The 111,258-nt window shown below is 36.7% G+C and overlaps 3 protein-coding genes across 6 annotated transcripts; 2 read left to right on the top strand and 1 right to left on the bottom strand.

Moving 5' to 3' along the window:
• Nucleotides 1–5,715: 5,715 nt before the first annotated feature.
• UBE2J2_1 (Ubiquitin-conjugating enzyme E2 J2) lies at nucleotides 5,716–15,207 on the top strand (the record flags this gene model as incomplete). 2 transcript variants are annotated; one of them, XM_051214722.1, is made up of 4 exons in its annotated part: nucleotides 5,716–6,126; nucleotides 6,164–6,276; nucleotides 6,316–6,383; nucleotides 14,711–15,207. In XM_051214722.1, the coding sequence occupies exons 1-4, from the start codon at nucleotides 5,852–5,854 to the stop codon at nucleotides 14,924–14,926; spliced, it is 672 nt and encodes a 223-aa protein (XP_051067910.1). In that variant the 5' UTR covers nucleotides 5,716–5,851. The 2 variants fall into 2 exon arrangements, with proteins under 2 accessions (XP_051067910.1, XP_012799808.1); XM_012944354.2 differs by having other exon boundaries at nucleotides 6,164–6,383; nucleotides 14,711–14,926.
• A 1,272-nt stretch (nucleotides 15,208–16,479) lies between these two features.
• Nucleotides 16,480–31,772, bottom strand: MRH4_1 (RNA helicase). Of its 2 annotated transcripts, XM_051214721.1 has the most exons (8): nucleotides 31,182–31,772; nucleotides 28,565–28,926; nucleotides 25,632–25,937; nucleotides 22,115–22,207; nucleotides 21,908–22,068; nucleotides 19,323–19,729; nucleotides 18,178–18,365; nucleotides 16,480–17,187 (listed from the first exon to the last, which is right to left on the bottom strand). In XM_051214721.1, the coding sequence occupies exons 2-8, from the start codon at nucleotides 28,874–28,876 to the stop codon at nucleotides 16,789–16,791; spliced, it is 1,866 nt and encodes a 621-aa protein (XP_051067909.1). In that variant the 5' UTR covers nucleotides 28,877–28,926; nucleotides 31,182–31,772; the 3' UTR covers nucleotides 16,480–16,788. The 2 variants fall into 2 exon arrangements, with proteins under 2 accessions (XP_051067909.1, XP_051067908.1); XM_051214720.1 differs by having other exon boundaries at nucleotides 25,632–31,772.
• A 38,183-nt stretch (nucleotides 31,773–69,955) lies between these two features.
• Nucleotides 69,956–77,060, top strand: WDR74 (WD repeat-containing protein 74). 2 transcript variants are annotated; one of them, XM_051214719.1, is made up of 6 exons: nucleotides 69,956–70,047; nucleotides 70,080–70,335; nucleotides 70,380–70,432; nucleotides 70,471–70,713; nucleotides 72,013–72,525; nucleotides 76,722–77,060. In XM_051214719.1, exons 2-6 carry the CDS (start codon nucleotides 70,329–70,331, stop codon nucleotides 76,992–76,994), a joined length of 1,089 nt encoding a protein of 362 aa, XP_051067907.1. In that variant the 5' UTR covers nucleotides 69,956–70,047; nucleotides 70,080–70,328; the 3' UTR covers nucleotides 76,995–77,060. The 2 variants fall into 2 exon arrangements, with proteins under 2 accessions (XP_051067907.1, XP_051067906.1); XM_051214718.1 differs by having other exon boundaries at nucleotides 70,080–70,432.
• Nucleotides 77,061–111,258: the final 34,198 nt, after the last annotated feature.

Raw genomic sequence — 111,258 nt, 5'->3', positions numbered from 1 at the left:
TCAAATGATCTGAACACTCACTTGCGCGTGTTGTAGAACAGTATAAAGTCTTCTATTAAGCGTTCCTCTTCAGGATGATACGACAGATCCACTTCATTGCTCATGCATTTATCGACATCCGTCTCCGATCCAAATGCCTAATAATTCACACCACTATTAAAGCTTGTTATAAAACTTTGTCCTTTAGTTTTCATCTGCGTTAATGTTGATCTGGAACGTACTAAAAGCCAACACCAAAGGTTTTTGGCTGAATGCATCAAACCGCGCCTTTCTATTTACCATGAGATTCTCTACACAACACTCTCATCAGCCAAACCCAACATGAAGCACATGATTGAGTCTAATGATAAGCTTATTTATTTAGATAAGCTTGCTTTGATTTAGTGCTTACCAACCAAAATTATTTTTTATGCGTCTTTTTGTTTATTTAACTTAAGTCTACCAAAAGTTTACGTTTATTCAAGAGGCTTGCCGTCGTGCTTAGTCGTTTTCTTGAAATAGCAGAAGCGAACAAGGTGACCTACTTTAGAGATTGCGAACCATATAGTTGTAATGGCCTACTAAGTAATCACTTCCTCAGCGATCTCAGGATGAAATGAAAAACTATATGGAATGAAGAGAATGTTTACTAATAAATCAAGGCAAAGAGGAATTAACGAACTTTCTTAGTTAAACATGTTAGAAGGATTCTGAGGAACCTGGAGTGAAAAATTTCCCGTTTGGAACCGAACTAAGAAAACACATTGGTTTTCCAAAGCCAAAATACTTAAATTAATGGAAAACGTCATCATTTTGCAATAAAGAACTTCAGCAGTCACATAAACAAAGTCAACACACATTGAATTGAGAAGACGACTGAAATTTCCATGAGTTTTAGAAGTCATCAAGTTAAACACCTAAATGAACCATTCGAGGGATCTTACTTTGTCAAGAATATCGTAAGTAATAAAAAATGTACATGTAGAGAAAACAGCAAAGTGACAAATGTTTCTTTATCATATACGTTACAGCGCGCTTTTCGAACGAGAAGTTCAGTCCTAACGTGATTTGCATTTATCAAACTTTTGCTGTGTTCTTACGCAACAAAAGTACCATTTCAGTTCTAAAGAATCTATCCTGAGCTATACGTTCGGTAGATTACTTTTTTTTTTGAGTTTCACTATATTTAATAGTTACCTGTGGTTTTGCCTCAGCTTACTATTCGGTTTTTTTTTTTGTTTTTCACGTATAGACTAGTTTCAGTTTATATCACTCGTTTTATCTGTTTTTTCCGTTTTCAGTGTGCTTTTTAGTGTTTTTTTAAAAGGTCCTAGGCTCTTGCAAGCATCTATAACATAATTTGCTTCAACACCGTCATGAAAAACTCATGCAAACGTCCGGGATGCCGTTTTGCTGTCACAACTGGCATGCAGTGCGACAACTGCAAAGGTTGGTTCCACGAAGCATGCACAGATCTGACAGCAACTGCTTACAACAGACTCAGCAAGTCAGAGCAAAAGTGGGTGTGTGTCACGTGCAGCACGGACGCTGTGGTCTTGCTGAGTAACATCATTGTCCTACTGACAGGTCTTCGGAACAAGTTGTCAGTTAACTTGGATAACGATAGTAAAAAAACCGGTAGACAAACAAGAGCGTGCGACGGATACAAAAGTAGGGATGCCAATAGGTATACCACCGATGGAGCATCCGTCAACACTAACGACGACGTGTCGAGGCTCAGTACCATCATTACGTCGACGGTACTAGACTCCTTAAGCAAACTCGGGTCTCCCAGCTTAGGGTCCTTGAACACAACAGTGGTTGCCAAAAACCCTGTAGGTGATTCGACCCACGTTAGGAGAGCCCAAAAGAACCAGGCATCACCGCCTAAGCCGAGCAACCCAAGAGTTGCTGTACGGAAAATAACTGGTGATTCGGTCGCACAGTCTACCCCCAAGACTGTTCGTCCGGTCAACAAAGAGCCCAAGACTCAAAAACGCGCACTGACCTCCAAACAACAAGTTATTAAACCTGAACCCAGCGTGAAACCTGGTAAATTAACAACAGTTCGTGACGATTCTCTCATTATCATGAACCTCGTTGACAAGCCTGATCTTCCTCTCAGTCTGCAGGACAAAAACGACAGGATGCTCTGGGGTGAATTGAACAAGAAGCTCGAACTTCCTAGAATAGAGCCTTTGACGGTCACCCGGCTCACTCGAGGAAAGGATTCTAAGCATCTAAATCACCCGAGGCTTCTCCGAGTAACACTTAAGAATGCTGCCGACGTAAAGGACGTCTTGCTAGCAAGTCACTTGCTGAAATCCGATGGTAACGTAAAAATATTGCCCGACATACCGTACTCCGAGCGCAATATCATACGGAACATCCCCAAAGAAACTCGCGATCAGTTTTTCCGCGGAAGAAACATAATTGTGCAAGGTATACCGGAAAATGCAGACCCTACTCAATCAAATTCTGACATCAGGGAATGGAAATTCATCAAACAGTCCTTGAGGCTCAAACACATACTGACTCAGCATGTGACGAGACTAGCCAAGAAGGACGGTGATCTTAGACCCCGTCTAGTGAAGATAACCTTCCCATCTTCCCACATGGCGGCTGCGGTTCTGGAAGCATTTCGTGCTAATAGACGTCGATTGCCACCTGGAATCCACATGCACCCGGATAGGCCATATGAAGTTAGGACCAAGAACAAAGACAAGTTGGAGCTGACCATTCCACTTGTGGACTGTCTAAACGATAAAAAAAACGTGTAAAGAACAGGGCCTACCACCTCGGCAAACCTCATATAGGTGGGCTACCTGTCCATTCACATAAGGCTCATACAGAAAAACAGGACGAAGCTCACGCGTTCCGAATTGAAAGCATAAACTACTTATATATGAACGCCGCGAGTCTACCAAACAAACTGGATGAATTACGTGAACTTAGCAACGCTAATAAGGCCCATCTGATAGGAATATCTGAAACCTGGATATCTTCTCAGTTCTCGGACCAAGAGTTAGCATTACCTGGGATGACTTTGTTCCGCAACGACAGAAAAACAGGAATTGGGGGCGGAGTAGCCATATACATAAGCTCTTGCTTGGAGGTGCACCAAGTTCACAACCTCGAGTTTAACAATCTTGAGGAATCCATATGGTGCTCTGTAAGATTGTCTAGTACTTCGAGGTGTCTAGTTGGAGTCATTTACAGGAAGCCAACTGCCGACATCGAGTACGATAGTCGTATGCTGGAAGGACTATCCCGCTCTATCCGTCTCGGTTTCACACACATCCTGATTCTAGGGGACTTTAATCTCCCTAGAGTCAACTTCGCGGACACACACGTACACTGGAGTCGACAACTCAATTGAAGCTCGGTTCTTCAACCTCATCGATGACTTGGGCTTATATGAAAATGTGAGGTCGGCAACTCGTTGGAGAAACAGTCAGGCACCATCGCGCTTAGACTGTGTATTCACTAACGATGAATTCCTAGTCGACAACCTCTCAATCCTGGCTCCTCTGGGAAAGAGCGATCATGCCGTCATAGCCTTCAGTTTTGTCATCAAAACTAAGCTAAGGTATCCCAACAATAATTTGCGTTGGAATTTTAAACGGCTGAATGTGCCAGCTCTACATGACTATCTACAACAGGTGGTTTGGGATGTTCACCCTCAAATCGATGTGGATGGTCATTGGGACTTCTTACTGCACACGCTCCTATGTGCTACAAACCATTCAGTTCCTCAAACGGTTCCCAAAAGCTTCAAGCCACCTACAGTAATCAAGAACCGTACCCTTCGCCTGCTAAGCCGCAAAAGGCACTGTTGGGCAGAATACAAAAGAACTAATAACGACGGAGCGTTTAGGCAATATAAACATATAAGGAACACATGCACGAAGGCTATAAGAGAAGACAGGCTTCAGTACCAGACAAAGCTTATGGACAAATTTGCCTCTAACCCTAGAAGCCTATTCCGTTATGCAGCCTCTCTTCGTCAAGCCAAAACAGGAGTTTCTCAACTGGTAGGTCTTAACTGCCCGACCAACAACGATGGCGACGCCGCTGACCTTCTGGCGGCACATTACTCTCAAACATTTCAACCGGCTGACATCAACTTTATTGACGACAGTCTCATCTCCAACTCCACAGGACTTTCTGAAGTAGACCTAAGCGCTGACTTGGTGTTCCGGAAATTGCAGCACTTAAGATTAGATACTTCTCCTGGCCCGGATATGGTTCATCCTGCCATACTGAGGGAGGCAGCCTCAATCCTGGCAACGCCGCTTAGCGTGGTGTTTTCACACTCGCTTAGCCGAGGCAAATTACCGGAAAGTTGGATGTTGGCTCACATCACACCAATTTTCAAAGGAGGTCGACGCAATGAACCTTCAAGTTATCGGCCGGTGGCTCTTCTGTCATTACCTTCAAAACTCATGGAGTCCCTGATATGCGACGGTTTAAACGACTATCTACTGTCCTTAAATTTCTTCTCACCCCAACAGCATGGTTTCAGGAAGGGTCACTCTTGTATAACCAACCTGCTGACTGCGGTGGACAGATGGACAAGCATCCTCGATCGCAAGGGAAAGGTTGATGTCATTTACCTTGATTTCTCCAAAGCTTTTGATAAGGTTAACCACTTGTGTCTTATCAATAAGCTCAAACGACCAGGTATCAAACCACCTCTAATTGATTGGCTTACTTCATACCTAAAAAATCGACACTTTAAGGTTAGGGTTAATTTCACTTTATCTCAGGCTATGGAATGTCCTAGTGGGGTCCCCCAGGGCTCAGTACTAGGGCCTCTTCTCTTCTTGATCTACATAAATGATCTTCCTCAACAGGCAACGTCAGACTTATTACTTTTTGCCGACGACGTGAAACTTTGGAGAGAGATACGCAACCAAGACGATATACAGGCACTTCAGGAGGATCTGACGCGACTTCAAAGTTGGGCAGACGATAACGGACTTACCTTTAACACCTCAAAGTGTAAAGTAGTCCATCTGCGACATGTCGCAAACTACAGTTACAACTTAGGAAACTCCTCTCTAGTAGTATCCCAAGTCGAAAAAGATTTAGGAGTCCCGGTGCCCCATGATTTAAAGCCTTACGCTAACTGTGACAAAAATGCCTTCCGAGCAAACCTTGAACTGGTAACGTTGAAGCGCGTTTTTGGACAGTTTGACGGACGAACTTTCCATATAATCTTCAATAGTTTCATCCGTCCCCATTTAGAGTACGGAAACATAGTACTTCCACCCTCACTCCGAAAGGATAAGGACACTTTGGAGCGTATCCAACGGCGAGCCACGAAATCAGTTCGAGGACTCAAGTTTAAACCTTACGAAGAGCGCCTCCATTCACTGGACCTTTACCCATTAGAGTATAGGCGTCTTAGAGGTGATCTATTAATGACTTACAGTATTCTTAACACTTCTGGACATCCTCTTAAACACCTACTTAAGCTTAGTTCGAATAATAACCTAAGGGGTAACACCCAGAAACTGGAAACACAACATAGCAAGACGGAATGTAGACACAACTTCTACTCCTTAAGAGTTGTCAAAATCTGGAATTCGCTGCCAGCCGAGCTAGTCAAAGCGACTTCTCAGGAGTCCTTCAAGAGGCAACTTGACCTATTCTTAAGGACCAAGGACAGCATCACACTATGATTTACCAATTTCTTTTCCTTTTTTATTGTTAACATACCTAGGTTCCTGCCTGGAGGATTTGGTGATCCCCTGCTACTAGACACGGAAGCCTGTTAAGCGAAAGCTTCTTCTATTCCGTCCACAACCATTTGACCATTTGAATTTGAACAACCGTACAAATCAACATATGCGTTACGACATTCTTGATGGCTGGTAATAATCGTTCAGTGAACTGTTCAACTGCACTACAGCGATTGAAACAAGACTACCTAAGGCTTTCAAAGGACCCGGTTCCTTATATAACTGCAGAGCCACTTCCAACTAACCTGTTTGAGTGGCATTATGTCATCAAAGGACCAGTTGATTCACCTTATAAAGGAGGTTATTACCATGGGAAGCTTGTTTTTCCGAGAGATTTTCCATTTCGACCTCCTTCAATATACATGATAACACCAAACGGTAGATTCGCATGTAACACGAGGTGGGGAATGTTATGGTATAGCTGATTTTTCTTGTAGACTGTGTCTATCAATAAGTGATTTTCATCCCGACACATGGAATCCTGCATGGTCTGTTTCATCTATACTAACGGGCTTACTGAGTTTTATGCTGGAGAATACGTGTACCATGGGTAGTGTTGTGACTTCAACATGCACTAAAAAACAACTAGCCAAAACCAGCGGAGATTTTAACCTGAAGTCTGAAATTTTCTGTGAATTGTTCCCTGGAATTGTTAAAGTAAGAGTAAACGCCAGTTTTTGTGGTATTATGGTTAGCACTTATATGCACTAATATCGACATAAGTAACCAGTGAGCAGAATTTTATGCACCTCCACTTCTTCGTGTTAACTCACAGGATCGATTCACTTCAAATGTAGTAGAACCAAATAGTCATAGCCAAAGTAAGGAAGATTTCATGATAAAACTTGACATCACTTGGCGTCCCCGAATCGATCGAAGGGTGAGACTATAATTTGTGAAAAACCTTAAAGCGACTCTAAAAAGACATTGGGAATGTCCACATACACTTTACAGCTAAATAAGGGTAATCAACCAGTGTGAGTGATTAGGATTAATGTCTACAGTTGATAGTTAGGGTTAAGGATTGGATTTAGGGTTTTCATCGCTAACAGACATTAGATATAATGCCAAAACTATTGAGCCAAGTGAATGGATTGACTTCGCACCAAAATTCAAGACCTGTTATCGTAAATCTGATTGGTTCGCCCACAAATTTCAGTCTCGCCAATCGAAGAGTATGTGAAATTGAATTGATCGAAATTAGCGAACTATTTATTCACCAACTCTGTTTGCAAATTGTCATCATTTCCTGCGACTCGTGCTTTTTTAAGAACAAATAAACGCAAGTCTAAATCAATGATATGCTTATCCGTCAAATTGTAGGTAATACGTGCTCGAGTGCTAATATTTTGACAACCCATATGTGTAGTCCAATCCCAGATGGTGAAAGCATACTTTACTGACGAGCATTAATAACTCTTAAAATGATATTGATAAACTAAGATCGACATTTAGCTTGACAGACAGTAGGTGATATAAATTAACAATTTATAACAAAATAGAAAAGTCATCAGGGGTTTAATTTTGGCGTTGAGTTGTATACATAATTAGAACTAGTATTTCAAAGAAACTCATGAGACGAGTGATAGATCCGTGGCAACCAACTGAATCCATGCTTACGCAATCAGTATGTTTTTTTTAACATGAAGGACTTTTAACTCCTAAGTCATTAAATCACAGCACACTTCCTAATCCTCTACTTTTCTCATTCATAACCGTCGTGGAATCTGACACTGACTTAAAATTACGTTACATGCCAAATTTCTTAGAGTTTATTAAATGTCCGAAATCATGTTTACATTCTGTCCTATTCATTTTTCAAGAGGATCTATTATCTGAAAAAAAGTAGCTATTGGATCCATATTTCCACTGATTGCAGAGGATTTATTCATGCATTCTTTCGAAACAGATGGAGCCACAAAATGTACGACTCCACCGGAAATCTGTTCACTGTATGTAGATGAAAACTTTGTTGTGATTGAGCAAGATTGATTAGAATTATTCAACGAGGTGGACGATATATCAGTTAGTATTAAGCTTGTCAAAGAGATCCCAACTATTTAATTTACAAAAAACACAATGATAACTCTAATCATTATTTTCCGAAAATCGACACCCTCAGAAATTTCTAGATTATACGCCTTCATATGCTTTTTCTAAAGGTCATTGTTAATAAAAAGAACGAGTCGAGCGAATAAATTTCTTCCCAATTAGTTCTTCATTATGGTTCTACACTAATATACATATGTATGATTTACAACAATGAAATAATACTCATCGAGTAGTTACGTTACGCGATAGTTACATAATGGCATATTAATTACAAAATAACATCTTGCAATTGGAAGAAAGAGGATTATAATAAAAGTGATTATTCGAAAACCAGGAAGTTGATACGCTGCATAATTTATAGAAAAGGGGGAACTAATAAAATATTTTGATGGAAGGTCAGTATTATGGTAGTTATGTAGGAGTTAAGGGATGAATGTTGAGAGTATTATCATAGTTTACTTATCGTAGTTCTGCTTCCAACTCACTCCTACACCGATGGCAAATGTAACGAGAGCGGTTGTACAAACTTCTTTTTGATGCAAAGGTTTGGTTTGTGAACATGGTTTTCAATGGCTTCAGCAATGTGCAAAATATGAGCTGGTAGACCACACAGCAAAGTCGATGGAATGTGGTGGGTAACCTCAAAAGGTTTATTCAATCCAACTTGGTGACCTGTGTCCACCAAGTAAGCGAGAATAGAACTCTTAAACACTATTACCCGTCCTTTGCTCAGCCAAGACGGATGGTGTTCTACAATGTGATGACAGACTTGCCGAATTGTACACCCTATATAACTGGCTCCATAGGAGCAGTTGAATTGGTAAATAGACATGGATGTGGCGAATTTCGTTGGGTATCTATTCCTAATAATCAGGTTGCCAATATTGATCAATTCATTTACAATGGTGTTACCTGAGCAAATCATTCTAAAACGATAAGTCAGGATCTTTATTAAGTTTCTTTTGTATCTGATTGGCACAGCACTATAGAAATGAATATATTGTCCATCTGTAGACTTCATATGTATCCCTCTTTTTAATGTTCCATCTGCTCTTCTAGCTAGTTGGACATCTTGAAACGTTGTGCTATTATTCTGTTCTTCCTCTATCGTAAAAGTAATCGATGGATGAATGTTATTAAATATTTTAAGTAAATTCTCATTTCCATGTTTTTTTCTAATACTATGAAAGTTTTCATCTACATACAGTGAACAGATTTCCGGTGGAGTCGTACATTTTGTGGCTCCATCTGTTTCGAAAGAATGCATGAATAAATCCTCTGCAATCAGTGGAAATATGGATCCAATAGCTACTTTTTTTCAGATAATAGATCCTCTTGAAAAATGAATAGGACAGAATGTAAACATGATTTCGGACATTTAATAAACTCTAAGAAATTTGGCATGTAACGTAATTTTAAGTCAGTGTCAGATTCCACGACGGTTATGAATGAGAAACGTGGAGTATTAAAATTTTGTTTGTCGCGTTATCTGCACGACTCATTATAAAGAAATTTCATCTGGATTAAGTAGACCACCTAGCTCCTGCCTAATACGTGTATTAGGAAAATCTTAAGCAAAATAAGTCTGCAAAAAGATTGTTAAGAAATGGTTGGTTGTTTCAGAACCTATAGTTTAATTCAGGAACCCAGTTTATTTTTAGGATGAAAGATTATAGATTTTTCCAATCAGAATTCTCCAAATGTTATGTCCAATTTATGTAATCCAGTCATAAGTATATGTTATTGAATAGAAATGGCTTTATTTTCTATAGAGTACATATATTTTTTAAATTGGTTACGCAATTGAGTCGGTTCAGCCCAATAAACTTTACTCTTCTCTCTTAGTCGTCTCACTTAACTGACTGAGGGCTTGAAAATAGGACGTCTGTACTTCAGTATCAGAATAGAACACCGTAAACATAACATTAGCCTGATTAAGGATAATCACGAACTAAGTGAAGATGCCACAGGTGTTTGGAGTTTGACAACGCCTTTACACCTAACACTATTATAATCGGAGTACATTGAACCCGGCCAAGCTAGAAATGAAGTGGATCGAAGATATATATATGGAACGCTATAAATATGTCGCGAGGTATTTCGTCAAAGGTGGGTAACAGTTTCTAAGTATGTTTAGCACGGCGTACCCACTCGTGATCTGGTGCGGATGCATGAACGAGCGTCCTCAGCTAGGTGGCTTCAATAAAACTAATGCGGTCACATCAATATCAAAGACTGTCAAAATTTTTTGTTTTGCGGACTTATTTACCGTTACAGATTTCTCACAAAAGTTCGTGCAAACTTTCTCTTGGTCAAAATAACAAAGATATGGGCTCCTTACCAGAGACAATAGTAAGGACACATCCTTCAGAGCCTTTCAAAAGAGCTCGATGTTTACTTGAACTCCGTAGGCCCTGAAGTTAATGGACTCAAATGTTACTTTATGATTACTTCTGCTACAACTTACTGACTTGTGTTACCCTTCAGTTTGAAACTGAGCATAGCGTAGACGGTACGTTTCTATAACCAGAAATGCTCTCTTACTATTCAGACTCAGAACCCAAGTAACAAATAGTACACTAACTCAACTAAACATAGTTTGTCATTTGAAGCTGTAACAGAGTTGTGGGGAGGGGGTTTCGAGAAGTCAGGGTGCAGTTCACGCTACCAACTTCTACTTTTGATTATCAGATTGTCTAATTATCATTTTTAGTTGTTTTTGATTGCTTCTATTACTAGACGTAAGTGCATTATATGTACCTACTGAGTCTTTTTGGTCTACTCTTCTTCACGTCCTCTCATCCAGATTCTCATACTGCTCCTCACACTCCCCAATTTCAATACGTACCCTCAGACTAGTCAAAAACCTGTCAAGGACTGAACATAACAGTTGTTTGCAATGATGTATTGGCGGCGTACTTACAAGGGAAAGCTGAGTCGTAGTACCATTTTATGTAATGAACAAAATTCAGCCACTTTCAATGGGCCAGCAGCTATGGTTAGGAATTAGCATTAAGGAACACTTTGTAGGGATGTGGGTTTCGTTTCAAATCTCAAAAGCATTTGTCACCCTGGAAAAATCAGGTCTAAGGTTATATTCATTTCATTCACTAATAAATTCAGTCCTGAGAACTTGTTCCCTAGACATTATCTAGCTTTAATTTTGCAGGATAATTTTAAGTCACTTACTTTTGTTTCCTTATTGTGGTCCTATCATTTTGACCTGATAAATCACATAGTTATGAAGAAAACGTCACATTTTTGTACGTATATGCTTCTCTTGAATAAGTCTTAAGACGAAACTAGTACCATTAATCTGTGATCCTCTGATTCATAGTCATGTCATTTCAAATGTCTAATTCCTGCTCCTATCACAGAATGCGCCTTTTTCTGAATGTAAAACTTGCGTATGGGTAATATTAATTGACGTTTGCATAATGTTACTCAACACAAATTTATAGAAAAAGAGCACGTTTGAAGACCAGGAAATCTCCACACTTCTCCAAGTGTATGAGTTGGTCATTGCATAATGCCACATATTCGTTGTAAATTTGAACAGGATACCTAAACAGCTATATTAAACAGACTTACACCTATCATCTTTGGTGGAGGGGCATAGGGCACCCACCAGGATTCTCTATTGAACTCTGTCCTGGGCAGTCCTTTTGATTTCCTAGTTTCTGTTCATTCTTCTGGTGTCTGCATCTTTTCCCTTTACCTTGAAGATTCCGAGTTACAGCTTGACTTGTGATGCAGTTTGGTGATGTCCTTAGTGTGATCTATCCGTCTTCAGCATCTTTTTCTAATTCCTTTCTCAGCTATAAACTGGTTTCTTCTATACCAGAATACTGATGGTGTCTGGCCAACAGATCTGGTGTATCTTGCATAGACAACTATTGGTAAATACCTGTACCATTTTGATGATGGTTGTGTAGTTGCTATACAAGTTTCAGCCCCGTACAGCAAAACTGTCTTGACATTTGTATTGAAGATTCTGACTTTGATGTTGGCTGATAGTTGTTTTTAGTTCCAGATGTTCTTTACCTGTAGGAATGGTGCCGTTGTTTTGCCAATCCGTGTCTTCACACCCGCATTAGACCCCCTTGTTTATCAACGATGCTTCCCATATACGTATAGGTTTCCGCCTCTTCCAGAGCTTCTCCATCAAGTGTGAATTGGTTGATATTGACTGTGTCACATTTGAAGACCTTTCTGTTTTTTCCCTTGTTAATGTTGAGACTCACTGGTATGATCAGTCTTAGTCCATCGCAACCTTAGTGTTTAGGTCTTCCATCAGGATGGTCAGGTCCTTTCCCGGTCACATCTCCACGATCGATTCCATCCTCTCATAAAACCGACTTTTAGTGTCGTCGTTGCAATCATCGGTGGGTGGATGACATTTGATAACATTCATTGTGATTCCCTTCTTCTTTGTCTTGAATGATGATTTGATTATTCTGGATCCATGAGATTTCCATTCAACAAGTGCTTGTCATGCTTCTTTGGACAGCATCAGAGCAAATCCTTTTGTGTGTGTGGAGCATTTGCATCTTCGTGACCAGAGTACAGTAGCATCTCTCCCGAATCTAGTCTTCTCTGTCCAGCTTGGGTCCAATGTGTTTCACTTAATTCGAGCACCTGCAAGTTGTATCTCCTCATTTCTGTAGCTATTTGGTTAGTCCTGTGGCGTGTGCTACTTATATTGACATTAGTAGTATATGATATTAGTCGTAAACATAAGGTCTGGAAGAAGAGAGACAAGAGGATCGAACAGTAAAGGATGGAAACAGAATGCAATTTGTATGAAAATGCAAGAACAATGAAGTCTGAGTCATTTTGAGACAATCGATGGACATTTTGTATATTAAGCATTTACTTTATGATTGTTAGATTTTATTAACAAGTCCTGTAATTTTGTGTTAAATACATTCTATTGTCCCCACTCGTGTTCTGTTCACTTCAGTCCTCCCAGTCTCTCACATTGTCTGGGCATCCTATGTACCTATATTAATTATTGCTGTGGTTGTTAGAAGGGGCATGGGTTTCGTGACTTTCGAAGAATCTTGGCACTCACTATGAGGTGTCATAATTCTTCTGAGAGATCCTTCAAATTGGAGGGTAGACTTTAAATGGTTAAACTTGTTTATTCTGGTTAGGATTTTTAGCAAGGTTGTTTTCTACGTGATGAGGTTGCTGACTCCATGCACGTCTCTTCTTTACTCGAACTTTGGACCGACAGTAACACATAAACTGTGTTCACTAAATTGAATTTAGTGCTATTTATATGTGTGAAGTATTTAAACAGCTGAGTGTGGAAACAAAGAACATGAATAATGTTTATGACATGTTCCTCAAACATCATATGACCTTAGAAATCGAAATATAGTTGTTAAAAATATAACAGTGGTAGTATTAAGAAACTTCAGAAATGTTTTTTCCGCCCTTTTTGTGCAAACGGACCACAACAATCCGAATAGAAGTAAAATGTAGTTAGTTACATCACGGCATTTGTTGATTAATAAATTTAAACATGATTCTATCTATACCGTAATATGACTCCTAGAACGGTAGTTTATTTATTTTCTCACTGTCTTTGGATTTATCTATGATTTCTTGATTTGCCATCGCCATTCTCTATTTGACTATTCTCTAGTGATCAACACGTACATTGACGAGCTTAAAGTACTCATATATACTTTTAACCTAATAATAAACAAAACGATTAATCTGACCTTTGCTCTAGACAGAGGCTTCATTTGTTTAGTGAACTTTAATGACAATAGCGTACATGTCATTATGAAGAGATTTTACGTCAAATGACTCATTCTTTTACATAAGATCGGCATTTGAACCTAGTTAGAAAAGTGTTTATACGGGCTTGTATTGAATCCCTATTTTCTTCGGATAATTTCGACTTTTTTTCCCTGGAAAAATTCGAACCAGTTTGCCGGGGGAAACATTGGCATTAATTAAATTTTGGTCTCTGAGATAATCTAGATATAGTCTTTATATCTATAATTGGAGTAAACAGTTCAGAAAGAAAAAGAACTTATCGAGTGGTGTAAAACGTCAAGACTCAGGAGAGAATACAAAGTAATTAGATGAATACTAGTGCCACGAATTCTGAACCATGTCCATTAACATCTTCAAAAACTAGTTGGAGTTATCGCCTACTGATACGGCTTATTTCAATTGTTACTGATTTCATAAACTAAAACCATGTCTTGACCTACGGACCACTAACTGTTTACTGACCTGCTTCTATCTCAGCCAATATCAGATATTATGAAGTAGACAGTCGTTAGACTTGCGTAACACATATCTTAACCACTTCAACCGGTAAAGTTCTATGGCTTTATCAATGAACATTCCATTTTTACCTAGTACCTTGTTCCTAACGCTTTTGATCTCGATATTAGCTAGACAAGGTCGAGTGATTGACCACACTTATCCTGTTTCGGATGGCGCCAGAGTATATAGTCTTAATAAGTGAGACCTGTTACTCAGTTTAATTTAGAGTACACACACTGAAAGCTTCACAGTGTAGTTTAGAGGATAGTTTCAGAAGGTCTAAGATAAGATTCTATGGATTCGCATCAACTCAGTGGCAGATGTGGAAGATAAGAGGTTTAGTAGCAAATATGAAAAATACATTGAATAATCAATAACTTATGTTTCAGACTCATACTGTCTGGTTGAATACAATCCCGTTAGCACTAACAAGTACTTGATGTACATAACATTGGTCACTGCTTAGTGGTCAATCAATAGCAAATAAAAATTGTAGTTACGCGTCCATACATATATATCTATAGGAAAGTAAAAATCCACTAAATAATCAGTGATTTGTTCTGAAATATGAAGTTTCACTAGTTTAGTTTGATTATTCCCACAATTCAAAATTACCACTATCTTACGTTTTCCTGTTTTAGGAGATTCGCGAAAATCTGACAGCTGAAGAACTTCGTAGTAAACTTTTAAATTCATCAAATCGACGTCAGTCACAATCCGACGCAAGTACAAATAACTCCGGCATAAATGATGAAAATAGAAATGAATGGCATATCTCCAAATTATTTGTCCTGATCGTGTTTAGTATATTTGCTTTTCTTGTACAACTTGTCATGAGATTTTTAGAACCTATTTGATGAGTTATCCATACTTAATCGGTTATTTCATGGTATAAACACATTATGTCGACATGGTAGTGGTAACGTACAATGGTGTGTGGATACTGTGTCACTTGTCTACTCTATCGTTCTTTCAACTGTGTAAAATTCATGTATAACTATCCTCAGTGATTAACTCTTGATCTAAATTTTTAATTCTTATTGTAACTATTTTTAATTTTTTCTTTATGAATTGGTCACAATGATGGTAAACACGAATGCTGCGCATGTATCATATAATATACTTGTAATGTCTGTGATTTGTGAATGACTTTTTTGTGTAGTACTAATAAAAAGCAAGCACAAGAAAAAATATGTATAGCTATAACAGTGTGGATTGTTTTAGCTTTCAGTTTGTTGCATACTCATTACTACTGATAAATGGTGTTTCTGATGTTGTATATATACCAAGCCACTTTAAAATGAACACACTCAGTGTCTAGCTAGTCCATCCCCTTGTACTTTCTTCATGTTTGGATCTTCAAATTAGGCCCTAGGAGGTTTTTCTGTTACAGTGTTTTTGCATCGAATTCTTGTTCGCACTAAACTATTATTGAACTTTGGAGTGCGAACCCTCCTCTACCGAAACATTCAAACGATATGTGCTGTAAGGAAGGTCTATCCCTGTTTATCATTCAGTTGAAGTCGTTTTGAAAGACACCCGTCCACCATGCTTAAAGTTTTCGGACCCTAGCAATAAACGATTACTCAGAGATAATTCCAGCACACGGCAACCGTCTTGTTTGGTAGTTTGAACGACCGGTCTTCCAGTTGGGTTAGACCTGCTTACTAGAGCTCCTACATCAGGCACCACTATTACCTGGTTTGAGTGCCCGGTCTTTTGAACAAAACATAGTACAGACGGCATCTAAGTCTTTCCTACGTTCTTATTGTGCTATTTAGCCGGAAAGCACAAATGTTTATCGAAAGAAAACTAATTAAGGGGTGCTTGTTTTGACTGCAAACGGCATCTACGAGATTATGAGGTTTTTCCAGTTTTGTATATTAGCTGAATATAAGTGAATAACTATTTAAATGAGGATTTCTGACAATGGAAAGACTAGATTCAGGTCACGAAACCTATAATACGATTGAACACAATGGGAGCTCCAACATATAGGTTAGAAGGAGGATTATGAGAAACTGAAACCAACGACACCAGTGAGACATAAGCTGTTGTAAACCAAACACGTATGTATTACGTCCTATAATTATAGTTAGCATATGATCCATCTCATCTGTTCCCGGACCTTTATTAATTACTACCGCGCCCCCTCGCTATTTCCGAATTCCATCTCCAAATGACTGCACACCTATAATTATTATTGATAGTCTTTGTCACTGTGATCCTTTTTGTCATCAATGTCATATTGTATCATACATGATTGTAGGCAGCAGAGAAATAACGAATCCATATTATTCTATTTCAATTGATGTTCTGTGTTTATTAATATTCTAAACAAATACGTTGCAATTTGCGGAAGGTTTTTCTCTACGGGTATTGTTGAAACAAAGTCAAGTTTTCAAAGTTGATAGACTGTACGATGTAAGCAGTTACGATATATTCCATTTGTAATGACTTGTTAGGAACTCGTATACAACAAATAGAATCGGTCAGAATTCCAAAAGTATAAAGCGAACCAGAAATATTACAAACGATTTAACCAACACATCTGGAGTTCCGATGTCCTGGCATTATGTGAAGATTGTCCTCGGATTTCATACTTGTGATGATATATTAAGCAATACTTTTTTCCCGGCATAAAAAATGAAGACAAATATAATTATACATGTGAATTATGTTTATATTACATATTGCTAGACTGAATTATAATGTTTATTTACAAATATCGCATCGAACTATCATCACGTGAATAACTTTTATAACCTTTTGTGAATGAACGAGGCTTAAATTTCGAATAAATGTCTTTATTTTTTGAACGAATATTGTATTTTTGTTCTCCCCCTTCTTGAGTTTCCATATTGGCATATTCCAACAATAATTTTGGGACTTTATCTAAATTACCAACAGATTCGAAAAGTTGGCAAATCCCACGTGATACTGTTCTGCTTGATTGTTGTTGTTGTAACAAGGTTTCATGAATAAGTGTTATAGCCTCACCAGATTTACCCATACGACCAGTTCGTCCTATTCGATGAACATAATCATCTAATTCATTTGGGAGACCAATATTAATAACTGCAAAAACATTGGGTATATCAATACCTCGAGCAGCAACCTAATAAATGACAGATAAATGATATTTTTAGTAGCCCAATTACAAGTAAAATAGACGACTCATATAAGCATTGCAACTTAGATTAGCTAGTATGTAATGAACCGTTACTTTTACTGTAGCAGAGCTAGTGATATTAGCATGGTGTTAAAAACACGCATATTGAAACGGAGGTTGAAACAAGTAACTGTATGCTCAACTGACAAGCTGTTTTAAAATTAAATTATATTTCTGAAAAGGTAATAATCAAGGGCTCTTTTTCCTAAAATGCTTTTTGATTATGAAATAAGGATGTGATGTACGCTTAAAAACCCATAGTTCACACAAAATGTTCCTAAGTGTTAGAACTGTAAAGCCAATAATGAGTGAACTAAAAACAAACTATGGTAGTAACACGCATGTGTTGTTCGAAAATCTTTGTGACATATAGCTTACATAAATAGACCAAGGTAACAGAAATTACAATGATAATTTTAATCTTAATAATAATAATAATCGAAAAACATCAAAATCCCCATCCGTATAACTTAGTTTGCTGATTGATAATATATAGTTAGGAGTTAACAAGATTTATCTATTTAGTAAAATTCTGAAAGTCTGTCGTGATTAAAAAGTTTGTTTAGACCCAAATACATTAAGAATGTAACCATAGTACACTATGGTTTGTTGGTCAGACTGGACGCTGACATAAATTATCGGTGTGTTGTTTCTGTTTGGCGAAAAGTACTTTAACTCAATTGAGCTTGATGATTATGTATTACATAGAAAAATCTGGTGATAATGTCGAAATAAATTATAATACTACGGAAACAAAACAGAAACAGTGAAGTGATGCCTATAAATAGAGGCTTTATAGCTAAAAAATACAACGAAAAATTAAAATCCCACTCTGCAAATCAAGCTAACATTCAACAGTAACAACAATCATTAATTGCATGCACTTCAGGGGAATTATCTTTATTTTTAAATGCAGGTGGCAAAAAGACGTCTTACCGATGAAGCGACAAGAACATTCGCTGTTCCTTTACGGAATAGATCTAAGGATTTTGCACGAGAAGACTGAGTTTTATCACCATGAATAGAGGTCGATTTTATGCCGTTAGAATAAAGATAATTATCAATTTGATCAACTTCCCTTTTGGTATTACAGAATACAAGAACTCGACAAACACTTTCCAAACCTAGAAACAAGATAAAAGGGATACGATAATGTGAAAATTAACGGTTTAATAAATTAGTGATATCTAAATTAAGAATGATTTTTTCTGTTGCTAAACATCATAGGCCGTGACTGACTTGTATGATTTTAAAATGAGTAAATTTATTTCAAAAAGTAATTCAATTGAAATACTTAAAATATTTGTTTACTGTAATAGTGGAAAGATTGGAAAAACGAAATGTGTTTGAAAAAAGACATAATCATCATGAAGTGCAAACAATTATCAAAAAGAATAATGCATATGACTAGGCAGTTCCTTTCATTAATACCTATAATAGTCGTTTTATTGAATACTAATGTTTAGTACGGTACAGAATTATCAGTATATTTGCATGTCTTGTTAATAACTTGCCCGCTTTTTCAAATATGTGTTTTGAAATGACTAAACGAAGTATAAGCACTTATTTAATACTATTGAATTGAAACTATTCACCCTATACGATACATGATTCATAGGATGTGTAGTCTCGAATTTTGTATAAATGCTACGGTGACTTTATATAGTAAATTATTGGAAAGATTGATTCAACATACGTTTCAATAAAAATCAAAAAACGTTTGCACTATCCAATTACAACCAAATAAGCGTAAACGAGAGAAGAATTTTACCTGGGCTATTATGATAGGTGGGTCAGGCTAATATGTGATTCAGTCGTGTATTATATATGTGAAAGTTTACTTTATTCCCTATATCAAAGAGACATTTAGATTTATATCACTCAAGATAAGCATACACATATTTAAGTCTAGAACGTTTAAGTTCTAAAAAGAACGTGCCAACATGTTTCGAATTTCTGAGTACCTTTATTATGAATTTCAAAAAGGCTTGGGAAAATACTACTTAGGTCTGTTCTTAAAAAATCCACTCCTATAGATGTTAAACGTACTAAACAAGTGTTAAAAAACATTAGTGATTTACTTTTAGATTTCATTTCTAGAATTAACTGTAAAAGATGATTCGGAACAGCGGATTCAGGATTACCGACAACCACTTGGAACTGCTGATTAATTTCTTTGGGAATTATTCGTGTAAGTCGTTCAAATTCATCTTCATTTTTATTACGAACTGCTTTTCCCCACGTAGGGACTATAGTGCCAGTATTAGATTCAGCACTGCTGAGTGTAAGAGAAATACAGTTTGGACCGCGCAGAAAATCTTTGGCTAAAAGAGCAACCTCACGTGGATATGTCGCACTGAATAATGCAGTTTGACGACCATTCCCTGTTGGTGGAGGCATTTGAAATTTTGGTGACTCTAAAATTTGACGTATTTGCTCTTCAAAACCCATATCTAGCATTCGGTCTGCCTCGTCAAGTATTAAAGATCTGAAAAAAGGCAAGTAATTGCAAACGCAATCTCGATAACAAAGTTAAGAAATTTGCAACAAAAGTATGGCAACAAACACAGATGACGGTTTAGCTTAATAGTACATAAACAAGAAAAAGAACGACGAGATCGTTTCATAAATATCTTTCATTCTAAATATACCAATATCTACAAAAAATATGAAAAAGAGCAATGAGAGGACTGGTGGATTGAACGATTTCAAACCAACGGGAAACAAAACCGCTTGTTTGCAAATAAATTATTAGACTATAAATAATCTTTAGTTAAACAGTTATTATAAGGTGAAGAAAACATGAGTGAATGAGCGTTGACGACAATGGGACAGAAACAAAACATGAGGCTATTTACTTCAAAATATATAAATCAGTAGACAGAGCTTCTAAATAAGTCATATATTTATCATACCTTTTCTACTTAGGTAGCTTACAAATCAACCTCTAAGAAAGGAAATCTAGATAAACTGAGAAATTAATGTAACATGGAGAATAATATTATCATGTTATCTCATTAACTTTTCAAATTATTGAAAGAAATAACGAAACTACATGTCGTAAGTACCAATAATTATTATGCTAATAACCTGTTAGGTCCCGATAAACATAATGAATGGTAACCTTGGGATCCTTTTATGGACCAATACTAAACGTATATTTTTTTTTATCGTATAATTGTTAAGTAACTAAACTATTCATATTCCTCTTATTATAAAATTTATTTCGACCTATGAACCATTATTATACGTTTTACCATTCTTGAATTATGCCCTTTCTATTAGTCACTGCCTCCCACATCCACAGCCACATTTGGCCGTATTTTGCACAAATGTTATTTTCTATTTTATGCTACGTTGTGGTCTGCTTGATTGGTATATAAACTCAGTATGTTTGAAATATAATTATCCATATTGCAGAGGCTGAAACATGTGTTCTGGACTTAACTGGCTGGGCTAGGCGGAAAGCAGGGCCAATCAGGACTCTAGGCTGCTTGCACGTGTTTTACGCGTCCTTGATCCGATCGATAATTCGCTGCTGCTGATTGACGGCTTTGGGCTATAACATAACCATTGTGTCCGATTCCAGTGATTTACAATCACTAGTTCCAGCTTCAATGATCATCTAGTCAAGTCTAATTTCCGAGAATACAAGGACTTTAACACGATTCTAGCTGTTAGGTTTTGTTTACATAAGACTATCTCCATTCATTTAAAGAAAATAATACTAAAAGCAGGAATTTGCAACGTATACGATGAATATTAGGGAAATGGATAGTATTTGATTTACGAAGCACCAAACTGAAGTATGAAGGATGGCAAAAACAGGCCATTAGGATATTAAATAGCAACTTGTAAAATGTTTGGTTTTTTTTCGGTAAATGATATATAAAGGATAACAATAAATAGAAATACAGTTCATCATCCAAGTACAATTTAATGTACATCACTTTGAACCATAATGTTCGAGTTGAAAACTAGTGATACTATCCAATTTAAACGTTTGATCAAATGACTGAAAGTAGAGTACTTTAATTACTAAACTACCACTGCAAACAACATTGTATTATATGAAACGTGAATAAACGTGTCCAGTTTCATTACTGAATGAGGTAAAGGGAAGTCAAAAAATGCTGTACATGACCATAATTGTTTTATGAAACCTAGTGAAAACTGCTATGAAATCGAACATTTATTATGCCGTATATGAGATATTTGGCGATGTATTTCTTGTTTAAACCTTTTTTAAAGACTTAATCAACTAAGTCAGGGATGATCAACATCGAATATTCGACGTGGTAAGGAGTTGTGTAAATTTTATTTATTAAACGCGACTAATTGATTATCTATGGTAAACTCCATTCAATGAACTGTGAAACACAATAATTAGTCATCTAAAAGAACAGCATAAAATTTGATATACGAAATATAAAAGTTAACAATTCAACAACATTTGTTTGCATGGTTTCACAAGCATCCGCATTTAAAAGCAGTGATATTTTGTTGTCTTTACAATAAATAAATACGTAAATAAAATCTAACTAGCCACAAACAGGTTCTGAGTAGCAAAGAGTTTATGATGAAAACCTGCGATGCATCTTTAACATTATAAACTATTAATAGAAGAAATAATATAATTAAAGTAGCAGTAACACGATGGAATTACCTGCAGAATTTTAAGGATATACAGTCACGGTTCAAGAAATCCAAAAGTCTTCCAGGAGTTGCAACTACAAAATGGCATCCCTTATTCAATTCAAACATCTGTCGTTCTGGTCGTTCACCACCAAATACACCTACTGATCGAACGAAGGTTTGGTTACATAACTATATAATTGAAAATTATTCTTATAAATAACCGAAAAATAATTACTTTACGTAGTTCTAACTGTATTTGTTGGACTAACTCACGAGTTGGTACCAAAATTACAGATGAGGGATACTGGCGTCGTGTACGAGAGATGAGCTACATAAGTGAATAAAAAATATAAATGCGTTCAGAAATCTTTTTACTGCTGTAGTGAAAGGAAACTATAATTTCATGTACAATAGAGTGCAACGCTTCCCAAATATCTAAAATAGGTGCTTATAGTCAGTTGAACAAGTGACTGGGGTTTTAATTATCTTTTTTTCTGAAAAACGAACTTTAAAGAGAATTCTTGTGGGACAGAAAAATTAATTAACTTTGAGCCAGTTAAATCTATGTGCGAAACCCCGCCCAATCTCATTATGACTAGATTTTACACAACAAGAAGTGTGGCTTAAACTCTAGTAAACGAATGAGCTTGGTAAGTAATATGCACGAAATATGAAACTCGACAATGGATTCTTACAGAAACTGGTAAAAATAGTGGACATTTGTATGCAAGCATGATAATTAGAGACGAAGTAAAACCTTTATTGCAGTGATAAAAAACCTTGTAGAAAAAGAGCATTAAAGCTGATAAACGGAAATATATGGAAGACCTAGCAACGTCAGCAGAAAAAGCTGTAAACGAAAAAAATATCAGATAACTATACGATATAACCAAGAAACTAAGAAGCATAGCAAACCAGAGCGACCAATCAAGAATAAAGATAATTCAATCATTCAAATTGAAGAGCGACGGAGCTATGGGGCTCATCACTAGACATCAACTTCCTTGACCATGAGAACGCATTTGACAGCGTGGATAGGAGAACCTTATGCAACCTTCTCCAACGGTATTCTTGTGACGCACTACACAAAAAAGTCATGCATGGAGGGCAGCTCACAGATGCATACTGGGTGGAAGTCAGTGCTAGACAAGGCTGATTGTTCTTACCTTTTCCCCTCTTTCATTTGTATTGATCACTGATTAACATCACGAAGCAACTTGTGATGTTAATGTTAATAAGGAAAAATAATGCTGTTCTAAAAACTTATGATGTCTAGTTTTCATCATTTCTTGATAAATAGAATATTTTAATGCTAAAGCGATGATTTAGTCGCATACTACATTGTTAACAGACATTTTTAATCAGAGGAAACTGAGAACATTTCTTGTCATACTGTTTTTTATTTAAAGTATGCATTCTTTAACACTTCAAGACGTACTTGAAACAAAGGTTATAAAAAGACGAGAATTCATGTCTCAGTACGTGTTATAGTTTCTTTTATTACGACCCAGCTACTCTTATTGCTTAGTATTCTTGGACACTACATCGCTTGGCAAGTCCCCAAACCAGAACAAGGTTGAACAGGAATGTAATTATATTCCAGATAAAATAGTTGGATGGATTTACAATAAGAAAAACAGTATATTAATAATTTTTACATAAGATTCTAGTCTTCTCTAAGTTTCCGCTGGTGCTAATTGGCCAAGAAATAGCCCCATAACTCTGCACGAAATATACTTTAATCAAATCTATATCCTGCTAACAACACGGGAACTTGACAAACAGATATCAACATAGAGCCTGGGACAAGTCTACAGTGACCCAAGTTGAGATACTACGGTTACACGAGATGAAAATCAAAAAAGATAGAAATGGTGCAGTATCAATAACAAACAGAAATACAAAACCTTGGGAATATCCTTTGTAAAGGCTGAGTGGGAAGGCATGTTTAGTGGCCTTATATCTGACTCCAGTTAGATCGTTTGCCGATTGCTATCGAAATGTATGTGCCACCAATCCTCGTATGTAATTATCGACTTAAATCGCGTCAGTGAATAACGGAATTAAATGAGTCAAATACGAGAATGGATTTCGAATACGTATACTTCACACAATAGTTGATCTAGACTGACAACAAGAGAAACGAATCGGAGATGGCATGTGAGCCAACTCGATTTAACCAAGCGTGACTCAATATTTATAGTCAGACAAAACTAACTTACAGACACGTGATGAGTAGGGTAAGCAATACACGCACAGACGATCATATATTAACACTGAGTTAATAAGCCAATAATTAACAAGGTCAAAATGTGATGCAAGAAGAATGAATAAATTGGCTTGTCTGGAAGCTAGAATAATCTGTGTGGGCTTGAAATGGTACTAGACACTACATATGCATGAAGAGATACTGGAATTTAAAGCCGAGATAAAGATGAAGAGTGAATGCATCTACAACACTGTGAACGATTCCGAGTTACGTCACTCAAACTCTTCAAACAATGATTGCAATCATCATGTGGACCCCAATCAGACAGTCTGGATTTATCAGCATAACTCAGGCCAATAGTCAATGAAGTCATGGACTAACCGATGCCACGTTTTCATTTGGCCGCCCCTAACTTTCTTACAGCCTACTTCTGTACTAACAAGTATCACTCAAAGTAGATGATGGTTAGGCATACTAACACATGTCCTAACCACATCAGTTGACGAAGACCTAATAACTCATCAACTGATTTGCTACATCTGCTAAGTACCCTATGTCTAACCACTACATTGCTCAATCGGTCTAACCACAATGCGCGAACAATGTTGTGAAGACGCTTATGATCAGAAAACTTCAGCCTACGAATGTTTTCTACTTTCCTTGACCGCGTTTAACAACCGAAAAGTAAAACAGAGCAAACTGCTACATGGCATACTCGTGTTTAACTCGACAGATAAATATCTCGCCTACATCACAAGTGACGTTACACAAGCTACGTGTTCTATAAGTGTCACAGAAGTATAAATATATTATTGATGGTAAACTTGAATGACTACTTTGGTTTACTTGTTATTTTAAGATTTTTCTCCACTAGTAAAGCGTACCTAATGCAGCAATGTCGATAAATATATATCCGGTCGGAAAATAATTCGGCAAACCGTCCAACTATGTCCGAATACAATAAGACTAAATTTGTCTAAGTATTCCTATCTAGTTAAACACAAAATTGAAAGGTGTTGATTGAAGACAAATTTTGGGTACTATTCCACTCCCCTCAAATGCCAGCTTTTATCTGAACGATAGGTAAAATGACAGTTCTCATATAATGCATAAAAAATGGCGCTCCGATCTTGCGACATTATCATTTTAACAATCATTTATAAACAATGTTTCTTAAGTGATTACTGTGACTGTAATAAAATTAACTAGAAATACGATATTTTATGAGCTTGTGCCCTGAAATATACTCTAATTTATTCTTCAGTACTTTTTATCGTAGATGTTAGATGAAAACACGAAAATGGATCACTCGTAGACGATTGTACACTTGAACATATTTCACAAAACTCAGTAGTGTACTCTGAAAATAGCTGTCAGAAATAGTTTTAAACTGGTTTCAGAAAAGTTCATTTTTGATTCACAACACTGTGATTTCACGATAGTTGTATACATGAAACAGCTTAGTAAATTACTAATTGTTTACAATAAACTTTTAATTACGTTCAGTAGAATATGATAATGTAGGAATTAACATTCTGCTTACCAAAGATTGCATCGCTTCAAATGGATAAACTCTCAACAAACGATTGAAAATTGGAATAAGATAAGCTAGTGTTTTACCCGAACCAGTTTGTGCAGCTGCCATTAAATCAAATTTACCAGTGACACGTTCATAAGGAGGATTATCATCTGTACTTTGATTGAACTCATCTATTTTAACATCAACCTCCTCATATTCATCAACTGACATAATCCCAATGGCATGTTTTTGAACGGGTGTCAGCTCAAACAAACCCATAGCTTGAAGATTATTTAATAGTTTTTGATCGACTTTCGGAATTTCATTGATCTGAAAACAGTAGGATGAAATTAGAACTACGTTAGGACAAGAAAGAAGTCTCTTAATTTATTTAACGAAATACAAAAACGTCGAACTTTAAGATACCATTTTAAAGGTCAGGAAATGTAATATACCAAGTGATTTTTCATGCTACTTACCTGATTTTAAGAGGTGATACATACTGGGTGCATACGAATAGTAGTAACAGCACTACGATATTATCATTTTTCATAAAAGCATTACCACGTAATTTAATGACATACAACTAGTAGGACTATACATGATAATTAAGGAAAACCAAGGTCTCAGACCTACAAATGGATGTATCAACTATATTGACCTTCTGGTAGATTCCCGGACACAGGTATATGTGCCTTCACTAAACTGTAATCATATTCCACGACCTGAAAGTGACAAACAACTTCAAACCGTCGCTTATATGTGATGGAGCAACAAAGTGAACAACGCTAAGGCTTGGCGTATATAAAGGAAAATGGTTGGTGAGACTAAACATCTATCATTCTGGGGAGGTAGAACATATTTTACGCGTTATTCACCACCTCTCTCAATACCGAATGCTGCCTAGCATAGGTTGGAATGAGGCCAGGGTAATCAAAGGAAGAAATATCAGTTTGCAAAATTAGTGACTATTGGTCTGAATGGTAATCGGTAGCTGCAGGATGAATGGATGCTGTTCATACGATGACAGTGGCTGATTGTTGCGTGATGACTCAGAATCATCTACACTGACGCATTATTCACTTCATTTTGATTCAATTTCTAAATCTATTTCATGCTTTTTATTGCGTGTTTTGTGAACTATATCTCCTATGTTGAGTGTTTTTACTATTACTGATACTATTATTAACTCAACCTCGCTGGTATTGATCCTGACAATCAGGATTTAAAACTATCTGAGCCTCAACTCAATATTGATTTTGGTAGAAGAGAATCGTTAGCCAATGCTTAGGACGCTAGGCGTAGACAGAATAGTGCACTTGGAATAGAGAAATATTTTACGGTTCCTATTGATGAATATTATCAAGTGATATCGATTGAACTGCAATTTCTAATTACAGAAATAAAAGATGGAAAGGGAGTACAGTCAAAAAAGAACAAACAAGAATAATAGGGAATACACTTTGGTTAACAATACAACCAAGAAACCTCTTGGGGGAGTTTCTCTTAGTTTTAAGTAGGAGGAAACTACAGAAGCACTTTAATAGGTGCTGTGTTGTAAAGAGATATGTAGATCAACAGCTTCCTATCACACACTGGGGAAATATCATAAAGTAAAGTTCCTCCTAAATTTTTTACCCTATTTTAGTATCGGAAAGCAGTTTGATGTAGAAGTCTAGAGTGACATTCACAGAATACGTTTAAGCCACTGAAGTTGGTGTCCCGAGTTGATGACACTAACCAAACTATCTTTACTAACCCTGAACACACATTGCTGAAGCTCAGTATTACTAACTTGATGTTACCACTGAAAGTAAGTAATCCTTAAGAGATAAAGATAATCGAACACAGAGAGTTGCCTAACATCAAAGTCTGGAGAACAGGTTTCACAGACACAGAACAAAACTGCTCTCATCGAGGTGTTGTAAACCCAAGGTTTTGTAACCAGACTAACATTACCACGGCGCCAAAGATGGCCCAGACTGCCATAGGCTGCTCTAGTTTTCAATATTCGTAGACTGGTTTTATCTGTCATCCCACCAGCACCAACTCAAATAAAGGAGCTTTTCGTTTATTTCTAACAGCTCACCACAACGAATCTAGATAAAGGCTCCCACCAGTCTTGGAGAATTACTCTGTATTTAGGAGGATAGTGCATGTCATACCTAAAGACAATAATTGACAGATGGTTAAGAAAGTAATTAATTAGACATGTCACTATGAATGTCGATACGGCATTAGGAAATGATGAAGCGATCAGGTAAGCAATATTAAACCTAGCTATATATTTCTTATCGAAAACGACAAGCCAGTGCAAGACGTTTTGAACTAGCATCAACCGAAGTGTTGGATGGGACATGTGCCAAACCACTCTCCCAAAGCGATATGTTAACGGTCAGAAATAAAAACAAAAGGTCAGTTCGTACCGAGGGTTTGGTGTATATAGTCATAAGTTTCTGGTTCCCAATGTCTAGTGCCGGAGAATAGATGGATACCTTAAGTAATACAGCTCTAAGCAAATGCAAACGTCACAAATGAATTTGAGAAATTTACCTCGGAATAAGTTCTTTATTTCCCCTCAATTCTAAAGACTTTATTACTTATACTTAGTTTCTTTTTCTCGGTTTATTACTTGTTCTTTCAGCGTTCTGAAACGTAGGAGTGTAAACCAATGGTCTTCTGTGCAAGCCTCGGTTGATGTATTTGTTAGTCTAGGAGAGGTTGCTTTTTATTATCTGAAAAAATTCAAACAGCCCTTTGCAACGTAGCAATCACTTGCCGATTTGTTTGCAGATAAAAAAAGCTAATCTGTTACTGAAATGTAAAATATGGTAGTAACATTTTTGGATGTAGAAATAGGTGTTTAAACTGTGAAACTGTCGAAGTACAGAGAGATGGTTGTAACACAAAATAGTGGACTTGTTCGGTAAATTATACGAAACTTATGATTAACTTACATTATTAACAATTTCATAAGAAAAGTTCTCTGTAACAGGAAAACCGGATAGGGAGGCATGAGCGGCATGTGATAAGTAACTTTTTTCATCCACAGTAGGCTTTTTTTCATCAACACCGAATACGGATGTTTTCAAATCTTCCCTTTCTGGTCTCGATTTCATCCAGATATGTGGCGGAATATAACCTGGTGGCTGGCTGAAACCACTGCTTCTTGAGTTCCTACCAAACTGATAACTTCTTGATATTTTAGTTAGGGTATGACGTGATGAATGTAAAGTAATGTTATGGTGACTCAGAATTATCCTATTCATTTCTGTGATAGTATAAGTTTTGTGTTATTTGTCAGTGGACTTAATATCAGCTAAAGTGTACCGAAACAAGTAGTTGTGAATACAAAAAGCAAAATTTTTTCAATATAATAACGAATACATATATTACTTAAAAACAATGAAATCAAAAAGAAACTTGTAGTATGCAGTAACTCTACCTAGGAACTTTTGAAATTTCTCGTCAATGACAAGATTTTTATTACGTTCACAAACGAAAAGATTTAAGCATTTAATTTATTATCAGTCATGTAACGGGATATATTCAATAAAGACTTTGTGGTAAACATCATAGTCGGAACGAACAGACTTTGGACAACTGTGATACGTGAGGTCAAAAGGTTACATCGGGACATTTTTTCATAATGTAACTTAGCTGTCTGTTTATTATAAATCCACCTGCAGTTATCCTAGACCCCCAAATGTCCTGGTACGGCCGAGAGTGGGGAGAGTCAGATCTCCTCGAAATGCTATCACATGGCCACGTGCATACAATCACTGCCAGAGAAGTCCTACTTACTGCCATCTCACGGTGAGGGTGCTGTTTACGAAATTGAGAGAACGAAAAGCGGATGTCCGGCGCTCTAACCGGGCCGGTGGACACGGAGAATCCACCTAGGGGAGTCGGAAAACTCTATTTCTAAACCAATGGTGCACATAGACCCCACGGTGTTAAGGCAACAAACGGCGTATGAAACAATAGTTGGTTACCGGCTACCATGGGACTGCATCTGCTGACGTCGCTTCACTGTCTTGTGGATCTGACCTTTAGCTCAAATGCTCCTGGTGTGGCCCCGTAAGAAAACCGCCTGCTTCGGTTCGGGAACACGGGCAGTATCCCAGCCCTCACACAAATCTAATGAATTATGTGGCGCATATGTATTTGGTGCCTCCTTGTACCAATGTTTGTGTTTGAATAAATTAATAATATCCCAGGATTACTGCAGTTCTCAAGTCCGATTAAGGAAATGTGCACCATTCCTACAGGTAAAGAACATCTGGAACTAAAAACAACTATCAGCCAACATCAAAGTCAGAATCTTCAATACAAATGTCAAGACAGTTTTGCTGTACGGGGCTGAAACTTGTATAGCAACTACACAACCATCATCAAAATGGTACAGGTATTTACCAATAGTTGTCTATGCAAGATACACCAGATCTGTTGGCCAGACACCATCAGTATTCTGGTATAGAAGAAACCAGTTTATAGCTGAGAAAGGAATTAGAAAAAGATGCTGAAGACGGATAGATCACACTAAGGACATCACCAAACTGCATCACAAGTCAAGCTGTAACTCGGAATCTTCAAGGTAAAGGGAAAAGATGCAGACACCAGAAGAATGAACAGAAACTAGGAAATCAAAAGGACTGCCCAGGACAGAGTTCAATAGAGAATCCTGGTGGGTGCCCTATGCCCCTCCACCAAAGATGATAGGTGTAAGTCTGTTTAATATAGCTGTTTAGGTATCCTGTTCAAATTTACAACGAATATGTGGCATTATGCAATGACCAACTCATACACTTGGAGAAGTGTGGAGATTTCCTGGTCTTCAAACGTGCTCTTTTTCTATAAATTTGTGTTGAGTAACATTATGCAAACGTCAATTAATATTACCCATACGCAAGTTTTACATTCAGAAAAAGGCGCATTCTGTGATAGGAGCAGGAATTAGACATTTGAAATGACATGACTATGAATCAGAGGATCACAGATTAATGGTACTAGTTTCGTCTTAAGACTTATTCAAGAGAAGCATATACGTACAAAAATGTGACGTTTTCTTCATAACTATGTGATTTATCAGGTCAAAATGATAGGACCACAATAAGGAAACAAAAGTAAGTGACTTAAAATTATCCTGCAAAATTAAAGCTAGATAATGTCTAGGGAACAAGTTCTCAGGACTGAATTTATTAGTGAATGAAATGAATATAACCTTAGACCTGATTTTTCCAGGGTGACAAATGCTTTTGAGATTTGAAACGAAACCCACATCCCTACAAAGTGTTCCTTAATGCTAATTCCTAACCATAGCTGCTGGCCCATTGAAAGTGGCTGAATTTTGTTCATTACATAAAATGGTACTACGACTCAGCTTTCCCTTGTAAGTACGCCGCCAATACATCATTGCAAACAACTGTTATGTTCAGTCCTTGACAGGTTTTTGACTAGTCTGAGGGTACGTATTGAAATTGGGGAGTGTGAGGAGCAGTATGAGAATCTGGATGAGAGGACGTGAAGAAGAGTAGACCAAAAAGACTCAGTAGGTACATATAATGCACTTACGTCTAGTAATAGAAGCAATCAAAAACAACTAAAAATGATAATTAGACAATCTGATAATCAAAAGTAGAAGTTGGTAGCGTGAACTGCACCCTGACTTCTCGAAACCCCCTCCCCACAACTCTGTTACAGCTTCAAATGACAAACTATGTTTAGTTGAGTTAGTGTACTATTTGTTACTTGGGTTCTGAGTCTGAATAGTAAGAGAGCATTTCTGGTTATAGAAACGTACCGTCTACGCTATGCTCAGTTTCAAACTGAAGGGTAACACAAGTCAGTAAGTTGTAGCAGAAGTAATCATAAAGTAACATTTGAGTCCATTAACTTCAGGGCCTACGGAGTTCAAGTAAACATCGAGCTCTTTTGAAAGGCTCTGAAGGATGTGTCCTTACTATTGTCTCTGGTAAGGAGCCCATATCTTTGTTATTTTGACCAAGAGAAAGTTTGCACGAACTTTTGTGAGAAATCTGTAACGGTAAATAAGTCCGCAAAACAAAAAATTTTGACAGTCTTTGATATTGATGTGACCGCATTAGTTTTATTGAAGCCACCTAGCTGAGGACGCTCGTTCATGCATCCGCACCAGATCACGAGTGGGTACGTCGTTCTTAACTTCTCCTGCAACCGTTAGCCAGCTTAGATCAGTCACTTCTCGATATATCGAACCTCTTCACTTCGGACTTCTGATTTATCTGAGTTTGCACGTTTTCATTACAAAAGTTGTTACTGTCTACGGTGTTTTCAAACTCCGAATACTAGCGTCAACTTCAGTGGTGAGCCTGACGTTATCTGGTACACCTATTCGTTAACTGTGAGTCTGTTCGTTTTTGGAACTTTATGAAACAATTTTAACTCTAATCTTGATATTTTGTGATACTTTTTTTCGTATTTATGGCTTTTTTCCTCGTTCACTTCTGTAATTTATATTCATGGTAACCGAACAGACTCCAAAGTAATTTAAGATCAGGCTTCTTACTCCACCCTCGTTTCAGCCAATGCCATTCTGGCACGACAACATCAAAGCCTGGTTCTACTACGCGGAAGCTGACTTACACGGGAACGATGTGACTGGTCCACGAGAACATTTCCTCTCAGTAATGAAAGCACTTTCGTGCGAACTCAACAGGTAGGTCACATCTAGTATGTTTACCAGTGGTTTCGGAGCCTTACGAAATCCTGAAAAGGTCTATTCTTGAACGCGGCGGTCTAACCGACCGAAAAAGTTTCGATCAACCCTTAAGTAGCACTGATCTACAACTTGGCTCACCAACGGACATATTGTTACGAATGAAGGAGGCCAATGGTCAGCGGACATTCGACGATGGCCTGTTTAGACAACTTTTCTTGCCTAAACTTCCCTAACAGGTGCAGACAATTCTTGTCTCACTTCAAAACAACGCTGTAGACGAGCTGGCTGCATCTGCCGGTCGAACTCTGGAGATCACCAGGACTTCTAACGTCGATGTATTTCAGTCGAAGTAAAACCTCAAAAGACACCAGATGACGTTAAGTAACTCTGTCATTCTCTGACATGTTACCTTAGTATTCGTCATGACCGTAAACGATCCCAAACTCCTCCAAGCAGTATTTCGCGAAAACGATCTATCTTTAGATCACGAGAGGTAAATGACCCTGAGTGGTGCTGGTATCATGATCAGCACGGAATATCTCGAAGTTCCAGAACGCCCTGCAGTTTCTCATCCTGCACGCGTTAAGGGCGACCGTAGCCAGCGAACATAGCCATCTGTTATGTATTACTGATGAGATGAGGAAAGTTAACTACCTTGTCGACCACGATGCAGAAGTAAGCGTTCTTCCTGAGAATTCTAACCACCGATCGCATGAAGCAGTTTTCAACTTACAGACCAAAAGTGGGAAACCAAGTGACATGTACGATAAGCGATATGTGCATCTTAACGTGGGTTTACTCAAACCCATCCGCTGGATCTTCGTTGTTGCAGATGTTTCTATGCCAATCTCTTGTACAGACCTGCTACAACTCATCGATACGCACAAACGGAGGTTAGTAGATAAAAATGCTAAGCTTGGTGTTTGTATAATTTCTTTTTGCGCTTGTGGATTATCCCCAGTCACAGTAAAACACACGACCCATCCATACCATTAATAGATACTTGACAAGTACCCTGAGATATACCAAACACAACCAAAATTGCCTTGTGTGACCAGCAACGTTACACATTACACCACGACTACAGGGCCACCTCGAAAGCGCGCCAACTAGCTCCCGAAAAGCTGAGGTTGGCTAAAAACGAGTCCGGCCACATGATAGATCCGGTCATCAAAGAGCACTTGGGTATCTCCCTTGCTCATGGTTACTACAAAGGATGGCAACGACTGCCGTCCAGCTGGTGACTATCGGCGATTGAATGTGAAAACTATCCCTGATCGTTACCCGTTGCCTCAGATCCACCATTCAATATCTGCCTTGAAAGGTACAACAGTTTTATCGAAAATCCGCTTGATTAAAACACATAACCAAGTTCCCATGTCTGCTGACGACATTCCTAAAACCACTATCATCACACCTATCGAATTCTACGGGAGTGGGGAGGGCCCTCCCTCCCTCTCGAAATGCTCTCACACGGCTAAGCGTACACGGCCTCTGCCAGGGAAGTCCTACTCACTGCATTCTCGTGGCGGGGGTGTTGTTTACGAAATTGAGAGGGTGAAAGGCGAATGTCTGGCGCTTTAACCGGATCCCAAACCAATGGTGCACATGGGCTCCAGTATCCTGCGGGAACAAATGGCATATGAACCAATCGGTCACTGGCTACCATGAGACTGCATCTCCTTACGGTGCTCCACTGCCCTGTGGGTCAGACATTTAGGTCGGAGGCTCCGGGTGCGGTCCCCTAAGAAAACCACCTGCTTCAGTCTGGGCACCCAAGCAGTATCACCGCCCACACACAAATAGAATGAAATGACGATATTTACTGAAAATACTATTCTCGCTCCGATTAACAGTCAAACAATTCATATGATTATTATTTACTACGCCACTTGTTCACTCTCTTTTATTCCCACTTTGCCCATCCTTATTTTTCAACATATACAGCAGCTCGTTTATGGTGGAAACTCGGTTTTGTCTAAACGATCACGGGTCACTGACTAGGTGAAAATTAAACGCTACCACCAAATACGAATACTGAAACAGCTTTTATAGAACCACCATTCAAACTGGCTTACTTCAACGTTGGCACACTAATGCAGATCGGAAAACAGATAGGGCTGGCAATGCTATGTCTTTGGAAAGTCTTAATATCGACGTTTTTTGTCTATCCGAGACCCGTATTCAAGACTCTGGTGAAGTACTACAAATTCGCTCTCAATCCATCTCTTCAAAAGGCTTGTTTTACGTGCATTTATCCGGGGACCCTGTGGCATCTTCGTCTGGTCTTGCTGGAGTTGATGTCTCAGTAAGCGCTAGAGCTGAGGCACCACTAATCGATCGGATCTCCATTAACAGTCGGTTATGTGCCGTTAGGTTAGAAAGTTCCATCAAAGTGAGAAGAAATCGGTGTGAGAAACGATGTCTTTTCGTCATCTCCGCCTATGCCACGACAGATTGCAGCCCGGATGCAATCAAGTATGAATTCTACCACTAGTTATCCGTTCTTCTGCAGAAAGTGCGTTCGACAGATGTTGTAGTACTAGCTGGAGACTTGGATGCTCAAGTCAGACGTCTAAGCACAGAAGAGAAACGTTTAGGTGGTCGATGGAGAATTGTTGGTTGCAGGACAGATAACGGGGACCGGCTACTGCAACTGTGCACAGACCACAACCTGTTTCTGGCTAGCCCTGACTTCCGGCACGGTCATCACTGATGTGCCACCTGGCGCACTCCCTCTGCATCCCAAGCCTGGACTCAGATTGATCACATCGCGATCAGCTACCGCTGGCGTGGTTGTGTACAAGACTGCCGCTCCTTTCGGATTACCTATCTGGACTCTGATCATGCCCTAGTCCGCGCCAATCTTACCTTACTTTTCAGTGGCCAGCGAAGTGATCGTCACCAAAGGATTGATGTCAGCAAATCGGTTGCAAGTTCTGCCGCTAATAAGCATCGAACCGAGCTAGCTTTTAGACTAGCTACCATTCCACCAAAATGTATAGATGAGCATTGGTCGCAACTGCATGACGCTATGAAAATAGCGAGTAAAGCCGCTTTCGGCTGCGCGAAACGTCCCGCTTATAAGCACTGAGTTTCTTCAGGCTGCTTACAACTCATCGAAGCTCGTCAGTCTACTCCGGATGTCCGTGAGTTTGACCATAAACGAAGGCTGTTACGTGATGAATTTGGGCAAAGCTTGCGTAAGGACCGAGAAGCCTGGTGGTCGAAGCGTGCTAATGAGCCGGAAGCAGCAGCTGCATCTGGTAACTGTCGGAAGCTCTTCCAACTCATCCAAGCCACTGGCAGCAAGACGTTCGGTGTGAGCGAAACAATCTCCGAGGATGATGGGATGCCAATCACTAACATCCATCGACGTCTTGGACGGTGGGCAGAATTTTTCGAAGGGCAGTTCAACTGGCCTGCTGCTCCGGCAACATCGGTCAGACTGTCCTGCCCTCCATGGCCGGTGACGAACGATCCACCAAATGAGGTGGAAGTCCACAAGGAACTCCAACTCTTGAAGCGCTACAAATCACCTGGCCCAGATGACTTACCTCCGGCTCTTTTTAAAGATGGTGGTGACTTTCTGACTAAGGAATTGACGACGTTGTTTACAAAGGTTTGGGAGCTCGAGAGTGTACCAACGTCATGGAATGAGTCGATAGTTGTCCCTATCTTTAAAAAGGGTTCACGTCGTTCCTGTAACAACTATCAGGGGATAAGTCTACTTCCGATTGAGTCTAAGCTATTGGCTTCCGTCATACTTCGTAGGTTGTTCAAAACCCGAGAAAGACTGACTCGCGAGGAGCAGGCTGGGTTTCGTTCCGGTCGAGGATGTATTGATCATATCTTCACCCTCCGCCAAATGTTAGAACACCGCCATACTTATCAAAGACCAACAATCGTAGTGTTTCTTGACATCAGGGCTGCCTTCGATTCGTTGGACAGGGCTGTTCTCTGGGATTGTCTATTGAAGAAGGGTGTGCCTGAGAAGTTTATTAACATCCTAAAAGCCCTATATAAAAACACCTCAGGCAGAGTGAGGGCATACAACCACCTTTCTCCATTGTTCCATTCGAGCAGTGGGGTTAGACAGGGTTGCCCAATCTCACCATTCCTCTTCAACTTTGCCATCGACGACATTCTGGAAACAGCTCTGATGGATGTAAGTAATGGTGGTGTGGATCTGTTGCCTGGAGAAAGACTTCTCGACCTTGAGTATGCGGATGATATTGTCTTACCGCGCGATAATGCCCAAGCCATGCAATCCGCACTCAACCAGTTGGCAATCAGTGTCCGTAGGTATGGTATGTGCTTTGCACCTTCGAAGTGCAAAGTACTTTTACAAGACTAGCAGGATTCTAATCCTGTCCTCACCCTGGATGGTGAGCAGATAGAAGTAGTCGAGAAGTTCGTGTATCTAAGTAGCTACATAGGTTCTGGTGGTGGGGCCTGAGTGATGAGATCGATTCACGTATAATGAAAGCCACAGCGGCTTATGCTAGTCCAGACCACCTTTGGTTGTAACTTTATTTCATGTGGCATTATTTTATTATCCTATCAGTTTTCCCCTTCAATTTAACATTTATTAGCGATAAATAATTCATCACTGATAGGGTTCTAACGACTTGACACATCATTTTGGGACTCAACGTCATGCATTAATTTTCCTAGTTTTCACGCTGTCTATCTCTTCACTAATTAACGTTAATATATTTGCTCTTAACTAATACTGTATCTGATCCTACCATAGAACTTTGCACGTCTATTAAGTTAAATTATAACTGTCGGTGTTTACCTAAATAAACTTTATATTTAGATTACTTCCAATAATGTCCAGGCCATCTAAAAAACATATAGTCTCTCCTGATGCCTATAGCACCTGCAAATGATCTAAATCAGTCACTAAAGCGAATAATCTGAAGCCTTATCAACACACTGATCAGTCTGCATCCTATTCTGACCTCCCGTCAGCTACACTAAACGTGCACTGTTTACTTGGGCACGACATATCACTACCTTGTATCTCGCTTATAGATATAATTAAGAGCAGTCACACACCGTTAGGGTCGACATAGTTTGTCAGTCCAAGCAAAAGCATCGCATGTTGTGAGCAGTATCGAGACAGTCCGGCTGACCCCAAACACCCAACAATTTCACAATCGGCCATCGTGAGTAGCGGCCCACGGAGTCCATGTAAGCCTGCCTACAATAGCCAGCCCGATGATGTAGATCTTGACTACTTACCCAGACATATACTCCCTCCCCCAACTAAGTATGCACAAAGTGACCGCCCGGTAGACACATGCAACAGGTCTGCATGTAACCATATCGACCTTAAAAACTTTGATATAAATTCCAATAATCTCACTATTGGTAGATCTAAAAGCAGCCAAACCGAACATAGCGTCACTCGAACTATTCAAGACTTATTACCGTTCAAATATTTAATCAATGTTCCAGAGAATCCCGATCTCGAAATCATAAAAAACACTGAAAACGTAATTGACCATACATTATCTGAAGTTCACTTGGTATTGTTTGGCTTGTATCTTCCCATCGAGGTTTAAGACTGCAATTGATCAGTCTGTTATTGGCATAAATGCATACTGTGTGTATGCCTCGATATTGCCTTAATTCACAAACTTATTGTGAGCGATGGAATCTAGGACGCGTGTTTCGTCCTATTTCGGACTCGTCAGCTGGATGTACCTGCATCTCAGAGTTGATGTCCACTCTGGGACTCGAACCCAGTGCCATTCGCCTCAAACGCCATCGCGTTATCCGCTCAGCTACTGAGTCCTGAAAGCCACTTGCTTGTGCAATGGGGTGAATTTAAATTCACTTGATATTGTTTGGCTTGTATCTTTGGCTGTCAGGACTCAGTAACTAAGCGGATAATGCAATGCCGTTGGAAGCGAATGGCACTGGGTTCGAGCCCCAGAGTGGACATCAACTCTGAGATGCAGGTACATCCAGCTGACGAGTCCGAAATAGGACGAAACGCGCGTCCTATATTCCACTGCTAGCCACTATCTACCATTCCTTACAAAAATATCATCCGAAGTGTTGAAAAGACTTCAGTGTATGCAGTATCATTGTGTATAATGTACCTGATATTGCGAACGTAAAGATTTCTAAAAATACTACCACAAGAATGTGGATTGTCGCAATCTCGGTTAGTAACTAGAAGATCACGTGAAAAACACACTAAAGCCTCCTGTCCCATTCTATTTCAGTTTGGTAGTACCACTGAAGCTAATCACATCCTAAATAGTCAATCATTACTGAGACATATTCCAACACTTAAAACGATTAGAATCATCCATGACAGGACTGCTATCCAACGTCGAATCTTCAATGAAACACAAACTGATCAACCCAGCCTACGTAGCCCCGGCGGTTACTATGTTTGTCACTTCACAAGTCCTAAAACACCTTACACTACCCCTTCCAAAAACGGAGGCACGTCGGATGCTGCTATTAGTACTAAGAACAAGACTGCACATAAAGCAGCTGCAATCACCCATCCTCGGCCCAAACACTCAGCTACCCCAAAATGCCAATTCACTTATGCCTCGATAGTGCCCCAGTATTGCCCTGGCGGCCCCGATAAAAAGCCTAAAAACGATCCTTCCAGGAATTACGCTAACAGCTACAGACGCTCAGACACCTCTGTGCGAAATAACACCAAACTCTCTCTAAAAACTATCAGTACTCCAGAACTCATAACCCAAAGCGTCCACCTTTTCATACCAGTAGAATGCCCTACAACAAACATAGTGAACTGACAGTACCTACTAATCCTAACGTGAAACGTCACTCGACAAGAACCACACCTACACGTGATACCCACAAGTCATATAGTGTGAACCTTGTAAGCTCCATGAACCAGCACACAACTATACACAACAGAAACACCTCTCTTGGCAACAATATCAGGCAATCCTTCATTCCTTACCAGAAACATACAACTTCCCCAACTACCCATAATAGGACTAAAATTGCCCCCTGCTCACAAGGAAGCCGTACTGTTGATCTACTTGGGAACCCACCTACTAATTCTAGATACTATCTAAGTCAAGCTGCACTATACAACTCTTTAATCCCCCTAATTCGACATATACACCATCTCATCCTTTCCTATCTCTTCCCCCCTCAACAGTGTTGCTGTGGGGACTCCAAATGTTGAGGTCGACAATCCCACTATTCAGAGACCATCTATGCACTCCGAACTAATGGGGATTCGCACATATTTCTCAACGTCGATAACTATATCTGGTCTTAAAAGCTCCTTGACTGAATCTCCTGATCACTCCCCGAACACACTATCTGACCATTCAACTCTACCTCCCACTCTTTAACATACAGCTTTAACCAAACTAACCTCCAACTACCTTTCTCGCATTAACCCTATTGGTAATAAGCTAAACGCTCATCAATATGGAGTCAACACTCCCAATTCTTCCACTGGGTTTACATCATACCCTTCTACTAGACAAACACTCGCCGTACCTGACACCTATGTTAGTCAGCGCTCGATCTGTACGAGGTAAGATGACTCACCTATGCACCCTATTACTTCTAAACAACCCCTCACTTGTTTTGATAACGGAAAGTTGGCTGTCCTCCAATACCACAGACGCATATCTACAAATAGACACCTATGAGCCCTTCCGCTGTGATTGAGTCACCAAGAAGGGTGGTGGTTGTCTTGTTTATGTATCGAAAAGTTTGAAAGCGGACATCTATAGCGACCATGTCTTCAGCAAACTTCCCGAATCGATATGGCTTACTGTGCACACTCATGAATTTAAAATACTAATCGGATGCATATATCGAGCTCCTAACACTCCTAGTTCAAATGACACTATTATAAGTGAATCATTTGCTCAGGCTATCTCGCTTGACTTCACTTACTAAATTGTATGTTGTGGTTTCAACCTTCCCACCATCAACTAGACGACACATTCTGGCCCATTGTGCTTAGAAAGGATACTTAAGTCATTAGACATACACGGCTGGCAACAACATGTACACCTGCCTACACGAAATCACAACATTCCTGACTTGATATTCTGTCATAATGCCACACCAACATCAATGGTGGTTGGCGAAAAGTTTCACAACAGCGATCATAAAATAGTCCTCTACATCCTTCCGATTCTTGCCATGTACAACAAATTAAAGATATTAAATACGCGTTTCCAATAGACTATGCAAACGCTGACTGGTAAAACTTTCGATTTCTAATAAAGCACTATGACTGGATTAGTTTCTTTACCAGTGAAAACCTCTTAGAAACATTAGAAATATTCAATAGCACCACCAAATCTGCACTAGACACTACACGCTAAAATTGTTTTTAAAACAATTAACCCCTATATAAACCAGAAGACTGGGTGTAAAGTGCGAAAACTGAAAAGGACGCACTACATATCGAAAGACTTCAGTACCCTGCATCACATACACTATGTACTTGACAGAGTGTAAAGTCAGAACAACAAGCACAAACAGAAAGAAGAACGTACTGCGCTCACTGATGCATTTGAACCCAAGCCTTATGTCACCTCCTCGTAAAACGCATAAAAAAGAACGCAGATCACATTATTCACCCATTACTGCACGATGGAGTGACGTATAATGACCAACCCGTCAAATCAACGCGCGCGCTACGGACTGGACGCTACTTTCAGGCAGAGGCCTCCGGTTTTCTTTTTCCAGGATTCTCGCAGAGCTGGATGGATTATTTCTTCTCTTTTCTTGGAATTACGGAAGATAACTCAATCCTGAACTATTAACATATAAACTGTGAATTTCATGCTATATGATAAGATCGGAGTTTAACTTATTCATGGTATTTATGATCATATTCATACAATAATTCATAATCATATAATTACATATATCCATTTTGGCTGTACGATCAAACGATGCTGTCATTTTTAAAACCATACATAATCATATTCGATGAAGAATTGCAATTCATATCTGTATTCTATTCCTAAAGGAATATATGGTTATATCGTGTTTGGATGCTATAACCCGCGTACTTTATGTATTTACAGGATCTATTCAAACCTCTACATAATCTCAAGAAATATATATAGTCGTATATGTTAAAGCACTGTAATCACCATTTCATGAACTATCATTTAAATCATATTTGGATACTATGACTCATTTAATTTCCGAAAATTCCTGTCCAATTCGGTGAGTCTGTCATAGTTTTTTTGACAGTATTTTTTTTATCCAAAAAGCTGTTTCATATATTTGTTCATAAAGCAACTTAATAATCTCGAACGGTAATAATCTTTTAAACTACTTATCTCTGCACTTCTCAATTTTTACTAATACGGACTTTCAGTTTATATATGTATCACATACCGTACTCACTTTGATTGTTTGATACTAATTATCGACATTTCTAAATTACTTTATTATATAAGGCTGTCTTTCGTGTAATATATATGTTAGAATTTACACAACGTGCTCCTTTATGCTCTATTTTGCCTCCAAACAGATACTGACATAAATACTACATCTCCACTACTATCTTCCTGCCATTCTCATCTCTTGATTTTCACATATTCACTAATCCTCACGATATATTCACTCTTGGTTAAAACAGGTTTTGATTTCCAGACTAACTTAAGCCCTTGGAATTGATTTTTCACCCATTTCTATTTCCAACATTTTGTTCAACCCATCTGCTATACGTCAATTTCTTATCATGCCACAAAAGAAAATGAAGACCCCTGCTTCTAAGCATCCAGCCAAACGTAGGAAAACGACACAATCTAACACTACTACTGACACGATTTCCGATAGTTTCAACGAGACGAGCTACTCTGTTCATCCGGAAGCAGACAAGCTTTTACCAGTTGTCTCCATTCCAAACATGTTGAAGAATCTATTGGTGAACAGTGATGATAATTGCAACTGCAACCATATGGATGATATAAAAAAGTTGCAAGTAGACATGAACATTCTCAATTCGCTTAAATATCTCATCAACCCCCAACCTCAGAGACTCCAGATCAAATGAACGACATAAATAATTTCCTAGGTCGTGTTGCATCAGAGGTATTTGAAAAATAAGACGACCTAGCAATGCAATTATGTTTAATATACCGGACACATGCCCTTAAAAATATCAAATCTAGTCTGCTTAGAGCCAGCAATATGACACACGTACCATGTGCATGCACAAGATTAAAAAGAAGTCATCCTGGTATACACTTACCGATCTTGTTCAAATTCAACTCATCTGTAGACGCCAGTGAGTTTTTAACTTCCTCCAATTCATTGAGACAAAAACAGATTTTCAAGGATATTAAGATTCTTCCAGATAGAACACCGTGCCAGCGAAAAACAGGAAGAGATAGCTACAGACCACCAGCGTCAAACTCCTAAATGCATCATAATCCTAATGGTCGTAAAATTAAGTCCGATTCTAAGAGGACGTCTAGCTTTACAAGTATGCCCCTACCGAAAAACTCTTCTGAATCTCCTAAAGTTCAAAACCCAGAAGAAAGTAATCTCGATGTAGGTGGTGTCCATCCTCTTAAGAATGTTGACTTAGATTCAACCCATAGTAGTTGTGCTGATGACGAATGGGATAACACAGTCCAAACCACTGTTGGGGCAACACCCAGTTACAGCAACTGTGCAACGGATAACAGGAAAACTAGTCATAACATTTATATAACTGACCGCACACTTAACCTCAATATATTCGAACCTCGCAAACCATCGCAGGTATGTTTAACAACACACGATTCTCCCCAAACTATGAAGAAGCCAAAATTAACCACAAACCTTGGAAATAAACGTCTGGAACATGTTACCCATACGTCAGGTATAAATAGTAATCTGAATTGTAAATGGCCACTTGATCGCACACATAGACCTGATAGCCTTCTTGGTCCGGCTCCCAATATGTACACTATGCCTTTATCAGATGTTACATCCAATAGCAAAGAGAAGACTTTTTGTAATTCCGCCGGCAACGGTAAACATATTTCAAATGATGACAAAGTGGTTGAATCTATTTCCCCTCGCAACACAACTCTTACCTTAGCCAATCCTACAAGTATTCATGGAACAACCAATTGCGATTTATACTCTAATCTGCTTCACTATGATAACTCTGAGTTTTTATTCTTTCGTTCATCTTAAAACCCTTTTATTCCTTGTAAATCCAACCATTGTACCCATTACGGAAACGTGGTGCAATTCATCTATATCCGATCACTCCTTAAATGTAGATAACTACGTTCTCTTTAGAACCGATAGATGTTATGGATTAGGAGGCGGTACAATTATCTATGTCCGTTCAGACATTCAGGCGTGCAAATTTGAGGATAAATCTCTTGATGCTATAGACGACTCCACTTGGGTTACTGTAAACTGTGGACCTCAAAATTATCTACTGGTGGGATATATATACAGACCACCTCATACGGATACTAAGTTTGACAAATTACTAACAAACATCTTTTCCATTGCTTCGCACCAACCACATACTTTTAAAATCACCTCCGATGATTTTAATCTGCCAAAAGTTACATGGGGTTCGACTCCGGTACCAGGTCGATATAACAAGCTAGTTGAAACACTAGAAATTTGTGGATGGGTTCAACAGGTCCGAAAACCGACTAGCGAGAATAATATACTTGATTTACTGTTTACAATCAACATAGACTCTATCTCAGTGCATACCAGTCATGAGTTTTTATAAGTGATCATAGAGTTGTATTGAGTATTATTCATTCTTTAAACACCATACAATTGAACTCTAAAGCTTCAGTGATGTACCAGAGCAGACATTTTGACCAACAAACCTGGAAACGAACTGGAACTCTCATTCAGTGTTTACCATGGGAAACTTATTTTACCACAAATAATGTTGACATTGCGCTTTCCAATCTATACCACAACCTGATATATTGCCTTGATTGCACTGCTCCAGTTATTGACTGTGTGGCTTATAATGCTAATAGGGGCCAGAATACTTTTAAAAGAAAGCTGAGGATGTTAAAACGCCGCTACTACGAGCAAAATGACGTGTATGCACTTCAGAGTATACTTAAATTAATCGACAGAAATGCTTCATCTAAACACAAGTATTTTATGAATATAGAAAATAAAGCCCTACATAGTAAAAGTCCAGAACTATCAATACTTCGTGTGAAGTCGAATCCCCTTGGCACAACTAAATTCTTCATAGTTAACGGAAGCATTGTTGACGACCCTAATATTATTTGCGAACAATTCAGCAAGCACTTCTCGCAATGCTACAAAACTGGGACTGAAAGCTCTATCATTACATTTCCAATGCTGACATCCAGACACCTATCGAAAATTGATTTTATACCCTCCAACATCAAGCAGGCTATAGCTGCCCTGAAAAAGTCTTATGATGGTGGACCTGACGGGATCCCTTCATCATTTGTGAAATATGGGAGTAAAGAATTCCCACTGTTTTGTTTGAAACTTTTCAACCTATCTATGGAATATGGGACCTATCTATATGTATGGAAAACATCTCTTATCACCCCTAGATTCAAAACAGGATCACGTAGTGATATTGTTAACTATAGGCTAATTAATTTAAAATCCGTGCTCTCAAGAATCATGGAAAAATCATCCACAAACAGCTATTATCATTTTTACTTTCGGCTAGTCTGATTAGCACATCCCAACACGGGTGGTTTATGACTAAACGCTCATGTTTCACATCGCATCTGGAATTTTTTGATCAAATTACCCAGTGAAGAGATGTTGGCCAGTCAGTGATGATTTTTACTTCGATTTTGGTAAGGCTTTCGACAGTGTCTCACACAAACTTCTTCTAAAACTCTCTTCATTTGGCATACAGAATCCCCTTTTATCTTGGCTCAAATCTTTTTAGAAGAACGTAGCCAAATCGTTCGCTTTGGATCTTGCTATTCTAAACCTGTAAATGCAACCAGTGGGGTTATACAAGGAAGTGTGATTGGTTCATTACTCTTTCTCCTTTTTATCAATGACGTGTGTTCCCTCTTTCAGTATGACAAGCCTTTCCTTTTTGCCAATGACCTAAATGTAGTTTATCCATTCTCTTCTCCCACCAAAGAAAGCTATACTTCAGCGGTAATCCAAGAAGAAATAAACAATTTATACGAATGGACTGTTTTGTGGAATTTGCCACCTAATGTTGACAAAAGTGGATTTATTCACATTGGCCTCTGCCTTAACTTAAATCTGACTATACATAAGCATACACTAAAACTTCTCAACACTGTTCTTGACTTGGGTTTAAGATATAGCAACAGTCTGGACTTTTCTGAGCACATTGCATCTCAAGTATCCAAAGCTAGAAAGTTCATCGGATTCATAATGATAAACTTCAATAATATCGAATCGAGATTGTTATTATACAGAAAATGTATCTTACTTCACTGGGAAAACCATTCACTTAATATTATTACTATTCACAAACATCTTATGGGTACATAAGTGTTGTGAAGACACCATTTCGGGTCTCTTCAAAAATGCAATAATACACAAGTTTCAATAATGTTAGCATTATATTTGCCATATTTGAAAAAAGAGAGTAATAATAATAGAATAATAATAATAAATCAGGTTCTGTGTAATTGAGAAGAATATTGAATTGAATTTAAAGGAGGAAAGGAAGAAAATAAGGGAACAGAAATAAAGGAGACGTGAAATACTCAAATAGTTTAATAGGCGTGTTTATGAATGCAGAACAAGAATAAACGACTATGTATGTATCGTCAAATTAGTAACAAAAATAAAATAGAAAATAATTAAGAAAAAAACTTATAATTGCAGTAAGATATGAAGCTAGAATAAATGTTTGTGCAGTCATAGCTTGGAGTGATGATATGAAAGTCTCAATTAAGTGAAAAGGATAATGAAATATCAATATGTATGAGTCATATATGCATAGTGAAGATAAAACGAATCTGAGAAGTTAATTTAAATGTAACACAGGTTATTGTCTTAATTACAATCTTCGTAATCTTAAGAATAATATTTATTTAGAAGGAAAAAAGAGAGAGGAAAGAAGTGGACACCTAGTGAAAGGGTTCAACCATGATACTAATAATTGTGTAATGAATATTGACCTCAGAAGGAAACCAACAATTTAGAAAAATAAAATAAAAACCCTTTAGTGCACTCGGATAAATACATGTAGATTTATGTAATAGTATACAAAGTGAAACCGGATATTAGTATAGACATTTGTGCAATAATAGTTAAGAATGATGCTATGAAAGTTACAATTAATTTCAAAGGACAATAAGAAATTAAATATGTTTAGAAGCATAAGAAGAGATAAAAAGTATATCTAATGTATCGGGGGACCAATAATGATATTGATAACGGTAATAATTATAAACACGAACATAAAATAGACGTGAAAAGTTTCGAAGGTTACATTTTGCTTTTCAGTCAATTAGATGGATGACGGACCTTTTTTGTATAAATCATTATTAAACACATTGATATTCAATAGGTGACACAATCCATTTTCGGAAAGAAAATCATCAAGAAGACTTCTGAACCGGGTCGTAGTTTTACTGCAACGGAGGTTCACTGGAAGTCTGTTCCACATGGTTGAGTAGCGAATAAGGAAAAAATTCTGGCGTAAGTTTGTGTGGGTTCTTGGAATCGCTAGAATATTCTCCTTATTGCGTAGATTGTGGGATGATATCATAGAGTATGAAGGGATGGAAACCGAAGAGTAGTAAATACCGTTAATAGGTCGGTAGATAAAGACAAAATTTAATTTGATACGCCTGATCCAGAGAGGTTCCAATTTGAGTTGTTGACATCTTTGGTGATAGTCTTTGTTGTCGGAATATCCCTGAACAACTTTGGTGAACCTTCTTTGAACACCTTCAAATTTTAATCAGGTCATTATGCCTGAAATTACTGTAAACTAAAATGCCATATTCAAGAAAGGGTAAGATACATTTTCTGTATAATAACAATCTCGATTCGATATTATTGAAGTTTATCATTATGAATCCGATGAACTTTCTAGCTTTGGATACTTGAGATGCAATGTGCTCAGAAAAGTCCAGACTGTTGCTATATCTTAAACCCAAGTCAAGAACAGTGTTGAGAAGTTTTAGTGTATGCTTATGTATAGTCAGATTTAAGTTAAGGCAGAGGCCAATGTGAATAAATCCACTTTTGTCAACATTAGGTGGCAAATTCCACAAAACAGTCCATTCGTATAAATTGTTTATTTCTTCTTGGATTACCGCTGAAGTATAGCTTTCTTTGGTGGGAGAAGAGAATGGATAAACTACATTTAGGTCATTGGCAAAAAGGAAAGGCTTGTCATACTGAAAGAGGGAACACACGTCATTGATAAAAAGGAGAAAGAGTAATGAACCAATCACACTTCCTTGTATAACCCCACTGGTTGCATTTACAGGTTTAGAATAGCAAGATCCAAAGCGAACGATTTGGCTACGTTCTTCTAAAAAAGATTTGAGCCAAGATAAAAGGGGATTCTGTATGCCAAATGAAGAGAGTTTTAGAAGAAGTTTGTGTGAGACACTGTCGAAAGCCTTACCAAAATCGAAGTAAAAATCATCACTGACTGGCCAACATCTCTTCACTGGGTAATTTGATCAAAAAATTCCAGATGCGATGTGAAACATGAGCGTTTAGTCATAAACCACCCGTGTTGGGATGTGCTAATCAGACTAGCCGAAAGTAAAAATGATAATAGCTGTTTGTGGATGATTTTTTCCATGATTCTTGAGAGCACGGATTTTAAATTAATTAGCCTATAGTTAACAATATCACTACGTGATCCTGTTTTGAATCTAGGGGTGATAAGAGATGTTTTCCATACATATAGATAGGTCCCATATTCCATAGATAGGTTGAAAAGTTTCAAACAAAACAGTGGGAATTCTTTACTCCCATATTTCACAAATGATGAAGGGATCCCGTCAGGTCCACCATCATAAGACTTTTTCAGGGCAGCTATAGCCTGCTTGATGTTGGAGGGTATAAAATCAATTTTCGATAGGTGTCTGGATGTCAGCATTGGAAATGTAATGATAGAGCTTTCAGTCCCAGTTTTGTAGCATTGCGAGAAGTGCTTGCTGAATTGTTCGCAAATAATATTAGGGTCGTCAACAATGCTTCCGTTAACTATGAAGAATTTAGTTGTGCCAAGGGGATTCGACTTCACACGAAGTATTGATAGTTCTGGACTTTTACTATGTAGGGCTTTATTTTCTATATTCATAAAATACTTGTGTTTAGATGAAGCATTTCTGTCGATTAATTTAAGTATACTCTGAAGTGCATACACGTCATTTTGCTCGTAGTAGCGGCGTTTTAACATCCTCAGCTTTCTTTTAAAAGTATTCTGGCCCCTATTAGCATTATAAGCCACACAGTCAATAACTGGAGCAGTGCAATCAAGGCAATATATCAGGTTGTGGTATAGATTGGAAAGCGCAATGTCAACATTATTTGTGGTAAAATAAGTTTCCCATGGTAAACACTGAATGAGAGTTCCAGTTCGTTTCCAGGTTTGTTGGTCAAAATGTCTGCTCTGGTACATCACTGAAGCTTTAGAGTTCAATTGTATGGTGTTTAAAGAATGAATAATACTCAATACAACTCTATGATCACTTATAAAAACTCATGACTGGTATGCACTGAGATAGAGTCTATGTTGATTGTAAACAGTAAATCAAGTATATTATTCTCGCTAGTCGGTTTTCGGACCTGTTGAACCCATCCACAAATTTCTAGTGTTTCAACTAGCTTGTTATATCGACCTGGTACCGGAGTCGAACCCCATGTAACTTTTGGCAGATTAAAATCATCGGAGGTGATTTTAAAAGTATGTGGTTGGTGCGAAGCAATGGAAAAGATGTTTGTTAGTAATTTGTCAAACTTAGTATCCGTATGAGGTGGTCTGTATATATATCCCACCAGTAGATAATTTTGAGGTCCACAGTTTACAGTAACCCAAGTGGAGTCGTCTATAGCATCAAGAGATTTATCCTCAAATTTGCACGCCTGAATGTCTGAACGGACATAGATAATTGTACCGCCTCCTAATCCATAACATCTATCGGTTCTAAAGAGAACGTAGTTATCTACATTTAAGGAGTGATCGGATATAGATGAATTGCACCACGTTTCCGTAATGGGTACAATGGTTGGATTTACAAGGAATAAAAGGGTTTTAAGATGAACGAAAGAATAAAAAACTCAGAGTTATCATAGTGAAGCAGATTAGAGTATAAATCGCAATTGGTTGTTCCATGAATACTTGTAGGATTGGCTAAGGTAAGAGTTGTGTTGCGAGGGGAAATAGATTCAACCACTTTGTCATCATTTGAAATATGTTTACCGTTGCCGGCGGAATTACAAAAAGTCTTCTCTTTGCTATTGGATGTAACATCTGATAAAGGCATAGTGTACATATTGGGAGCCGGACCAAGAAGGCTATCAGGTCTATGTGTGCGATCAAGTGGCCATTTACAATTCAGATTACTATTTATACCTGACGTATGGGTAACATGTTCCAGACGTTTATTTCCAAGGTTTGTGGTTAATTTTGGCTTCTTCATAGTTTGGGGAGAATCGTGTGTTGTTAAACATACCTGCGATGGTTTGCGAGGTTCGAATATATTGAGGTTAAGTGTGCGGTCAGTTATATAAATGTTATGACTAGTTTTCCTGTTATCCGTTGCACAGTTGCTGTAACTGGGTGTTGCCCCAACAGTGGTTTGGACTGTGTTATCCCATTCGTCATCAGCACAACTACTATGGGTTGAATCTAAGTCAACATTCTTAAGAGGATGGACACCACCTACATCGAGATTACTTTCTTCTGGGTTTTGAACTTTAGGAGATTCAGAAGAGTTTTTCGGTAGGGGCATACTTGTAAAGCTAGACGTCCTCTTAGAATCGGACTTAATTTTACGACCATTAGGATTATGATGCATTTGGGAGTTTGACGCTGGTGGTCTGTAGCTATCTCTTCCTGTTTTTCGCTGGCACGGTGTTCTATCTGGAAGAATCTTAATATCCTTGAAAATCTGTTTTTGTCTCAATGAATTGGAGGAAGTTAAAAACTCACTGGCGTCTACAGATGAGTTGAATTTGAACAAGATCGGTAAGTGTATACCAGGATGACTTCTTTTTAATCTTGTGCATGCACATGGTACGTGTGTCATATTGCTGGCTCTAAGCAGACTAGATTTGATATTTTTAAGGGCATGTGTTCGGTATATTAAACATAATTGCATTGCTAGGTCGTCTTATTCTTTCAAATACCTCTGATGCAACACGACCTAGGAAATTATTTATGTCGTTCATTTGATCTGGAGTCTCTGAGGTTGGGGGTTGATGAGATATTTAAGCGAATTGAGAATGTTCATGTCTACTTGCAACTTTTATATCATCCATATGGTTGCAGTTGCAATTATCATCACTGTTCACCAATAGATTCTTCAACATGTTTGGAATGGAGACAACTGGTAAAAGCTTGTCTGCTTCCGGATGAACAGAGTAGCTCGTCTCGTTGAAACTATCGGAAATCGTGTCAGTAGTAGTGTTAGATTGTGTCGTTTTCCTACGTTTGGCTGGATGCTTAGAAGCAGGGGTCTTCATTTTCTTTTGTGGCATGATAAGAAATTGACGTATAGCAGATGGGTTGAACAAAATGTTGGAAATAGAAATGGGTGAAAAATCAATTCCAAGGGCTTAAGTTAGTCTGGAAATCAAAACCTGTTTTAACCAAGAGTGAATATATCGTGAGGATTAGTGAATATGTGAAAATCAAGAGATGAGAATGGCAGGAAGGTAGTAGTGGAGATGTAGTATTTATGTCAGTATCTGTTTGGAGGCAAAATAGAGCATAAAGGAGCACGTTGTGTAAATTCTAACATATATATTACACGAAAGACAGCCTTATATAATAAAGTAATTTAGAAATGTCGATAATTAGTATCAAACAATCAAAGTGAGTACGGTATGTGATACATATATAAACTGAAAGTCCGTATTAGTAAAAATTGAGAAGTGCAGAGATAAGTAGTTTAAAAGATTATTACCGTTCGAGATTATTAAGTTGCTTTATGAACAAATATATGAAACAGCTTTTTGGATAAAAAAAATACTGTCAAAAAAACTATGACAGACTCACCGAATTGGACAGGAATTTTCGGAAATTAAATGAGTCATAGTATCCAAATATGATTTAAATGATAGTTTGTAGTGACTCACATTTATCACGAGAACACGACTGGTTTAATAAAAACAATTATTATTATAACCAACTGTACCAGTGTTTGTTTTAACGTGCTTTTGTTTGACTGTGCTAATGACAACTATTTTGTGCTTCCTTTCTTTTACTTACACTTCGATTGTAACTTCGCGCGAATTCGGTTACGTTCTGTAACCAAGCTTGTATTCTGGCACGATCTCGGTATCCTTTCGATGCCACGAGATCGCCAGCGAATACATCTCGATTTGGTCCATTAACTGTCTTCTGATATTTGGCTTCTCGGGGATTTTATGGATTTGTTTGGTTACGTCCAACCTTCGCCTTCTGATTCGCTTGGCACGTGTTTCTTGGTAGCGGTGTTCATAGTTAATCACAACTCGACGCCAGGCTACAATTGGTGATCCCAAAGTTTGGAACACGCCTCAACATCTGGTCAAATCTTCCAAAGAAGCCAATTCGGTGAGTCTATGATTTATCTATCCACGTCTGTCGTATATTCATATTATCTTTTAATATTTAATATACACGACATGACGGATAAGGATAAAAATAGTATTATTATAATAGACTCACATGTACGTGTACCGAATCCTTGTTACTTTTTATTCGCGTGACGATGAATTCCACGCTTTATTCGAGAAATTTTCCCCTATTAACTATTCTCCTCGCTGACCCGGCTGCTTGGTACGGAATGCATACGCATGAGCATATCCGTCTACCACACAGCACCAAATGGTTAAGTAAACGGTTTCACTGCCAACTTAAAATGCTCTACGAGCACACGAAAACGGCAACTGGCACGAAACCTTACCGCTCGTTCTTTTAGGGATCAGAACGAGCTTAAAGGCAGATATCCAATGTTCCGCCCTTGAACTTGTATACGGCACGACATTGCGTCTGCCCGGAGAATTCTTCACACCACGAAGCAGATCTAATTTCGGTAAATCAGACTACGTCCATCGACTGTCTGCATTTGTGCGAACGCTGTCTCCGGTGTCAACTCGAATACAACATCGACAGGTCGCTCTCGAGAGAGAGAGTTATCTACCTGTTCACATGTTTTCATACGAGTAGATTCGGTACGCAAACCTTGGCAACAACCTTACGAAGGCCCTTTTCACGTGATCGCTCGTCACGAAAAGACCTTCAAGGTTGATCGACATGGCCGCGTCGAGATCGTCAGCATTGATCGTCTCAAACCAGCACACGTCGATGACAGTGCCCTATCTGATAACCTGAGATTCAATGTTAGACCTATCAAACCTACTAGCGGGATCCTCAAACCATCTTCAGGTCCCACGCTAGATACACCTGAGACCTCACTCTCACGTCCCAGTCAACAGCACGCGTCATCTGCACCGTCTACGGACGAGACGACAGTCTCACGTCCAGATCAGCAGACCACGCCGCCCTTGACTTCGGATGAGATTGCAGGCTCACGCGACGCGAACGAGACAACCGTCTCACGTTCCGGTCGCCGAGTACGGTTACCCGTACGCTTCCGCGACTAGCCGCACAGTTAAAAAACGATACAGTGTAGGATTATTCCTATACTACACGCATGCTACACTCTTCTCTTTTTCGATTTTCTTTTTGTTTCCTGAGCCCACGCCCTCGACCATCTCCGTTTGGTTCCGTCGACTTCAGTCAACTTTGGCGAAAGCTGGATTGGCCACCCACGCTCTTGTCAACGCACTCAGTCGATATATTGGTTGCGAATGCTTGGCATACGCTTGGTCTCGAACTTGGTCGTTACGGTCGCTTTTGGCTCAACGTGGTTTCGTCCTACGTCTGCAGCGTTTCTGGTGCGCACCCCTACGAACGCAATCTTCAGATTCTGGATACAAATCACTCTCGTGTAGCATGCCAACTCAAGCAACAAATACAGCACATCGCTCCTGGTACCGTTCTCCGAAAAAGAACTTCGTTATCAACTCGACGATCAACGATCGCTTTCCTGTTCGCCAATTCTTCCGTCCTACAATCGCTCGTTAGCCGATCAGTCCCACGATTTAAACCGCTATTTATCGAAAGTGTTAACCCTTTCTAGCGGGGGCTCCTGTAGTGACTCACATTTATCACGAGAACACGACTGGTTTAATAAAAACAATTATTATTATAACCAACTGTACCAGTGTTTGTTTTAACGTGCTTTTGTTTGACTGTGCTAATGACAACTATTTTGTGCTTCCTTTCTTTTACTTACACTTCGATTGTAACTTCGCGCGAATTCGGTTACGTTCTGTAACCAAGCTTGTATTCTGGCACGATCTCGGTATCCTTTCGATGCCACGAGATCGCCAGCGAATACATCTCGATTTGGTCCATTAACTGTCTTCTGATATTTGGCTTCTCGGGGATTTTATGGATTTGTTTGGTTACGTCCAACCTTCGCCTTCTGATTCGCTTGGCACGTGTTTCTTGGTAGCGGTGTTCATAGTTAATCACAACTCGACGCCACGCTACAAGTTCATGAAATAGTGATTACAGTGCTTTAACATACACGACTATATATATTTCTTGAGATTATGTAGAGGTTTGAATAGATCCTGTAAATACATAAAGTACGCGGGTTATAGCATCCAAACACGATATAACCATATATTCCTTTAGGAATAGAATACAGATATGAATTGCAATTCTTCATCGAATATGATTATGTATGGTTTTAAAAATGACAGCATCGTTTGATCGTACAGCCAAAATGGATATATGTAATTATATGATTATGAATTATTGTATGAATATGATCATAAATACCATGAATAAGTTAAACTCCGATCTTATCATATAGCATGAAATTCACAGTTTATATGTTAATAGTTCAGGATTGAGTTATCTTCCGTAATTCCAAGAAAAGAGAAGAAATAATCCATCCAGCTCTGCGAGAATCCTGGAAAAAGAAAACCGGAGGCCTCTGCCTGAAAGTAGCGTCCAGTCCGTAGCGCGCGCGTTGATTTGACGGGTTGGTCATTATACGTCACTCCATCGTGCAGTAATGGGTGAATAATGTGATCTGCGTTCTTTTTTATGCGTTTTACGAGGAGGTGACATAAGGCTTGGGTTCAAATGCATCAGTGAGCGCAGTACGTTCTTCTATCTGTTTGTGCTTGTTGTTCTGACTTTACACTCTGTCAAGTACATAGTGTATGTGGTGCAGGGTACTGAAGTTGTAAATCACCAGCGTAGATGGTCTATGTCGAAATGATTGGAGGCCTACTCGAGTTAGACATGAATAGTGTGACGAACCAACTAACGTCGAAGTCACACCTCGTGGTCAGCACCTTACGTGGACTACCCCCATTGACGTAACAAGGTACTATAGATGCTTTGAAGACTGTACAACACAAAGGACGTTATTACAGAAATATATTAGTTAAAGTAGATACAAGCGGAAGTAAGACCACTGCCGCATGGGCCAGTCCATGGCATATGATTAACCAATGCGCGTTTGTTGTACATGACCTTGGCAGGGAGCGACGATCTGTTCGACGTTCAGTGATCCAACTGCCAGATGATTTGGCTAGGGCTCAGTGACATTTCACTGGCCCTACAATACTCCCCACCAGATTCAACGGCCGTTTGAATCGGTACCAAACATGTTGGGAGCAGTCACGCGCCGGAGAGTGCCAAACGTATATTTTAAATTCTCCAGGTGTTGCTTATCTGTAAAACAAATGGAAAGGAGGCGGCAGAAACTGGTCGGGAAACAGCGAGTCATAATATGTTAGTAGGTCGTTGCTTAAACGTAAATTGATTAACCATAGAAATAATGAAAAGAACAAAACGTTTTATTGTTCTATCAAGTCGCGCTGAAATATATAGCCTTGACAAGTAATTCAGTTCCTCCGATGACAAACGTTAAGTCTGCCGCAAGAGTAATGATGCTATAGCGATAGTAGGATAAGTGTATTATCAATCGATGTCCATATTTGTACTGTCATTAGTTTAAAGTTGTAAGTCGGACAGTGTCGTTGACAGCTATTAATTAGTGTCAAATTCTAGTTATATCTATATCTAACAGACTAACCGTAAGTACAGAAGTATAACCGTGAAGAGTGGTCGTGATTTCGTTGTGCGAAGCTGTTGACCAACTTGTAGTCACAGTTTGAAAAGTCGATGACTGCTGTTACAGTCAGTAAGGGTTGAAGGCTACAAATCCACAGCAAAGGTGGCACGATGAAGTCTCTAAAAGATGATAAACGGTGAATGCTGCGTGTTTGTTCGGTTAGTGAACAGAAAAATATCGAAAAGAACATAAGAAACCAAGAGTGTCACTCTGGACTCATGTCAATGATACCCGTGAAAAACGCTGTCAGTGTTGGGATAGAGGCGACAATATCGTTTTCAGTTTGCAGGAGATTCGCTCGACTGCATAAACTGATGATTCGCGCGAATGATATTGTCGTCAGACCACCAATTGAACTGGACAGGTTGTAAATCGTCGAGTAGTTGAACAGCCGATTGATGTACCGGAATCATCTGTTAAATAACGGCCACGAGGAAACAATACTTCATAAAATGAAGTACGACATCGAAATAGAACAACTACAATAGTTCAGATGTGTTACAATGTCAAGTCTAAATAACATCGTTCTTACGTATACTGACAGTTGCACTGAACGTTCGTTTAGGTATGATTAGCGTAACAGTTGAATGTGTGAATAAAAACATATACGAAAACTATGGTTGGGTTCGTGGAGAATTTTCGAGGACGTTTAGATATTTTCCGAACCCGTATCGCATGTAAATAAACCGAAAATAGAATTAAAATGACTGTCGTGTAATAAGGAAATGGAGCCATGATTACCCGTGTGAATTAATAGCAAATACAAAGAGTATAATAAACATTAATTAAAATGGTAACCACCAATGTAACTAAGGTTTAGAGGGTCCAGGTAACGTGGCCATTTCGTAAAAGGCTGATACAAAGAGCTTATTACCTAGCGTTAAGTGACATATTAAGTACGACAACGTGTGCACTTGGGACATGGACTAAGCGTGCTCGTGTACATGCAATATGTTTTACCATAGTATGTCGACTAACGAGTCATAAATGTACATGATTTCGACTAAAACTTGACGGCAGTGACAGAATATATGACTAGTTTACGTGAAAGCAACTACGAAATGTTATCACGCATCATAAATATAGTACGAATTAATCTAATGAAATCATGAAACTCGCCTGGGTTACTCTTGCCTTTAAGTAATGAAGTAGGCAGTAGTTTGAATCTGGATTATGTACGAGGTACTGTTGATTAAATTTTTCGATTAACACAGCGTTGTAGACGTGAATTTCTAGCATTCGTATCCTCTGTTTGGCCATGGAACTCAGCAATTGGAAATTAGGCAGGCAGTGGTAAAAAAGCAGAACATTCTAGTGGATAGTGGTTAAGCAGAAAGATGAATTTATAGTCGATAGTTAATCTTGTCTTATTTATACCAGTGGATAAGGTACAAAGAGATATGCGTTCGTGTTGCCTTGTGGCTATACTCACGAGTGGTTGATATTTTAACAGACATATTACACAGGAGCATTTACATGCTGCTAATGCTTGTTAAAGAACCACGATAGCCGATTATAATCGTAGTTGATTGGTTAGTTCTGTCGATTGAACTAAGTATCTAAGTTTAAATACTAATCAACATTGACATGAAGCAACGAAAGTTCACAGTGATAGATTAACATAGGCGATGATAAAAATGAAAAAGAATAAGTATAGAATGCAAAAATAAAGATCATAGTGATAGACTGCGTTATTCGAAGTCTTGCTCACCAGTGTAAATCACCAGCGTAGATGGTCTATGTCGAAATGATTGGAGGCCTACTCGAGTTAGACGTGAATAGTGTGACGAACCAACTAACGTCGAAGTCACACCTCGTGGTCAGCACCTTACGTGGACTACCCCCATTGACGTAACAAGGTACTATAGATGCTTTGAAGACTGTACAACACAAAGGACGTTATTACAGAAATATATTAGTTAAAGTAGATACAAGCGGAAGTAAGACCACTGCCGCATGGGCCAGTCCATGGCATATGATTAACCAATGCGCGTTTGTTGTACATGACCTTGGCAGGGAGCGACGATCTGTTCGACGTTCAGTGATCCAACTGCCAGATGATTTGGCTAGGGCTCAGTGACATTTCACTGGCCCTACAATACTCCCCACCAGATTCAACGGCCGTTTGAATCGGTACCAAACATGTTGGGAGCAGTCACGCGCCGGAGAGTGCCAAACGTATATTTTAAATTCTCCAGGTGTTGCTTATCTGTAAAACAAATGGAAAGGAGGCGGCAGAAACTGGTCGGGAAACAGCGAGTCATAATATGTTAGTAGGTCGTTGCTTAAACGTAAATTGATTAACCATAGAAATAATGAAAAGAACAAAACGTTTTATTGTTCTATCAAGTCGCGCTGAAATATATAGCCTTGACAAGTAATTCAGTTCCTCCGATGACAAACGTTAAGTCTGCCGCAAGAGTAATGATGCTATAGCGATAGTAGGATAAGTGTATTATCAATCGATGTCCATATTTGTACTGTCATTAGTTTAAAGTTGTAAGTCGGACAGTGTCGTTGACAGCTATTAATTAGTGTCAAATTCTAGTTATATCTATATCTAACAGACTAACCGTAAGTACAGAAGTATAACCGTGAAGAGTGGTCGTGATTTCGTTGTGCGAAGCTGTTGACCAACTTGTAGTCACAGTTTGAAAAGTCGATGACTGCTGTTACAGTCAGTAAGGGTTGAAGGCTACAAATCCACAGCAAAGGTGGCACGATGAAGTCTCTAAAAGATGATAAACGGTGAATGCTGCGTGTTTGTTCGGTTAGTGAACAGAAAAATATCGAAAAGAACATAAGAAACCAAGAGTGTCACTCTGGACTCATGTCAATGATACCCGTGAAAAACGCTGTCAGTGTTGGGATAGAGGCGACAATATCGTTTTCAGTTTGCAGGAGATTCGCTCGACTGCATAAACTGATGATTCGCGCGAATGATATTGTCGTCAGACCACCAATTGAACTGGACAGGTTGTAAATCGTCGAGTAGTTGAACAGCCGATTGATGTACCGGAATCATCTGTTAAATAACGGCCACGAGGAAACAATACTTCATAAAATGAAGTACGACATCGAAATAGAACAACTACAATAGTTCAGATGTGTTACAATGTCAAGTCTAAATAACATCGTTCTTACGTATACTGACAGTTGCACTGAACGTTCGTTTAGGTATGATTAGCGTAACAGTTGAATGTGTGAATAAAAACATATACGAAAACTATGGTTGGGTTCGTGGAGAATTTTCGAGGACGTTTAGATATTTTCCGAACCCGTATCGCATGTAAATAAACCGAAAATAGAATTAAAATGACTGTCGTGTAATAAGGAAATGGAGCCATGATTACCCGTGTGAATTAATAGCAAATACAAAGAGTATAATAAACATTAATTAAAATGGTAACCACCAATGTAACTAAGGTTTAGAGGGTCCAGGTAACGTGGCCATTTCGTAAAAGGCTGATACAAAGAGCTTATTACCTAGCGTTAAGTGACATATTAAGTACGACAACGTGTGCACTTGGGACATGGACTAAGCGTGCTCGTGTACATGCAATATGTTTTACCATAGTATGTCGACTAACGAGTCATAAATGTACATGATTTCGACTAAAACTTGACGGCAGTGACAGAATATATGACTAGTTTACGTGAAAGCAACTACGAAATGTTATCACGCATCATAAATATAGTACGAATTAATCTAATGAAATCATGAAACTCGCCTGGGTTACTCTTGCCTTTAAGTAATGAAGTAGGCAGTAGTTTGAATCTGGATTATGTACGAGGTACTGTTGATTAAATTTTTCGATTAACACAGCGTTGTAGACGTGAATTTCTAGCATTCGTATCCTCTGTTTGGCCATGGAACTCAGCAATTGGAAATTAGGCAGGCAGTGGTAAAAAAGCAGAACATTCTAGTGGATAGTGGTTAAGCAGAAAGATGAATTTATAGTCGATAGTTAATCTTGTCTTATTTATACCAGTGGATAAGGTACAAAGAGATATGCGTTCGTGTTGCCTTGTGGCTATACTCACGAGTGGTTGATATTTTAACAGACATATTACACAGGAGCATTTACATGCTGCTAATGCTTGTTAAAGAACCACGATAGCCGATTATAATCGTAGTTGATTGGTTAGTTCTGTCGATTGAACTAAGTATCTAAGTTTAAATACTAATCAACATTGACATGAAGCAACGAAAGTTCACAGTGATAGATTAACATAGGCGATGATAAAAATGAAAAGAATAAGTATAGAATGCAAAAATAAAGATCATAGTGATAGACTGCGTTATTCGAAGTCTTGCTCACCAGTGTAAATCACCAGCGTAGATGGTCTATGTCGAAATGATTGGAGGCCTACTCGAGTTAGACGTGAATAGTGTGACGAACCAACTAACGTCGAAGTCACACCTCGTGGTCAGCACCTTACGTGGACTACCCCCATTGACGTAACAAGGTACTATAGATGCTTTGAAGACTGTACAACACAAAGGACGTTATTACAGAAATATATTAGTTAAAGTAGATACAAGCGGAAGTAAGACCACTGCCGCATGGGCCAGTCCATGGCATATGATTAACCAATGCGCGTTTGTTGTACATGACCTTGGCAGGGAGCGACGATCTGTTCGACGTTCAGTGATCCAACTGCCAGATGATTTGGCTAGGGCTCAGTGACATTTCACTGGCCCTACAATACTCCCCACCAGATTCAACGGCCGTTTGAATCGGTACCAAACATGTTGGGAGCAGTCACGCGCCGGAGAGTGCCAAACGTATATTTTAAATTCTCCAGGTGTTGCTTATCTGTAAAACAAATGGAAAGGAGGCGGCAGAAACTGGTCGGGAAACAGCGAGTCATAATATGTTAGTAGGTCGTTGCTTAAACGTAAATTGATTAACCATAGAAATAATGAAAAGAACAAAACGTTTTATTGTTCTATCAAGTCGCGCTGAAATATATAGCCTTGACAAGTAATTCAGTTCCTCCGATGACAAACGTTAAGTCTGCCGCAAGAGTAATGATGCTATAGCGATAGTAGGATAAGTGTATTATCAATCGATGTCCATATTTGTACTGTCATTAGTTTAAAGTTGTAAGTCGGACAGTGTCGTTGACAGCTATTAATTAGTGTCAAATTCTAGTTATATCTATATCTAACAGACTAACCGTAAGTACAGAAGTATAACCGTGAAGAGTGGTCGTGATTTCGTTGTGCGAAGCTGTTGACCAACTTGTAGTCACAGTTTGAAAAGTCGATGACTGCTGTTACAGTCAGTAAGGGTTGAAGGCTACAAATCCACAGCAAAGGTGGCACGATGAAGTCTCTAAAAGATGATAAACGGTGAATGCTGCGTGTTTGTTCGGTTAGTGAACAGAAAAATATCGAAAAGAACATAAGAAACCAAGAGTGTCACTCTGGACTCATGTCAATGATACCCGTGAAAAACGCTGTCAGTGTTGGGATAGAGGCGACAATATCGTTTTCAGTTTGCAGGAGATTCGCTCGACTGCATAAACTGATGATTCGCGCGAATGATATTGTCGTCAGACCACCAATTGAACTGGACAGGTTGTAAATCGTCGAGTAGTTGAACAGCCGATTGATGTACCGGAATCATCTGTTAAATAACGGCCACGAGGAAACAATACTTCATAAAATGAAGTACGACATCGAAATAGAACAACTACAATAGTTCAGATGTGTTACAATGTCAAGTCTAAATAACATCGTTCTTACGTATACTGACAGTTGCACTGAACGTTCGTTTAGGTATGATTAGCGTAACAGTTGAATGTGTGAATAAAAACATATACGAAAACTATGGTTGGGTTCGTGGAGAATTTTCGAGGACGTTTAGATATTTTCCGAACCCGTATCGCATGTAAATAAACCGAAAATAGAATTAAAATGACTGTCGTGTAATAAGGAAATGGAGCCATGATTACCCGTGTGAATTAATAGCAAATACAAAGAGTATAATAAACATTAATTAAAATGGTAACCACCAATGTAACTAAGGTTTAGAGGGTCCAGGTAACGTGGCCATTTCGTAAAAGGCTGATACAAAGAGCTTATTACCTAGCGTTAAGTGACATATTAAGTACGACAACGTGTGCACTTGGGACATGGACTAAGCGTGCTCGTGTACATGCAATATGTTTTACCATAGTATGTCGACTAACGAGTCATAAATGTACATGATTTCGACTAAAACTTGACGGCAGTGACAGAATATATGACTAGTTTACGTGAAAGCAACTACGAAATGTTATCACGCATCATAAATATAGTACGAATTAATCTAATGAAATCATGAAACTCGCCTGGGTTACTCTTGCCTTTAAGTAATGAAGTAGGCAGTAGTTTGAATCTGGATTATGTACGAGGTACTGTTGATTAAATTTTTCGATTAACACAGCGTTGTAGACGTGAATTTCTAGCATTCGTATCCTCTGTTTGGCCATGGAACTCAGCAATTGGAAATTAGGCAGGCAGTGGTAAAAAAGCAGAACATTCTAGTGGATAGTGGTTAAGCAGAAAGATGAATTTATAGTCGATAGTTAATCTTGTCTTATTTATACCAGTGGATAAGGTACAAAGAGATATGCGTTCGTGTTGCCTTGTGGCTATACTCACGAGTGGTTGATATTTTAACAGACATATTACACAGGAGCATTTACATGCTGCTAATGCTTGTTAAAGAACCACGATAGCCGATTATAATCGTAGTTGATTGGTTAGTTCTGTCGATTGAACTAAGTATCTAAGTTTAAATACTAATCAACATTGACATGAAGCAACGAAAGTTCACAGTGATAGATTAACATAGGCGATGATAAAAATGAAAAAGAATAAGTATAGAATGCAAAAATAAAGATCATAGTGATAGACTGCGTTATTCGAAGTCTTGCTCACCAGTGTAAATCACCAGCGTAGATGGTCTATGTCGAAATGATTGGAGGCCTACTCGAGTTAGACGTGAATAGTGTGACGAACCAACTAACGTCGAAGTCACACCTCGTGGTCAGCACCTTACGTGGACTACCCCCATTGACGTAACAAGGTACTATAGATGCTTTGAAGACTGTACAACACAAAGGACGTTATTACAGAAATATATTAGTTAAAGTAGATACAAGCGGAAGTAAGACCACTGCCGCATGGGCCAGTCCATGGCATATGATTAACCAATGCGCGTTTGTTGTACATGACCTTGGCAGGGAGCGACGATCTGTTCGACATTCAGTGATCCAACTGCCAGATGATTTGGCTAGGGCTCAGTGACATTTCACTGGCCCTACAAAGTCTTTCGATATGTAGTGCGTCCTTTTCAGTTTTCACAGTTTAAACCTAGTCTTCTGGTTTATATAGGGGTTAATTGTTTTAAAAACAATTTTAGCGTGTAGTGTCTAGTGCAGATTTGGTGGTGCTATTGAATATTTCTAATGTTTCTAAGAGGTTTTCACTGGTAAAGAAACTAATCCAGTCATAGTGCTTTATTAGAAATCGAAAGTTTTACCAGTCAGCGTTTGCATAGTCTATTGGAAACGCGTATTTAATATCTTTAATTTGTTGTACATGGCAAGAATCGGAAGGATGTAGAGGACTATTTTATGATCGCTGTTGTGAAACTTTTCGCCAACCACCATTGATGTTGGTGTGGCATTATGACAGAATATCAAGTCAGGAATGTTGTGATTTCGTGTAGGCAGGTGTACATGTTGTTGCCAGCCGTGTATGTCTAATGACTTAAGTATCCTTTCTAAGCACAATGGGCCAGAATGTGTCGTCTAGTTGATGGTGGGAAGGTTGAAACCACAACATACAATTTAGTAAGTGAAGTCAAGCGAGATAGCCTGAGCAAATGATTCACTTATAATAGTGTCATTTGAACTAGGAGTGTTAGGAGCTCGATATATGCATCCGATTAGTATTTTAAATTCATGAGTGTGCACAGTAAGCCATATCGATTCGGGAAGTTTGCTGAAGACATGGTCGCTATAGATGTCCGCTTTCAAACTTTTCGATACATAAACAAGACAACCACCACCCTTCTTGGTGACTCAATCACAGCGGAAGGGCTCATAGGTGTCTATTTGTAGATATGCGTCTGTGGTATTGGAGGACAGCCAACTTTCCGTTATCAAAACAAGTGAGGGGTTGTTTAGAAGTAATAGGGTGCATAGGTGAGTCATCTTACCTCGTACAGATCGAGCGCTGACTAACATAGGTGTCAGGTACGGCGAGTGTTTGTCTAGTAGAAGGGTATGATGTAAACCCAGTGGAAGAATTGGGAGTGTTGACTCCATATTGATGAGCGTTTAGTTTATTACCAATAGGGTTAATGCGAGAAAGGTAGTTGGAGGTTAGTTTCGTGAAAGAAGTATGACATACTTACGTATAAGAAGGCTTAAGTCTAATTTGATTCTCTACTTCAAACTACTGAAAAACCTTATTTATTCAACATGTAAGATAGCTCTTACCCTAGATTCACATGAATACGAACTTCGGAACAAAGTATCTATGGTCAAAGTTGAAAAATACGGATCAACAACTCGGGAAAACTTCTTCCTCATCAAATATGCAATAATATGGAACAGTCTCCCCTCCGAAATACACATGGCAGCTGCATTACATACGTTTGTGAAATTGCTTGATCAAGCCCTCACTTGCACTGATCTAGCACGTAAGAACACATCTGCGCCCCACTCAGACATCATAGGCTCTTTCATGATATACGCTTAGTTGTTTGAGGTGAACTCAACCAACCAACCTAAGATGTTACAGATGCATCTAATGAAATGCTAAGACCGAAGTTAAGTGAACCAATTAATGTTTTCCACACGTCCAATGATCACTCCGAGGTAGAAAGATAAATTGTCTAGACTATCCACCTCTTTCTGTATCTATCAATTCAACTGCCACTGTGGAGCAATTCACATTGGCAGATGTTCTAGGAATTTGTACATTCGAGCTCCTGAGCACCTCCAGTGTGGTTAAGCAAAGGTGTAGTGAAAACGGTCACCAACTCCATTTTAACCCATTTAATTCAGACGGAACAGAAAGCCAACATAGGGCAGTCTTTCGCAATAATATATCTTGTTAGCAGCAGTCTACCTAGTTCCGTCAGACTGAGAATCTTACGGACGGCTGAAGCAATTGCTGTTGGGATCAAAAAGCCAACTTCGGGGCCAAATAGTTAATAATAAATTTTATAATATGGTGACGTAATTTGATTAATGTTTATTTTTATGTCCCAAACATTATTATTATTTTTACCATCAGTATTATTGTGCTTGACAAACTTTTTGAGAAGTTTATTAAGCATTCATCACTATCTATTATATCTGACCTAATTTATTTTATCCTACATATTACGTAATTTCTGATTTTTATTCCATTATTCTCCCCTCTCACAACATGTTGACCATGTTTGTTGTGATCATTATTTATCTCACAATTTCATTTCACTTTCAAACTGGTTCAAGTTAACACTTCATATTAGTCAGCCCCAACATTAACGATTTGATTTTATATAACAGACAATTCTTGATTCACATGCTACAATTTTAAATGATGCACTCTGCCTTAAATCTGGCCGATTTTTTGGATTATTAACTTGGACTTACAGTTGTAGAGTCTGATGAGGAATTGTTGAAAAGGATATTCTTTGTTCATATAATTGTCTTTTCTATATTTTTCAGTTTACTTCAGATATTCAACACATTTCTGGGACAAGCAATGTGGTTGCAGACGCTTTGCCCCGTATAGCGTCCTTGAACAGATTCCAAGGGGTCCACCTTGAACTCAACTGGTTCAAATGGACCCACTTTGAACTCGCTCAGCTTCAAGAGGAACGTATTGCTCTTCTTCACGTGTTGTCTTCGGCATCCCTAAAATTGCGCATTGAACGGATGGGAACTGGTAAAGAAACCTTACTATGCGACACATCCACAGATAGGGATCTTCCAATCGTGCAGAAACATTATCGGCGCAACGCCTTCATTACGTCGCATAAACTTTCCCATCCAGTTGTTCGTGCAACCATCAAGCTCACAGCAGAATGATTTTACTTGCCTGGAATGAATAGAAAGGTAAGGGAGTGGAGAAGTTATTCTGTAAGCTGTCAGAACCCTGAGGTGGTTAGACGCAACAAATATCCCTTAGCTGTTCCACAATTCCCAATGCTGGTTTCGATCATGTTCATCCGGATTTGGTAGAATCTTCAGATTGAAATAGATACCGTTACCCCTTAACTTATGTAAACTGTCTCACTCGATGGCCAGAAGCAGTATTCATCAAGGAAATTACCGTAGAAGCAGCGACCTACGCCTTCGTCATACGGTGGATAGCAAACTTCAGCTGCCCTTCAACTATCACTACAAACCGTGGATACCGGTTTGAAGTTGGACTTTTCCGTTGTCTGACTACACTATTAGGGTCACGCGATTCCACACGACCGTCTACCACTCACAAGTAAACGGGTTGATAGAACGCTTTCAGAGACAGCATAAAGCCTCACTTTTGGTCGCAAACATTTCATCATGGACCAAAGCTCTTCCACTCATTTTCTTCGGTATTCACGATGCAGTAACATCCGATACACTACAGTTTAAGATGTTTATGGAATGACACTCTGACGTCCAGACGAATTCGTGGATTATTCACCTTCTTCATGGAATATGAATATAAACTCTTACACAGGCAAGCTTAAAAACGTAGTGCCTTCAGCTAAATCTTTTTTCACTCTGCCACAATAAACTGATGTTTTCGTTCAACCTGCCCTATGATATGGTACACACGTCCTTGTAGGTCGTGACTCACTTCTACGACCTTTCAAAATGGAGGAAGAACGACTGTTCAAAGTCCTTTAGTGTGACCCTAGGTGCTATATAATCGATAAGAACGGAACTAATGATAGCACCAGCACTGACCATCTCAAAGCCGCGTATTTAGAAAGAAACTATGTTCGTGTCGACTTTTCTTCGTTACAAGAACGAACCTCAATTACGATACCTCATCCAGTAATCAACAATGACAACCGACCCAAACCAACGTGCTCTGAGGGAAGAGTGAGGTTTTCAGAACACTTAAACGACCCTACGTAAAACTTTGTTTCGTCTCGATTTTTTTGTATCATTGTGTCAAAAACAAAAGCAAACTATTTTAGTATTCATATACATAGATATTTATTGTTTCTATTAAAAAACGTTTCGTTGCTAATATGCATGCTTATCATTCACGTTTAGAACTAGGGACATGATGTTCGACCAGGTTACACCTCGCTCAAATGTATAATGAGCTAATATATCAGCCATTCAGGAGTGCGTTGTTAGGACAGATTGATCTGTCAGATGAAGAATAATGGTCTATAATTAAAGGAAAGTTTAGTTTAGTTACGTCCTCGTTCATACCAAATAACAGTCCATCGTGGATAACAAAACCAATCAGGAAAAGTCTTAGAAGGAAAAAGCACTGGAATATGTTCATCTCTACAATACAGTTCCTGTAAAGCGTTAATAAGTAGGATTAAACGATCATATGAAAAACAATTGGTTAGGGACTGTAGATACAAGCCGAAACGGTTATTCTCGTACATAAAAAGGCGAACTCAGAGAAGCGATGGAATTCCATCACTTTTGATACAGGAAAGTCTGTTAATCTTGGCACGAAATGACACCGAAAAAGCTGAAGCTTTATCGTAATGTTTCATTACAGTGTTTTTTATCAGTAATAAAGAACGACCAAAGATTAATTGTGATTGTAGCAGGTTGTTGATGGACATTGTAGTCATTGGGAAATGTGATATCTTAGGACTGCTTGAGCATCTAAAATATGGTAAGTCCAGTGGTCCTGATGATAATCATCCTAGGATTATGAAGGCCATATCAGATTTAATTGATGAACCTTTAGCGATACTATTTGACTGGTCTCTGAGGCAGTCCAGACTGCGAAGAGACTGGAAAGACGCGATAACAAGTCCGATGTATAAGGCTGGGAGTGGTGATTTAGTTAGTAGCTATGGATGGAAAAAATAATTCAGATATCTGTTAAAAAGTATGTGGTAGGGCATAAACTTATGACTAGGGGACAACAAAGTTTTCGGAGAGGCCTATAATGTTTAACAAATCTTCTCACTGCAAGAGAATATGGGGTTGCGGCAAAAGATCGGAATATTCCTGTAGATGTGATCATCATAGATTTAAGTAAGGCCTTCGATAAGGTCTCCCATTCTGGTCTTAAATTCAAACTGGAGCATTTTGGAATCCAATATACAGCCGTAATTTGGATATTTAACTTTCTCGATGACAGGAGACAAAGGGTAAGGGTTAATGGAGCTCTCTTGATGTGGATTCCTGTAAAAAATGGAGTCTCTCAAGGTACAATTCTCGGTCCTCTTCTCTTTTTACTTTATGTAAATGAATTACCAACTATAGCGAAATCATCCGTTCCGCTCTTCGCTGATGACATAAAGATTTGAAGACCCATACATGATATGTCGGATAGAATAGTATTACAGGATGATCTTTGCTCATTGGTGGCAATGGTTGGACAGGTGGTCACTGGAAGTAAGTCCTAATAAGAGTGTGGTGATGCAATCAAATAATTATAATCAATAGTATCGCCATACAATATGTGGATTCGTGCTACCCAAAGTAAGAAACCATAAAGATTTAGGAGTCATATTAAGCAGTGACCTCAAAACCACTAGTCACTGTAAGGCTGCTGCTGAGAAATGCTATAGGGTATTATGGTCTATTCGTAGGTCTTTCCAGCAGTTAGATGATGGAATGTTTAGATTATTATACCCGATTCATGTGCGACCACATTTAGAACATGGGATTCAATGAGCAAGTCCATGTTTCAAGTATGAAGCAGATATGCTGGAACGAGTCAAACGACGAGGTACCAAGATGGTACAAGGTCTATCTGGATTATCTTATAAAGACAGTCTGAGACACCTCAACTTAATTCCGTTATCTTACCGTAGAATACAGGGTGATCTAATATTGGCTTATCGTATACTGAACGATGCCCTCGGTCTTATCTTTTACTTCCGTCCAGGATTGATCATCTGAGAGGACATTAGAAGAAAGTTCAAAAACCGAGATCAAATCGTTAACGTCTGGAGTTTTGTTTCTCGCACCGAGTAGTGAATTACTGGAATTCATTACCGAAACATGTAATATCAGCACCTGTTGATGTATTCAAAACGACATTGGGCCTCCACAGTGTTACAAACTGCAAGGATTAATATAGGTCAATAGACCTCCTATCCCTATTACTGAAGACTGAGGGAATCCCAGAAGTGTTGATTCTCCGTGTTCAGTTGTACAGTGGGAAAATTTGGTCTTTAGAGTTTATCATTTGTACAACAAACATTTGTAACAGGCATTTGAACAGTCTTTTGAATTAGCATGTCAGACACGATTTCTTTTTAGGGATTTTCCTTGGTGGTCAGCAATGCAGTTTGTGTGGCTCACTTGCTTTTAAAAAGCGTGATTAACTGAAAATTCCAACGATAAGATGATTTGCCCAGTGGTATCACGAGTTCTAGACATGGGAGCTTCTGAGATACTTAGTAGTTTGGTTATACGAATGATTTTGCCAATATTTTGTCGGTTTGAGAATAACATATAGAATTTAAACCGTGTATTTTAATGTCACGTCAATGCCACTGAAGCTGTCGGATATCATGAGTCTGGTTTCTGATGCCATATTAACAGTATTTAGTCCGATGAACTTCACTACAGTTTAAAGCTACGTGGGTTCTGTATAGCTAATTGGAGTGAAAACAACCAAGACTTGTGTGGGCTATATCAAAATGCATAGAAAACCTGGTGCGCGGTAGGAAATAAATTTGCGATATCAAGATAAATCACAAAGACGGTTCGGACGAATCTAATAAACGTAGTTATCAAGTTAATCAGTAATTTATCTTAGTAGTTTGCTTACACGCAAATGATTGAACTTCAGACGGAAAACAATAACAGTATAGACGCAATAGTATAATGGTGAGTGGAGGGTTGATAGTTCGTTGGGATTGGTAAGGCGGGTAGACGAAGATATTACCTATTTAAGGTAATATAGGTTTGAACGTCAAATTAGCAACAGTGTCTGTTCACATGTGTGTTAGGTCGTTTCAGTGAGCTGAAACAATAAAATTCAATTTAATTATTTTTAAAACTGATTTTCGACAAGAGTAAATTGAACACCGAGAGTAAAGCTTTGTCCTTGCTATTATCTCTGTTGAAATGCTGATCGACCTTGATAAAGATTTAGAATATATGCCCGACATGACATCAGATACGAGTTGTTTTGACATAATTATTGGCTCGTCGGCTGGTTTTGTAAAAGGTATTACCCCTAAATGAAGTTTACTGGCATAGAAATTTCGATTAGCAATCACACTTTATCTCCAGCTTCGCTAATTAAGAATGAAAACATTAGTACAATGTGCTGGTGTGGCTCATTTGAATCTGAAGTTTGTTAATTTCCGTATGTTATTTAGCGCTTATTGGTTCTTTTTGGGTGCCGTTCTGGGAAGCTTTATAGCTTAGACACCAAGAGCCACTCAGTTACTCCTGTCGAGCAATTCTCAAAGTCCCAAGAAGATTCTGTTGTTTCTCTGCAGTCAAATGACAAGTTAGTATGCGTCTTTGATTATTAAGTCAGATTTATCCTTTCAGCTCATTCATCAGGAGAGATTAGAGTTTTTTCTCGTGACTTTACGTCAGAGGAAGTACGTCTTCCGATTTGGTTGCTCACTGGTTTTTGTAGTTTCAGCTAAATGCATCAGGATTAATTTGCTCAGCAAAATTAGCGGCAAACCAAATTGTTGCCGGGGGAAAAGAATTAGCCTTGCGAGTGTGGGATATAAACAACCACGGTTCGCCGATTTTCACTGCTAAAAACGTCCGCTCTTCTGTACTGGAACTTTCTGTCCCCATATGGATTGCTGATATTAGCGTTGTACCTAAGTCTAATGGAAAGCTCATATTAACTGCCTCGAGATATGGCGAGGTAAGCTTTCAAACGTCGTTTGTGTTTCAAATACTCCACATCTAAATATATACCTTGATTTCTTGAACACAAAGAATCATAACCTAACATCGTTCCAGTCACTGGTTTTCAAGTATCAACTCCACATGGGAGAAGATTAACACCCTTTAAGTCTTCTCGAAATTCTTAGTATTACATCCGTGCTTTAGCTCTGTTGGTTTTCACCATGTATTCTAGGTGTAGGTTTATATCAATTTCACAGTCTGTTAAATTAAGGGTTGAATGGATTATAGTTAGTCAGTCAGCTACAACATTGGACTAGGCACTTACATACATCGACCCAAGTCGCCAAACCTCATTAGCACAACAAGATGAACACCGGATTCATGGGAGTAGTTACCTCAAAGGTAGTAATAAATAAAATAAAAATTATGTATAAGGACAATACAGGAAGAAAGAATTAGAAAGGTGTAAAGTAATTTTAATCTCACGATTTAGGTGAAGATGAAGTGTATACACTGACACCGTTGTGATCGATTCTGAACCATATTACCCAGTCTTCAACCATTGCTTACGATAGTCACGCGGACCCCAACCAAGTAGTTTGCATCTACTAACATGGTTCAGACTAGAAGTTAGTGACTTCAATGACTGACCCCAAGTTTTGGCATCAGTCATTGAAGTAACACTGACGTAACATATGGGAGTCTAGGGTTGAAATGGTTTGTTATTGTTCAGATAAAGCGAAGAAAATAGTCATCAGTCACTATTGTTAGGAGAAACCGATTTTCGGAGGATTTAAAGAGCTATTAAAAACCATATTTCTATTGATTCTACCAATCCGATATTTTAATGAGATTACCGTGTTTTTATGTAATGGTGTTTCGAACGTTATGAACCTAAATCGAAAACCCAACTCTTAATACTTGTAAGGTTCACCTAACACCGGGAAAGTACAGTGGAAAATAGCAATCCTATTCACTTATAGGTCCATTCTGTTTATCTTCATCTACATCGCCGCATTATCTTACTTATTGGTTACTTGTTCATTCATGGTTGTCTCCTGCTAAATCTCCTCTTTGTGTTGAAAAAATATTTGACAATATAAAGTGACACTGGTATGCCTACTCGCTTTAGTTGAATGTAACATCCTTTATCTGATAAGTTTTGGTGAAAACTAATAAAATGGGTTATTATTCTAGTTTAACTAACCTGATATATTTATTCCGCGTCTTTAAAGTAGTTTGTGGAAACATTGACTCGTTATTTAGTTTTAATTTGATCTTCTGTACATATTACTGTTTCACTACTCATATTTAGCTGGACATATACGACCTTCGATGTGGCCAACGTCGACCTGTTGCTCGTCATGCATGGCGTACAAGTCGCAAACATGGAAAACTCCATGTTGGTTCCGGGAAGCACAGTGCAGTGCTTCCGGATTTGACCACTACTAGACCAATCACAAAAGCAGTAGCTTACGATAACTCTCCAGGCATAGGATTACGTGTTGTTGCTGGGAACGCAGTTGGTGAATTATCTGTTTTGGATTTAAGACTCCCTCCAGAATATTCTAATTTGAATTCCTCCGATGGCCCCGGTGTTATACCAGTTAGAAGCTACGGATCTCGAGCACCTGGCCCACCTTCTGGTGTTCGATGTCTTGCTGGAGCTTCAGGTTGTATAACGCATTTAATATGTAGTGGAACTGATGAAGAAAATACATTTCCGTTCATGGAAGCAGCTATAAATAGTGAACCAATCATTGTAGCATCTTCGCTAGATCGGTATTTGCGACTTTATAATCGCGATACTGGAAAGCGTCTTGGAAAGGTAATACCAAACATACTAGAAGTTTTATTACAAATTTCATTTCTTCTGGTTTTCTCTTATTTTGATTGCTGAAAATTTTAGTAACAATCACAATTAAGTCCATGGTGTTGTAGCTTAAGAGTCAGTGGTCATCTCATTTTTCTGCGTAAATATGATAAACAAACTAGTCTTTTTGACTTGGTAATGGGGTCCAATGAAGACGTTTTGTTTGAATGGGTTTCGATCATAAGCTGACTGAAGAACCACTGAAATCCAAGACCTACTAGATAGCTTTCTTGGTTTCACCCAGGTAATATAAAATACAAGATCTCGCATCTCATTGAGCACGAGAAGTGATATATTTCGACTTTCATGTACCAAATAACCAAGGAAGCTGGTTCACTGACCGATGGGAAGGACAACAGTGCAACTGACTTCCTGTTACATACTGTCCCAAAACAACGTGAATAGGATATTAAAAGAAGTCCTGAAACTCTTGTTGAGGTTATAGCTAATGTAAAGCAAGGAAAAATAAGGGGTCCTTGTGGATTAATGTTGATTATCTTTAAGCATGGTCGTCCACTTTCAGCAGTTAGATTGACTAAGATATAAGCTATGATTTGCGAACTGAACGTAATACAGTCTGACTAGTCTCGATCATTAATCCTCCCAGTTTATAAAAAAACAAGTTTTCTTGTTGCGACCGGAAATAATTCGGTTTAATTAATGTAGTGTCCAAAATATTTGTTTTGGTAGTTATCCAGCACTTAACGGGTTTGTAAAGGGGGAAACCGGGTTGGTTCCAGACCTTGACGTAGATGTGACGACTGAAAATCTGCCCTTTGCTAGCTTCTGGAATATATATTTTCCAACGTTTATCTACAGTTATATTCGTTGACCTGAAAGCAACATTCAACTGTTTTGTCCGAGGAGTCCTATATTAGTATCTGATGTTCAAAGGCTTAAGAAGTACATTAACCTTGTACAGGTTATCTACTTGAACTTACAACTTATAACCAACTGTTATCAGAATTGGTAACTTCAAATGGCGTTCGTTAGGACTGTTGACGTTCTTCATATTTATTTAGCTTTGTAATGGAAATTCTTTTGAGAAAGTCGCTTGTATCATCTAGTTTTCAGCAATACATCTCTTACCAGGAGATTCACTTGTTGACTTAAAATACACCGATGACAGTTCTACTTGGCAAGGACTCGGACAAAATACAGTCTTTTGATCATCTTCAGCAGCAAAAGTATGTCTGAAATACTCTTCTCTCCCTCTAAGTGCAGAATATTACTTCAGGGCTAGTCTGTGTCAACGTTTAAAATAATAATTGGGAGAAGGGTTGGGCATAGGGTTGACAACATCATCACATCATGTGGAAAACAACCTTGCTGAAAATGCTAACCAGGATAAACAAGTTAAACCATTTAAACTCTACACTCCAATTTGAAGGATCTTCTCTCAGAAAAATTATGACACTTCATAGTGAATGCCAAGATTCTTCGTAAGTCACGAGACCCATGCCCCTTCTAACAACCACAGCAATAATTAATATAGGTACATAGAATTCCCAGACAATGTGAGAGACAGAGGACTAACCGAATAGCTACGGAAATGAGGAGATACAACTTGGAAGTGCTCGAATTAAGTGAAACACATTGGACCCAAGCTGGACAGAAGAGACTAGATTCAGGAGAGATGTTGCTGTACTCTGGTCATAAAGACGCAAATGCTCCACACACGAAGGGATTTGCTCTGATGCTGTTCAAAGAAGCACGAAAAGCACTTGCTGAATGGAAATCTCATGGATCCAGAATAATCAAATCATCATTCAAGACAAAGAAGAAGGGAATCACAATGAATGTTATCAAATGTCATCCACCCACCGATGATTGCAACGACGACACTAAAAGTCGGTTTTATGAGAGGATGGAATCGATCGTGGAGATGTGACCGGGAAAGGACCTGACCATCCTGATGGAAGACCTAAACACCAAGGTTGCGATGGACTAAGACGGATTACATCGTAATCAACTACCGCTAGCGCGGCTGTGTACAGGACTGTCGCTCCTCGGAATGGGCAACACCTGGTTTGAAAATATCACGGGAAAGACTAGGAGAAACGAACTAGAATATTGACAGATTTGCAAATTTATGTGCATTCTATGAAATAATTATAGTTGGCACTATATTCCCCCACAAACGCATACGGCTACATGGATCTCACTGGATCACAGCACATAGAACCTGATCGCTCATATTTGGATCAGTAAAAAATTCAGAAAGTCAATAGAAGACGTGAGAACCAGGAAAGGAGCTGTCATAACTTCGGATCACAACCTGGTGGCTGGCAAGATTAAAGTAATGTTAAGGAAGGACTGGACAACTGGGAAAACAGCATTATCAAGTTTCAGTACATCCTTCGTTCAAAATACTGACAAACTCTGTATGGAAACCCTGCACAAGATTCAAGAAAGGAAGAACAACAAGATAACAATTAACAACAGTCGAACAAAAACGGAGAAAGTCAAGTCACAAATTGAATACACAGAGGCAAACAAGGAAATAAAGAAAAGCATTAGAGCTGATAAACAGAAATACGTGAAAGACCTAACAACGACATCGGAAAAAGCTGCTATAGCAGGAAATATGAAACGGTTATATAACGCAACAAAGAAACTTGCTCCAGTGAATCCACCGGACACCAAAGCAGCAGATACAGACATTCTTATAGCTGTCACTCCAACAACAATCGGAAAAATCTGCATGGCCATCAGAAGAATCAAGGTCAGGAAAGCAGCAGGAATACAATGGACAGGATTTGGACTTCGCAGATGATTTAGTCCCGTTCCATACACATGAACAAATGCAGGTCAAGACAACTAGTGTTTCAGCAGTCTCTGCATCAGTCGGCCTCAATGTACACAAGGGAAGAAGCAAGATCCTCAAATGCAACACAGAAAACACCAACTTAATCACATTCGATGGAGAAGGTCTGGAAGATTTGGAAACTTTCCCGTGCCTTGTCAGAACCATCTATGGACAAGGAAGATTGATTCAGACATAAAGGCGAGGATTGGCATAGCGAGGTCAGCATTCCTACAGTTGGAGAACATATTGAATTCTAAACAAGTCAACCAATATCAAAGTCAAAATCTTCAATACGCACATCAAGACAGTTCTACTGTACGGAGCCGAAACTTGTGGAACTACCACAACCATCATCAAGAAGGTACAAGTATTTATAAACAATTGTCTACGCAAGATACTCAATGTTCGTTGGCCGGATACCATCAGAAACAGTCTACTATGGGAGAAAATAAACTCGTTTCCAGCTCGAGAGAAAATCAGGAAAAGACGCTGGAGGTGGATGGGGCATACATTGTGGAAACCATCAAACTGCATCACGAGGCAAGCCCTAACTTGGAATCCTGAAGTGAAACAGAGGAGAGGAATAACAAGGAACACACTGCATCAAGAATTGAAAGCAAACACCAAAATGATGAATAGCAACTTGAAAGAGCGGGAAAGGCTTGCCGAGGACAGCCGGGTGGAGAATGCTGGTGGGCGGTTTATGCTCATAGACGAGGGGCAACATGCGTAAGTAAGTGAGGAGTTTTGCAGGCCGTCTAGTATTCTGTGATTTTTTGTTCTTCACTAGATATCATACTGGGATAATTTATTTTTAAACTACACGAATTTTCACAAAACTGTTTTGGTAAATACTACGTGTGCCAACTGATAACTGGTTCTCGTGAAGATTCTCTGAGGGAAATTCTTATTGAATCATTATTTGAGAAAAAAGAGAAAAAGGGAACCAATATTTGATTTATTCACTAATAAGTTAATGTCTTGAAGAGTTAAAAAAAATCATTATTACTGTTTACTACAGATGTTTGTTTTAGATCATCAGATAGTTGAGATAAGCTGGTATCATTACATAATTTATTTGAAATGAAGTACGCAAAAAGTTATGAATAGGTAAATATTATACGACAGTGTCCCTTACATATTAAGTGCACTCATGGTTTATAACAGTGTAGTAAGGCTTCATAATGTATAACAATACATATTTTTAAAGTCCGTAATCACCTATATATTTTAGCTTTATTTCTACTTTGTTCTCTGTGTAAACTTCATTATGAATTAAGCTATGTGTAACGCGTTTTATTACAATTATATTTATTCTGTTTTTTTTTTAATTGTGCAACAGATATATGTTAAAGTCCCTGTAACATCATTTCTTGTCCGTAGAAATGCAAGCTTTGCGAATATTGAGAACTTTTTAAAGAAAGACAATGATATTAGTGTTTCAAACGAAGAAGAAAAAGTTGAAAGTTCTTACGGCATATCTAAGACAGAACAGAAAGAATTTGAAGACTTGTGGAATCAAATACCAGTTGTCGACAACGATAATGACGGTGTTAATGAAGGCGGTAAAAGGACCACTGGGCTTAAAATTGGTAAACGGAGGCGCAAGAAGTAGAGAATAGTTGATACAGTGTTGTGTAATATTTTGTGTATAAAATATTAAAAAGCAAAACTAAAAAAAGGATTTCTTATTTAACACCAGTTAAATATTACAGATTGACTATCAATAACCTTAATTGTAACACTTTGTTCCAGGACTAAAATCATTTTGTCCCAGTTAGATCGTTTTAAATATTGAAACTCGGTTCACCAGTACGATTTTTTTCGCAAAACGGTATGCACAAGTTTCACAGTAATTTTTCAGTCGTAATGTAGAATATATTTTCCACTGGCTCACTAGCTGAATTTATGGTGGTCATTGCGTTTTCAACAAAAATTCATACTCGCCTGTCGGTATTGCTAAATCTCACAAGAATGGCATTCTTGATATAATACAATTAGATGTTTAGATCTAAAATTTCCAGTTCTACTCATTTTTGAGTGCTATTTGATTCTGTTTTAAGTTTTACCACAAGGCATCCATGTAGAACAAAAGTGGTTTCAAAGTGTGTGTTCACGACCTCCATTCTTTGTGTCTAAAATCATAGTTACATTGGTAGTTTCTAATGGGAGCTTGTAATTTATGAGTTACTGTTTTCTTTACTACATAATACATCTAATTAAATTTTAGTTGTGTTTGTTCAACAACAAGCAAACGTACAGCGATTAGATTTCTGGCATTCTGATTAGCACGGATCAGCTTAGTTACCATAATCAGTAAGCCTAATCAACACATCAAAGTGGTAGCTGTCTGTAAGAGAAGAATTTAAACGATGATGTAATGGAATGGACAAATCAACAAGTTGAATCTGTAATAAGATCAAACGTTAGCCTCTTGACCAACTTGTATTAAGAGGGTTTTATTGTTGTACATTTATAACCATTGATCCACTTTTTTTGCAGCGAATTAGGTGAGTCTTTGGAAAATCACACCTATCAGTACTGTTGGATTGGTTTATGTGACTGGTTTAGTTTGGAAGTAATATGCGTCACGAACCTACGTCAGTTGGCATACCATTGAAAGCCAGGATGGACTGGAAGTGGAGTTCCGTCTTGTCAGGATCGAAATAGTCGTTATCAATGGCGTTAGATAAAAGTTTCGCTATGCCGCTAATTAACCAAAGTTGGAAGTATGTACCACTGAACGACAACTTAATATCCTATGTTTGATTGCTGTCAGGGTCATAGGTCCTCAATTCAGGAGTCCCATACTAGGTTGAGAAATTTTTCAGTCTGCTATTGTTTTTCCTGCAATCGAATAAGTATAGGTACAGAAAAATGTATACTGTGTCAATGTGATCTGTCGGTTGGATCTTACTTTCAGTGGTTAAAATATTCAGTCCATAAATCAACTGTATCATTCAATATGATTTTCATGTAAATTCGAATTCCTCTGCATTTATAACAAAAGTTGGTATATCGGTAACATTTCTAACTGTGTTACTAAATGGTGCGGATTAGCATTTCATATAATATCATTCCCTTCAAGTTTGGAGATACTGCCTTGCTCACAAGTAACAACTGACCAGTGTCTTAATGGTTTGGACAACCGGGCAGTATTAATAAATTTCATACAGTGTGGTTTGAAACCAAGTATATGAATCTGTACTTGGTAAATGGGTTTACACATATCAGCCTTCTCACTAATTTCCTCTAATCACAACAGTGAAAATGCTATTTCAATGTCGAGCTACCTAGAGTAGTGATCACATTATAAAACAGACAAATATAATATTGGATAGTACTGAACTCTTAATCCGTATAAAGTTAACTTTATTTTAGTTGTTCATATTTCCAATGACAAACAATTCTGAAGCTTTTCATTCTATCCCATACCATCATTATCACCAACAAGGTCAATGGATTTTAAAGTTATCAAATGAAATATTCAATTAGTGTATTATTCCCGCTAATTTTGCACGTTATGAATATTATGTTCTAATAAGTTGGATATTTAAATTATGATAAACTAATTGATTTACTGATCAACTCATTAAACTGACCATTATTTCCAAAAAAACGTTTGTACAGTAAATTGTTTCGTTTTTCTTTTATACTTCTTTTATTGTTTGAATTACTTACTTACGCCTGTTACTCGTGAAAAAGCATGGGCCACTCACCAGCATTCTCCATCCAACCCTGTCCTGGGCAATCCTTTCCAGTTGTTATTCATCCTTTTCATATCTGATTCCATTTCCCGACATAGTATGTTCTTCGGCTTACCACTTTTTCTCTTCCCTTCAGGATTCCAAGTTAGGGCTTGTCTCGTGATTCAGTTTGATGATTTGCGTAATGTATGTCCCATAAATTTCCATCGTCTTTCCCTAATTTCCTCTTCAGCTGTAAGCTGGTTTGTTGTCTCCCACAGTAGGCTGTTACTGATGATATCCGGCCAATTATTGTTTGAATAGTCGGTTACTGATGGAACACTGAAACAATCCAGATCTTATGATTATAATATCATTTGTTACTTTAATAAAACTTTTTGAAACTTCCATACTCCACCATTTATTACTGAAGTTATGTTTATCTTCCGATTGTATATAGAAATATGCATTAAGAAATCTTGTATTCATTGAATAAAATAGTTTTTTTCTCTGGAATAGTTATGCTTATTCTAAATCTTTTTGGAAGGAATAAATTTCTGATGATATACGTACATATACATAGAAGTTTTCATTGAAATTGAAACTAAATTTAAAGGAAATTAAAACATATGGTATACTTCATTGTTATTTATGCAGTAGACATAAATTTCAAATATGATCGTTTGTAAAACTAATGCTTATTAAGTAGATTAAAGTTGTAAATTCCTGATATACGAGTGGTTAATTTTCAACTAATATTATGGTGTGTGCTACTGACGTCCACAACGAAAATGAAGGAAGATTGGCAAATCTATATGCATTCAACAAATTGGTCATAGGCGGCACAATATTTCCACACAAAAGTATACACAAAGCTACATGGATTTCACCGGACCACACCACAGAGAACCAGATAGATCATATTTGCATTAATAAAAAGTTCTGAAGGACAATGGAAGATGTGAGAAGCAGGAGAGGAGCTGATATAGCTTCAGATCACCACCTAGTTGTGGCCAATTTAAAACTGAAGCTAAAGAAAAACTGGACAAACAGCACTACAAAGTTTCAATACAACCTTCCTTCGAGATACTGACAAACTCAATACATTCAAGATAGCTCTCAACAACAGGTTTCAAGTCTTACAGGATCTACTGTAGGAAGAAGAAACTACTATGGAGGACAACTGGAAAAGTATCAAAGAAGCATTAACTTCAACGTGTCAATAGGTTCTGGGCCTCGAGAAGCATCATCACAAGGAATGTATCTCTATAGAAATACTGGACAGGATCAAAGAAAGGAAGAACAAGAAGACAGCAATTAACAACAGCCAAACACGAGCAGAGAAAGTCAAAACACAAGCTGAGTACATAGAAGCGAACAAGCAAGTGAAGGAGAGCATTAGAGCCGACAAGCAAAAGTACGTGGAAGAACTAGCAACGACAGCGTACAAAGCTGCAAGAGAAGGACATATGAAACAGCTTTGCGATACAACGAAGAAACTAGCAGGGAAATATAGCAAACCAGAGAGACCGGTCAAGGACAAAGAAGGCAGGCCAATCACTGAAACTCAACAACAGCGAAACAGATGGGTAGAGTACTTTGAGGAATTCCTGAATAGGCCGGCTCCAATGAATCCACCAAACATCGAAGCGGCACACACAGATCTTCCTATAGATATCAATCCACCAACGACGGAAGAAATCAGAATGGCCATAAGACAGATCAAGAGCGGGAAAGCAGCAGGACCCGACAATATACCAGCTGAAGCACTGAAGTCAGACATCGAAGTAACTGCAAACATGTTTCACCTTCTAATAAAAAAGATGTGGGAGGAAGAACAAGTGCCGATGGACTGGAAAGAAGGACACCTCATCAAGATCACAAAGAAAGGAGATCTGAGCAAATGTGAAAACTACAGAGGCATTACACTACTGTTAGTACCAGGAAAAGTTTTTAACAGAGTGTTACTGAACCGGATGAAAAATGCAGTAGATGCCAAACTTCGAGATCAACAAGCTGGATTCCGTAAGTATCGGTCGTGCATAGACCAAATTGCGACACTACGGATCATCGTCGAACAATCACTTGAGTGGAACTCGTCACTGTACATCAACTTCATTGATTATGAAAAGGCATTCGACAGTGTAGATAGGAGGACATTATGGAAGCTTCTTCGACACTACGGAATTCCTCAGAAGATTGTCAACATTATCCGGAACTCATACGACGGACTACAGTGCAAAGTAGTGCATGGAGGACAGCTGACAGATGCATTCCAAGTAAGGACCGGAGTCAGACAAGGCTTTCTACTCTCTCCCTTCCTCTTTCTTCTGGTGGTCGACTGGATTATGAAGACATCGACATCTGAGGGAAAACACGGAATACAATGGACAACTCAGAATCAATTAGACGATTTGGACTTCGCAGATGACCTAGCCCTCCTATCGCATACACATGAACAAATGCAGATAAAGACAGCCAGTGTAGCAGCAGTCTGCATCAGTAGGCCTCAGCATACACAAGGGGAAAACCAAGGTCCTCAAATTTAACACGGAGAACAGCGATCCAATCACTCTTGATGGGGAAACTCTGGAGGGTGTAGAATCCTTCACATACCTGGGAAGCATCATTGATGAACAAGGAGGATCAGATGCAGACATGAAGGCGAGGATTGACAAAGCAAGGGTCGCATTCCTACAATTGAAGAACATATGGAACTCAAGACAACTTTCAACCAATATCAAAGAATCTTCAATACGCACATCAAAACAGTTCTACTGTACAGAGCTGAAACTTGGAATACTACCACAACCATCAGCAAGAAGGTACAAGTATCTATAAATAGTTGTCTACGCAAGATACTCAATGTTCGTTGGCCGGATTCCATCAGCAACAGCCTACTGTGGGAGACAACAAACCAGCTTACAGCTGAAGAGGAAATTAGGGAAAGACGATGGAAATTTATGGGACATACATTACGCAAATCATCAAACTGAATCACGAGACAAGCCCTAACTTGGAATCCTGAAGGGAAGAGAAAAAGTGGTAAGCCGAAGAACATACTATGTCGGGAAATGGAATCAGATATGAAAAGGATGAATAACAACTGGAAAGGATTGCCCAGGACAGGGTTGGATGGAGAATGCTAGTGAGTGGCCTATGCTCCTTCACAAGGAGTAACAGGCGTAAGTAAGTAATTAACTGATGTCCATAGGTATAAGTAGTTTATATCACCAATCTAAAATGACATACCTGGCAACAGAATGTTAAGAAGATCGAGCGAGAATGGTTGGTATGGAAATGTGAATGAACAATGAAGTCTGAGACGATTCACTGATATTTTGCAAATGAAGTATTTAGTATATGGTTCTCAGGCTTTACTAGAAAATTCTATTATTTTGTGTTCAAATACATTCGATTGTTCTCACTTGTGTTCTCTTTCACTACAATATATCTGTTAATATCAACGATGAAAATGCACAAATTTTTTTGACTTCTGAATATTTATCACTGGGAATAAATGTTACAATTCCATCTAATTCATAATGAATTTCATTAGTTTGATGCTGAAAAAAAATTAGATAACAGTTCTGTATTATTAACAGTACACTATCAAAATATATTACGAATATCATCAGTAGCAAAGTTAAAATAATTTTTAGATTGCATAATGTTTCACAACTGGTTTCAAGAAATAACGGAAAAATTAATAATGATAATAATAATAATACTTAGCCGATAATAAACTTCGTACTGTAATAATAATGGCAAGGTATATTCTGAAAAGATTAGTAGGATTTCTATTCATAGAATAAGTAAACTTATCTTTTACCTACTTCTTTTTTAATAATCTCCCGTTTTTCTTTTTTATTAGTGACAATTTCATAAATGAGATTCAAGAATTATGAAAATGTACATCAGAATACTTCATTTATTAAATTAACTTATTCCATTGTTTTCTATTAATACAAGTTAAATTGATGTTAATTTTTTCTTTCTAAAAAATAAATATTTCACAGAAGATAAGGATTACTGAACACTTTGATTGCTATTTGCTTTTAAGTATATGAAACTCATCAATAATATATATCCTCAGCAGTGTGCATCCACGACCCACCCCCTGCGAGTTGCGAACCCAGGACCTAACAGTCTCGCGCGCGAGCGCTTAACCGTTAGACCACTGAGCCGGCGTCGCATGGTGTTAATGTCTAACATTAACTAACATATATCATAACTAGAAATGAGTATAGATTTCAAAAAACAATTCTATCAATTACATAGATAGAATTAACTAGAAATTATTTTATCGTTTAAAGATCCCCATCATATTAAATGACTAATATTTGAACGGACAATATACTTTTCGATAAATTCTCTTCAAGTTCTACAATTATATATCCAAATTAATAATCCGAACAATAGCCAGGTTAAAGGCAAAGTACATCATTTAAAGCATTTGAATTTAGTATTGTTAAACAAAATACAATAAAACTGTTAATCGTGGATTGGTTGATGTTAGGCACTATCACCACTGGATACCGGCTCAGTGAACCAGTAGGTTAAGCGTTCGCGCGCGAGACCGAAGGCCCTGGGTTCGAATCACGCGAGCGGGATTGTGGATGCGCACTGCTGAGGAGTCCCACAATAGGACGAAACGGCCGTCCAGTGCTTCCAGGTTTCTAAAGGTGGTCTAACATTAATCGGTTCATGATCTCAATCAAAAATTGTTAATGTTGATATGACTCATATAGAATGTTAACTTGAATCTGCGTATATGTTAAGTGAAATTTAAGATCCATGATCAGAATCAATATGGATCAGATAGGGTGAGAGAAATAATAGTGCAATTACAATTCGGTCAAATGTTTAATGGAAGGTGTAATAAGGAGGGATGAATGCGAAGTGAATGAATCATGTATGGGGGAGATTAATAATGTTCCAATATTGTAAATTTAAAACAACATATATAAGCGAGCAATATTGTTTTTGAGGATCAATTTAACTGATATTAATAAAAAACAATGGAATAAGTTAATTTAATAAATGAAGTATTCTGATGTACATTTTCATAATTCTTGAATCTCATTTATGAAATTGTCACTAATAAAAAAGAAAAACGGGAGATTATTAAAAAAGAAGTAGGTAAAAGATAAGTTTACTTATTCTATGAATAGACATCCTACTAATGTTCATATATCTATATTTTTGAATATAATGGGGATTTTTCAACGATTAAAATTTTATAGAAGAATTGATCGAAGGTAGAAAATTACTTAGAAATAATGAACATTTAATATTGTTCGTTATTATCATTACAAATATGCAAAGCGTATGCAAAACTAACATTCATCATGTATGCTGTTTTCCGTAGTAAATAAGAGTCTATGAAATGTATCTACTGGGTACATTAGACGCTTTTTAACAACCGGTTACATACTACGTATTATGAATATCTTATTTACAACGAACAGACTATAAATTATTAGTTTTGCTGGTTTAATTATGATTTCCATATGTATAGATATTTTCTTATAAAGTTGGATAGCAGCTAGGAATGAAATCCAGGACACAATTCTCTCTACTTGGTAATCGTCAGCTGGATCCCAGTGTTGATGTTCACACCGAGACTTGGGCCTAGTACCTTTCGTTTCAGGCTCCAATGCAGTATCCATTGAGCCATTGACTTAAAACATCCTTTAGTTTGTACAACGGGTATAAATCTGATTTATATGTTCACATTATCAATGTTGAGAACCATAGTTGATCAGTATCCTTTGGCAAATGTGCATTTGGAGTGGAGTCTCGATATTACCATTTAGTCTCAAGTTTTTATTAAAGTTGGTCAATAACTAGGAGTAAAATCCAGGATGCACGTTTCGTGCTATTTTGGACTCATCTAGATGTACAAATTATTTATCGTTATGTGCGAGTAAAATCTTTATGATGATGAAATTAAGAATTTAGAAGAAATGTTACAAACAACCAATGCTATAGCGAGAATAAGTTCGAGAAGTTCAAAGAAATCCCATATATTTTTTTTAAATGATTCACTTTTACATTATATATGCCTTGATGACAAAAATAAACTGATAAAAACCTGATTTATATGTAAGGCTTTGTTTGCTGAGTTTGGATGCTTGCACCCCTTCTGCATTTATAGGTAAGGGAAGGAACTGACCAAGCTTTTGCGGTTGGTCCTAAATCTAGATCTAATGAATAATTAGTTTCTAAGTTAATTTATTCCTTAATGATGTTTATTATGTAATTAAATTTTCCATCACTTCTCGTTATTCATCAAGAAGACCACTGGAAATCTTGAATTATTGAACAACTGTTAAATTCTGATTCTGAACTTGTGAACAATATGCATTCAAGATTCAGGCCAGGATTGTCATACCTGGCAGGGATAACTGTAAACTGCAAATCACATAAATGGAATCTGGTCAGCTTGCGGTATGCTGTCGAATGTAAGAATAAATATGCAGACGATTGTTTTTTCCGGTGGTCTTGTGTTAGCTGAGCTCTCAATGTCATTTTTGGTAATAATAACATCAGCGCTTATTTCAAGTAGAAGTCTCATTATGGTACTTCTGTACAGAGTGGAGGTATATAATTTTTTAAAAATGTATTCAGTATCGTGCCAACATGTACTTATGCAGATTCATTCACACCAATTTATCTGTTGTGCTTGGAAATACATGATATACTTAATAACTGAGTGAAGTTCAACAAATAGTCTTAGAGTTACTAATGTGTACATACTTTTACACCTAAAGATTTATTTGAAATACATGAGTTAACAATAATATAGGAATTTTAGATCAAGTTTTCAGATGAATAACATCCTAGTTCATTAAGTAAGTATTGTTATTCATGTTGTTATTTTCTCCTTTTATTTGTAAATTTTCCTGGTAATCTCGAAATCTTCATGGATGATGTTTTCCACTAATCGTTGATTCACTATACAAGCCAAATATGTATTATTAGCAATGATACATTTAAGAGTAACATATGTTTATTCTCGGTGGTGTTTACAGACTGCAATACACCATTTGCACTATTACCTCATTATCTATTCTAAAAGGTGTTTCGAAATATCACATAAATAATCCTTTTTCAAAAATATGGTTAAACTATCTATAAGCTGACTGCAAATTCAATGTGATAATAAATGCAATACATATGTATTTTATTAAATATTTAAAGTTATTTAGATTGATAGTTTTAGCAGTGTTAAGCCTCCTGCTGATTTTGCTTGTGACGTCATCACCTTTGATGTTGAGATTTATGAATATTGGTTTTTCATTAACTGTAGGCAAATCCGTCTGGTTGTCCTTTTTTCCTCATTTTTCAGTAAATTTCTGTGGGTAGCAGTGTCCTCTTGGGAATTTTTTTAAACGTTCATCAGTTCTTCTACTATGTCAGTCTTACATATCTTTCCTACTTCATAAAACAGATTTTTGACTAATGTTTTCTTGTAACTGATTGGATAAAATTATTGAAGTCCAAGCAAAGACCGCGTTCCAAGTACTTTTTTGATGAACCAAACGTTAAACTGTTCTGTCTGTTCTCTGTTGTACGACAATCCTGAGAATATGGAACAGGTAGATTACATGCTATTCACTATTGCAGTCAATAAACGTGTCATCAACATATCTGGAGTATTCTGTTATTCTTTTAATCGTTTGTTTAGGTTTCATGTTTTCGAGATAACCCATAAAAATATTTTCCGCAATTGAACCTTCTCGTTGCTACATCATCAATTTGACGGTACATCATGTTAGTGAACTGGCACTGAGTATCCTTTGTGTATATAAGTAGCAGTTGTTTGAATCCCGACACTGGTAATAATAGGAGATCAAACTGCTCATAGATTATACTAATGGTTTCAAGAAGTAGTACTTTTGTGAATATGGATCTTACTTCAAGAGAAACCATAGACTTACTGGAAACATTCATATGATTTAGTCTGTCAGCAAACTGGAATGAATCTCTTAATGTATATGCTGCTAATCTCTGGCGAAATGATTGATCAGAAAAAGCTCTGTCGTTAAAAATGTATAAAAAAGATCGAAATTAAATACGTAGGTATGTTGAACTCATAGATGCAACAGAAAATGTTGGATCTTTTCCTAAATTTTACATGATATTAACAATATTAGTGCTTAATAGATTATTCAGTTCATATTCGAACATGTACTTTTCTTCACTCTATGTGCAATCGAAAAATTAATGAAACAGAAAAAAACCCATACGTTAATCTGATATGAAATAAACAAAACCGGTGTTGTTACATATTTATGAAACTATCATAATTATGCAGTTCGAATGTAAAGTGCATATTCATATAAAATATGCTTGTCCTACTAGATTTGAGTTCATTTTTGTAATGTAAACTAAAGAGAAGATAGATGACATAGTGATAATGAAAATACATGAGTAATATTGCATTTTAGAAATATTACATGAATTCTTCCTGATACTCACTAATATATACGCAGAAAAGTTGTCTATGAATACATATAACCGGATTATATTATATTTTATAATTATATTTTAGATAGTATAATAATTTCTATGGGTAAACATGACTATCTATCAACAGGAAGCCTTCAATTTTAATCCATTCTCAGAGTTATAGATCTATATCCTGCTACTTTGACAAGTGAAAAAAAAGCGTTTTGTTATGTTTATAAATGTGTACATGGATGTATATTTACAATTACTTATTTGAGATGTTATCTTGTAGCTAATAAGTTTGAGATATTATGATAAATATTTAGTAAAATATATCAAAATATCTCTAACCTAATTCTATAAGCAAAGTTGAAGTCATTGTTTATAAAGTTTAGCATATTATGGTGTCTTTTTAGAAAGAATTTAACTTGAAGTTTGTTTCAACTCATGAAACATCCTATTACTGATACCTTTCAAATACACATTCAATGATTTCCATAAGTAAAAATTTAAAAAAAACATTTACTCAATACTAAGATTCGTTAAGATTAGGACGAATAGCTTGACAGAAATCCTACATATATATATATTTCTTTGATGAATCTGATTATTAATCTGAAGAAGTTTAGACAAGTTAGCTGGACGAAACGTTGGAATTATTTAAATTTCAGTCGTTTCAAGCATGATTTTCACTTAAAATGTATTCATTCAATATCTGATGATGGCGCTTGAAATGAATGATCACCTATATATATGTATATCATCTACTGAATTCCGAATTTAAAATTCATGATAGTTTACAAGCAGTTTTTCCTGGTAACAGTCATTCAAGTCAATTTATATACTCATATATACCTGTTAAAAATTAGATTATTACTTTGTTTTATGGTATTTTGTACATTTTTCATTAAAAAAGGAATTGTCGCTTGATAAATAAAATGGTATAAAGGTGGTGGTGGGCGGGGGAGAGACAGAGAGAGAGAGAGGAAGAGAAAGAAACCAAGCATTTTCATCTTTTTTTCTTCAAGTTTTAATCTTCAGTAATTAATACTGATAACTTATTAATTGAATAAAGTTTCTTATTTTCTCTTTTGTCTCCTTTAACTAAAAGGCAAATTAGTTGATATTTACCAAAACAGAAATTGTTTTATTCTATATTGAGATTAATCTCAAGAGATTTTTTCCTTTTATTGCATAAATTGAACAATGAATATTTTAAAGCAAAGATGGACAGTGTCTAGCAGTGAAATCCAGAACGCAGGTTTCGTCCTATTTGGGACTCGTCATCAGGACGTACCTACATCCCAGATTTGATGTCCACTCTGGGACTCGAACCCAATACCGTTCGTTTCAAACGCCATCGCGTTATCCACTTAGCTACTGAGTTTTGATAGACACCTGCTTGTGCGATGGGATGAATTCTAAATTCACTTGATGTTGTTTTACTTGTATCTTCCCGACGGTACTGGGTTCGAGTCCCAGAGTGAACATCAACTCTGGAAACCAGGCACATCCAGCTGACTAGTCCCAAATAGGACGGAACGCGCGTCTAAACTGGATTCCACTGCTAGCCACTATCCATCTTTGCTTAAAAAGCTTATGACTTAAGGCTATATCGAGGCAATCCGCACAGGATGCACATGTGCCAGTAACAGACTGATTGACTGAACTCCTAAATAACAATGGGAAGATATAGTTAATGAATATTCTTATTATATCTTTTATGATAATCATTTGAAATATTTAGTTTGTTTTTCTCAAAGAAATTTTTATGATTATATAACGAAAAAAATTCATAACTGAAATGAAATAGTATCGAAGTTAAAAGTTCAAAATTTGTATGTATAGCTTTAGTTATCTGAATCTGTGATGAAAAAGAGGAAGTTACTATGTTTCTTCGTTGAATGGTGTGTTTTTCAGCAACATTAAATCAATTTCAAATTGTTTAATCACTACATTTTAAGTGATGATAAACTTATTAGAGAATAAAATGAAAATTATAGATGTATGCTTATTGATGTTATTGAATGATAGAGATTTTGTATGCGTTGGTAGCTTAAAGTCATTACCAAGTCGTATCGGCTAAAAATTAAAAAAACGTTTCTTCGCATGTTTCCATTATAGAAAATTTTATAAACGTATCTTTGAACAACTTACATAAACTTAAAAATACTATCAATAATATATCTTTAAGTAAACGCAATGTACTCATTGAGACATAAAATAAGAAAGATTGGTTCAGTGAAGTGTTCTCCTACCTTTCTTTCTCTTCTTAACATTGCCGAAGCAATAGCTATACATTTGGGTAAACCAAAATTGGCTGTCCAAAAGAAATTGGTACAACCTCCTTTTCTACTACTATGGTCTTAATGTCTCACAATTTTCTTTTTCTTTCATACTTTTCTTCCTTTACAGACAAGTGCATCCACTTTGATCTTATCTATAGACCTTTTACCATCAGTTGATTTATTTCTGTTTTTATGATCCTCCTGATTTCATTTCGTCTCAATTTCAATATTTTATCTTATTATGCTGAGCCATCCATCCCTAATTATAATCCTCCTATTTATCTTCATGTTGTATATTCAAGCCCTTAACAATAAATCTGTTTCAGTATATGAGACCATGAGTCAATTTAAGCTAGACCACCATGGAAAATCTGGAAGCACTGGACGGCCGTTTCGTCCTACCGCGGGACTCCTCAACAGTGCACATTCACAATTTCGCCCCGCGAGATTCAATCCCAGGACATATCGGTCTCGCGCGCGAGCAATTGACCACTGAACCACTGAGCCCGGTATCAAACGGTGTTAATGTCTAACTTCAACTAATCCACGAAATTGAGTGACACGTCCGTCATTTTCTTGAGTGAGTTACTATCTGACAACAGACCTGGTTGAATTTCACTGGTCACTGTTTCTCACTAGAACTCCATTAACGTTAACATTTATTCTCTGTTTTATTACTTTATTATTATTACTTTAGTTTATACACTCATAGTTTATTCTGCCTTACAATGACTTTAACTGACCTGTTTGGAATAAAATCACATCATGATATTTTACCATGCAGTTCTGTTTTGGAACCTTTGTCTTTTATACTTCTCATACGTTTGGGTAAATTTTTGATCCATTTAGCAGGTCACTTCTGGTATTAATAAAACTATTATTAGTTTCCCTGACTGAATTTAAAAAAATTTAATATCTTTGTTTATTCTACTTCACTATCCCCATCTTTAATAGAATTGTATTTTCACTATTATTGTAATTTTGGTTGAGATCATGAATCGATGAATGTTAGATCACCACTAAAATCTTGAAAGCACTGGACGGCCTTTTCGTCCAAGTGTGAGAAGCCGTGACCATTAGAAACCAATCTGTGTCAGACAGAGACAGGTATCTGCCTCAGACAGTGGACGACGGTCACGCAACTTCGTGGATTGGTTGAAGTTAGACACTAACACCGTTGGTTGCCGGCTCAGTGGTCTCGAGGTTAAGTGTTCACGTGCAAGACCGAAGGTCCTGGGTTCGAATCTAGCGAGGCGGGATCGTGGATGCGTACTATCGAGGAGCCCCATACCAGGACGAAATGGCCGTCTAGTGCTCCCAGGTTTTCTATGGTGGTATAACATTAATCTATTCATGATCTCAATAAAAAGCGTGACAGTTTCCATAACCCCATACTGATATCATTGTAATTATTATCATCCTGAAAAATAAGTGTATATATTTACGGTTGTACAGCTTTAAAAATATATCGTTACGCAATTATAAAATTCAGTTGTTTTTTAGATGCTACCATTTACTCTAACAGTATTCACAAAGAAGACTTTGTAACTTTCGTCATTTTGCAAAAATATTCTTTGATGGATTTCTTTAACTTATTCACTAATTATATGTTGAATATTTCATTCCTATTTATTTTTCATATCCAGTACTACATTCCATGCTCATTAAATCTATTTTTAAATGTTTGTAGACTTTTATACTTTACTAGAAATTATCTTTAAATATTCGATTCTTTCTCCCGCTTAATGATAAATCTATTACTATAGATGGAACTCAAAACAATTTTCAACCAATATCAAAGTCACAATCTTCAATACGCACATCAAAACAGTTCTACTGTACGGAGCTGAAACGTGGAGAACTACCACAACCACCATCAAGAAGGTACAAGTATTTATAAACAATTGTCTACGCAAGATACTGAACATCCATTGACCGGATACCATCAGCAACAGCCTACTGTGGGAGAGAAAAAAGCATCTTCCAGCTGAAGAGGAAATTAGGAAGAGACGATGGAAATTTATGGGACATACATTACGCAAATCATCAAACTGAATCACGAGACAAGCCCTAACTTGGAATCCTGAAGGGAAGAGAAAAAGTGGTAAGCCGAAGGACATACTATGTCGGGAAATGGAATCAGATATGAAAAGGATGAATAACAACTGGAAAGGATTGCCCAGGACAGGGTTGGATGGAGAATGCTGGTGAGTGGCCTATGCTCCTTCACAAGGAGTAACAGGCGTAAGTAAGTAAGTAAGTAAGTAAGTAAGTAGTATTTCTATAGAAAAAAAAGTGAACAGTCGAAAGAAGTCTTTTGTTAATATCCTTAATCTTTTTTTAATTGGTTAAGTCATTTACAGCCATATTGTATTCTAAATAATAACTTGAAAGATTACCTATGGTAATGATTAGAAATGTTTAAAATTATTAGTGAACGTTAAAGTTTTATATTATTAACCGTAAAGATGATTAAAAATTAATTCAGATTTTGATCTGTATAAATAAGTCAGTGGTAATTCGCTAGTGAACTCTAACAATTTGAAATAGGTATTACGTAGTTTCATTAAGACTATTTTCAATTATGTAATAATATCTTTTTACTTTTTTTAGATTTAGAAAACTAGGGAAAAGATTCTGAAAACACTGAGAAGCATATTATCTAATCAGCATTCACGAGAAGTTTTGCGAGAAACATCTAGAAAGTGAGAATTCACATTGGATGATTACTAAAACTGCTACTATGTTTAATAGCGTCCCAGAATTTTATGGAAACCCAAAGCCATCTAAAATACTATAAATACTCTAGATTTTCTGTACATAAACGAACCTTTAGAATAAAGCATTTCTTCCATATTTTGCGCCTTTTCTCTCGTATTCAAGTTGCTATATAGATCTAGTCTGGAGTTACTAGAAGTGCTTAGAAACCGAATCTAGTGTTCAATTAGAAGACTTATCACTTGTTACATAACTACATAACTGGCTTTAAACAAAGCAATAAATACGAAATTGACATTTTTTGTGTATTTATATGAATAGGAGGTTTAATAAAAGGCTCTGCAGGTAGTTTTATTAATAATCTCTTGGACTAGAATATAATTAATACAGAAGCTTTTAAACAGACTAGAAACTTTTAAAACGAATATTTATCTTAATTTTAAATAAACTAATATCAAATGTTGAAGAGGGGGACTAATAAATCATTTTTACATAGTACTATATTTATGTTTGTTATCAAAATAACTGGTAGCTTGTTAGCTATCTGATTCATTCTTTTTTGAACTGTACAATTATTGAAACAATGTTTTACTATTTTCATATTTATCTAATATACTAAATGTATCCATTTAGCATTATATTCATTGATGTGTAAGATGTTTAAAACTTGTTGTGTTGCGAAATCTTATCATTAATCAAGCTGAAATGTTGTTATGGTATATGGGATTTTTTATTTGTCCATTTTTCAAAACTATCATACGCAATGAAAAACTATATAAGACCATAATGCTCTAAGTAGAGAAAAATGATTGATAACTCCTGTTGTTAGAAGAAACCTTTTGCTCTCTACATTTAAAATGTTCAATAAAAAAGAATTTATTACGGAAGATCATATATTTTACCGAAAATTCATTACTGTAACTAATTATATATATTGAATAAAGCTATAAATACTATAACAATTAAGAAGTCTTTTCTCATAGATTTGAGCTGAAGATTATTTTTGACAGTTAAACTTATGTTTCACTGTAGTTGGTGTGACTTGAAAATTTGTCCATTAGAATTAGTTTTCATGCAGTTACTAAAACGTCAAAATGACTCATATTTTCAAGTGAACATATTTCAGATAGTGATTTAATTTAACGTAATTATTCCCTTTTATAAATTTCGATCGAACAATAAGAAGACAGAGATGATCTGAAAAATGTCATGTATTTGAGCTATACATTTTGAACAATCTGTTCACATATATACTTGTCAGCGTATTTTTATATGAAAATTAAAATAAAGGTCAATTAAATGAAAGTTCAAGTAGAAAAGCAACAAAAGGGAAAGAAACAATTTTACATCGTATAGTAAGAATAAGAAATTGTCACGTTATCCTTGGCCATAGAATGACTTAAGGATTACTAAGGTAAATTCAAGGTTACGACGATTTGTTTTTGTACTCATAAGGGGGTTTAAATTTACGAATAACCAAGGCTTCAATAAACTTGAGAATTTGTCCTTGACAATTTCTACACAACGTTCTAAAAGTTGTATTAATGTTAATTTTGTGCCCCGTTTTAATTAAATGTTTCGCTATCGACGAACCTGGTTTTCTACCTCCCACTTTGATCGAATCATTTTAAACATTATTCCCGTTTATTTTTAGTACTTTTTAAGTTGAAACATCTTTCATGTATTTTTGATTGAAATCATAAGTCAATTGAAGCTAGACCACCATGGAAAACCTGGAAGCACTGGATGGCCATTTCGTCCTAGTACGGGACTCCTCAGAAGTGCGCATCCACGATCCCTCACCCCGCGAGATTCGAACCCAGGACCTATCAGTGTCGCGCAAGGCGCTTAACCAACTAGACCACTGAGCCGGCATCGAATGTTGTTAATGTCTAATCTCAACCAATCCACGAAATTGCGCGACCATCTTCCATTGTACTGAGGTAGACACCTGTTTCTACGCGACACGGGTTAGCTCCATTGGTCACGGCTTCCATGTATTTGTTTAGTAAATGAACGTATATTTTATAACTTAACACATTCAACAGTCAAAATCTATTCTGTGAAAGTATTATAATGAAAAAAAACAAAAAAACAAATGTTTCACTTGAATATATTACTTTTTTATGTTTAATTAAGTAGTTGAGTATAAAGAAGACAAATTTTCCATTATTAATTTTATACAGATTATGCAGTAAAACTTCACTCGACTATTACACCACGCATCATTAATTGTTTCCTTGATTCTAACACTAAATAACCTCTGACCTGTCCTTGCATATATATATATATATATATATATATATATATATATATATAGTTATTATTGATAACCTTTGTCGTTTCAATTATTTACATTCAATTATGTCAATTGTTTCATACGATTTCTTACCCCAATGTTAAATTCTATTACATATTTGGTTGTAAACAGCTGATGAGAAACCACGAAGTACAAAGAATTCATATTATTCTGCATCAATATTTATTCTGGCTTTATTTAAATTCATAAAGGGACTTAATTGCAAGAAAGCATTATAGATTATCATTAGAACAATGGCTTCGTTATAAAACTCTCCATACTATTAATTTGATCATAGTGAAAATGTATAAATTTGTCTAGTTTTATTTTAGAATGGTTATGACTATATTGGTTTATGAATAAATTAAACTCTTAAAATATATGGATATTTCATAATTACATAACAACCTTTTTTAGTGATGCTCCAAAGTAGTAAATTTACTGATTATTCACATAGTCCTATATTGAAGTTTTGATCAAAGTATAAATTGTGATTTTATTTCTTAAATGCTATTGACCTTTTCTTAATCAAAATAATAACGATAAAAATCCAAAGGAGTTTAAACAAACAGTGGTATCATGACATAAATGAAGCTGAACATTGACTGACTATTTTAATACGTTCAATTAGCTAACTGAATTAAATGTTGAAAACAGTTTGTTAACAGACTACTTTGTCAGAAATCTATAATCATATGTAACGGCTAAATTGAATTATTTAGTGAGCTAAAGTCTAACTGTAGTTAGTCACTATAAAACTCTTTATAAATTTAACTATAAAAATGTATACTATAGAAAATTAATATGTTGACCGAATAGTGATATGCATGTATGATTAAAAGTAGTTACATTGAATGTTTCTAATAATACCTCCACTGTAATAATAATAATAATTTTCGAATAAAATGGTTGGCATCAAATTTTCAAGATGAGTTAACTTTTTAGATTATTTACAAAGCAATTAATTAGTTACTTAACAAATATTGAAAGTCATTGGTTATCAACATGTTATAGTACTTTGTATATAATTATTGGCCTCCAAATGCTCTGGTACGGTTGAGAGTGGGAAGAGTCCGCTCTCCCTCTCGAGATGCTCTCACATGGCCACACGTGTTTTTTACGAAATTGAGAAGACGAAAAGCGAATGTCCGGCGCTTTAACCGGTACATGGGCTCCAGTATCCTGAGTGAACAAATGGCGTATGAACCAATCGTTGAATACCGGCTACTATGGGATCAGACATTTAGGTCTAGGGCTCCGGTTGTAGTTCCCTAAGAAAACCACCTGCTTCGGTTTGAGCACACGGGCAGTATCACAGACCTCACAAAAATCAAATGAGATTTGTGTGACGCATATGAATCTGGTGCTTCTTTGTACCAATATTTATGTGTTCAAACAAATTTAATAAATATAGTTATTGATGTTCATATTTTATAACTCTATATGTTAATGAGACACAAATATCATTGATATCAAATAATTGATAGATAAAAGAAAATTTCATGTTTATATTTTACTAATGATTTTGTTGATCTTAATACAGAAAAAAAACAGGGAAAGTATTCTGTAGTTCCTTTATTTTTTTAATCATATTTACATCTGAATTTTTGCGTTATACGAAAGTTTGGAAAAAGCTTATAAATTGGCTTGTAATATGAACAACTATAGTAAATCTCAAATAATTAACAAATAAATTGACTATGGATATAGTTAAACCAGTGTATTGTCTCTATGTTACCATATGCGTTTAGGTGAATAAACGTAATAACTCATGAATGAAGTCAACATATTCATAATTCTTTACCAGTGATATTAATATATTTTTGCATTAAAACAGATTGAAAGTAGGCGGAATGTTAAAAAAGATTTTTAAACATAGTGAGATTACAGAATTATTGAAAGCGTTTAAAAATTTCCTCATTTGAATTTGAATAAGGTATTAATAATAATGGCGAAAAAACATCTGTGGGAAAGCATGGGATACAGTGGACAGATAAGACGCAGCTGGGCGATCAAGACTTTGCAGATGATCTGGCTCTTCTATTGCACATGCAACAACAAATGCAGTAGAAGACAACCAATGTAGCAGCAGTCTCAGCATCAGCACGTCTCCACATACACAAATGGAAAAGCAAGATGCTCCGATACAACACAGCATACACCAATCGTATCTCACTTGACGGAGAAGATTTGGACTCAGAACAACTGTCAACCAACACCAAGATCAGAATTTTTAATACAGGTGTCAAGACAGTTCTACACTATGGGGTGGAAACTTAGAGAACTGCGAAAGCCACTACCCAAAGGATAAAAGTGTTTATTAACAGCTGCCTACGCAAAATAATTCGAATCTGTTGGCCAGACACTATCAGCAACAACCTACTGTAGGAGAAAATGTTGTGTCTAGTGACTGCAGATTAGACGTCAGTGTATTATCGATCGGACCAAAGACGCGTAAACACGTAAGAACGGCCTGGAGTTCTGATTGGCCCTGCTTCCCTGTCTAGCCCAGCCAGTTGAGTCCAGAACACAAGTCTCAGCCTCTGAGATACGAATCATTATATTTCAGACATACTCTGTTTATATACCAATCAAACAGACCACATCGTACCATAAAATAGAAAACAACATTTGTACAATGGTTGACAAGTGAAATAAACATTGACCAATAGGGAATGTCCATTTAAAGTCCAAGGACATCATTAGACTTAACAGGATAATTATTGGGATATTTTTCTGAATATCCCAACAGAAAACAAACCAGATCCCAGAGGAGGAAATCAGGAAGAGGCGGTGGAAGTGGATAGGACACACATTGAGGAAAACACCAAACTGCATCACAAGGCAAGCCTTTACACGGAATCCTCAAGGCCAAAGGAACTGAGGAAGACCAAAGAACACATTACGCCGAGAAATAGAGACAGATATGAGAAAAATGAACAAAAATTGGATAGAACTGGAAAGGAAGGCTCAGGACAGAGTGTATTGGAGACTGCTGGTCAGTGGCCTATGCTCCATTAGGAGTAACAGGCATAAGTAAGTAGGTATTAATGGCGAAGATGCAAAAGTGAATGTTATCATATGCTGGTTAGTTCATAAAGTAATTTAATAATAAACTTCTGTTGTTTATAGAAATTTTGCGTAACCATGATTGCAATCTAAAAGTTATTGTTATTTGACTCTTTCAAAAATATCAGAATTGTTGATCAACTCAAGCTGACCTTATGTAAAACGTACATTCATGAAAGTGATTGATCTAATTGTGGTATTTGTACAAAACAATGATTCTTTTTTACTTGATTACCAGCTGGTTTCAAACACAATACGTTCATTTGTGTCCATCCAGTCCTACTAACATCAAATTGCACTATTTCGGGAATTCCTAGTTAATAGAATAATTCAAATGCTTCTAGTCATCATACTAATTTCATTTATGTACATCAGATTCTAACGATAGTCTACCATGGCAAAAGATTGAAATATAGTTAATTGTCTGTAATTATATCAAGATAAAATGACACATCATATCAACAGAGCATTATGTCATGGCACTCAAATAGTTTATTTTATTATCTTTTTTAACCGATTGAAAACTTAAAAACTAGATAACGTTTGTGATAAGATTTAGACAGACTTGATAGTGGCTTCTATCCGGTAATCAGGGATTCCACTTCTACTGGAGATCATTTCTAGCTTTATTAGTTTAACGATAACATCTCTAACTACTGTGTTGGGTGACAGGTTTTAATTAAACGAACAATGTAAGTTTTTATGTGGTTTCAGATGAATTCATGACGAGTCCTAACTAAGAAAAAATCTAGGTTCAAAGATTTCTGACTATTGTCTCCAATCATCTAATCTTCATAAAGGCTTAGCGAGCAATAAGAATTTCCTCATCATTTTCGGTAATAACTAACAGTGAAACATTTTTTAACTAGGACTGGAAAAAATCAAATGTTAAACATCATTTATTGGAGAGACTATAATTTATGAACGAACCAATCAGATTTAGGATAACGAGTCTTGGATTTTGTCTCGAAATTCATTCACCCATTTGTCTAAATAGCGTTTTGGAATTTTAGCTGATATCAGTTCGTGGTGAAAACCATAAATCTAATTCCTAACCCTAACAATCAACTGTTGATCATAACTCTTGTTCTTTGCACAGGTTTATGACCCTCATTCAACCCTAGTAAGTAGGTGGACATTCTCGAGGTCAATTTAGCGTCACCCAAAGTTCGTCCATAAATTATAGTCTCATCCATTTATTATCTGCTTCCTAAAAAATAGGTAACTGTACGATGGCAGTAGTTTTTGATTTTCCCTTCGGATAAATATTTGTTTAGAAAATGTCATTAATTACTTACTTTTATGTAGCAAAAGAAATATCCAATGTAGTACACTACACTATCTCAATTCTAAAAACCTAGCTAGTTCACGTTATGATAAAACTCGGTAATTATAACGAAAGGTAAACTGTTTATTTATTACCTACCACAAAATGTAACCTTCAATATATATTCTATACAGTCACATTAATAGATGATACCGTAGTATTGGAAAAAATGGGGTAGGCGTCAACGGAATGATATCGTTCAATGTTTTAAAGTAGGAAAAAGTGAAAATAAATAAATAACCAATCTTTAAAGAAACGAAATCCAGTTCAATATTCATCTGAAAACTTTCCAAATATTACCCCTACTTATTCTAACAAAATTTATAGAATACACTAATCAATGTTTCTCATATGCAACATAAAAAACCCATGATTAATCATTAATGTTCTTTTTAAGTAGATACATATTTGTAAACAGACTGGAAACAGTAGTTTGATAATTGGATTTTACCAACCAGGTAATAAACTGTTAATTATATAACAAAACAACTATCTACCAAGATCGAAGGATGTATATGATGTATCCACAGTTTACAGCATTACCAGTGGACGCTCATGGATAACAGTTGTGAATCTCACTCTCTCTATATCTTTAGCTATCTTATTTCAGAAAGTAAATTTTGTGGTAGGTTATGATGCTTACTATCTCAAATCACTTGTTCGATGTTTAATGGTTAAAGAAAAATAATCCAGTTCCGGTTCTTGTTGGTGTTCGTCAACTGGAGGTGATTTTACTTGAGAAGGCCTAACGGTTTCCCACTGATCCAAGCTTGAGTCTCCCGGTGAAGTAGTTGTAAATGTTGCCATTCAGTTATTTGAGCTGAAATTCACCTTTTAAATACGAGTGTCAACCAGCTGAATGATTAATGTGAACATTACATTTTATTACACATTAATGTATCCACAAAAGAATGGCATGATTAATTTTTCTATAGTGTTTTAGTCTAAATTCTTGGGTTTTACACTGTAACAATTTAAATTAATTTTTACATAACAAAACTTAATAGGCTCCAATCGCTTACTAACACGAATCAAATGATTAATTATTTTATTTAAACGCACGTTCATCCACTCAAATGCTGAAAACACATTGAGAGACACTGTCATGTTCCTTAGCCGCAGACTATTATATGTGCCTCATCATAAGTGAACAAAAGTGATATTTGGCTTGTCAACAGATCTCTGGTAACTGCTTGTATGTTGTCTAGTTTTTTTGCATAGACCTTAACTCAGATAATCATCTTTATATGTTGGTTGTTTAACATTCAAAATTGTTTAATTAAGTCAACATTTTTATGAGAGACCTGAAACATGTATATAATAAAATAATACTATGAATTGTAGACAGAAGTGTATTGACTAACTTTTCTGTTATTCCAAAATATCAAACTACAGTGTTTAGTCAACTTTTTCCATATATGTTTGGCAAATCTATTAAAATAGTCAAATTTTTATATTTTTATATATAAATGGAAAATAAACTAGATCATTTGTAACTTAGACAAGGCATGACGAAAATATATTACGGTAATATTCGTAAATTATAGATAGTAACTAAAGCTAGCCTAAGAACGTAGTTATGTAAGATTAATTCACTGTTGCCATCGTCAGTTTAAATAAAGTTCATTTGAATAGGGATTATTATAAAATCTGTACACTTTATATTTCCTGGGCTCCATAATATTTTTATACATGAACATATAAGTTTCGGATCTCTTTAGTTCATTGGAGAAGCATCATAATTCAAAGATGATTTTTTTTGCCATGAAAAGAGTGACTTTTCGAATGATTGAAAGGTTTTGAGCGACTAAAAGTCTCATAAACACTTTTTAATCCGATTTCCTCATTGTATTCGGTTCACCAAACATGTTAAACAGTTCATAACATTAGTTTATAGCTTGAAGAAATTGTAGAAGAAAATGTGAAATTATTTATTTTGGTTTTGCTTGTACAAGTATAAGACATAGAAACATTTAAATGATTTTAACACTGTACAGTCTAATGCATGGTACTTCCACTAAATATTTTTACTAACATAGTGATATTTTGAGTAAAAGATCTTAAGTTCTGTCACTGATCAACGTTTGAACAGTTAATTAGTGGCCTAAACGCCTATAAGGGAGTTTACACCATTTTAAAGCATTCAGATATCATTTGTTTTATACAAGTAATAAATTAGATGAAAATTCACTGATCATTTAATCTTCGTAATAAATTTATTTAATCACTGCTCTACTAGAACTTGAGTTAGTTATTATTTTAATAAAATTATCAGTCCATTATATAGGATACTCATAAATAAGAACTCTTTGACGGCGGATTGACAGAGGAAGGGATTTTGTAAACTTGCTACAAACATTTTCGCATCTATACTTCAAGAGTTCAAAAGACTTGGATTTTGAGATGGCTCTACCTCATTATATCGTATTCGTGACAGGATATAGATGAGAGAGAATGTGTTACACTTCTAAAATAATGAACATCTATGATAAACAAACTTGAATCAATCATTTTAGATGTTAGATTTTATACTCATTTACTCAAGTGTAAGTACTCATATGACGTTTTATTGATATGGAATATGTAAGAATATCATTATTCGACGAATTAAAAACACCTTGGAGATTGGATAATAAGAGATACATATAATGATAGATAATATGCTTATAATCATATCCATGGTGAATTTCTCCCCTTATCATTTTTGTCTTGACTATTAGTGTTAAGATTATTTCTATTTGTTTCAGTTAAATGATTTAAATCAGTGAAAAACAATATGATATTTGTGCGCTATTACATGTTTACTGATTCATTTGATGAGATATATGACGATATTGTTAATACTATGTAAATAAATTATTCTTGGTCAATATTTATGTACGGAATCAGGTAAACAATCTAAGACAAATAATAAAACTAATAAAAAGAGTAACAAGGGATTTTTTTAAAATTTGCTTTTAAACAGTTTGAATTTTTTTCTGGTTGGCGTTTTTTTAGCGAGTTAGTTTTCCACGGGATAGGGTCGCTAATCTCATGCCCAACCCTCCTCCTTTATCCGGGCTTGAGACCGGCAGCAGCCCACGAAGGGCTTCCGGGGGAGTTTTTTAAAAAAAATAAATAAACTAAATGACAAATCATTTTTGCAGTTTATAAAATACAATTTTAAATATTCAATAATTGTATTGAACTCTTATCAACCATGAATATGTGTGTGTACATCTTATCCTACTCATCACATATCTGTAGTTTATTTTTATGTGACTATAAATATCGACTAACACTTGATTAAGTCGAGTTAGCTTACATGCCTTCTCCACTGCACGTCATTTCGCTTTGTCCCTCTGATTATTTGCCCAGATCAGTGAGTTTACGAAATATATGTATTTGATAATCCATTCTCGTAATTGGCTTATTTAATTCCTTTATTCACTAACGCGATCTAAATCGATATTTATATACTATGATAGGCGACATGTACCCCTCAAAAGCAATCAGAAACGAACAAACTGGAGTCAGATATAGGGCCACTAAACGGTAATAGAGAACTAGAGTATGTAATTACACTGATGGCACAACATAGAGAATTCTATGTTTCTATTTAAACAATTTTCCTGAAAAATATTAATTAAATTATAGGAAATTCACCATATTTTTATCATGCTTTCCATGTGTTAAGTATCTTCATTCTCATAAATACTACTTATTTAGTTTTTATTGATGAATGCATCAAAGTTCCAGGCTAACTAACACCAAAATAATCGATTAGTTTATTGAATACAATATACTGATTAATGATATTAAAATTAGTGTAAAAGTGTTAGTAATAAATCAGATTTATGATACTTTAATAACTTTTGGTTGGATAGTACTCGCTTGAAAAGCCAACGAGTAATTAGGTTAAAATTCACCTCTTCAATAATTCAAGTATCAGAAAAACGTATTTGACTGAATTAAAAACTAACAATGGTATCATACATTTTACCGATAAACTGAGGATTGATCGATATTGTCAGCTTCTTCATCGATTAAAACTGTTCAAACGCATGATGATACCATTCATAGTTTATGGTAATTGTTTTACAAGTGCTGATGCTTAGGTTTTAGAAAAATAACATTTGTTAAATAAATTACGGGATTAATCTTAAAATAAGAATATATATACCGCTAAAACTGCAAAGACAGTTGCTAAAATCTGATTTGTTAATACTTGTTTCTAGATGTTTTTATCTGAGTTTATTTAAGAACAATAGAGGACACCATTGAAGTAGATATGTCTTTAAAATAAATAGACTGAATAGAAAAATATTCTTTACGCATCAACCATACAATACTATGAATAGGTTTTATTGTTGACTATAAAACAAACATCAGTCAAATGGTAATGAGCTAGTTTCATTTTTGCAAATACTCGGAACAAATTCAGATTACTGTTTATGAATGGTTCCTTATTATAACTGTGTTATAAGTCCGGTATTAGTTATCTATTTCTTAATATCTATTGTATTTTGATTAGTTTTCTGAAATACTTTAAGCATTATCCTACTTGAAACAATCAGGCTTCACAATTTGGAATTGATATCCTATCCAGCACAAATGGATAATAAGTTTGATAAAATTCGATGTATGAATTTAATAATTTCTTATTTTGAACCCCTCTAAAACTAAGAAGTTTTTGATCTGGTTTCGATTATTGCGTATCATTGATTATTGATTTATTATTGATGCATTACCCTTTTAATATACTGTATCTACATATTGTAAATTTATTATAATTTAGAATTAGTGCTTCAATGTTTCTTACTCAAATACCCATTTATGACAAGCTATGTTGTTCTAACAATCTGTCTAAACAATTCTTATACGTCGAAGCGTATTATCGCCTAAGAGTACAATTATTATCTAGCTGTAGAAACTGATGTGGATAACTGTGGTGTTTGAATGAACTAATGATACCTTTGTACTTGTTGAATGCTTGATTTCGAATTCTAAATACAGTACATTCGTTCGTGGTTATCTAGTACTTCTTGATCCGATTACGTTATTTCTGGGATTCTTAGTTCGTACTATAATTCAAATACTTCTATTCATCACAATAACATAGTACTAAAAAGTAAGAGATAATAGATTACAAACATCGTTAAAATTTAGGAGATTAAGAAATTCAGAATTGCTTGAAATGACAAAAATCATACTGTTTCATTATTAATCCTTGTTTTCAATAAAATTTCATATCACTTTACATGTTTCACATGCCTTTCCATTCAACAACGTCTGACAGTTTTTATATAATTTGCTCATATTCTCAACTTCCTTAGTAACTGAATTAAATACATAATAAAAGTGAATCATTAGTTTCTTGAACGTATACTCACTAATGACATACTGATAATTCAAAGAAGTGCATCTACATATAATCAAGGTTATTTATAATCTAAAAATGATTGGAAAAGTTTTTGAAGTATATTAATCAATACTAGAAACAAACTTTTGAGTAATTGAATGGAACTGGAATCAAATTTTTCTTTAAATACTATAAATGACTAGTAAATCAATGTAAATTAAGCTACAATTCTTCATTTAATGATTTATAACCTGTTTAGTATCTGGTAAATATAAATTAAGTTGTAAATTTTAAATGTCGTTGATAAATTTGAAACATTTCATGATCAGTTATAAATAAAGTAGGATATTTGTAATATCCCAATAAGTAGAAAAATGAGATTTTCTGACGTTTCGTGACTTACTGTAAGCCACTTCTTCGGAGAACAAATAGCCAAATTAAAATGAATCCAAGTTTAAATAGTACAGTGAAACAACGCGAGAACATTATATGTGATAAATAAAAAAACAAGTCTGAACACGTCAATCGCACATAATATTCTTGCGTTGTTCGATTTTACTGTTTAAACTTGGATTAATTTTAATTTGGTTATTAGTTCTCTGAAGAAGTGGCTTACAGTGAGTCACAAAACGTCAGAATATCTAATTTTTCTACTCATTGGGATATTACAATATATCTTATATATGTATATATTATAACAATCTACCCAATGCTCAGTTTATTCGAAATTATCAAGTCAAGCCTTGGTAATGATACCTATATCATGATCAGATTTATTATAGTTTAGATTTTAAAGTGATTATCAGAATAAAAATATGGTTCGTAATGACGATGTAAAACTGTGAAAGACATTTAGTTTCGAGACAATATTATTATCCTTAACTGATTTGAATAGTGTGTGTGAAAATGTTTATTGGTTTCAATTCTAGACACTAATCATATACTAATTAATGTTAAACATTTGGGTTTTTCGGTGGGAACTCTGTAGTATGCTTAATTGCAAAACATTATGTTCTTATAATGATTTTAAAAACTTTGTATTATCTTGTACATAACAAGGTTAATGAACTTTTAAACTTTTTTGAAAAAAAATTTGTTCAGAAAATAAAACATCGATGAACAGATTATGTTTTGATTGATAATTTATGATTTGAACGAAGATTGGAAAACTTTAATTACTAATCCGGATCAATTAATTTGACAGTCGTTTATTGGAGAAAGGTTTCAAAGAGCAGAGTATTTTGTTCGGTATAATTTTCTTTCCCTAAATGTTTCATTTCATTGAATATTGTCCTGGGGTAACAGTAGTTGAATGACATCTATGCTCAAATGTTTTTTACATTCGGTTAATCAATGAGTAGTGAACAATTTCTTGTGTGTCATGTCCTCCTTAGTGTAGGTTGAATCCTACCGACCAAGTTTCAATATGGACACTATTTCAAATGATTCGACATAGCGTGCTTTATGTTGAGATGAATTAGTGGTTGGAGGTAGTCGATAGCAAACTCTGGACCTCGGTTTCGCATTATTTAGCACTTGCCAGCTTGGTATACCTGTGACCTTGAGGGAATTGATGTTCCCTGACGAATTTGATCCTGTGTCATTTAGCTTCACAGTCAGATACGTTATCACTAAGGTGTCTGGGCCACGACTGATCTCCTATAGTTCTGAGATGAGTTTATAACTGATTGATCACTTTATGGTGACCAATGTCATGTGTGTCATGTCCTCCTTGGTACAGATCGAATCCTACAGACCAAGTTACAATATGGCCATATACGTTTACCTGAATCATTCATAAAGATAATAATCTATTACAGAAAGGTTCGTTTGGTGAAAAATATCCATTAAAATATTGTGAATGATGTTTACTCAAGTAGTTGAATAAATGTAACCCGTATGCGATACATGTAAATAGTTGACGTATCATGTTTACAATTATAAGAAATATTATTTAATATTAAAAACAGGATGAAGGATAAGTTTTCTCTTCGTACCGATTGTTTTGGGAACATTCAAAGTCTGTACGGATTTATCAGTGTTTGACGATGGACGTATTACATCAAGTCACTCAAACTATTTCCTTCCATGGAAAAAAAGGTTTACCATGAAAATAGGATTAGAATACCAAAATATTTTTCATAAATTATTGTCTTCATTAATTACCACACTAAAAAATCGAAACGAGCTCCTTCAAGATCACGAAGTTATTAAATATTTTGAGTCATACTTCATCACTGTTTGAATATAAACAATTTGATCTGTCAAAACTATGACATGATCATTCATTCTCAAAATAAAATATTTGAGAGGTTATCTAAAGTAGGATTTTTTCGGATTATAATATATTTATTCAATGTTAATATTTAACAGTGAGAATTTAGTAGCCCTGGATTTGACTCCAAATAGATCGTTTACTGCTTGTTATCGAATGATTCCTGTCAAAATATACATCTTGGTTGTCCTCATATATAATCATCGACCTAAATAACATTATTGAATCACAGAATTAAATAGGTATTATTACCAAGGTTTGATTTGATAATTTCGAATAAATTGAGCATTGGGTTGATTGTTATAAATAAATAAGTCAAATAAAAGAATGGGTTTTTGAATACGTGTATTTTGAACATTTATTGATCTGCACAGACAATAAGAGTGACAAAGCGAAGGGAGCGAAGCGTAATGGCGCGCAGTGGAGAAGGCACATGTGGGCCAAGCGTTAATGAACATTTGTAGTCATACAAAAATAAGTTACAGCCATAGGATGAGTAAGATAAAAAATGCACAGGCACTTGCTTACATAAAAACAGTCAGGGTTGATAAGTGAATAATTAACAAGGTCATAACGTGACTCACGAAGAATGAATAGATTGGACTATCCAGAAGCTAGAATAAACTATGTGGGCTTGCATAGTACTACAAGAAGGCCAACATGAAAAAAATATGTATTAATTTAACAAACGAAAAGGAAATAATTTGAAAGATGAGACAACTAGAAAACTTTATTTAACAATAATAATATTGGTATCAGAAAGGGTTTTGTGGAGATCATGAGTCAATTGAGGCTAGACCATCATGGAAAATCTGAAAGCGCTGTACGGCAGTTTCGTCCTATTTTGGGACTCCTCAGTAATGCATACCCACGATTCCGCCTTGAAAGATTTGATCCCACGACCTATCAGTCTCGCGCGCGAGCACTTAACCACTGAACCACTGAGCCCGGCATTCAACGGTGTTAATATCTAACTTCAACTAATCCACGAAACTGAACGACACATCCACCATTGTCTTCAGTGAGTTGCTATCTGACAACAGACCTGATTGAACTCCACCCTAACCGGGTCTGTTGTGAGATAGTAACTCACTGATGACAATAGTGGATGTGCCGCTAAATTGAAATAATAATATTAGTAATAATTCATGACATTTTATTTTCTCGTTTGCCGTTTTTATGACAAACTTTTAAAGATTTGTTGGCTTGTTTATTTACATTATGATGTGTACCATCACTTTATCTGAGTATATTTCAAGGAACAATAATGAGTAGTACATCAAAACATCATGCTTTCTTGTTTTTCTTTTTCTCTCTTCTCTTTTTTTTTACGAACACACGTCAGTGACAATCTTCTATTTCAATGCATAAATCTACATTCTGTGTTATTATAGGAATCGTCATTGATCAATACTTATTATTATTTGTTCACTATCTTGTTATAAATATGAATGATTTATATATATATTATAAGTATAAATATTTGTGTGGAAGAGAAAATAAAATAGGTTACATATTATTGTTTATTGTAACGAGAATATTTCAGTTTAAAACAAAATTATTCATGTAATAAATTTTCAATGACAAGTTTTGAATTATATTTAGATACAATTGAAAAAGTAATTTTTTTATAATTTAAAAGTTGAGGATATCAGTTATGTTGTCAGGTAGATATAGATATCTATCTACCTGAGACAACGTAAGATGATCACGCAGTTTCATGGATTCGTTGAAGTTTGACATTAACATCGTTGGATACCAGCTCAGTGGTCAAGAGGTTAAATGTTCACGTTCAAGACCGAAGATCCTGGGGTCGAATCTCGCAAGGTGGGATCGTGGATGCGCACTACTGAGAAGTCCCATACTAGGATGAAATGGCCGTTCAGTGTTTCTAGGTTTTCAATGGTGGTCTAACATTCATCTATTGATGATCTCCATCAAAACTCAACAATCTCCACAACCCCAGATCGAAAAAAAAGAATTAGAATCATCGTTTAATCATGTTAAAGGTTTATTGAAACATTTCATTTTCATTAAGTTCTACTTTTTAATTTTAATCAGGATAAGAATAACCTGATTGAAAAGAAAATATTATGAACTTATTAGTTTTTCAAGACCATACACTAGTCAAAAGTTCAGTAAAGCTAAGTTGATGATTTTAAGTCAGAAGTTTAAATCAAAACTGTGATTTCGTAAATTATGATAGATGAAATCATTTGGGATTGTAATATTAGTTATCGGCATCAATAAAGATAACATAGGGTGAATGAAGTAATAATAAGTCTAATAATCATATCAAATATTGACAACAATAAATAATATTCGATTTATTTTGTCCGATATGTTTGATTAAAATGAAGTATACTTAGAAGTAAAATAAATATTGCAACTTAGTACCGAATTATAAGCAAAGATGGGTAGTGGCTAGCAGTGGAATCCAGGAAGCGCATTTCGTCCTATTTGGGACTTGTCAGCTGGATGTACCTGCATCTCAGAGATGATGTTCATCCTGGGACTTGTATCCAGTACCATTCGCTATGAACGCCACCGCGTTATCCACTTTTATTATTATATCCATTGAAGTTGTAGATATTCCAAAAATATTTATAAAAAATATTTTCATTAACATTGATCAGCTTTTGATTGACTAACATTGCTTGTTTGATATCTGTTTTCATAGGATAATCATATTTAATGCTTCAGTTTTGACATTGATGACTTTCGTATCTACAACTGACGGGCACAAAGATCAAAATATCTGTCACTGTTGTGGTTCTGGTCTGAAGTGCAAAAAACATGAGAACCTTCGTGGTAGTGACGGTGGCTCAGTATACAATAGGACGTAATAAATTCATATTGGTCTTGGGACACGTTTGAACCAGACTGATTAAGGTCGAGTTGTTTATCGTTTTGACTACACTTTAGCTCAATCACGTTAAGAGGTATACGTCAGCACAGAATATTGGTTAATGTAATTTTTTCCACAGAAGCAGTTAGAATTATAATTATGAGAGTGCACAGTCTAGATGCTTCATTTTGTAGTTTCTGTGTCATCGCTGGGCGCAGTAAACGTTATTTTTTGTACGTGGACCTAATATTGAGTTGCAAGTGAGCTTAAAAATGAAGACCATTGAAAGTCAGCTCATTGGTTTAGAGGTTTTGCCCGAGGCCCGAAGGTCCTGATCATGATCCGACGTGGAGCTGTGGATTGGCGCTACTGAGGTGCATCGAGCTGTTATAAAACATCTGTTTTGTGTTTTCTGGTTTCAATTGGTTACCCAACTAAGATCATTCTGCTATGTAAACTATGAAAGGAAACTAGGTAGGCCTCGTTACGAAGGACGAATGAGACATACGTATATAAACATCAAAATTGTAAACTCAGTTTGTGGTGGTTATAATCAGAATGAATACGCGACCTACTTCATCGATTATTTTCAATGCCACTTTATTTTCACCGTTCTTTTGTAAACTATATCTGTGCTTAAGCTTTTATTCTATACTCACGACTTATGATTTCATCCCTGTTACTTCATTCAAATTAGTAGCTAAATAATATTTAATTTATAATAACTGGGTTGGTTATCAAAATTATTACTTGTGACATAACTATCACTATTCATCAAACGTTTATCGCAACTGGTTTTCATTGCTGTAAACGTATGAATTTTGATTTTTTCATGGAGATGGTTTATTATTTGAATACAAATGTACATTATAAGAAAGAGAATCGCTTCACTGAACGGTTGTCTTTTGTTCTTTAATTCAATGAAAATGGTGTTAACTACTCAAAATACTAAGAGAATTATATATATGGACGAAGAATATTCTCTTTAGGCTCTACAATTATATATCCAGATTGATAATCTAAAAAGTGACCAGGCTACTCAACTTTCGTTTTCTTCTTCAGATGTAAACCTAGTGACTGTGTGTACTTCATCAAATTGCCTGAGATACTCTGATTATGATTTTCTATCTTTACGGATGATGAACGTGTAGTAAAATGTGAATTTTTGAATAATCTTTTTAAGTGAATCATTTTCTAGTTTGGCTAGAAAAATGTCAGCTAGTATGATACCCAATAGTAAACCAATTACAACTCCATCTGTTTGTCTGTAGATTTCTACTGTCTAAAGTAAGACATACTATTCAGGATACTGAACGACAGTTGTAAATATTGAAAGGTTGACATAAGTAGTACATAACACCAATCAGAGGTGCAACACCTGGCAGTCAAAGATTGGGAAGATCGAATTGAAGAGAACGAGAACAAAGTGCGATTGTTGTGACAATGAATGAACAATGAAGTTTGAAACAGTTGATGGAGGATTAGCAAATAAATTATTGAACGTATTGTCCCTACATTTCATCGAAGAACTCTGTGATCTTGTACTAAAATACATTGTTTGTCCACACCTC

Source organism: Schistosoma haematobium, chromosome 2 (assembly GCF_000699445.3).
Source record: "Schistosoma haematobium chromosome 2, whole genome shotgun sequence".
NCBI classification, from domain to species: Eukaryota; Metazoa; Platyhelminthes; class Trematoda; order Strigeidida; family Schistosomatidae; genus Schistosoma; species Schistosoma haematobium.
The sequence above is the reverse complement of the archived record's forward strand: the minus strand, read 5'-3'. Positions and strand labels throughout refer to the sequence as shown.

What these genes read in the sequence shown, in the direction of transcription:
- WDR74 (XM_051214719.1), top strand. An exon ending in CTGCCTCGAGATATGGCGAG is followed by an intron (nt 70,714 to 72,012) that starts GTAAGCTTTCAA and finishes ACTCATATTTAG; the next exon opens with CTGGACATATACGACCTTCG. An exon ending in CTGGAAAGCGTCTTGGAAAG is followed by an intron (nt 72,526 to 76,721) that starts GTAATACCAAAC and finishes ATTGTGCAACAG; the next exon opens with ATATATGTTAAAGTCCCTGT.
- MRH4_1 (XM_051214721.1), bottom strand. Translation starts at nt 28,876, where the DNA reads ATGAATAGGATAATTCTGAGTCACCATAACATTACTTTACATTCATCA. An exon ending in CTTATGAAATTGTTAATAAT is followed by an intron (nt 25,938 to 28,564) that starts GTAAGTTAATCA and finishes TACTGTTTTCAG; the next exon opens with ATCAATGAAATTCCGAAAGT. An exon ending in TACAGTTAGAACTACGTAAA is followed by an intron (nt 22,069 to 22,114) that starts GTAATTATTTTT and finishes TCAATTATATAG; the next exon opens with TTATGTAACCAAACCTTCGT.